This window comes from Erigeron canadensis, chromosome 6, assembly GCF_010389155.1.
Source record: "Erigeron canadensis isolate Cc75 chromosome 6, C_canadensis_v1, whole genome shotgun sequence".
NCBI classification, from domain to species: Eukaryota; Viridiplantae; Streptophyta; class Magnoliopsida; order Asterales; family Asteraceae; genus Erigeron; species Erigeron canadensis.
The window spans coordinates 43,473,461-43,600,409 of NC_057766.1; the positions used below are offsets into that span (position 1 = coordinate 43,473,461).

At 32.4% G+C, this 126,949-nt stretch overlaps 11 protein-coding genes and 3 long non-coding RNA genes across 28 annotated transcripts; 6 read left to right on the top strand and 8 right to left on the bottom strand.

The window, feature by feature from the left end:
* Positions 1-18,754: 18,754 nt before the first annotated feature.
* Positions 18,755-20,925, bottom strand: LOC122603196 (BAG family molecular chaperone regulator 3-like). The gene is made up of 4 exons (XM_043775838.1): positions 20,131-20,925; positions 19,804-20,060; positions 19,531-19,677; positions 18,755-19,406 (listed from the first exon to the last, which is right to left on the bottom strand). Exons 1-4 carry the CDS (start codon positions 20,363-20,365, stop codon positions 18,987-18,989), a joined length of 1,059 nt encoding a protein of 352 aa, XP_043631773.1. The 5' UTR covers positions 20,366-20,925; the 3' UTR covers positions 18,755-18,986.
* Positions 20,926-28,038: 7,113 nt separating this feature from the next.
* Positions 28,039-32,423, bottom strand: LOC122605000 (protein COFACTOR ASSEMBLY OF COMPLEX C SUBUNIT B CCB2, chloroplastic). Its single transcript, XM_043777862.1, has 7 exons — positions 32,075-32,423; positions 31,889-31,960; positions 31,662-31,805; positions 29,735-29,894; positions 29,388-29,579; positions 28,950-29,054; positions 28,039-28,339 (listed from the first exon to the last, which is right to left on the bottom strand). The coding sequence occupies exons 1-5, from the start codon at positions 32,366-32,368 to the stop codon at positions 29,389-29,391; spliced, it is 861 nt and encodes a 286-aa protein (XP_043633797.1). The 5' UTR covers positions 32,369-32,423; the 3' UTR covers positions 28,039-28,339; positions 28,950-29,054; position 29,388.
* Positions 32,424-33,706: 1,283 nt separating this feature from the next.
* Positions 33,707-38,221, top strand: LOC122602953 (probable transcriptional regulator SLK2). 3 transcript variants are annotated; one of them, XM_043775567.1, is made up of 10 exons: positions 33,707-33,755; positions 34,807-35,659; positions 35,741-35,866; positions 36,075-36,123; positions 36,200-36,414; positions 36,504-36,572; positions 36,669-36,769; positions 36,901-36,994; positions 37,070-37,139; positions 37,242-38,221. In XM_043775567.1, exons 2-10 carry the CDS (start codon positions 34,877-34,879, stop codon positions 37,901-37,903), a joined length of 2,169 nt encoding a protein of 722 aa, XP_043631502.1. In that variant the 5' UTR covers positions 33,707-33,755; positions 34,807-34,876; the 3' UTR covers positions 37,904-38,221. The 3 variants fall into 3 exon arrangements, with proteins under 3 accessions (XP_043631502.1, XP_043631504.1, XP_043631503.1); XM_043775569.1 differs by having other exon boundaries at positions 36,206-36,414; XM_043775568.1 differs by lacking the exon at positions 33,707-33,755 and adding an exon at positions 34,086-34,100.
* Positions 38,222-38,316: 95 nt separating this feature from the next.
* Positions 38,317-41,178, bottom strand: LOC122602954 (F-box protein At4g00755-like). Its single transcript, XM_043775570.1, has 6 exons — positions 41,081-41,178; positions 40,640-40,785; positions 40,122-40,538; positions 39,851-40,029; positions 38,942-39,060; positions 38,317-38,848 (listed from the first exon to the last, which is right to left on the bottom strand). Exons 2-6 carry the CDS (start codon positions 40,764-40,766, stop codon positions 38,548-38,550), a joined length of 1,143 nt encoding a protein of 380 aa, XP_043631505.1. The 5' UTR covers positions 40,767-40,785; positions 41,081-41,178; the 3' UTR covers positions 38,317-38,547.
* Positions 41,179-44,880: 3,702 nt separating this feature from the next.
* On the bottom strand, positions 44,881-46,992 carry LOC122605485 (F-box protein PP2-A11-like). Its single transcript, XM_043778439.1, has 3 exons — positions 46,528-46,992; positions 46,313-46,431; positions 44,881-45,446 (listed from the first exon to the last, which is right to left on the bottom strand). The coding sequence occupies exons 1-3, from the start codon at positions 46,852-46,854 to the stop codon at positions 45,029-45,031; spliced, it is 864 nt and encodes a 287-aa protein (XP_043634374.1). The 5' UTR covers positions 46,855-46,992; the 3' UTR covers positions 44,881-45,028.
* Positions 46,993-62,255: 15,263 nt separating this feature from the next.
* Positions 62,256-64,531, bottom strand: LOC122604025 (E3 ubiquitin ligase BIG BROTHER-related-like). Its single transcript, XM_043776911.1, has 7 exons — positions 64,423-64,531; positions 63,648-63,860; positions 63,294-63,563; positions 63,143-63,205; positions 62,917-63,038; positions 62,674-62,782; positions 62,256-62,594 (listed from the first exon to the last, which is right to left on the bottom strand). The coding sequence occupies exons 2-7, from the start codon at positions 63,780-63,782 to the stop codon at positions 62,562-62,564; spliced, it is 732 nt and encodes a 243-aa protein (XP_043632846.1). The 5' UTR covers positions 63,783-63,860; positions 64,423-64,531; the 3' UTR covers positions 62,256-62,561.
* Positions 64,532-75,354: 10,823 nt separating this feature from the next.
* On the top strand, positions 75,355-78,968 carry LOC122605084 (probable methyltransferase PMT16). The gene is made up of 6 exons (XM_043777962.1): positions 75,355-76,090; positions 77,216-77,426; positions 77,558-77,855; positions 77,949-78,341; positions 78,440-78,517; positions 78,615-78,968. Exons 1-6 carry the CDS (start codon positions 75,371-75,373, stop codon positions 78,847-78,849), a joined length of 1,935 nt encoding a protein of 644 aa, XP_043633897.1. The 5' UTR covers positions 75,355-75,370; the 3' UTR covers positions 78,850-78,968.
* A 2,143-nt stretch (positions 78,969-81,111) lies between these two features.
* LOC122604975 (stamen-specific protein FIL1-like) lies at positions 81,112-81,396 on the top strand. The gene has a single exon (XM_043777830.1). It carries the CDS (start codon positions 81,112-81,114, stop codon positions 81,394-81,396), a length of 285 nt encoding a protein of 94 aa, XP_043633765.1.
* Positions 81,397-91,160: 9,764 nt separating this feature from the next.
* On the top strand, positions 91,161-93,992 carry LOC122604024 (protein IQ-DOMAIN 23-like). Its single transcript, XM_043776910.1, has 3 exons — positions 91,161-91,587; positions 92,998-93,201; positions 93,293-93,992. Exons 1-3 carry the CDS (start codon positions 91,249-91,251, stop codon positions 93,803-93,805), a joined length of 1,056 nt encoding a protein of 351 aa, XP_043632845.1. The 5' UTR covers positions 91,161-91,248; the 3' UTR covers positions 93,806-93,992.
* A 1,400-nt stretch (positions 93,993-95,392) lies between these two features.
* On the bottom strand, positions 95,393-96,704 carry LOC122603597 (60S ribosomal protein L24). The gene is made up of 5 exons (XM_043776346.1): positions 96,601-96,704; positions 96,226-96,301; positions 96,028-96,129; positions 95,791-95,939; positions 95,393-95,693 (listed from the first exon to the last, which is right to left on the bottom strand). Exons 1-5 carry the CDS (start codon positions 96,609-96,611, stop codon positions 95,543-95,545), a joined length of 489 nt encoding a protein of 162 aa, XP_043632281.1. The 5' UTR covers positions 96,612-96,704; the 3' UTR covers positions 95,393-95,542.
* Positions 96,705-99,737: 3,033 nt separating this feature from the next.
* On the top strand, positions 99,738-106,119 carry LOC122602977. Of its 4 annotated transcripts, none has more exons than XR_006324423.1 (8): positions 99,738-99,823; positions 100,239-100,818; positions 101,140-101,308; positions 101,451-101,650; positions 102,625-102,802; positions 103,628-103,766; positions 104,766-104,826; positions 105,401-106,119. It is a non-coding gene; the product is annotated as an uncharacterized LOC122602977 (long non-coding RNA). The 4 variants fall into 4 exon arrangements; XR_006324422.1 differs by having other exon boundaries at positions 101,155-101,308; XR_006324424.1 differs by having other exon boundaries at positions 101,155-101,308; positions 102,625-102,783.
* On the bottom strand, positions 103,399-104,611 carry LOC122602976 (CEN-like protein 1). The gene is made up of 4 exons (XM_043775591.1): positions 104,349-104,611; positions 104,199-104,260; positions 103,957-103,997; positions 103,399-103,868 (listed from the first exon to the last, which is right to left on the bottom strand). The coding sequence occupies exons 1-4, from the start codon at positions 104,532-104,534 to the stop codon at positions 103,651-103,653; spliced, it is 507 nt and encodes a 168-aa protein (XP_043631526.1). The 5' UTR covers positions 104,535-104,611; the 3' UTR covers positions 103,399-103,650.
* A 2,016-nt stretch (positions 106,120-108,135) lies between the features above and the next one.
* On the top strand, positions 108,136-111,645 carry LOC122605332. Of its 7 annotated transcripts, none has more exons than XR_006324588.1 (9): positions 108,141-108,284; positions 108,396-108,596; positions 109,128-109,243; positions 109,815-109,880; positions 109,965-110,107; positions 110,224-110,374; positions 110,466-110,877; positions 110,955-111,081; positions 111,369-111,645. It is a non-coding gene; the product is annotated as an uncharacterized LOC122605332 (long non-coding RNA). The 7 variants fall into 7 exon arrangements; XR_006324591.1 differs by having other exon boundaries at positions 108,142-108,284; positions 109,128-109,166; XR_006324587.1 differs by having other exon boundaries at positions 108,136-108,284; positions 109,128-109,880.
* A 2,537-nt stretch (positions 111,646-114,182) lies between these two features.
* Positions 114,183-118,266, bottom strand: LOC122603735. 4 transcript variants are annotated; one of them, XR_006324495.1, is made up of 6 exons: positions 117,868-118,266; positions 116,856-117,215; positions 116,644-116,760; positions 115,791-115,834; positions 115,187-115,535; positions 114,183-114,466 (listed from the first exon to the last, which is right to left on the bottom strand). It is a non-coding gene; the product is annotated as an uncharacterized LOC122603735 (long non-coding RNA). The 4 variants fall into 4 exon arrangements; XR_006324496.1 differs by lacking the exon at positions 116,644-116,760 and having other exon boundaries at positions 116,856-117,162; XR_006324493.1 differs by lacking the exon at positions 116,644-116,760.
* Between the last annotated feature and the right edge of the window lie 8,683 nt (positions 118,267-126,949).

Sequence of the window (126,949 nt, forward strand, 5' to 3'; positions counted from 1 at the left end):
TTTTATATATTTTTACACACATAAAAACGTAACAATTTTAATTTGTTCATACTAATTAAAAAGTGTAAACAAATGCAACATAATTTGTAGTGATTTAACTGTACGTGATAAAACCACCAAACTATCACCGAAAAGACACTAAATAAATGATACAAGCTCACCATGTCCTCACATCTATATGACAAAATTGAAAAAAATAAAATAAAATTAGTCCTTACTCCTTACATCTATGTATGCATCATTTGACCCGTTGACCTTGTTCTTTGGACTGTATACGTCATTTATTCATGTTTTCTATATTATTTAAATAAATATTGTAAAAAAGTGAAACCCAAATATATTAATTATATAAATTAATTATGTTTGAATTTTTTTAAAAATAATTTAGTTTGTTAATATGATCTTGTAGTATAATGTTTTATATGACAACTGAAAAATGTTTTTAATATGCGGTTATATATAACTTACTCTGTGTACGTTAGTAATATATTAATATATATTGATCTGTTAAAATCAGGGGAAAAAATCTATTGTTTTACGCAGCCATTTTAATAGCATTTGCATCAAATTTATAACGCTTTGTTTTTTAAAACAAATGATGAAAGTATATATCATATATTATTCATCTATGTGCCATTGAGCCAATATCAATTGCTAGAGAAAAAAGTTTCTCGTCGTCATCACCTCTTTTATAGCATGAGTAACCCCGTATACGGAGTAACTCAAAAGAGTTGTAAGACCAGCCATATCGATCAGCATCTACTTTTACAACTCTAATATTTTTCAAACTTTGTATCTATACAACCAATTAATATATATATATATATAATCTAATACCTAGCTAGGTATGTAATGTAAGCTATTTTTATACTCAATATAGTGAAGTCTTACAATTGGTTAGATGCCATGAAACATTGTATGGAATACACTGTCACGTCATCATTTGTTAGATTGTATTCGTTAACCTCAAAGTCAGCCTTATATATACAACTCTACATGAAATGCATTATCAATGCAGTAAGAAAAAATTGTATTATAAACCGTTACTTTGACCATATAAAATTATTAAGGAAAAGCTTAGAAACTATGCTACATATTTGGGATCTCACAAAATGTTTGTTATTTCCTTAGCAACATATATATAACGACATCTCAACACCACCACCTAGATGCATGCAAGATATATGAGAAGATAATGATTATCTAAAAATAGATAGAGATCATGTGGGTTCTTAATTAGATGAGGTAAACATATATATTTTGCAAATGGATAACGTATCTAATTGGTTGATAGCTTAATTAATATTAATGAAGATTTGTTAATAGCATGCACATCCATGAATTATTAAAATGTGTCTAAGTTTAATTATTGTTTACTCGTTAATAACACGTCCCTTGGAACACCCCAAGTTTGTGCCCTTCACTACCTACAAGAGGCCATACATCCTTTTAAGGTTGATCCCATCAAGACACAATAATGTATCCTTAAATTGTTATCTGATATTATGAAGGATGGCAAGACATGTGTATTTTTCTTATTATTTTAAGATAAATCATCATGATACTTGTTCTATGTATCATTAATGATTAATTTGCTATATACAGTACCATTTAACACATGGATGCTTCTATATATATATCACTGATTTGCAAATAATATAGATTGGAATTAAAATATTGGTGACATTTGGTGTTAAAGACAATTCAACGTGTAAGCTAACTACATATGAAATATAATCATTTAAACACGTGTAGATATCATGTCTACAAACAGCTTACAAAGTATATTGATTCATATGGAAATATTGGTGTTTAGTTAATTATCATTTCTTTATAAATACGGAACATATTGCCCCTTAGAAGAAGGTTTAGCAAATCATATAAGTTAGGCATCAAATGCATGTACTATTCTTGGTTATGAGATCAAAATCCATTTAATATGGTATCTAGCTTCTATAAAGAGATTCAGCATCAATATCAAGTATTTCTTTATCGAACTAGATATTCCATATATTACTACTATCACGCGAAAGGGACCTTTAAGAGTGTAACACTTTGAGTAGCTAAAGGGATATGTATCTAACATATAAACAATCGCCAAAAGGATATACAACCATGCATATAAAAACTACCAAAGGTCGATCTAAAATTGAATGTCAACTAAGCAGCTAGCTAGAGAAATTAATTAAGCATGCAAATGCATATAATAAATAGCAGTTCTACATATATACCTATCGATCATTAGTCATGATACTTACCATCTCAAAGACTCAACGTTTTTATAGGCATAATGATCGAGGATCGATGATGTAAACTTGATGTCAATGTCTCACATTATATATATTTCAAATAAACAACATTTGATTGCAGCTTAATTAATAGGGTATGGGTATGTATAATGAATGTTGTAGATTTAAAGTGATTTTATTTGAAACCTAAACAATGTTGCTATGGATTATTATTATTATTTGAAACCTAAACGATCGATGTTCCCATATATATATGGATACGCATTATATACTTCCTATCTCTTTCAATTAATACACAGTACTCCTATCATAATGAACATATGTAACATCCTATATTTTTTAGACCAATGAAAAATAACCTTTATTATAGTTTTGACATTAAAATAATTTCCTAGTATTTTATTTTTAGATATGTGGTTAAATTAGTTGGAACATTAGCGGATAGCGGGCGAAAATACCATTTTTATGTATTAGAGGCGTGACACTCAGGAGGAGTGCCAGCCATTTCTCATTTCATGACTCACCCCCATTTTCTTCCAAATTCTTCTACTCATTATTCTACCAAATTTCTTCACCTTACATCTCATATTCATCTAGGAACTTTTATAATTCCAAGTCAATTAATCAAATTCCTATGTAAATAATAATAATCTTAACATCAAATTGAATAATTTGGGAGAGATTGAGAGTATGGGATTGTGTGTGTATGAGCTGAAAAATAAAAGAGAGAAAGAAGATGATGATTATGATTTCCATCTTAATTTCCAATTTCCTAATCTTGAAGGTAATAATTTTTCCTTTAACCTAATTCTTGTTTTCCTTTAGAAATTAGGGTTCATGCAACTATCTTTTTATTTAGAATTTGGGGGTTTTCATAAAAATGAGTTAATTGCTATAATACAAGTTAGGGTTATTGTAATTTAATCAAATTTAGGGTTTTTAGTTGGGTTGCATGAAGGTTTTGATGAATACTAGTAAGAACAATGTTGGATAGATTATGTCCCTGAGTTTGAAACGAGTTAAACACCCTCATGACAGAATTTTCACTTGTCGAGTCCTAAAAAGAAAATGTAGGTTATTGTGTTAAGTAAATTTTGACACTGGAATGGGTTAAAAATACGAAGTAGAACTCTAGATATGAATTTTTGAGTTCAGAGGCGCAATGCTGATTTTTCAGCAAAACTGATTCTATGTCTGTCATTAAAACGGGTAAAACACATTCTTGCAAGTTAATTCATATCTTGGTCACTGAATATATAAAAAGTACCTAAATGTGTTAAGAAGAAGTCGCCACTGGAATGAGGTCAATATATGGTGTAGAACTCAAGTTATGGTCATTTGAAGGCAGTAGGGTCAAAGCTGTTTAACAGCAGCAGTTTTGATTTTTAAAACGACCAGAAGTCACCTTTGAAGGACAATTCACATATTGGTCACTAAAGATAAAAGTAGGTGTATGTGTCATGAAAATTTGGCCACTGGAATCATGTTAAAAGAGTAAGTAGAACTTGAGTTATGCTTGTTTGAAGTCTGCTAGGTCAAATATGTTAATGACGATTTTGATACGAAAGTAACTCTTGGCCAATTGAAAATGATATAAGAGATACATGTTATGTGAATCAACCCAAGATTAATATAAGATTGTAAATGATGGGTTGGGTGTTGAAATGTTAGTGATTATGTCTAGATGGCCTAGTATGTGATTGATGATCCTATATGCGTTGTGATTTGTTGCTAGGTTGAAGCATACATGTTTTGTGTTCATGCGGTCTTCTTGATTTATGATTTTGGTTTTCGCGGAGGAGGTGAGTACTCTTGCATACCTTTATGTATACGTTGGGTCAATCGACCACATCATGTTGAAGCCTTTTGTCCATGTGTGGTGTTGACCACATCATGTTGAAGTTTGTTTATCCATGTGTGGTGATTGATTCGGCGTAGGCCCATATGGGGCATAGTGTTTATGAGGCCTAAGAACCTCCGGGGCCTAAGAATCCCGATAGTTAATCATGTTGATGATTGTTTAGTGTATGTGGATCCATGTATGTTTTATTAGCACAAAAGTGAGTATGCAAGTGATGATATGACGGTATCATTGGCTACATGCGATAGTCTTTTGTGTTTTTGCCCTCCTTCGTATGTATAAACGTATGCAAGATTATTCACTAAGCTTTGCTTACTTTTTAGTTGTTTACCCTTTTTATAGGTTGTCACAGTTACGGAAACAAAGCTAAATAACATAAAGATTGAAGTTGTATTTGTAAAGCTTGAAGCATACCATAAATGCGTATAATGGTAACGTTGATAGGACCCGTAGAGACCCCTTTGAACTACGGCTCACGATACATTGATTGTTTTGGTATAATTATTCATTTTTGTCAAATGTAAGAAATAAGAAGTTTCGGTTACTTCTAAAGAGTCATTTTGTATTAGAAATGTGTTAGTTGATTTATGTCAAAACTAAGTTGCTAATCAGTCGTCGGAAGCTCGGTTTTGAGAAAAAGGGTCGAAAGTTGTTCAAAGTGTCAAAAGTACGAAACCTGAAGAGGACGGCCTTTGTGCAGAGGACGACTCTTGTGGACGGCCTCTGCAGGACACAAGAGCCGTGCTCCTCTGTAATTTTTTTACATTTTCTTTTACCGAGGTTTCGTTTGACCTTTCCGGACCTGAAACTCATACAATAGACTTATATTAACATTCGAAGAAGGTTCAATTTGTCATTTTTCAAATTTGAGAACTTTGATTTTTTTTGCGAAAATTGGCTTAAATTTTCTAAGTATAAAATTGTCTAGCTTGTTTAACATGAGTTTTCAAATGATTGTATGCCTTTCGAGTTAATATGGTTTGGGGCGTTACAACATATCAATCTCAATGATCGGTATTGGTCATGATCAATTGATCATCGATCATATTCCCCTATTTTAATAAACTCGTCATTTCATGATCAAAAGATCTTTAGGATATCTCCAGATCGAATATTGTACGTAACATAGCTAAACTACATATCTATATGCGAATATATTGAAGGCAAAATAAACCAAGTTTTATATTTGTCATTTTATAAATTCATATATTTGTATCCCGTCTTAGATTTCAATTCGTAATATCTTGATTTTATCCACATTAAGATCGTAGCTCTTCGATCGCCTCTTCATATAAAATGTGGCACAACAAACACCAATAAGCTAAAACTGAATTGATATGTTCTTAAAACGACACGTGGCATAATACTTAATCGATACGTGTCCTTTTAATTTATTTATTTTATTATGGTTTTTTTAATTGTATATAAATTCAATTTCCTTATTAGACTTTGAGTTAAACTATAATTCTTGGCTTATAGATACAAAACACATTATAACCTTATTTGATTAATCGTTTTCTCATTAATAAAATTGTCTATTTTTCTTTCTTAAGTTTTTTCAACTCTTATCACTTATATTACTTATTAATTATAATAAGTTATTAACACAAAGACTTCAAAACTTAGAGTTTACGATCCGAAATCAAAAGACTATTTGTCATCATCTACTATGCTCATAAGTTCTGATTTTGATGTGATTGTAAAAATTTAAGGTAATCCAAAACTCTAACTAAACATATATTATATATCATTACTGCTTATTATAATTTACCTCCGATTATCGGTTTACTTTAATCACAATTTATTTCATATTCATGATACATGATCATGACGAGGCACATTTGAATTTTTTTCATGATACAATTTATATAACTACCGTACATCGTACGAGTATTAGTACTAGTATATATATATATAATGAATGGATCAAGTGAGATCCGTGAGAACCATTGAAAAATCATCTCTAAGGGCTTTGCCCTTAGAATTAAGGGCTACGCCCGTACCATAACAACCGTCACCATCTCTTGGATCGCCGCCTATCAAATCCATAACATTCCCATATGCGTCCGGTGACAACCCCTTTAGAACGGATGTAGGGCAACGCCCGCACCGTATCTATACGTTTTCTTAACACGTAACCCATATGATTTTTTATAAAATTTTATTTATTTATTGTTTTATTTTGGAATGGGTTTTTGTTAAAATAAAATAAAAAATAAAAAAAAGTTTCAAAAAAAGAAAAATAATTAAAAAAAAATAAAAAGCCACAAAAAAAGAGAGAGGGTAACTAGTGGTTCTCATGGTTCTCTCCATATTTGAGGTTCTGACATTAACCTTACCCTATATAGTGATATATATATATATATATATATATATATATAACTTTTAACCGTTTGGCAAGTTCCCTTTGTATGGAAAAATAAATAAAACAATTAAAAAGCTGAAAAGATTTCAATAATTCTAAATTCAAGATGAGATGTCAATTATATATCTCTTTTGATAGCTTTATTCGCGTACTCAATCTTTTCTCAGTACCGTCCTCCCATAATTACTACTCCACGTATTAGAAGAGTTCTGAAATGTTAGATTATTTCTTAACGGGCAACTAATAGAATCATGCATCATGGTATTTTCTTCGGAATGATCCATTAACAAAATATCACTGTTTAACTGGTCAATTCAGCTGCACGGAGCTCTTTGGCGTCACATGTTATACCAAATCTGGAAAACAAACTCAATAATACGTTCACCCGTATACATGACGAATACGGGCTAAGCCCAATTGACTTTAGAATTTTTATGATAATTAACAAGTCTTACTAATAATTCATGATAAATTGTTTGCGTCAAAGAAGTTATCATTAAATTCCATACCAATCAAGCTAATTAAGCCCAATTAACTATGAAATTGTTAGACTGTTGTCCAAATTTAAGAAGGCCATGTTATAGGGTGTGAATATATTAGGATGATCATGTGTATATATTTGAATTCTCCGTATGAATTTATCTAGAGACGAATCACTCTTTTGTGTCAACTTTTAATTTTATTTATAAATTGTTTGGAGTTTTTACCTCTTTTTGTTTGTTTGTTATTCTTTAACTTTCTTGTTTCCTATACATGTGTATTGGAAAATATGCCATCCAAAAAAATCTTTGGGAGCAGAAGGAAAAGAGGAGAGACGGCAGTTTGCACACGTAACAAGTCTAGCTTACTGTATTTTGGGGTTATTGATTGGCCAAGCCACACTTTCCAGTTTTAGCAAAGTTCGAAGAAAGTTACCTTTATATATACCCCCATCCCCAACTTCTGTGTTTGTCATAATATGCATTAGCTATAAGCTAACCAAGTATCAATCATAATTGTCTAATCGTAATTTTCTATTCGACTCATAAATATGATTTTTTTTACTCGTGTTGAAATGTGACTCAGACTTATAATATACAAAATAGTATGACCATAAATGTAATATATAATACTCCCTCCGTTCCACTAAACTTGTCCACTTTTAAATTTTTAAAATCAAATTTTACAAACTTTGAGCATAAATATTATTTTTTGTTTGTATTATATAATATTTAATTAAAGTTATATGAATCAATATTTAATTAAAGTTATATGAATTGATTTTTTGTTTGTATTATAGTTTAACTTTTATCAACTATTATATAACACAAATAAAAATAATTAGTCAAAGTTGGTAAAGTTTGACTTTGAGATTTTAAAAGTAGACAAGTTAATTGGGACATAGAGAGTATATATATACACGTAATTAACCATAATACGGAGTATCAATTTACAACAAATATAAGTTTGTGACTTACAAAGACTCGGTCCAAGTTCACATTACGACTCATAAGGGTTAGGAGTAAAAAGAGTCACCTAACAAATCATCTCGTTTTTTATGTAAATCGACTTGACCCGTAATAGGCAACCCGTGACTGGTAATAATCTATCAACTATGCGGTCAATCTTTGCGCCAATTTTGACAAATATATCGATCTATGTGAATCAAGTTACGTACACTTTAATATGAATATTAAGAAAAATTTGTAGATATTTATTAGTGCACCCGTGTGAATCAAGTTACATCTTTCAAAAAGAATTAGTAAGAATAACTTAACTTGTAATATATAGTTATATGTCTTAGTCAACTTAATTAACTATACATGAATGTGCATGCCAGGGTTTAGTCTGGTTGGACTTGGCATGCAACTAATTAGCAACCGGTGGAACACTTCATGAAAATGTTGTCTTTTACAAAATGAATATGATGAATGCCAACCAAAATTTCACATGACCACCAACGAATGTGGAAGATTTTTCAACCAAGAATCAGTCAAATATAAAAAAGTGCTTTAATTTAAATCCTCATGGATAACGTACTGGATAAGGCCGGCCGGGTATATGTATATCATCATCATCTTCATGATAACCTTTGTTGAAATAATTGGTTTTTTTTTTTTTTTTTTTTTTTTTTTTATCAAGCCCTCGATCGCCCTAGAACTTTATGCATACATTGAAGATAAGATATAGATATATGGCATGATAAAAATGAAAGGGCCAGCCCTGGCCTCATGAAAGAGCTAGAGCTATAGCTTATCAAGTAGCTAGCTAAGAGAAATATGAGTGAGAGATCGTGCATGCGCCATGCACCATGTAAAAGGGATAAGGCTAGGGCCATATCCCGTAATTAAAGCTTTACCTTTGGTCTCTCCTGCCTGCCTCTAAGTTTTGTTGTCAAGTGCATATTTGGTTCAAAATGTCAACACTACAACAGTAGTCTTATGAGAAAGATGCCGACGACCCCTGCCCCTCGATCTGACAAAGGATTTTTCCGCCATACCTATCATATTGGCCACTAAATTTATACGTATAAGGCAAGCACGTTTATCGCATTATATATAATTTATATCTACCTTATTAATTATTTACATTTACAGTCTGGTGTATATATCATATTTACGATCATAATTAATTATATTGCGTGCAATATATATTCTTTTCAAGCCAATCGATTATGATTTCTTCGTCTATGTACATATTATATGGCAAATGATAAATATACCATTTTTTTTTATTAATTTACGATAAGATACGAGTTTTTCAACATACGGTACAAGCACTGCTGCTTTTATGGTGGTAAATGTATCACTTATGGTAATACTATTATCACTTCCCTATATTATATTAAAATGGGTCAATGTGAACAAGTAACTTAAATGGAAGGATACTCAAATTAATAATTAATTTAATGGATGGCTGTTGATTTTTTATTTTTTTTAGTAATGGTAATTGTATTTTACCTATTATATTGTGATTATTTATCAGGTCATTGCATGTCACAAGTTTATCTTATTAAGTGATCAATTTCTTACTAATGAGGTCAATTGGTATAAAAATGCATGCATACATGTAGTAGATTGAACTAATAACTCTAACTAGTTCGAATTATTAACAATAAAATAGGTAAATAGAAAAGATTGTCTTGTTCAGTCTATTTGAGGATGACAAATCATTTTTACAGGGATAATGCTATGACTTTGATCATTCATCGTTAGGTTGTTTACATCTCAACTTTCAAATATACCGTCGTAAACGGTATTGAAACCAAAAACTCAATGATAGACGGTACTATGTGTTACTTACTTAATTATTTACATTAGATCATATCACGTTGCATTCACTTATTGCAAAAGGTGGCATTGCTGAGTGATCTTAATTGCATTTAAAATAAAAACAAAAAAACAAAAGTGTATCTTATTTTATTAATTTGGTTTAATTTCAAATTGGTCAATGAAACTACAACGTAATTTTTTTTAATTATTTTTCAAACTTGTATCAACATATATAGTCATCTATCTAATTAATTAATGTAAAACAGAGTAATACACTACAACGACATCATCCTATATCTACAGTAAGCTAGCATACTAAGCTTGTGCACATACGTTCAATTACTTTCCAAATTCTAACTGGAGACATTCATTTATGACTAATTTACGGATGCGCAGTAAAACGTACACTTCGAAATATCTCTCTTTTCTATCTTCTTTTTTTCTCCACCTCGTACACGCAACTATTACTTCGTCGACCAAGTTTGGCCGATATATATATAGTAAATTAAACATTCATCCTTTTACTAATATATAATTCCATAGGAAAATATATTTCAGAAATTTGTGATCGAGCGAGAAAATTGACCAACATATAGATTTCCATTTGCATATTCATGTACGTGCTAGCAGCTAGAAAAATTGACTTGGACTAAATAAACGTATCCATTACGTGGACTTAAAAAAACCCGTTAATTCAACCATACGATATATATTAATAATTTAGTTTATTTAATTTCTAGAAGTTCTTTTTATAAAAATTATATTTCATGAAAAAAATAACAGAAGCCAAAAATATCAACTCATCTAAATTTATTATTCAAACTTGAACAAGATATATAAGTTCAGATGCATGTATCAAGAAATTTGCTTTACATATAGTACAAAAGCAACCAGCTGTTTAGTCATAAATTATTGAAAGTAGAGAATTGAAAAACAAAAAAACCAGTGAACACTTAACTAAAACTATGTCCATCTGATATAGAACCAATAATCAATGTTTAAAACCAATAGCTAATGCTTAAAAAAGTTAAGTTGATATAAAAGTATATATATATAAAAAAAAAAGTTCAGGAATTCCGATCGAACACTGAGCCAATATATATATATATATATATATATGGAACATTTCTCAATATATATATGGAAAAGTTAAATTAGAGTCCATTAGGAACATTTCTCAATTATTCATTTTTCATCACCTTTGACCACCACCATCATCATCTTCGACCACCACCATGATCTTCCGGTGACGGCGACCACCACGACGACGACTTACACATGTGTAAGTTACATGTCTCTAATGGTCCCCAACATAAGTAATCCCTAATATAACCCAATCCTATATATATATATGTGTGTGTGTTTTTTTTTTTGTGTGTGTGTGTAGATGTAGTTTTTCATATATAAAAAGTTTACATGTTGATTTATAAATTTGTGCAATACAATGGAATGTAAGCATATCTTACATTTCTTTTGCATCAAAATGGTACAAAATTGTGATGTATAATTAAGATGCCTTAAAACTAAACCTTTACAAATTAAAGAATCAGGAGGATCGAACACTAATGAGCCAATATGTTGGTGGTTTTATTATCACCAGATATTATTTTAAATAGATTAATTTGGGGACTGATATGATGTGGTTGTGGTTGATATTAATCAATTTATTAATTACGAATAATATAAATATTAATAGAATTTTTTTTTTTTAACATTCAAACTTGCATTAATATATAAAATATACTATCTATATCTATATTATATTATAAAACAAATTTCCCTTGTTTACATTTTAAGTTTCAACATTTACTTTCCCAAAATGTCTTCCCTATCTATTATATATTTATCTAAAATAACTATAATTCCTTTTCTCTCTCTTCAAATCTCAACCAATCATCTTTTTTCTCTCTCCTCCATATAACATTTATTCATCCAATTCATTCAAAATCTTTTATCTCAAAAACCATATATCGATAAATTATAAAAATTATATGGGTATTCTTAAAATTTCATGCTCTTTCATTAGAGATGTCAATCGATATTTCGATATACTTTCGACGAATTTTTAAAATCCGATAACGGAGCCCATACGGATAAAGAATTTAGCTATCACACTCTATGACCTATCATACTCTCTGACTTTTCACTCTCACCATCTCACCGCCGCAATGCGCGGGTACTTGCTCTCGTATTATAAAACAGATCTCCCATGTTTACATTTTAAGTTTCAACATTTACTTACCCGAAATGCCCATATATCAATTTTATATTTACATAACACCCTTTTTTCCTCCTCAAATATCAACCAATCATTTTATTTTTCTCTCTCCTTCATAAATCATTTCTTCCTCCAATTCATTCAAAATCTTTTATCTCAAAAACCGTACATCGATAAATTATAAAAGTTATATGGGTGTTCTTAAAATTTAATGCTTTTTCATTAGAGATGTCATTCGATATACTTTCGATGAATTTATAAATTTGAGGGCGAAGCCTGTACGGTTAAGGCATTTGGCTATCACACTCTATGACATATCACCCCACCATCTAACCGCCGTAACGCACGGGTACTTGCTCTCGTAAAAGCTGACGAGAAGCTACAGTATATAAAACAGAGAAAATAAAAATAATAAATAGAGTGGAAAGATACAAGAGGAAATCAAAAGTTAATATTATAAGAATATGAATTAATATTAATTTTAGGAGCGAGTGATGAACGGATGGAGGAGATTTATTTGCGGGAGAAAAGGCAACAAGAACCCCATGTGGAGGCAGTCACGCGTACGGATGGATGCGTTCACCACGTATACATATTATTAGGTATGTGCTTTCACATTAATTGGCCAAAAATTTGGAGAATTTTAATACAAATACTTAAATTTTTTATTTAATTTTTGTCTTTGTTATTTTGTATTTTTTTTTTAAAGGTGTGTATCATCTGCTCGTAACATAGGATTTAACTTATGTTGTCTTAACCGGGTCCGTGCAATAGAGCCTCCTCACCTTCAATACCTAGTAGGATGAGAAACTTACAACTAAACCGCCCGAAGACACGCCATTTAATTTGGATAAAACCATGTCCCCTCTGCAGAACTCAGACCTACTTCACTGAATGACTTTGTAAAATCCCTTGAAATGTCTTTCCCATGTCTCAAACTCGAGACCACCAGCATGAAAAGCTGATGCTCAACCATTAAGTTATTTTGTATTTTCTAACTGTAATCTAGTTTCTCGTAGCATTTTATTTTAATGAATGTTAAGAAAATAAATAAAAATACAAGCACTTAAAAATACAATTAATTAAAGAAAACGGAAGGATTATATCTCCGAGACCATTTTCAATCAACATCATGATCGATCTTTCCGTGAGGTTTTTGATTGTCACAAAATTCATTCACGTAAATCTAGGTGATTTGGGCATCACTATATATTGGGCTCGTGTCTCTCGGCTTCATTTATATACTCGAACTGTATTGGTAACAGATGAACGGATATTACTCTATCGATTTATTCATAGATTGATATATTGAAGACACTTTATTCTACATAACTTTTCTTCGACACAAAGGAAAGAATTTAAGTTTCTCTTAGTCTTAAAATAGATATGATTCTAAGAATTTTAATTAATTTCTAGTTTAAATATCATTATAACTAATTGCATAGAAAAAAGATTATGATCAAGTCATAAAAGTCTTATGCATTGTCTACACTTTCATATCAAGTACTATATTCATTCGAACCTCATGTATCTATTATATGACCATATACTTGTGATACTAAGTTTCGGTCACACTTGTAAAACTATTATTGCGTACATCAAATTAAAATTGCATAGATGCATTATAAATGGGTATCTAACTATGACAGAGTTACGTTTCCTCCATTATTTTTTTCATATTTGATTTTTTTTACATTTCACGTTTTTTTCAACTTAAAATCACTAGCAAACGTCACTATTAATATTTTATATAAAGCAAAAATTTTAATATATTTATAAATAATAACGTGTCAAAAAGGGAATAATAATAGCCCAAATTGACCTTTTTGGCTAAAGTACTTGCTCTGAATGACTATCATAATCATCAGTAATTTGGTATAAGAATGAATTTTCTAACTAATGTCCTTAGTTAGCAAATATTCAATGAAGTTCGACTTTTCAAAAATATGAAAATATGCATCTGAGATTTGTATAAAAACAGTAATTATTGATTGAACTATGGAGCATTAACTATATTTTTGATTATTTAGGAAATAAAGACTTTATTAAATGTCTAATAACTAATGTCTTAAGATACTAGTTAGCAAATCCTTATTACAAAATGGGAAATACTAAATACAGCCCTAAGAGTTGTATTTAACGTGCATAAAAAAAACTTGTACATTCCATATTAAAAGTCCGTCCCCTGATTTTCATGGTAAATGTACAAACAATTTATGCATCTTAAACACAGCCCTAAGGGCTGTATTTAGCAAACCCCTTTTTGTTTTTAGGAAATGCTAAATACAGCCCTAAGGGCTGTATTTAACGTGTATAAAAAAACTTGTACCTTACATACCTGATTTTCATGGTAAATTTACAAATAATTTATGCACCTTAAATACAGCCCTAGGGAGTATTTAGCAAACCCTTTTGTTTTTTACTGTCTCGATCTTAAATAGCTTAAAAGTCACATATATACGAAAGTAGCCGGCCTTTGATTTTTGTTAGCCTTTTTAGACTTTGTATCTCCTATTTTGCGACACCCTAAATGTGCACGTGTCGCGCCCCCCATACCTATTTTTTTGTTTTCAACACAAGTCAGTTTGTTTTTAATAGAAAAACGTTCATGCGCTACTTTTCATTATTCAAACAATTAAATGTGCGTTATAAACATTCATTCCTTATATTATTTCATAACAATAACAATGTGAGACTTGTTTAAATATTTATAAGACCACGACTTTGCTCTTATGACTAGATTTCCTCTAATGAAAAAAATATTATTGTTAATAAAGGGATGCAAAAACGCGTGTAACTTCAGGTGAAAGATCCAACCTTCAACTGATTAGCTGGATATTTTGAAGTCTAAAAAAAGCAAGATAAACATGGGCACGCACAAACATGGTTATCAACTACTCCTCAAGCAACAAGCTAGCCAACAAGTACGATATATTCAAGTTATAGATACGAGGTTTAGGTTGTTGATTCTAGCAACACTATTACCGAATCATAATTCTAACTTTTGCGAATATAAAGGGAAGGTTTTGTGCACAGTGGTACAAAAGGAAACAATAATAATATTTTTTTTACTCAGTTGTAAACTGCATTAATTTACGTTTTATTTACTAAAGGACTAAATTCGATCAAAATATCTTCTAGTATGCAATGTATTAGCTCTAAAGTCTAATTAAGGTGGAGTGAAGAAAAATTCAAATTGTGGTTTATGTCTATTTCATTAAACAAAAGGTGTTGTTCAAGTCGTTGCATGTCCTCTTTGGCCTTTGCCATTATTTGTGACCCAAGTTATACGCATTGTGTGCTTCACAAATACGATACCCTTTTGGACATGGAATATATCACAATTAAGACAAACACCTACTTAATTGCCACACCAGTTGTCCATCAGATACCTTCAGGGGACATACACTACCAAGTCTTTTGACCAATTAATAAATAATTATATAAGTCTTTTCAATAAATACATATCATATATTGCAAGATTTTAACTTTAAAAGGGTAACTGTAATATGACTTCACCTAGATCTTGTAACTCATCCAATTTCTTTCTATTTTGGTAAGGTACCCGATTTATAAGTCAATCCTTTCTGTTAAGTGGTCGACTTAAATTTCGTTTGAATTGAATAAAGTTTATTCAAAGTTGGAACTAAATTTAAGTTTTGATTAGTTATTTAGAAAGGTAAATTAAGTGCCTTTATAGTTGCAAGTTGGTCACGAGTGCATAAGCTTTATATCACCCAAAAAAGTATCTTAGCCTGGGATTTGAAGTCAATTGAGGGTCACATTTGTATACCAGATTTTATTATAGATAGATTATGCTTTTCGCTGTTTATTATGGACTCTCTCAATTCAACTTTATGTGACTTTGACTTGAGCTTTATGTATCTTATTATGGGCTTGACATTGACCCAGTAAAAATCCTAACAAATCGACTTGCAAGGCCGGATTTATGGGGAAAAAAAATTAAAACAATTAATTGTGTGGACTGTGGAGTTCGTCTATTATTTACCTTTTTAGCATGATATAAAGGTATTTTCATCTTCTTCGATTTAGACATGCATTATCTTCAAAATTTTATTTTATTTTTATTTTTATTTATTTATTATTATTATTTTTTTTTTTTATCATTTTCATATTATATTATATTTTATGTATGTATATTTTTAAGCATGATCTCAAGTTTTTAACATATATATATTTTATTACTCGGTTTTTGGCATAGTATTATCTTCAATTAGAGTTATTATAAAGAAATATGGTAGATATCTTTTTTTAAGAAAAAGAAAATATATACTCCGTATTTTTTTATTTTTTTTTTGCAAGTTGTTCAAGGCAGTTAAAAGCTACGTAATACAAACTGGCCCAAGTAATACTATTATTATCAGAAATGGGCTAATTTCTTATATTAAGAATTTCGTATGTGTTGGGCTCCATATAGCGCAGATAGCTACAGAAAATTGTAGTTGAACTCAGTTTTGTTTTATGGATTCATGAAATGTACTACTTGTGGTTATAAATGTGGAGTCTTTCTTTGAGTTAAAGATGAAGCACATATGATATCTTATACAGTAATAACGATACATATAATATGAAATATAGTTCAACTTTTTTTTTTTTTTAAGTTTGAAGTTTATAAACTCTCTTATTAAGTGTGACTTTCAAAGGGATAAAAAGAACAGAAGCCTAATTTTTGATCTAAAACTCAATATGCACGTAAGATTGTAAGAGTAACTTTTGTAATCATTGTCATCGTTGCACTGTAACTAGCAATATTAAAAGTTTGATCTGTGTTGAAAATCAGATGTAGAGTCGCATTTCGGAGTCACTCTGCTTGAGTATGTAAAGTTATCCATATTAGTGTAAATTTTCGGATGCTATTACTGTTTAACCAACAATTTTCAACTGGTTATCTTTGTTACACTTTTATAATACTTTGTATTGATTTCTTCAAGTCTTCAACAAACCAATTTGGAATGCAAATGAAGGGAATGAGCTATTAATTATAAATTGACAGGTTCTGGACCATTTTCATTTATTCGTGGTGGTACTTCCATGTGCCATCATTCGTGTATTCATATTTGCATCACAAATTGATGAAAGAAGCAAACAACTTCTCACTTCCAATTTTTGTACTCAAGTCTCTGATATCTCATGTTTGCATATGTATGAGAATCACTTTATTAATATCGTAAATGATATTTCTATGACTGCTAGAATTTTAGGTGATCGAGTTTCTATGAGGCTTTTGGTGGAGCCCAGTTTCACATAGCTATATAGGTATCACTAAAGCCTCTTTCACAAATATTACCATCAGGACAAATTTCCAAAAGATGGTCATACAGATTTTAACTTTTATTAGATTGTGCCACAATCTTATTAGGCCTACTGGTACTTTATTTTGCCCGATGAAAGAAACATATAAAATGAGATTAATAAAAGAATAACTGGACGAAACATGACCCTTATTAGGACTTTTAGACTTTGTACTCTGAAATATTTTAGATCGAAACATTATATATATTTATCATTAACTAACGTTTTTTTAACTCTTCTCAATAAAATTGGCTCTTTCAATGGTTGGAATCCCAGTTTCTTTGCTTAAATTCTTTTACCTAAGTTTGGTCGATCGACATGATTTCCAAGATCTTTGATTACCCCACATATATAAGTGAAGCCTTGATATTAAGTTATCCTTTGGCAAGGGTTGTAGATATGTCAGGGATTTTGTAAGAATTTACCACACTCCTTGGCAGCTTTACATGTTGCAATATTATTCCAAAGTACCAAAATGTTGACATAGATACTGAGATACACACATTATTTTGTATTTTGAGAGTTACGAAAATAGCAAGGCATCAATAAGATGATGACTAGTTGGACCACAGCATCCGGATCCATTACTTCCAAATAACTTAAACCCATTTTTCATTTTCATATATGCTAATTAATTGCTAGATAGTCAATTACCCTGCATCATATATCAATCAATACCCCCTGACAACAAGCTTGATTATGAAAATTAAAGTTGATAACCAAATTAATGTACTATTAAATTTAAGGTAGCTAGGAATCTATCATCGGTATCCTAATAGTAATTCTACATATAGCTTCAAATTAACACTTCATGTGTACCAAATTACCGGACCATATATGCATCTAGATGGAACACCAATCAAATTTATTTTTCTAGTTAATAATTAGGTTATCCTATCAATTTCTGATTAAAAAACTTGATATCGTGAAAAAGATGGAGGTAGTGGTTTGGTAAATGGTCCAACTCTACTGGGATCTAATTGTGGTAATTTCTTAGCATCCAAGTTCCTTAAAAGCGTCCAGTATAAATGAACTTATCGAACTGCTTTCTTTATTGGGAAAAAGTGAACCTTAACCTAATCATTATGTGTCAAAAAGAAGTCGCTAGCTAGCTAGGTCTGGTAACACATCGAAAATGAATTTAGTTTTCATATGAACCAGAACTATCGTGTACATTGAGACATTGAGCTATTTTGTCCATTTTCCTGATGAAATTTGTAATTAAGTAATTAGTTAATCATGATTTAAGTACGTTATTTACTTTAGGTATAGACTTTGTGAGACTTATGACCCGGTATATCTATCGTTATAAAAGAATACAGAGTACATATGTAGAAGTTGGCACGCCTTTTAATCATACGGAATGTTATATTTCACAACCCTTCTTCCAAGATGTTGTTATTGATTTTGTAAGCTTATGCTATAACAATCAAATGAAATAGTTAGATGGCATAATAAAACCAAGTAACCGGACAATTGAAGAACAAAAGAAGAATATATGAAAAATATTATCAGTAATCCCGTTATTTTATCTGTAAAGGGGAATGACCCCTAAAAGGGAGATCTGATAAAACAGGAAAACTCTAACTACAGCAAAGAATATAGCATATATATGCCACTTCAATTTTGTGATAGAATCCAAAAGTAACACTTCCACACAAACTACTATAGACCATATATATGTATATGTATATGTATCATTTATGATAATACTTTTTTTTAGCTAACTTTAAAGTAAATCCCAGCTGAACTTGGGATGATGTACTGTATTGGTGGTGCTTGATTGTGGTGGTGCCGCTGTGGGCATGGAATCAAAAGTCTCCCATTGTGTAGTTACCACCACTTCCCCTGATGACGACGATGCAGAGCTCCTGGATTGTTCTTGCTGCTGTTTAGGTGGCAACGGAATTGGTACAAAATTCCCAACCGACCGTCTAGACTTGGGAAACGGCGCCTGCTTGGTCTGGTTGTGTGGTACATTTCGTTCAGTGACGGCACCATGCCCGTTTGAATAACTTTGTACATGATTTACTTGAACTGATGGTGGCTGCTTCGTTGGGACTAAATTCTCATTCCCATTGCTTCCCTCTACCGAGTTTTTAACCTTCAAAACATCAAGTGTTTCGACGTACTTTTGTACTCTTTTCACCTAAAAAAAAAAATTAATCAAATGATAACATCTCAACATCATTGGTATATATACTACTCAAGATAAGTTGTGTAATTTACACAATGCCTCTAAATAGAACAAATACGTATAGATATATTTATACCTGCAATTTCCTTTGCAATTTAACATCGCCTTCTGCCATGATTCCATCCAATTTGAGTAACTGATTCATTAATAACTCAATCAGATTCAACATTGTCTTCTCCGCCACTTTCCCTCCTTTGGAAATAACCGATTCAAGCGCCGACACCTTTGATCATAACCAAATGAGCATTATTATATCAATAATACAATTTCCATACTTGTAAATAGTAATACTAACAATGTATACAAAACTAGTCGTATATATGTTAGAGAAATCGAGTATATACAGTACCTGGCCAGCAAGTCGATCGACTTCCAAACTAATCTCGGAAATAGATTTAGCAGCTTTCTCCATCTTGGCATTGTTTCTCATCTCGATATACCGTTTTTCTTGGCTAATTGGGTCTTCTACCAATACCATTTTCGACCGATCCTTGACACCCACATAATCTAGATATGTTTTCGAACTCCTTTCTTTGTTTTTGTACATCAGTTTTTGATCTTCATGGTGTAGCCCTGTTGGCCCGGATAACATTTTCTTCAATTCCCCTGTCATCATTTTATCATTATTATAAACCACACTAAAAAAATTAACACAAACAAAAACAAAAACACTTACCAAAAGTAGCTTGAGAACTAATATTGATTTCATGATATATAGAACCATATTTGACCCGAACACGAATAGTCGGAGGAGGTATACGGGTTTGTTCATCATTTGGATCTCGTTTTTGGACTAGCATTCCACCGGGTCGGACCTCCCATTCCTTATCACCACCACCACCACCAGCCGCAGCTGACGCTATCTTTCCGTTAATGGAATTTGGGTTCCTTGTCTCCATAGGCATCATCATTATATCGATATATTATAATAATAATAATAATGGTTTGATGATGATCTGTTTTTTTTTCCCCTTAAACCCCAAATAACTTTGCTCTAATAATTACTAGCTAGATCAAAGGCATTGACTTGATAGTCAATGATCATATTTAACGCCCACCGACTAATATATTTAATACCAGGCTACACGTGTCGTACCGGAGTTTCCGACCGGCACCGGGAAATTTAGATTTAGAAAAAAAAAGTCAGAAATATGTTTCACAAAGAGAGATGTGTGTTTGACAAACTAAAAGTAGTGCACAGAACCTGACCAAATAATATATTTATTTAACAAGGAAGGGACAGTAGTTAAGTTTTCTGATGCTGATGATGATGATGAGGATTTGGCGGAAGGAATCAATGCTACCTGCTGCACTGCAGATATAATAAAGATAAAATAATTATTAGGGAAGTTGGTACAAGTATATAGTTTAGGATTTATATATATTTTTAAAAATCTGGTGCACAGAAGATCATGACGAAGAACAAGGATGAAAGGAAAGTGGTGTGTGTGAGAAAGAGATGGATGGTAAATTTTTAAATAATATGGACGGCTAACAGAACAAAGAGTTGGAAAATACTATATACGCGACACGAATATTTTATATCTATATCTATGTATATACTTTACATTTATTTATATTATTTTATATAATCATGTAATGTAATGATGTAATCATATCATAATAACGATTGAAAGTTCCAGAATTTAGAGAAGCCGTGTAAAAGATGGAGCCAACCAGCAGATTACCAACTGTTTTCTTTGTTATTAACTCATTAATATTTACATTTATAACCGTACATTTTATGGGGTTTGACTTCTTTGAATTTTCGTTTTTCATTTCAAAAAAAATAATATCGCTAAAAACATAAATTTTATTAAACACCACAACTAGATTCATAATAATTCATGTTTGGAGGAGTTTTTTCTTCTTTTTTTTTTTTTTTTTTTTTTTTTTTTTTTCAATTCATTCTTTAGTCATAGGTATATTTATCTAAAGAAGTTTGAATTTAGATTGTCAAAATTATGTATATATTAATGAAATATATTAATTTGTACACCTAAAACACAAACATAAAAATACGTCAACTAAGAAGATCAAGAAATTAACATGTAATGATAAAGATAAAGATTAAACGGAAAAAACGAGAGGTAAATTCTTATGTAATCGAATATATGGTTTACGCATAATTCTAGAAAAGATAATTGTTTGATTATTTGTAAAGGAAAAAGTAAATAAACAGAAAGCTACAACACCATCTTCAAATTGTCTTTAACACGTCGTTATTCAAGAATTTTTGTTGTAAGGAAACGATTAATATGTCAAATTTATATACTTAAAAATCAAAATAAAAATATGAATTGCCACACATAACAAAATCATAAAACATGCCAATAATAGATAAGTTATTTATTTAATACTCAATAGAATCATTCAAACAAGTGATGTATGCCTAAGTATTTTTTTTAAACGCGTCTATGATTACTTTTAATCTTAGAATACATTTAACTTAATTAAATAAAAAATGTTCTACACTTATTTTGAGATAATTTGGAAAAGATTTGATCATTTGACGAAACTGCAACTCGATAAACCACGTGATTAGGTATAGGGTAGTTAATTAATAATATATTTTTTTGAAAGGTGTATTTCGACTCAGACGTTGTTGGAGACAATTTTAACCAACAATCGTTAGACCTCACAAGATGTTGAGCATACGCTGCAGTCTCTCAACCCCCTCCTTGTGAAAAATTTCTATATGGGAAACTCAAGGATTGTGTCAGCCGAGGCTCGAACCCACAACCTTGGGAGAAAACCCATCGGGGCCTCACATAGTGGAAGTGTAAACACCCCTGGCCACTGGGGGTATTAAGCTAATGGTAAACACAACCTTTAGGGTAAGTTTATATAAAAGGTTGTATTTTCTATATTAAAAGTGCACCTCTAAATTTTTATGGTAAGCTAATGTACAATTATTTATGGTAAGCTAGTGTATAATTATTTAATGCATAATAACAGCGGTAGGGATGTGTTTACCAAAACCAGAGGCGGTACTAAAGGGGGGCAAGGGGCTCCAATGCCCCCCTCAAAATTTAAATTTTGTTATGTATTTTTAAAATTTTTGTAGATTTTTTAAATTTTTATATAGGTTTTTAACATTTTGCCCCCTTTTAGATTTACTTTATATTATCTTTTTAATTTTGCTCTCTGTGGGAATTTTTTTTTGGTACCGCCTCTGACCAAAACCCTAATTATAATATACAATAATAATTATTGGTATGGATGTTCAAAACTCCCCTTCGAAAGTAGATCCCGGTTGTCTCACTACCAAATCATTGACATGCATTAGCCATTCATATCTATATTTATTAATGTTTTAAATTTTTTGGGAAACCTATTAACCAATTTCATTAAACTTATGATTATAGATCAAATATGAATAATCGCATCTTTGATAGGACAAATAGAACAAGAGTATGTGCCAAAATTGATTCTGTGAATTTAGATGTTGATACGGTGGTTCATTTAATATAAATAATTTTTTGGAAAAATAGAAAGTGTTGCACCGACAGGGCGAGGGTATTGACTACGCGTAATGGAATCTTTAAGTCATTATAACTGGTTATATTTAACAAAGACACCGACCCTTTCATATATTTGCAAACCGACACTTCAAACTTAGCGACTACCCGCCTAAGGTCGTCCAAAATTTAATAACCTTACTCGAATTTTTGAACATTCATTGCCCTTGTTATTTTCATATCAATAACATTCTTACATCACAAATATAAGTTATACATTATTATAGGTCTGTTATACATTATTATAGGTCTTTTATTCGTATGATGTGTGTCTGTTAAATTAATTTTTCAAAGCTTTTAAGATTGACATTGGTAATCATTGTCAAAAAATGTGATCGACTTACATACATGTGATCATAACAATATTCGTGCACATGTGATCAAGAATCCAAATCTCCACATAATTATATAATGGATGATAATCTATGCCTCCACACAATTATAAATTTCAAAATTACACAAAAGTTATTCAGAAAACAGTCAAAAAATAATTTTCATATAAAAAACAATCATCGGTTGGGCTTGATTTGAAAAGTTCTCAAAGGTTCTCACAAAAAAAAAAAAGTTTTCAAAATAACTTTTCACTATATTTATATTTATATTTATATACATAATAAAACAGTAGTTATTCTACCTTTATAAAGTTATCTGCCTCAACTCAAAACTATCTTTAGACTTTGTCATACATCTTCATAGGTTTTTGATAATATTTATTATTATTTATATATCCTAAGAAAATCTTTCAAATCCCATAAATCCAATATAATCAAATAAATGACGTATAATATATATGAAAAAAAAGAAACTATATTTGTTTCATTAATTAAATTTAATTTTATAAGACAAATATAATCCTTTCACTATATTAATAAAAAAATTTGCCATACACATTTATAGTTTCCCATCAAACAACTAACACAAAAATTAATTTGTTCATCAACACATAAAAAAATTAATCAAACACTCAACAAATTACTCAAACATTCTAATCAAATAATAATACCTCTGGTCAATACAAATTGCAAGTACACGTATATCATCTGCAAAAATACATGGATGCCTTTTTTAATTATATTTTATTGATAGTTTATTATCTATTCAAATTTTACTGATATTCTAATCATACTTTATTGTTAGTTTATTTTTCATTCACATTTTATTGTGTTGTAGTACAAAATTCAAAAGGTTTTTCGTTCAATTATCGATACAAATTACTGTTTGTCACATTATAATCTATGATATTCATACATTTCGTTCAGTTATAATATTCATACATTTTTCATATCACAATAATGACTTTTTGTCACAATATTATCTATGAGCTCATTCAAATCACTATAAGAAAAACAACCCTATTTTTCAACCTTAATCATATATCATCAAGTGTATAGTTATACTTCATAACATAAGGTTAATTTCAACCATAATCCAATACAAATTATTTGTTATTAATTATTTGTAAGAAAATCAAATACGAAAACTAAACTATATTGGAAAATGGATCTTAATATTACTTGACACAAATTAAGTGACTGCAAATATACTTGCTAATACTTATTAAAAATCCATGTATTAAAAAAGTTATAAGATGGATCGACATAGTTTTTTGAAAGAATCATTATTTGTTAACAAATCAAGAATGTTTATTTTTTTTATAATATATTAATCTATTAAATATTTTATAAGAAAATCAAATATGAAACCAAAATAAAATTAAAAGTAAGATAGATGTTGTTAGTGAATCAAAAAGGGTATCCAAGAAATTATATATATTAAAGAGTATCCAAAAAGTTAGACATATTAATTTTGATATGATTAATAGAATATTAATTAATGATAATATATATTGTTAGAACATTTTATCCATAGTTAGAGGACTAAAAGAGTATTTCATTAAAAGTTGAGTCAATAATGATGTCATCATCTTGATTTAAAGGTGAAGAAATAAAAAAGAAATTTAATAAAGGGTCAAGATTACTCCATTTTTGAATTAAGAGTTCTCTTTTAGTATTTATTAAAGATAAGATAGTTGTCATCCGTTAAACATAATGTGTTAAAAATGATAAATTTTATTTATAATATGTTGAAAATTTCTGTAGATTTATTTGCTATATTGATGTTTTAATTTTGATTAAAGTTATAGATCATACAACTTATATTTGATAATGGAATTTGTATTGTTTTGTTTTGTTTTTTTTTTTTTTTGAAATAAGAAGGTTTTATTTTATGTAAATCTAATATATATTTGTACTTGTAATAAACTAAAGATTAAAAAAATTAATTATAATAGAAAAATAATAGAATTTGAAAAGAATGAGAGGTGTTTTCTTAATGAAGAAATTAATTAACCAATTAGGATTAAAAAAAACCTTATTTTATATTTATAAGCTATTAAGTGGAAAAAAAATATAACAAAAACATTATTTAACTTTTACTTATGGTGAGTCTAGATAAGTTTTTTCTTCAAATTTATAGATGATAAAAGCTTCTCATTGAAGGTGTAAATGGGTATCTACATAGTTATCAAACTCATATGAGTTACGAGTCGATTCGTATGAGTCGAGTCAAAATCAAGTGAAAATAAGATGACTCGATGGATGACTCGGATTTGCTCCAGACTCGTAGCACGACTTGTGTTTTGTTGTGCGAGTTGGTCTGAGTCATGTTACGAGTCACACGAGTCAAGTCACGAGTCACAAGACAATTTTTTATTTTTTCTAAAAACATAACTCTTTTATATGTTTATAAACTTGAATGTATTTTGAATAATGATTTCTATTTTAAGATTAATATATCAATACCATACTATATTTCTACAATATGAACTTATATTTAATTATAAAATTATATATTATCAAATATCCTGAGTCCCGACTCTTACGATTTGAGTCACATTTCGAATAACGAGTTACAAAAATCAGATTTTGAGTCGAGTAAAAAATACCGAGTTGATAACTATGGGTATCTATTTGGCGAAAATCAAGGCTCTCTTTCAGTTAAAACAATGTATACTAGGCCTTTCAATATTCAAGGGTAATTTACCCCTTAAAAAAAGACTTTAACATGTAAAGTATTTATCTATCTATATATTATTTTCATAGTAACTTTGACATACATTATATTATTACAGAGATTTTGTAGGATAATATAGTTTAATTTACCAATTTACAAAAAATTAGCTATAATATTTTTTTTAATAGTGATCTGTTACTATTTTAAAGTCATTATTATTAAAATTTATTTAAAATAAATTTTGTGGAATGAATTTTAGCTTTCCAAAGACATTATTTTGAGTTTTATGATGTTAGAAGCAAATAATATAGCTATTTTTGAGGGACTGTATATTAGTTAATTTTAATAATAGCACACCAATGCTATATTTTATAACTACAGTTAAGTAGTTTAATAATAAAAATAAAAATAGAATGTTTGAAAGTGGTTACTAGTATTTGTTGAAGTCAAAATTGGTGAGAGGTCGTATGAGGATGAAAAGACAAGGGCAGCTACAATCGGATCCAAGTGCCTGCCTTGAATTCATCTAGAAGTCGAACCAAACCAACCAACCAACCAATTACAGGTCGATCGATGTCTCAATTTCACCTGCCCTTCCCATTTCCTTTGCTGGAAAGCCTCTATTTATCTATCGGAAAATGACTAATCCTCCTAACAAAATAGTCTAAAAATCCTTCTAACACTCTAGTAAGGTGAGATGTGATATCCATTGATTTTTTCTAATCCTCCACTAATTCTCTTTTCTAATCTTGCCCACTGATTTTTTCACATATCATCATCCAATGGTTAGGAAGATTTTTAGGTTATTTTGTTAGGAGTATTAACCATTTCCCCTATCTATGTATTCATTCAATTGTTACTACTGTTATTATCTTATTACCTCTGTTATATAAGGAATTATATAATAAAATAATTATAAAATGAAAGAAAAAATAATCATAATTTAGTCTAACTTAAAAAATGTCGATATTACTATGAGGGTGTAATGCCATAGTAAATAAAAAGAAAGCATACAAATCTTAACTTGAAATGTATTAGAATAATCTATGAAATAAAGAATTTTAAATATTGATGATCAGAAATTTTGTAATACTTGCAAGTAAAAAGACATCACCTACAACATAATCAATTATATCCATAAACTAGCTTATTATCAGTGTGATACACGAACTTGTACAAGAATATTTTGTTAACTATTTTTTAATAAAAGAAATAACTCTCATTCTCTTTTGTCACCAAGATGATCAACTTCAAAATGCCAATGCTATGCGTTTTCTGTTCTTTACTTCTTTATCGTTAGCAATTTTTTGTGTAACTATTTTCAATTGGTTTTTAGATCTCGATCAAATAAATTCATCATTTTTTAGAAAAAGGTCCCATTAGAAAGCACATTTACAATAGCTCCAACAGTTGACTTATATTGTAAAACCAAAAGCACGATAGATACACAAGTAGATTTTAAAAAGAGCCATGTGCCATGTTCGCGAAATCCCACGCCCTAACTAAGTATATACTTCACTAACCAATGGCATTTGTCGACAAATTAAACAATCTCCACAAATATTGTTCTTTGTCTCTACACCAGTTTGCTGGCAAAAACCAGTAAAAACCCGCTACCTATTCAAAATGTCACTAAGAAATTGACCTAAAACTGCATATAACTTTTAACTGTTTAATCTGAACTTTTGCAATAAAAGTTTCAATGCCAAAAGGAGAGCTATTACTACCACCAATTCCAGTGTTACTGTTAAGCAATGAATCGGTTATATTAAACCACAGATGTAATGCATTCATCTTTTGTCACATGAATTCCATCCATTCTTTTTCCTTATTTCCGCACTCAGTCTACATATGTGTCTTGATCTCCTTCTTAAGGATGCTTTTATGCATGTGAGTTACGTATATGTATCATTTTTCAAACCAAACTGTAAACTAGCAATAGTTCTTTAATATCTTTCTGGACGGACTATTGATCATTTGTTTGAAGATATCTCTTTGTTGAGGGTATGGGTATCCATCACAAACAATAAAATAGATACGAGCTGGTGTCATTACTTAAATTATTATCATTAATATTTGAGAGGGAAAAGGCCAAAATATCACATCCAGTGGTTCTGATACGTTATACAATATGCGCCATTGCCATCTGTAAAGAATAATAATAGAGAAAGATCGTTCAAAAGAAGTTTCTAATTGGACCCATTTCAAACCTGTATCCAGTCTGGAAGATATAGTCAATCTGCTGCCTGGACCATTGTTGAAGGAGTAAACATTTGAACATGAATTGCAAGCCTTCCAATTTTGTACTTTCGCGTGACACAAACGCATACATGTCACAAAACACCGATCCATCTGTAAATATACCACAAATAAATATACATATTTACATAAATATAACCATGTGTATGCACATCTATTGTTTTTTTTAAGCTTGAGGGTTGGTACTTGCTAGTGTTGAGATCAGTCATTTTGTGAAATAACAAAAATAAGAGGTGAATGTAAGAGTTTAGATATCCTTACTAAAAGTAAATATCTCATTGTTATGACTTCAAGTAACTCTATATTGTTAGAATTATCAACTTCTGCTAATGAGATCATTTAAGGGACAATCAACCAACTTGACACTAGTTACAACAAACTGGTGTAGCCTGCCCTTATGGTTAAAAATACTTATGTAGCCTGGCTTCCTTATATAATTACTACTTACAGAGTTACAGACATTAGATATTATATCAAGTAACAAAAGCAAATTTAAGCCCTATATACTACCACAATTAAAATATTACATGTTTTTAATAAAATTCATGTCAGAACACGTTCTGCATTCAAATACTTCTCTTCTCAACCCTTTCAAAGCAAGAAATCTTGGAGAATCAGGGCTAACCTTTTATACATGATATATGTAGTAAAACACTTATACCCTTTTAAAGCAAATACGGAAAATGATTTTCTAGTACAATACCTTTTAAGAAAGTAAACTGATAATATTTAATCCATGGCAGTCCACAATATTTTGAGTCACGAGGTTCTCGATAAACTGCTAACAACCATAGCACGATGAAGAAACCTGCAAATAGTAAGGTAAATATATCTCATTTATATTGCACCAATGGTTTTGTAAAATCTGTTTGACAAATGGTAACTAGTAAGGTCAATGTATCTCATTATCATCAATATTTGTAAAGGTACAAATTTCAAAAGTAATTAAAGAAAACATAGTAAAAACTTGTTATCCCCACAAACTGATTAAAGAAATGTCATTTTGTGTTTGTTTTCAGAACTACTCATTTACACAATCTAATTCATTTGACAGGCATACAATTACAACCATAAAAGTACGTATTAACTGGGTTCATCGTTGGACAATGGACACAACAAAATTCAATCCAAGGATTTCTACCTCAAAACTTTTGAGCAATGGCTGCTATCCAGGCTCTGTCTTTGTTGCTATATGCATAATCGATGCTAGATGCCAACAACACAAACCCTGCAATCTTGTCTGTAGGGTTCCCCTCTTCAGCTACACTATTAAGCAAAGGCAAGACCAAAAGAGAACGTGTCCCATCCGGAAGCATCTCCCAGATCTCGGTATCTGAAACGTTGACCAAATATAACTATTTTTCTCAACAGACATACTAAGAATCTTCGAATAACATAATATACGACATCCGAAAAATCTCATCAAGATTACGCTAATAGTATGCTTTCATTTTCAACTGATTCCTAGTCACCAAAACTAATATTTACCTGTTTTCTGAGGAAAATAAAGGGTATCTCTCAGATTAGAGAGTCCGTTCAGTTGTATTTGTTCCTTAAACCAATCAACTGCTTTATCTTTTGAAAAATCGATGCCATTGGGAGTGTTCCAGTAGCCACGTACGCACAATACATCATGGATGGATATTAGCTATATAACAATAATAAGCAACTTAGAATATCAAGAATCAAAAAAGTAAACTCACAGAAGTCAAAAAACACCAGTTCTATTTTCAGTTATGGGTTATTGGAATTCAAAGATAAGCTAATCAGAACCTAAGCAGATTGATTTTAAATCCGGAAGGACATGAAGAGGAGCAACGATAAACAGAGGGAGGAAGAAAAAGGGTATGGGGGTGATGGAGCTGTAAGTATGTACCAACGAAGGTGTGATGGTGGTAACTTATAGCAGGGAGAAGAAAGGTAAGATTTAAATTCTCCTAACCTCTAGGTCTCCAGATTTGTAGGCTGGAATAGAGGCTGCGTGTAAAGCGTTGGTGCACATTTTGAGAAAAATAAAAAAACTTCGATTATGGAAGGCTAATTCAGTGGTGGCACTATAAATTGTTAACGGCCTCCTAGATGTATAACGATAGCTAATAGATGTAACAATAAAATCAATCTGTGAAGTTTTGTCGGTTTCAGCACTTTGACAGATCTAGCTACATTAAAGGAGAAGTATCAGAGAAACAAGGCATACACAGATCGTCTGGTTCGCCTCTGTGCTTATAGGTTGAAAATTATAGATGATAGAGAGGAATATAGAAGCAAGTCCCCTCCCAAATCTCTTTTGCAGATTCCAGGGCAATGGACCGCCAATGCATGTATATTGAAATTTTCAAATTTTGCGATTGAAATTTTCAAAAGTAATTATAGAATATATTGAAATTTTCATATTTTGCGATTGTATCTCTTGAACAAAAAAAACTCTTCATATATGTGCCAAATTTAAAATATTCCTGAATATAAGTTTTTTTTTTTTCTGTTTTATTTTTAGATAGATCATTGTATCGATTTCCCTTTTTGTGGGTCACTACTCAATGGGCTTTATGCAAATCGCCCGCTCCATACTAACCCGGTAAATCTCCTTCTATAAAGGCAGACATGGCTCCTAGAAATTGATTGTGCCTAGTGGGATATGAACCTTCGACCTCCACCTATCTATGACGTGACAGTAGCCACGCCATTAATAAAAACCAATAACATGACAAAGAGGTCATAAGGCGCATAAATCTCGTGGATTACTGAACCACCAAAGGTGGTGTCAATACCATGATCTACCCAAAAAGAGATCACTGGGTGCATACAACAGCAATTGGTAAAAGTTTAATTTATAAAAGGAAGTTTTAAAGTATAATATATTATAGAGTTTTGTTAATGACAGCCCTTAGGACTGTCAGTATTAGTTAATTTGATGCATTAGCAAAATGTGTCAGTTCAATACGTCCAAGTAATTTGCCGTTGTATGTACCATCTATTTCGAGGCCGGTGAATGTAATTAGTGGACTAATGCTTATACTGAGTCACTGAGATATGTGAATTGCATCCGCATGAGTATGGTTTGGTGAGGGAGGAACTAATACTACTAGTCTTGAATATGGCTCAGATTGCTGTCTCTTAGTCCAGCCGAGCTCTAGTGTAACTAATGAGACTTACATAGAGTACAAGTACCATATACGGAAAAAAATAGTTTTTGTTGGGATGTAGATATAGATACAAGGATTTCATATATAGTGAATAAAGAGATGCAAGCAGATATTTTTATTCATGTCAACGTTTTGGGTCCGAAATGAGTATTTTAATACACGGGCTGCTACTATACTTGGACTTGCTAGTTGTCAGTGAGTCAGGTAAATGCATGACATAAAACTAACTACAATTCAAAAAGCGAAGTCATCAGAATGTATGAACATCATACCACAGAAATGCTATTTGTGTTACGCAATAAAGTGTAAGAACCCCAAGCTAAATCCTCTTTTATAGTATCGGATATATTCGGTGAAATGGCAAATATCTGATTAGCCCCTTCAGGGATGGTTGCGTTAACCACCCGATTAGCACCCTGCATCATTCCAATTACTATTATATATGCTAGTACAATATATAATATATCTAATAAGTAAGAACATGTATATACTTACTTACCTTAAGGAACTGGCCAAGGTAAGGAAGCACGACAGAAAATGCAGCCAAAGAAAGACCAACAGCCTCCGTTGTCTAAAAACCACCAACAAGTTTTGTGTAACACAATAATATGATAATTAATATTTTGTACATAAGGTGTTTGTGAAAATTCCTGAGTGAGAAATAAATCATGAAATAGTAACTCACAAGTTGTGCAGGTGTTGAATTTGGAGTCAGGAAATGATTCAGAATGATTAGAGATCCAAAAGAATAGCCAATCCATCTGGGTAGATAAGATTCATCTAACCCAGGTATCCCTAACGTGAAGCGAAGAACAGATAGATTTAGTTGCTGTTGGTTTTGAGGGTTGTCGGATGAGCATCTTATGATTGATGATTTTGTTCTTCTAGTGTTTTTGTTGTTGTTGATGATGCTGAAATTTCTGGGTGGTGAAAATTTCCAAGAAACAAACGAGGAATTAACGAGGAGAGTATGTCTCATATTAGTCTCTTTGATGTCTGTCTGATACTATGTTTTTTTAACCAGTAGAAATAATTACATGTTCAAACAGGTCCATTTTGGATTTAATTCTTCCTTTCATGCTTGGGCTGCTATTTGGGCTAATTCATGGCCCTCTCCAAGTTTAAACAACCGAACTACTCAGGAACAATGCAACATACACCTATGTTAGAACAGCCATACTCTAATGTCATTTATATGAAGCTTTGATTGACACCCAAATAAGATCACTTTTTGGAAGTATTTGTACCTTTGCATTTCCAACCATGGTTCAAATCTTGAGAGGAGGGTGTATAGTATACTAAATAATATTAAGTACTATTTATGAGTATTATCGTGAGATCTTAGGTTTCATCATCGGCATTCGAGTTAGAATATGCGATGTAAATAATAATAGTAATTTAACAATACTAAAAAAAGATTGTCTATAGCTCACCCGTCTCATACCCCGTTCAGGGATTGGATACAATTGTTGTTGTAAAAAAAACAATTAATATACAAAGATTTTGGTATGTAAAGACTTTTTAGATGGTTTTTGACAACAATTTATTTTGGTGGCTTTTGCTCGCATATACTTAACTGTGTCTTGTAGCATTTTGCTAGTATAGTATCACTAAAATTGTGCTTTAGAGATACAAACGAAAAAGAATGAATAATCTGCTATCAATTAATCTACTAATATAACTTGAACATAATTCACACATCAGTTAAAACTTGTTTGTTTATTTATTCATTAAGTGACTGAATGGAGAAAATGACTGAATAGAAACATGATATCTGTATAAATTAAGTCAGTATAGTTTTTTTTTTTACTTATTAAGTCAATAACAAACGTATTTGATAGACTTAATGAATTAAATCAACCAAGATTAAGTCATGACTTTTTAATTAAGATATTATCAAACCCTACCTTAGTGTATAAATGGTGCTTTATTTGAAAGATAAATATCTCTCTAAATCTATATTCAAACAATCCTATTTCCATTGTCATACTTATTTCCGGTTTTGAGGAAATTTAAACAATTCTAACACTTAGATATATTATTTTTAATCTGAAAACTCAAAAATAAATATATTTGGGTAACTTTCATGCAAGTATATATTTGGTTTTCTTACTTGCAACTTTGCAAAGCCCATATAACAAAGTCACAATCTACATATCTTACCGTGGGTAACTTACTTTCTTTTTTAACTTCTGAAAATTACAATCCAAAGACACAAATTACCTCCTATAGGCGGTGAAGTAGGGTTAAAATACCTCCAGTTGCCGGTAACTTATATCCCAGATACAGTATATATACTCCCACCCCAATTTTTTCGATTTTTACATCTCCGATTACGACCATCTTTCTCGATCACTCACCGCCAGGTCATCTTTTCTATTTGTTTACAATATAAATAAAAATATAATAACTAATACTACATTATACTATATTGTTTTTTTGATTTCTCTCTTAATTACCATTTATATATGTACACTAAGTAAAATTGTCAAACTATTTTATTTTAATCTATATGTATCTACGTTTTATAATCTGATCAACGCTTATAATTGTGCAAACATTTAATCTGTATCTGTACTTATTATTGTTACGATTATTATTATTTTTATCACATACTACAGTACCAAATTGTTTCTTGTAATAATATACATATTGTGGAGACTTATGAGTGGTTTTTTTTTTCTAGTGGCTGTACAACAATTTAGGGTTTTGTAAGTAATTGTTACTCTGAGCTTATTTTATTTGTTTGTAGATATATATACTTGATTTGGTATCTATATATGCGCACGTAGCATATATGCCTTTATTGTTTCCCAAATTAGTATTGAAAATCAGTAATAATGACAGCTGCTGTTATTTTGTTTCACATTCTTGGAACTTTTTTGTTTTTCAATCAAGTGGTCATCTATATAAAAGTTATTGTGTTGTGTATATATATATACTGGTTTTGATACCCGTGTGTGACGCGTTGTTCTATTTAATAAATGCATAATGTTTGTTGCATTTTGATTTGTACCGAGTATAGTATGTGATAATGTGATATTTAAATAGATCTTTTTTAAATCCATGCATAATTTTCTATAATATAAGTTCATATGGGAACAAAAAAAGTGTTAAAAACATGTAATAATGCATATAATTTAATATTTTTACATATGAATGATACATATGAGCAAATTCATTTACATGTGAATTTAATGGTTTTGATTTTTTTTTTTTGTTTTGTTATGATGATATGAACTTTTATGACAATTTACATGGATGCCACGAATTAATATGTGATATAATTTTAACGTTCTTGTGGTTCTTGCAATAAAAAGGTTCTTGAATGAACCTCACAATACATATTTAAATCTATATATTCCATATTTATTAGACTGATTGTAGATATTGTACCGTCTGGTTAACTGAATGCAGCACACACACTGGATAATTGTTCAGATCAAGCAACCCATCACAGATAGGGGCATCTTGGTTGAACTGATTTATGGCGCAATCTCCATCAAGTTCTGGCATCTTTTTTGAAGGAGATGAACAGTCTCAAGCTTTAAGAAACTCTCATTTCAATTCATTTATGTTCTCAAATATGGTTCCTGTTTCTGGGGAGGGAGCTATCACTAGTCCGGGTATGAGCTCGTTGGTTACTGATGCTAACTCGGGACCTTCAGAAGGTAACCCCTCTCTTAAACGAAGTGCAAGTATCAACAACGACTCGTATGCGCGATTGCCTGCTTCACCGTTGTCGTTTAATTCCAATAATAATATTAGCATTTCGGGGTCTACAGTTATAGATAGCCCGTCTACTATGCAACAGGGATCTAGTCAACAGGGTATTTATCATGGAGCTTCCACTGCCACATCATTGCCTAATCCAAGGGTTTTTGGACAGAATCCGATGTTCCATGGGCCTTTTGTTTCAGATCATGATAATGTATCCCATTTGCAAAAGAAACCCCGTTATGATATTAAGCAGGATGATATCTTGCAACAGCAACTTTTAAGGAAGTTATCGCAAAGACAAGATCCAATGCAGATGTCTAACCAACAGTTAGAAGCTTTATATTATCAACAGCAGGTGCTGCGGTCTTTGTCTCCATCCCAACAGGCACAATTGATTCGCCAAATGCAGCAGAAGCAACAGCTGAATTCAAGGCAAAATTTTCAACAACGGCCCTTGCAACCTTCATCTGCTGTAAAGCTACTCCCTGATGGTGGTTTATGTGCAAGAAAGCTTATGCAATACCTATATCATCAACGGCAACGGACAACTGTAAGTATCATATCAACAAGCCTTTGTCAACTTGGTTTTTATTGTTTAAAAATGTAATGTCTCTAACCCCTATGCTTATAGGATATTAGCTACTGGAGGAAGTTTGTGGCAGAATACTATTCTCCACGTGCAAAACAAAGGTGGTGCTTGTCTGTACATAACAATGTTGGGCATCACCCATCGGGTGTATTCCCCGCATCAAATACGGTAAGTGCTTTTACTATAAATAAATGCTTTGTACTATAAATACCATAGAGCTGCCAATAATGGCAGAACTTAATATTTCTTAACTTCACATCTTGCAATTGTACCATACTTTCTTCCACATTGACATTATATATATTTTTTTATGCACTAGATTAGTTACTATCTATGATAAAGGTATCTCACATGTTTTCCTTTTTTACTTCTATAGGATGTATGGCAGTGTAGCATTTGTCAGTCAAAATCTGGAAGAGGATTTGGTATGTAATTCGTAATCATAAGCTAGTATATTGACTATTGCATTCAAGATGTTCCAACATTGTTTTATTGTGATAGAGGCAGCCTTTGAAATACTGGCTAGGCTTAATCAAATCAAATTTGCTAGTGGTGTCCTTGATGAACTTTGGTTTCTGGACAAGCCTGAGGAATCTAGACTTTCTTCTGGACTCTTGATGTTGGAGTATGGAAAAGCAATTCAAGAGAGTGTTTATGCACAACTTCACGTGGTTCATGAGGGTCGGCTAAAAGTTATTTTCACTCCTGATTTAAAGGTTTAGCGTATATCTAAAAATTGATTTTAAACTTTGTTTCTTGGATTGATATACCAGATTTGGTACTAATACTTCTAAACCTCTTTCAGATACTCAGTTGGGAATTCTGCTCACGCCGCCATCAGGAGCTTCTTCCCCGAGGACTGCTTGCACCTCAGGTAAATATTTTCCTTTCTTTATTATACATATGCGTGAATTTTTTTTTCCCTTATAGATCGAGAGTTTTATTCCCCTAATATATTTGTGGTATTCAGGTGAATAAGATGTTAGAAGTTGCCCAGAAATGGCAATCTGCAATTGCTGAAAGTGGATCTGGTGGAGTTTCACAGCAAGATTTACAGACAAGCAGCAATATGTGAGTGTTAAAACAATGTTTATGTGATTATATTGATATTATTTAGTTTATACTATTTCGGAAGTATCATAGTGTCTAGATTTTACTATGTAACCTAAAAGGAAAATGTCTCACTGAAACTCGCTGTTCAGGCTTGTGACTGCAGTAAGGCAGCTTGCCAGGAGCTTGGATGTACAGTCTTTAAATGATTTGGGATTCACTAAAAGATATGTGAGGTGTTTACAGGTAAAAAATAGATCTTGTACTCCAGTTTTTTTTTTTTTTTTAAGTGTGTGTATATAATACTTTGACTTCTTACAGATAGCTGAAGTTGTCACCAGCATGAAAGATCTGATGGATTTCACCAGACAAACTAATGTCGGTCCTATTGGTAATGATTTAAAATCCCCTATTACCCAGTGACATGTTATGACATTGCATCCATCAAAACGTCATTTTTTTCAAATGCTAAAAGGATTTCCTCCTTTTACAGAGGCCTTGAAAAGGTTTCCCCTACCAACGACTATGTCCAAATCGCAAATCCAAAATATGCAGGGAATGGAACAAATATCTCACATTCAGGGCATCCCAAATGACCGAAGTTCCCTCAGTGGTCCAGTTGCGTTACACCCGGAAGTGAACAGTTCGATGAATAATAGTTTCCAAGCAGGCAGCCAAGGAGCTCTGGCACTCTCAAATTATCAAAATACCCTAATGAGGAAAAGCTTGGTAAATCCAACTTCACAAGATGATGCTTCGTCTTCTCTTAACAGAACTCCATTTCAAGCTCAACCCTTGCAGAATAACAGTAGTATCTCATTTGACTGCCAGCATTTCCCAAGTGGCATTGCTCAAGTCCAGCAGAACCACCACCAACAGCAGCAGCAATCGGCCTCTGAAGGTGGTGATGGTCTGATGGTACAGCAGATTATGCAGGAAGTACTTAAGGGTATGAAAGATAACAATGGATCAAGGGAAAAACCATCCATTTCTGGGCAGAGTGGTGGTGAGCCGACCAGAAGCAACAGTTTTAAAGCCGGTTCAGGTTCTTACAGTGACTCCTGTGCAGGTGGTGAGAAAGCACCTGATTTGCCTCATGTGTCTGACATTTGCCAGGATATAATTAGCGAGTTCACAGAGAATGGATTTTTTTAACAACGATAATCCTCGCTGGAGGGCGTGATGAGTAAGAATGGGAAATTGGTTATGAGAATATATCTTTGTATAGTTGGGGTATTTTAATTAATGTTGAGCTACTAAGTTGATTGTCGTGTGGCTTTATATTTTGTGTTTTGTTGGTGGCGCATGCAAGTGCAGTCTGTGCATGTAAATGTCCCAAAAAACTTGGTGTTTTGTCAAGAACCTTTTGGCACCTGATATGCGTACCCTTCTTTTGGGTTGCACTTGTTACCATTTATGCAAAATTTGACTTCCCTAAATGATTAATATGAAGAACTGCTACTAATTGTGTTTGACTTGTGAGGTTTCTATTGTGTTCATAAGATTTACAAATTAAATATTAGTAAATAAATGTTCTATACATGTTTCTTGGAAGTTTACACGCAATCTAAAAAATGTTATGAAGATGTCATTATGTAAATTGTTGCAACCCAACTGCATAACACAAGCACGTCGGATGAGAAAGCCTTCTATAGGACCCCGATTATTTGTGACTTTGTACGTAGGAACACGAAGCACAGATATGCTTAAGAAAAGAGAGAAGAAAAATATCAAACTAAATTTAAAATAAAATAAAAAACAAAGAAAAAGGAGAATTTACTCGTATACTGCCCACTACGTCAGTTATTATTAGCTACTCGATATGCAATGCCAGCGATCTCATCATCTGAATCATCATTACCAACCACCACTCCACGGCCAAGTAATGTGTTGAAAATCATTTGTTCCCAACCTCTTATGCTTGCAGTGAATGATCGGAAACGAGATGGGCTGTTACTTGCCTCACCTTCAGAGTTTATGGGTGAACAACAATACTCTGCATTTGGGTAATATTTCAGTGTACATTTCCCACTGGGATCAATTATATCGACATCAAATGCTGGTGAAAGAGGGCGCCCAACAACTTGAACATGCGACACACTGCATAGCCGTAAGTGATGTTCAGGAATGACACTAGAAGAAGTTTCATTTACAATCAAGGCATTCATCAATTCTCATACAATAGTATATTACCATATATAGTATTTTTCATCCATTTCTTGTTTCTGAACCCTACCCAGTAACTCTACTTGCAAGATCCCTCCGATACATAGAGCAGGTTCTGGTAGCTTAAACTTTTGCAGACGGTTCTCCTGTTGAATCAACATCTTAATAAAGAAAGGTGGTACTGTACAGAAACATAATCAGGGTTACCTGTTTGTCTTTTGATCAAACTTAAATCAAAACCTTGATAAATAAAGGTTTTTCTGTTCCAACATTCCATCTAGGTGCAAAGTTGCAAACCCAGTCAGCGAACAGTGAACTTTAAGAATGTATTTGGTTTTTGTCATTTTTGAAACATAATGATTGTGTAACCTTTAAAAATAATGATAGAGCGTGGAACATTTTAGGGGTATTAAGGTCACATTTCTCAAACATAACTATCGCAAACCATATTTTCGAAGTAAATGACTTGCTGTACACAGAAAGAAGTCGAGCGACCAACTTGGAATTTTGGGAAGGAAAACTTCACTAGAAGGTAATACAATTACATAAATTTTCTTATAAGGGAGCGTAAAATAACTTTAAACAATATAGGATATAAGTCCACTTTTTAAAGAATCAATATGAACTCCGGGTAGGCTGAGCCCATTCATTCCATTCAATAGATATGAGAAAAACATAACTACAAAGCATAATTACCAACATTTTCTGACTCGGGAAACCAACTACGATGTCCAATAACGAAAATATTCCTTATTTTGCTCAAAATCAAACTTATGTTCCATTTTTTGAACAAAATCATTTTGGATCCCCCCAAATTAGGAAATTAATGTAATTGCGTTAGCTTTTTATGAAACATGCCCTGAAGGAACAAGTAAGTTGTTATAGACGTTAGCCCGAACAAAATGAAGAGACAGAGCTGATAGGAGTCGAACACACCTGTGCCATTGGAAATGATGGTGATGTATATGTCCACACAACATTCTCACTGATAAACCTCAGAGCAGGTGATGGCTCGTCTTTAAGGTCATCTTCAAATTCATATGCAGGCTTCAGATGCCCCAACCGAAATCTCACAGCTTTTGCAGCATAAATGGGAAAACCAAACTGAAAGTATGCTGGCAGACCAACAAAAATTACGTCAGTGATTCACAAAAATTGCATAACATAGATACTTACTAACCATTAATAACAAAGTAAAAGTCACAACCTTGGAAGGGATGTATGTGGATTTCTGTGATCACACACAAATTTGCAACGAGCTTATATACTAATGTTTCAGGAACCGCAGGATCAACTTCACCTTCACTTGACCAATAAGAAGCTCTTTGATCGACCCTGTCACCTGGTTGCAACGTGTTATGAATGCTTTCTTGAGGATAATTATCGGTACTAGATGCAACAATTGCTTCCAAGATGCAATCTTTTCTCATAAACGAGGTGAACCCTCTCGCTAAAAACGCATACACCCTATGCTCCCTCTCCAAGCATGACCTTTCCATACTACTTTCATGCCCATTAACTCGTAAAGGCTCTATCCTATCATTCACTTCGATAACATGAGAAACACTCGATATTTCAGGGAACATTCGAATACAAAGATTCTTAGAAAGACCATTCTCAACAACTGCATCAATAGCAATATAACACAGGTAAACATAAAACACACCGGCCCTGTATAACGACGTATTTGACAATTGAATCACAAAATTCAAGTTGAAGTCTAACCAAAGTGACGCCAAGAGCTTGAAACAGCGGTAGCGCGAACAAGGTCGGTTGGGTTATCTAAACACATAAGTATCTTTATAGACATATCAGCTCCAAGCCATTGTATAAAATCACAACAATCTTCCATTGAGTTATCTCTACGAATTCTGCTCGGAAATTCGAAGCAATTCTAATTTTAATTATATATTCATACATGTTACATGTGTACACCCCAAAAACAAATATTGTAAAGATCAACCAAATAAGATCATAATATAAAACAACATAAGGCACTTATATCAATAATAATTGTAATTTGTAATAACAATAAAGCTGTGGATCAGTGGTATATGTAGATATATATAATTATTGTACATTAAGCGAAAAGTAATCAAAATTGTTGCAAAAGAATGTAAAGGATATAAAATTTGTGGGTAAATAGGAATACATATATATACTGACCTTGGAGGGGGGGAGGATGCGGTGGTGAGAACAACGCAGGTTTTGTATTTTGCTGTAAAAGATATATTGATGATGATGGATGAAGGAAGAGTGAAGCCAAAAACATACAGTATATAAAAATAGAAAATAACTTAAATATTCAGATGTTTATAATCGGAAAATATTATACGAGTAATAATCAAACTTTTTTCGAATTTTCATAAGTTTACTTGTCAAACCCGTTAACGCATTTTTGTAAAATTGGATATTATTTTGCAAAAATGGAAGCCGTCAAAAATGCGAGTCATAACGCAAAATTGCAAGATATGTAGCAGTCTTTAATAATAAAGTGATCAATGTTTTTAGATTTTAATTAACTTATCATTAAAAATAACTTTTATTCACTTGTGATAAATGTCTCACAAATTACTTTCCTTTAAAAAAATATGATAGATGTCTGATATTCTGTGTATTAATCATTTTTCGAAAACTAACTGTTACAAAAAGGTTAAATTTTATAAAAGAGTCTTGTTATTTGCCATAACACGTAAAAGTAAACTCTTGATATTAAAAAAATATAGTATTTTATTTATATAAACGATAAAAATTTAAGACTGTGATTGAATTTTTTTTTTTTTATATAAAAATAAATAAATAAGTGAACTAGTTCATGATAAGTAGCATGTTATGTATCTATTCTATCTTATTAATGAGATGTCAAATGTCTTAAGTTTTATATTTAAAAAAAAAAATTATATACAAAACTTATATTTTCACTCATTAATGCGATAAATCAATTATTAAAGAATTTATCAATATTAAAATATAATTATATTTTAGACAAACTAAAGTTAAAACTTTTTTTACATCGATTGTCAACGATCGATGAAATCGGACTCTGTCGATCTTAATTTCATATTATTACCAAACAATAACCATATAAAGTTGACGATGAACAAAAAAATAAATCGCTTTCATAGTTTGGTGATATCGTCTACCATTGTTTTTATATACACATTTATTGTCCTTATTCCATTTTCACTCGTGTCCCTTTTTTTCTTGTTCGTATTGTCAAACAAGATTTGTTAAACTTATCTTTTTATAACAATACAATATTCTTTTTCTAATATATCTATACTATATTATAAAATTTATATCCCTATGTTGAAGGTTACATTGGGGAAAATGTCTAAAATACTCTTAATAATTATATTACACTATAAGTCATTTATCTTTTAAAATATTTACATTAATCATTTACATTAATTATCTACATAATTCGACGCCGCCTCCACCGCCAACAGACGTCCGCCACCACAACACTGTCGCTGCACAAACACCGCTGCATCGCGTGGGTACCGTGCTAGTATAAAATAAAGAAAATCTAGGTTGAATCAAGCAACTACTTTTACTCTTAAAGAGAGAGTTCAATTGTTTGTTATTTACGCCTTGTTGCAGGGGAGTCATTTTAAACTTTAAAACAGTCTTTTTATGTTAATCAGAGATTAAATTGTCTACAACTTAACCTCTCCATACATTATCATATACAATATTAAGACTCACGACCTTTATAGACGGTATTTAATGTTACTTCCTTCCTTGCTATATCTATTTGTTAAGTATACTTCCAGGTGTCGTTTGTTGAACTTATGAAATTAATTGAAACCTTTTAAAATGGTTATTTATTATATTCTATGTTATAAAACAAAATTCATTTTATTACATTTTAAGTTTTAAAAATAAATCAAAAATACATTACATCAACGCACACATTATTCACCGTGACTATCACCACTACCAATTGCCGTCATCACCACCACTAAACGCCGTTCCCCCTGTTGCTCGCCACAACCACCCGTCACGCTACCACTGTCGCCGTCATTACATCGTCGCCACCTCCATCACCGCACACCGCCACAACCTGTCACCGACACCACCCCTATCATCATTACACTGCCGCGTCGCACAAACACCGTTCTATCATTTGAATTGAAAAAATGTGTTTTGTAAAGATTATTAAACAACCCAAAAAACATATATTTAAAAAGTTTGTATTAATAGTATCGACATCATGTTGATCTATCATTTTAAGTGATTTTTTAGTCTCGTTCGATTATGGTCAAACTAGCCAGTTTTCTACGTGATTTTTATTAGGGCATTTTGATGTCATTTCTTCATTGTCTTGGCTCTAAATCCTCTTTGAACTTCATATTATCACTTGAACATTTGTTTAGACTCATTTTTTGGCTCATTTAGTCCAAATGAATACAAGTTATAAGATTGACCTATAATTAACTCTTATGCAAGTAATAATGAACCAAAACATATTATATTGTGACAAAATATATACAATTAACGAATATTAACCATTAAAGTTAGTATGTAAAACATGTATAATTTAATTTTAACTAATATAAAAAGACTTTGAGAGAGCTTTATAAAAGTCAATTAAAATGTTGACCTTTACATATTGTGAGTTATTTAGTCTCTACGAAGTTTGAAAATCATGATACATAAATTTACTCTTCTATATTACCTTCTTATTGTGAAAAACCAAAAAAGCGAAAATATCAAAAAGACCTTAAACAAAAGTTGGAAAACGAGCCAACTATAGTCTGTATCTTTTACCCTTTACATTTTTTTCGCTTACTGGATCGTCCATGGCTTATTTTCTAAGTTTCTTTATTAACAGGCCCTTTCACTCTATAAAAGCCCAATCATCAAAACATCCAAGAAGAAACGTTTTTTGACTCTTTTTTTTTCCCCCTATTTGTTGTAGCTTAGCTTAGCTAGTTAGCTGTATAAATAAAATTTTTTATTATCGCATTATATATTTAAATTTTTTTTGAGGGGCAATCAAATCTAAAAAAATAAAATATTTCATACTATTTTTTAATTTCCTGCACTTACTAATTACAAGTTAGCAAAAAAGTTTCGCTATCAAAATTAAGTTGTCATGCATGTGTGTTGCTATCTGCAGAGATCATGGTCACGGCATTAATTACGGGTCGACCCAGTATGGACATAGTTGGTAAACATCAATAGTGGATTGAAATTTCGTTTTGTAGCTCAAGGCCGGATAATTAGTCATAGATGTTGATCATAATATATATGATCGATCGGGCTTCGACTACGTCACCATGCATTGATTTATCTAGCTAGCGCGCGGTGATATCAAATCTCACACACGTCTCTTTAATTAATCATATATATCTTTTTTTTTTAAAAAGATGGATCATTTGCTCGCAACAAGGAATTTAGTTTATGTTGTCTTAAACCGGTCCGCGCCAGAGAGTTTCTCACCCTCATGCCTGGTAGGAGGCGAAACTTCCAACTAAACCGCCTAAAGGCACCACCTTATATTGCGATAAAACTCTGCCTCATCTGCAGGACTCAAATCTGCTTCACTGGAATACTTTATTTGTGAAATTCTTAGAAATATCATTCCCATGTTTTAAACTCAAGACCTTAAAAATGTAAAGTTGGTGCTCAACCATTGAGAATTACAACTAATTATATACTCCGTATCTATGTACATGATTTACTTTCTATTATGTTGGCCACAAAACCAATATATTGGTGGAACTTGAAAGTCAATAATGAGTCGGTTATCCATTTTAAGAGACAGCTTGGATTGCTATAGATATATATGCATGTTTGTTGAGTAATCAAATATATATTTTCAATTTGTTCGGACAATTAACTCTGAATTGATATTAACTTAAATATACATATTGATTATTTTCTGGTAAATAAAATTATTTAGTTATTGGGAAATGTAGGTATTAATCTTGTTAGTGCAATTTTAAATTTCCCGGAAATAAATATAGCACTGTACCAAACTTCATAACGCCGATAGATTGAAATTTATCATACAATGAAATGAAATCATCAATTGATATATACTAATTAACCTAGCTAGCTTATAAACATTTCTAACGTGTTATATATACCGTCCAGCTATACCTTTCAATTACATATTTGCTGCGATGGACATATGAACACCGAATCTAAGGCCAGACCACCTTTTTGGTGAGTACAATCAATTTGTGTCATTGAGAAGTTGATTTTTGTTGGCTCATACGAGTCTAGAACAACAAAATCTCCTACACGATACCGCAACCATTTTCCTTGCTCCTTTAGAAAGTGTTGAGATGTCGCATGTTGGCCATCGGATACAGAGAACTGAAACCGAACCGGCTTCACTGTCCAACCATGTACTTGATGATTTATGTTAGACGACGACGACGAGTATTTTTGGTCTGGTGGCGGTCTTCCAAGTCGAATGCGGAAGTAAAGGCTATAACACCCGGCTGGAAATTCAAACTCTACGTCTCCTTCTACTTCTAGCCACCATATTTGTCGGAGATATGCAACCGTGTGAAATCTGTAAGCACATGCATTTTCCATATATGAATAAATAATTAAGAAATGTTAACTTTTGGATTAATTAAGAAAAATGTTGTATATTACTGTATATATGTTGTTACTATTAACTAATAATAATATGAAATAGTCGTCGATGATGAAATTGCACATATATATAATTTTATTTTAAGATTATGTCAATATCTTGGACGATAGGATAGGGTGTGTTGAGTGTAGGCGACACATTTGTAATGATTATTGAGAAATAGCTTCGGACAAATGCCTTAATTAAAATGACGAAAACGTGACATCTCATGTAATTAAGTTTAGTACTCGGACTTTTCAAACGTTTCTATAATCTATAAATTAATATTATATTAATAACTGTACTAACAATGATACTTTCTACAATACAGTACGTTGACTGCTTCTTCTTCGTTATTTTTTTTCTCTGTTCTTCTCCTTCACATTTTATAAATTATAAATAATAACGATAATAGTAATAATTAATGACAATGATGATAATGGTCCTGATCAAAAAGCTGTTTCTTCTTCTTTGATACATGTCCATGAATTATCACTACAATAAAGTATACATAATTGTGGTTGAAAGTTCTTTTAGATTTATAAAATGATCATATCATCAAGAGCTATTAATTACTCGTAATTATCAGGAAGTTGAACTGATAAAATATAATGTTCATATAAAAACTTTTGATAATTAGATTTGATAAACCTACCTAGCTAGCTAGATAAAATAATCAAGTTACTTAATTTATATATTTCTAAAAAAGCAAATTAAGTCGATCAATTATAATTAGCTAGCTAGAAGAAATTAATTAAAAATGTGGAAATTAATTAACCTACATGTATATATATATATACCTGGAGTGTAAGGTAGGGATGTGACTCCAATATCGACGATCATCGATCCCTGTTATCTTCATTCCTTTCCATGAAGCTAACAGGCACATCCCTCCTCTTTCTTTCTCCATCCAAACTTCCTGCACCCGCCCATCGATCATTTCGCATTACATATATATAACATAGCTAGAAAAAATAAAATTAAAAAAAAAAAAAAAAGTCCTGTATATATATACCTTTGTAGCACCAGAGATACGAGTGGGACAACACAATCCAGCATAAATGTCTTTCTTATTAACCAAACATGATTCGGAACTGAAGATCATTAGTCTCTTGGCGAGAATCCGATAGTTTTTAGGCAACTTTGGGTCCCATATAAAATCAGCCGATGAAGCGCGGTGAAAAGCACGATTGGTTCTTGCCAAGTTGCAAATATCGGGTGGGTCTAAGTGTGCCAGAACCATAGCTACACAGTTCTCTGGTAAGTCTCCGAGACCCGGCCGCGACCCTTGTTTAGTCTCTGATTCCGCATAAGAGTTTTCGGTTGAAAAACCAGATCCCATATATATATTGATAAGAAAATAACACAATTGTACGTACAGATGTTTGTACTGATGTTAGCTCATCATAAGTAGTAGTGTTATATGTTGATTTTTGTAGGCAAAAGAATTGAAGTAGTTAATTGAAAAGATATGTGTGAATGGTACGTTATAGAAAGGTGGGATCATATCAATGTGGCCGGAGACATTAATAATTTGTTGGCCAATGTGGTTCACGCATTCTTATTATATTAAGTTATTATTATTAACATGTATCTATTCGTATTATTTTTTTCTATTATACAATTTGATATTATAATGAACAAAAATCTTATAATATCTACAAGTAGTAGTGTTTTTTCATTTTATCTGGTTCTTAACAAATCTTTGACCACATTTCGGGCATTATTGCATATCACATTGGTATGTATTTTATCCACAAATTGCAATTTTAAAGTTAAGTTATACATAACTAGAAATATTAAAACTTCAACGATTTTATATGCTCCGCATATATGGAACCACCCAAACATATATAGATTATTATATGCGAGTACTAGTGATATATTTGCTTGAGGAGAAATCATTTAAACTTATCGATTTTCGATTCTATTCTACTTTCACTAATTATACAACAGTAGAACGGACAATACGTACGTGATGACAAATAATTTATCAAATACTTAGATATATATAGTGTACATAAGCTCGTAAACTTAATTTGATATATAAAATAAAAGGTGATGCTGCTCGGCAGCCGCATTCGATCACCGACCACCATTTTTTGATTGTTTAACACATAATAAATATATAAAACATAAGTATATTATTAATATATACTAGCTAGAATATCTTGATAAATGAATATGACTATCTAAATTAATATGTGAAAATATAAGCATTGAACGATAAAAACAAAGAGAAACACGAGAATTTACATATAATATACTAAAAAACTAATGTGTGATGCATAAACTTTTATTAATCGCGAAAACCTTTTGTAATATATAAAATCATCTTCATCTCCCATATAAAATGCATGCAAAAAGCCGACAATGACAAGCACATTAATTCCTATGTACGTATGCGCAATTAATCAATGAAAATTTGGAAAGTTAATGAAGAGTTAATATAAGCATGTTTACTGGAAACGTGCCTCCACTGACACCACAATCCCCCGAATGATTGGAACCATAAACTAAATCCCACATATATGTTTTTTTTTGTTTTTATCCTCTACGTACGTATATTTCAAGTGAAATTATTGATACATATAATTGATGTGTTTGCATATATGGAACTAAAAGTATGGCAACATAATTAAGTACATAACAAAGTTACAGTAACTATATTCCCTTATAAAAAGCGGCTAAACTTGAAATATTTTTTGGAGGAGTCAAACATTATTTGATGTTTGTGTGTTATTATTAGATCTATGACTTAATTATTAGATTATTAGATATATATGACTTGATTGTGTTAGATATATATGACTTGATTGTAATTGATCTTGTTTCCATATATTTAGGGAAGGTGATTAGGCTAGAATAATCTCGAACGATAGACATTGTATTATATATAGGGTGAATTGTTAATGAGAAGATCATCAAATATTTTGACAACTTACATGGTATCAGCCTACTCTACGGTTTCTTCTTCTTAACCCTACTACCGCATACCACCATATCACCACCTCTCCCTCAATCTTCTCTCATACCTTCCACTCATATGGATCCCAAAATGCATCCTGCACTCACTGTAACTGATGTGCAAAATCGAGCTTTAAATTTATTAAACTAGAACTACCTAAAAACTCACTACTACGCACTCACAGGCAGTGGACCCGATTGTTTGTAATATAGTTAAGAGATAAGTCCGCGTTCGTTCTCCGGGATTGGAAATGACTAGTTGCTTTATGAAATGGTTTGGAAAGCGGGTGTTGCTTTGAAAATCCTCTTTGACAATTAAAGTAAAATTGATTTGCAAACTAATTGCATAAATTTGAAAAGAACTTCAAACAATATAATTAAAAGACATCCACCTTGACTTCACTCGACTTCAAATGTGATTGCATTTGATTAAGACCAAATTCTTTAGAATATAAAGATAATCGTGACAAAATTAAGATGCTCACGTGGTACCACCAACCGTGAACAAATTACCGAATCACCTAATTGTTAGTTGAATTACCCAAGCCGGTACCACCAAAGCAAAGACAACTTTTTCTAAAAATTAGTTTATTTGATTATCGAATTATCAATTGAACCTATGTGACAACAACGTGGTACCACTAACCGTTATGAATCACGTTGACAAAATTAATCTTTTCTTAAACTGACATTCACTATCATACCATAAACTAGTGATAATTACTCATAGACAAGTAACTATTTTAAAATCACATATACATTCAACTGGTACCACCAACGAAGAAATATATGCAACCAATATCATATTTAATTAACAAAAAGAATTAAAATCATCAAGATCACAGAACAACGATAATTAAATAAACTCTTTTGAATTAAAAATGTTGCAATCACATCATTCGTCTCATTACATCAAGGTGGATGATTAAACTTTTAGCCACTCATGATCAATCCACAATAATAATTAAAATAGAAGAGAAACATGATGTACCAATCGTTTGAGAAATTGAAATTGCAAGACAGTAAAAGTAGATACGATCTAGATGGGTGCTCGTGAATCTTCAACGAATCCGCCTAAGAAATTATCTTGATTGGAGATTGAAGTACCTTTGTAGAACAGCTCCTAGAAAGATTTTTGATAAGTTGGGAATTAGGGTTATGTTTCTTATTTATACTCTCCAAAATTCTGATGCAGAAACGATCCAATCCTTCAGCCCCCGTGCACCCAATGCGGCGCAGTGGGTTGTGCATCCCCCTCACTGCGCCGTAGTGAGGAAGGTTTGACTTTGACTTTTAAGTGACTGCGGCGCAGTGGCAATGGATACCTCCACTGCGGCGCAGTCCTTTTCCTCGGCTTCCTTTTCCCTTGTTATGACTGTGGCGCATTCTCTCTTTGCAATCCCCACTGCGGCGCAGTGGGGTTAATTCACTTTGAGGTCCGTGGATAATGACTGCGGCGCAATGGCCATGCATCATACCCACAACGGCGCAGTCAATGCTTATGTTGAACAATCTTCTTTCGGTCTCGAATACATGCCGAACTTCGCCATCTACTCCACTTGAAACAACTCTCGATTATGATTAATCACTTCTTGACCAAATATCTTCCGGAAATGCACCAAATGCACGTGTAACCTGTTTAGAGCCTGTAAACACTAACAAACACCATAAACGCGCCAAATGCACATAAAATAGACTTAAAACACTTAAATAAATGGTCAATAATGATGTGGGTAATGGGTATAAATTAGTCACATCAGTAACCAATATCAAGAACTTCATTCCTCTCACCCTTGAAATGGAAACCGTTCAATACGATTCCTGGGCCGCACTCTTAACTCTCCATTGCACCACTCATAATGTTTCTGATCTTCTCTCTGGTCGCGACATACCATCGGAGGCGGCACCATCCTCCTCCGATGTCGCCAAAGACAAAACAGCAAAAACAACATCTCTCACTGATGAAGAAGGGAACCGATTGGATGCTATAGTTCTTCAATGGATCTATATCACCATCTCAACGGATCTACTTCAAACAATTCTCCAGCCAAAAACAACCGCCGCAGAGGCATGGCAGACGTTGAGAAACTTATTCCATGACAACAAAAATACTAGAGTCGTTCATCTTGAAGCCAAGTTCTCCAATACCAGGCTTGACAAGTTCCCCAACATGTCTGCATATTGTCAAGAGCTGAAGGTTATTTCTGATCAGTTAGCGAATTTAGGAGCCCCGGTTCCCAGCCACCGTCTTGTGCTACAACTCATCACGGGTTTGAACGAGGCATATGACAACATGGCTACCCTCATTCAGAAAACCATACCCTTACTAGATTTCTACACAGCCCGCTCCAAACTAATTATGGAGGAAACCCGTAAGGCTACTCAAGCCGCCTCATCAAACTCAGCCACGGCCTTGCACACTAGCCACCCCCGCCTGCTCCACCGGCCTCTGAAAACAGATCCAACAACAACAACATTGTATTATATATGTGGTGAATTGTTAATGAGAAGATCATCAAATATTTTGACAACTTACAGTTATGCGTGACATATTAAACATAATTTAACAATTGTTTTTATATTTAATTTATTGATATACTCATCATCATTTATATCTATATTTGTATAACCATCACTAAGTGTATTACTAAACAAACAATACAGCTAGTTAAGTATATGTCTTATAAGTGATTTATAAATTAAAAAAATACTTTTACAATCTATCATCAATCATCATGTATATATAGTTAACTATATAAATAATAAATAAATAGATATATAAAAGGTTAGAAAGAGGGACACAATGAGAGAGATAAAAAAAAAAATATTTAAAAAAGGAGCTAGTTATTAGAAAAAAGGTAACCTCCGCCAAAAACAAGCAAAATGCATTGTAGAATCCTCCATCACCAGTTGGGCTACCCCAACTTTATTTAAAAGTTTTTCCAAATCTAGTATATAATCGCTAACGAATGGCCACTTTAGATGGGCTGGAACCCCTCCCTGCCCTTATTAAGTTCTGTCTAAGTTTATAAAGAAAAAGTCCCTTTTTATTTTAGGTAATTCTATCTTTGAATTACCAGAATTGTCCTTTCTTTTTATGTTTAGCCCTAATGGTGGTTTTATTTCTGTCTTTAAATTTATAAAATGTTGTACAAGTAACTATCTTAAACCACACACTCTTACGAGCAGAGAACCCGGTCAGTGTAGTATAGTCTAATGATAAGCTACAGGATCGTTCGCAGGGACGCGTTGTTTTACTTAATCTAGTAATATGTGTAATTCTAGCGGTTGTGGGGTTGTCACAATTTCCTATTATACTAATGCAATAAAAAGTAAATAAAAGTCGCAACCGCTAATTCAGAGAGAGGCTCAGCCTGAAAATAGTTTGAAAAAGAAAATAACAGTAATTAAATTAAAATACTTGTTTGGCATCTCCGATCTTATGGTACGACCAAATACTATCCTACCGGTTTGCTAGACTGTTGGAAGCTTAATCACGGCTCAGATTCTCGTTAGATTCACTTTGCCTAATTACTAGTGTTGTCGTTAGACTTACACTACCCTATAAACAAATTTTCGTTAGATTCATTGTTTAAGCATTAATGACATGAAGTTTGTATTACTAATTCATCTTTTAATTACCCGGCTCTTAAGCCATGACCAGATATAATTATCTCTGGTAACCAGAGTGTTCGTTTTTAAATCAAAGGATCGCGTCTGACATTGTTAAGTATCATGTTCAATTCATCCTAAATATTATGGTTCTGGATCCCTCGGTTACAAGTGAATCACTTTTTACTTCTAGTTATAGACCGACTAGTCGTTTTCTGTCCTAGCATATTAGTCCTAGTGTATGATCATAGACAACCATCAGAATTAAACTAATATGTTCAGATATAAAACCAATTACAATATGAATTACTGATAAACATGGATCTACGAGAAACATTAAAACACACTCCAACAGATTCAAACAACCACAGTAAAACAATAAGCGTCTACATGATCACATTGATCCAAACAAGTATTTAGCCTACTAGCCTAGCATTATTAATGGAATAACAAAGTCTGAAAAGATGAAAGACATTCTTCAACAAAAGAAAGATAAATAAAAGATAAAGATCTAGACTAAGGATAAAGATCGGAAGGCGTTAAAAGCTCCAAAACCTTCTGAAAATCAGCAAAGTCGATCTAGGGTTGATGTTGGGCGGCTAGGGCTGCTGAATCGGCTCTCTCTTCGGGTTTTGAGGGTTAGTTCGGCTTAAATAGAGAGTAAAGTCAGCTGCTAAACTGGGCCACCCAACGGCGCTGGCTGGGCCTACCAGCGGCGCTGAGTCTGGGATGTGATGTGCCAGCGGTGCTGGCATGTGGCTAGCGGCGCTGGTGGCTTCTGCTGATGCTCACGCGTCTTCGTTCGGCTCTCGAATCACTTCCTTGTGTCTTGTAACTTCATAGGCTTCCTTTTTAAGTCACTTGATGTCATTTATCCTCTCTCGCATCTTCCGTGAACCTGCATAAACATACAATTCATTAAGTACCAATAGTTCCGGAATAATAACTCATTTAGACATAGAAATGAAGCCTTTCAATAGGGGTTTTTATCACAAAATGGACGTTCATCAAGCCCTTAATGAATTAATTTACACTATAAACCTTTATTTTAATAATTAACACTTTAAGTCTTTATCTTCAAAAAGTTTCCACTATCATAATTACATCAACCTACACCACTTGACACCGCCACCACCACGAATAGTACCATCACGTACGCCATTAGACCATCTTCCTCACCACTACCGCCGCATTGCGCGGATACCATGTTCGTTGAAAATGGTTAGAAGATAGTGAAGTCATAGTTCATTTGAAAACCTTAAACATATTTAATAATACGGAGTATATTATATATGTATATGGGTAATTTTGGCACATCTTTCTCTTAGATTACCACTAACACTCTAACAGGATTACAACATTCGATTAAAATGCAGTTAAGAGTACAAATATATAGATCAAAGTGGATTTCTCTATTGATTTGATCATTTGCCAACTAAATTTGTGACCTTATAATGCTGGTCAAATTCTTGGTGATTTTAGATATCCTAAAAGTATGACAAAATTCTATACATATGTGTGCAATAACTAGTTGAAGTGGAGGTGAAAGATATATTGTCAAACAAGTTGATCTTTAGGCTTCATGACCGTAGTAGTTGATGGGTTTTTGGATATAAACTATTTTGGGAGGTTTTGAATATTAGGAAAATGAAATGTTGGTATTATTTAATACTAGCATAGCTATATATATTAGGATGTTATTTGTGTTAGTAATAAGTTTTTATCAATATATATGAATTTTGTTCTTTCTCTATTACAAGTGTGCTGTGTGTAAAATTCCTTAATTTTTGATATTCTATTTGAATCAACGAAAATTAAAAAAATTGTTTTTGACATTCTCACGAGAATCAACAGGTTCAATCGTTTATTATTTTTTCCCCCTAGCTACATCACCTTATCCCAAAGACGGTTATTGAAAAAATCTGATAAAACTTTGAGAATTGTTTTTAATATATAATGATAGGGAAATGCTAATGAGTGCCTCTAGGGCATTGCCTAAATATCATTAATTATCTCAAAATTTCTAAATATAAATAATACTTACATTAGATGAACGTTACTTATTTTGTTATTCTAAATATATCCTTCCTTCATTTGGTTTTATGTTACAAACTTTAGAGCTCATCACACGGCTACTAATTTCGTACATATAGATATATTCTGTACAGCTTATTATTTTTGTTTAGTGACCAATATTTTCATAGTTTAAAATGATTATGGAATTTCAAGTCAAGCTATGTATGTACTACATAAGTTTGAGACGAAAATAAAATATTTGTTTTAGCCAGATAATCATTTGTATAACTTTTAAAAATTATTTTACAAATTTAAAAATCATTTTATGTTCACAATAAACATAATTTCAAGTTTCCTGAATACAATAAAGCCGACCTAAAGTTCGTGCACACAATAACTTTTGGCGATTAGTTGACTGCATTCCGACGCACTTAGCCTTTTATGTATCTTACCTTATATAATTTCTAAACGTATAGTATGGCATATGACATTGTAAACTACATGGTTGTCATCGGCTAAATTAAATACTCGTAAAACACTAATACGATATATAATAGATGATGATGTATCATCCTTAACCCTATGAACCCTCCGGTTTAATAGCATTAATGACGAGATTTGGAGCGTACCTTGAAAGGCTCCGAACTCTACGCACGTATCACAGACAAAAGTACAAGACAGAACGTGCCTCAGTATGTACGACTTATGCTTGTACCTTGAAACCACAATTTGTAGCACAGCTGTCCACGGCTAACGGCTAAGTGTCCAACGTTACCGTTAGCCTCCAGCCGTCTAGATCCTTCCCAAGAGGCCTATAAATACTCCTTGAGAGATCCACAAAAACCCTAATGCATTCTTACACACACAAACACCTATATAAAAATACTTGGTGGCGTGAGGCTAATCCTTCACACAATTAGGGAACACCCAACAAGTACAAAACAATCTATATTTCACCCTGTTAACCTCTTAATACCTTTTTCTCATACAAGATTAAAACCCCTTTTATTTAAGTGTAACTTTATCCTTAAACGATAGAAAATCTAACACATAAGCATAATAAATGAAATAAAAATGTACTTTAAATCACATTTATTTTGATTCAGTACTAAATTTTAGATCGAGGAACACCCGTTGTCACCAGTGACGTAACAGTTTCCAAGTTTTTGAAAGTTTATTAGTTGAGAATTTAGTGACGTGGGTTCCGCTTGATGGATACAGAGAGAGCATGCTTTTGGCCTTGCCTGTTAACACCCTAGTTAAAGTAATTAATTACTAATCACTAAATAAAATATTGTGTTTGAAAACTATGTTCCCGTAAAGACAAAAAATAAAGTTAAAATAATCACAAATTTATCAATTCGTTAATCTTCAACTAAATATTAATTAATCTACATATATATAGAATACAGTATAATCACACATTAAAAAAAAAAAAAAGAGTATAGTCACACACGTGCACTGAACGAAAACTCGACTTGATATTAATTAAGAGTTAATATGAACTAAAATCAAACACTACAAAATTTTACAATACCATGTATTTTATTAATTTTTATAAAACCGAATTATAAAATTCCTATATTTCTATGATTGAGTCAAAAATTAAGTTGCTCGTCAAGGAAAAAAAAAACAAAGGTTCTAGGTTCCCACTGTATTTTTCTAAGTGCATATTTTTGGTCTTCATAAAGAGTTGTGAAAGGGTTCAATGACATCGTATATAGATCATGATAACTCTCAAAATGTCTTTTACCATACACGATGTTATTACAAAATTAAGATAAAAGTTCTATATACTCGTATGTTGGAAAAAGGGGACCAATAATTAAAAACATTTTAAGGCACACGTTTTTCATATATTCATCTGGAAGAATATACCATATATTTATATTTATATTAACATTTATATATTAAAGATTGTAGATGACAGTTGGCAAATCACACCATGTCAACTTCAAGCTAAGTATAATATATCTTCGCACCATGTGCATTACCTCCTTCAATTCCACACGACAGGCCAGCTTTTCTATTCGATTAGTATCTTTTATATTTTTTTAACGTTCAAAATATCGTTTCGCTTATCGGTCCTTACGTATTTTGTATTTTGAGTAATGTCATTTAAATTTGCAGGGAATCGCGGAGGGGGAAATCTTCTATTAATCCGTCAAATGACACGACGATTAAAATGAGTAGACCTTGTCCACTCAGGAAAAGAACTACTATTTATTATGAAATCGTATCTATAATAGAATCGCGTAGTTAAATCAAAATGTGATATAACAAATTAACATAACTATTTGGGTATTTATCATAAGTATAGGGACCTATATTTTGTATTGTTTCTTCATATATGTGTGATAAGTTATATACGAGTAATTTTTTCTCTCTTATTTTCATTGATTCATTACATACTTTCAAAACTTATCGTATTTTGACCATTGTTAACTTGAAAGAATGCATGAACGACAAAATATTTTCACTTGTATATAGTGTGACATGTTTAAATTTATAAACTTGCATTAGTGATGTGAAAAATTTCTAAGCTTAATTGAATAGTGCTTTAACTGTGTCACATCTTCCTCAAAATATGTCCATTTTATCTTGGATTGGCCGATTTTGTCATGAGTTTATCAAAGTTTTACTGTAAATAAATGTGTGAATTTTGTAGAGTTGTGAATAACTTTATTTCTTGAATGTCACACATATATAAAAAGGAAAATTATGGGAACAGCAGAGTACATATCCCCCTAAATGTTTTTCATGAATAAATAATCAAAACTCCTCTGAGTGTGAGGGAACAACTGTCGTTCGAATGATTTGTCATAAAAATATATATGTAACTAACTAGTCACATAAAAAGTAATTAAAATGAAAAGTATATTATAACCTCAAATTATTTTGCATTCAGTCATATTGATGTCTTCTTTTTTCTTTCTCTGCCTCTAGCCAAGAGGTTAGGGGGAGAGGAGTGGTAGCTGCATGGCTGGCGGGTTGGCCAAGCCGCTGACTGCACACCGCCTGCGGCATGCCAACGGCATGGAGTTGGACGGGCTTTAAGCCCTGCGAGGCATGGAGGAAAAAATAGACGTTAGGAGTGTGTGAAAAGGTGGGGTCCAGCCTTTAAGTGACCGTTGCCATTAATTAAAAAAAAAATATTTCCTATGTGTGTTTCAGTTGAAGAAGACGCAGTGTGTATATATATTTGTATAGAAGACAATTGTGTTGTAATTTAGTGAAGGATAAAAAAAGTTTTTATGTTTTTAAATCTCATAGGTTGCTTAATTATTTATTATATGGTTTTGTTAAAAAAATGTTTGATTAAATTAAATATAAAAGAAAAAAATAAAATTTGTGAGAGTTGAGAAGGTCATGAATGCCATTGAAAATGGTTGGGAGAGTTGATTGAGAAGGTTGAAAAAGAAAAATGAATTGGAAATATGCTATTGGTAAAATTTGAGAGGGATGAAAATCTAGAAGACATGACTCCTCTCCCCGTGAATGATTCTATGTTATGCTTAAAAGTGTAAAGGCCATATGGCATGATTTTTCTGCAATTAATCATCACAATCAGTTTCACACACTGACAAAAAGTCAAAGCCTAAAAGTGAATTTGACTCGAACTGATTTTGTGAGTTCCATTGATTTTTATGGTGTTCGTTCCCAATCGATTAGGTTGAGCATATATGACAGCGTATGTGCAACGATATCCTTTAATGTTAGATTAATATACTGCAGTAATAGCCTTGATATCCATAATATGTGATCTACAATTTGACTTTTAGTTTTATTAGCTATGTATTATTACAAAAGTTATGTTTTTAGAAAGCCGAAAAATAATGTTGTTATGTATGGTAACAAAATTTTTACACATGTAAATCATTGTCTTTTTACACAAACAAATAGTAACATAAAAAGAATACTTTTCTCGTAGCATGATTTCGTAGAACATTTCATCTTGATTAATAAATAAGGTAGTTGTCTTGTGCGATTTATGATCCATATTAAACGAAAAAGGTATTAAAAAAAAAAAAAATCTTTTGAGAGGGAGTATGATCCAATACTCTACAGTCTACACGTATGACTATAAGACTATAAGTTGTATCAGAATAAGCTAATACATGGCTTATAGGAGTGTTTCATTGTATGGACATGGAGATATTTTCTTAATAACACCTTATAAAACAGCATTTATTATAATTTTATTTTTACAGAAGCTTAATTAAAGATACATCTTTACCATGTGAGAATTTTTTAATGTTTTTATATTTTTTTTATAATTAATAATTAAAAGTGATAATTTTGACAATAAATTTGGGCCTATCTAAAAGAAAAAAATGGACAAACAAGAATGGACAGGGTAAAGCTATCCATACATTTGACCCAATTGCATCTGAAATTTACTTATTTTATGGTTTAACCATTTGACCCGATATAGGCATATAGCTTTTTGTCAGTCATATGGTTAAAATATTTATCCGCAAATTAAATGTCTTAAAAACTGCAACTCCAAAATATTTTTAAAATCAGTTTTTATATGCCAAACTGTAGCACTAAGAAAATTACATTTAAATGATATATATTATCAACATAAAACAAGCAAAACAGAGACTTTCCAAGAAGCTTAGTACTGATTAATCACTAATGATGCTGGTTTACCAATGGTCCTTCGCTTTGGAAAACTTGGGGATAAAAAGAAAACAAAACACCTTAAACAAAGCACTTTTGTAACTACCGTCTTAGAAATGTTCTTATTAAGTTCTTAAAAACGTACATTTGCCATTAGAACGGTCAGACAGTTCAATTTATCTAAGTTCTTGACGTGCTTTAGACTTGAATTATGTGCTTATATGAAGGTCAATTTGATCTTAAATCTTGATTTATTTGACGAGTTCATAATTATGTACAATGAAATATTAAAGTTCGGTTCATAAACGTTCATGTTCATTAAAGTTCTAGTTCAAAATGTTCGCAAATGGTCCTTGCATTTATTGGGTTCATTAAATATGGAAATGTATATATAGAAAAAGATGGAAACCTAGAGAGAGAAGTCACAACACTGTTCATTCTCTTCTTCTCTCTACTTTCTCACACTAAAACACCTTGCAGCCACATTTTTCACCCATAAATTCATCCTTTGATTTTGGATTGTTAAATCGAAATCACTTGTACTTCTAGCATCCTTGTGATAATCAAAACGTATTTCCTAAATCAAATCTCAGGTAACAACAACAAATTATGAGTTTTTTATCAAATTAAAAGTGAACTTTTTCAACTTTATGTTCTTGATGATTTGGTCCAATTTTGATATGAAATCGTGTTAATGATTGTTGGGTTTGTGTCTAAATGTGTTTAATAACATATATGTGAACAAATTTGGGTCATAACATGCTTTAATTTACAAAACCCATTTTGTGAAAGTGAAAGTAAACTTGCTCTTGAGGATATGACTTGTTCATGTGTTATTCGATCTTGAAAAGCATTAAAAGTGTTACGGGTTAATGTTAATATGCATATATGTGCTAGTGCTATGTTTTAACAAGTTCTGAAATCGATCTAGATCCTCGAATCACGTTCTGTTCTTGTTCAGCTCGTCTGGGATCATGGGACGATCCTGGGTGGGACGATCTTGACCCCAAGATCGTCCTGGGCAGCTCACATTGTTCATAGTTCATGTCCGTTCGATCTTGAGTGGTATTGTGGTGTTGTTGGTACGTTTAATGGGTAATCGATCCTTTGGATTGGTTTAGCTCAAACTCTTGATCATGAATCGATCATGAGTCTTGTTCTTGTCCTTGTAAACATGGGACGACTTTGTTCATGTCCATTAGGACGATCTTGAGGTCTTGTACACCTAAAACAACTTTGAAACCTAGCTAAACTCTAAAACGATCTTGAACTTGGTTTGTGAAACGATCTTGAGCTACCTTGTACTTGGAACGATCTTGAAGCCTGCCCCTAGGACGATCCTGACCTAGGGTAGGACGATCTTGAACCCTTGACATCAGGACGATCTTGCTAGGGTCCAGTGGGACGATCTTGCAAGTCCAGTGAGACGACTTTGCAACCAAAACCCTAGAACGACTTTGTGCATTCCTTAAACAACTTGTACTTGTTCTATATCATACCACACATGATCCTTAATCACATAATCAGTTCATAACAACATCATTACTTGATTAAACACCTCAAAGGCTGTTCATTAACACCTAAGCTAGATCATGGTTCGATCTAAGGCAACATACAAGGTGCAAACCCTAATTAAGTACAATTAAGACATGTCATATCTCGATTATCAAAGTACAAGTTCTATGATCAATTAAATTGAGTTCTAAAGACCAAAAGTTCATTATTAAAGACATGTTCAACTCATTAACACGATAAGTACTTAAGTGTGAGTTCAAAGATGTTCAGTTCGAGTCCAGTTTATGTACTTAAAGTTCATTTAAAACTCTTTTGAGTCAAAACGTTCAAAGATCTTCAAAGGACCAAATCATCAGTTCATCAAGAACATTTATGTGATTAATTAATCACATGAACTAATATATGTGCTTATTTATGATCTATATGTACTTAGGCGTCCATCAAGACGTGCTTGGATTGCGATAGATATACTTATCTATCTCTGTGCTCGTTCTCTGTGTTAATACTACTTGTGCTTGTACCAGATCACTGTGAGTTCACTAATCCCCCTTTCGTACATTTGTTCAAAGTTCTTTATCGAGGACTGAAAAAAATGAAAACTAATTTCGTACTAGTACATATGTTCTAGAACTATCTTACGTACTATATTATGAGCTTGATCTTGAACTACTTATGAAATGATCATTAAACTGTTTAAAGGAGTATTTGAGTCTTGAATGGGCAGGACCTTAAATACATCTATATCTCTGTACTTGATCTATATTATGTTCTAGTTCGTACATGTACTTGTTCGTACATGTACTTGTTCGGTTCTTGTTCATCTATAGTAATTCATGTCCCACAGTTTAGGGAATGAATGTATCAGTTCATATTAGTTCTTGTTCAGTACTTGTTCACTGCTATCAATTCATGATCCACAGTTCAGGAAATGAACCGTAGGTAATTATGGACAGCGCTGTTTAGGGTAGGCCCACCCTCATTTTCCACAGTTCAAGAGGATGCATATTACTTGTTCTTGTTGATGTCATTGTTCTGACATAGATCTTATTTTGAAGTACTTGAGCTATATGAGCATACTATTACATTAAAGTTCAGTTCTGGCCAATCGGTTTAGCAGTGACAACTTACCTAAAGTTCATTATATGTTCTTGTTCAGTTCATGCTATTGTAAAATACTTATGTTCAAAGTGCAGTTCTTGACCTAGTTCCTACTATTATAAAGTACATATGTTCGAAGTACGGTTCTTAACCTAGTTCATATTATTGTAAAGTACTTGTGTTCCACGTGCAGATCTTGATCTAGTTCCTGTTATTACAAAGTACATTGGTTCAACGTACAAAACTTATGTTCTTGTCCTTATTATACATATATACGTATATGTAAACTAAAAGTACATTATGTGAATCTCATCAACTACTTTTGTAGTTGACCTTTCGAACTTACATGCTTTTCAGGCTAGGTTCATAGTTCTTAGCATAGGAGTCTTCCTTACTAAACTCATCCTTTTGGCGACTGTTCGAGCGTACAAGTTCAGGAGCTATGAAGACCTTCCTTGCTACACCAGTTCAAGTTCTGTTCTTAAAAAACAATTGTTCTGTCTTCCAGATATTGACTATTCTAAGTTCATTTATGTCTTGTAATAACAATCGTACTTCTGTTCTTTAATTATATTAATGGCTATGTTGGAACTTGTACTGTGTGCAATTGTGCTTATCTGTGCATCCCGTATATTCCGCTTTAGCGGGGTGTTACAACTTTGATTAATGTTATATACAAGGGACTTGCAGTTTTCCTGCTGCATCGTCATCAGAAGCACGAGGCTGTTAACACTCAAAAAGTAGTAGTCACAAATCCTGCTAGAGATTGGGAGCCCATCAACTTGACCAAGCAACTTCATTAGAGTTCACTGTTGTCAAGTATATTGAGTTTGTTGTATGTATATAAATATAGAATAAATTAGTTTATTGTATAAAAGTAACTACTTTCTTTAAGTGAATCACTGGATGTAATCAAAACATGTTTGGATTAATCTAAATTAAAAACGAATGTAACGCAAACACTCATCAAACAAATCTATAATACACCTGCAAATAAGCTTCACCTTTTAACTATCCTGAACAAATATAAACCATTTGACTTTGTCCAACTGGTTTGTTATGCTAGTAATTATTCACAGAAAAAAAACGCAGAGAAAATGAATTCATGAAGTGCCACACCAAAAGCATAAATTACCAGTTTGTTTCCCCTTTTCTTGATCAATTATCACGCAACTTCATTTCATTATTCGGTGCTTGAAACTTGAAAATCTTAAGTCACGTCACCTCCTTTTGACAAATAGGGCAGTTCTGAAAAACATTGAAAAGCTTCAATTACAGGCACGGATGAACAGGCAAAGCAAATTTTGAAGATACAGAAGCATGTTACCTTCTTGAGCTTTAACCATTGAATAATGCATTTACTGTGATACAAATGGGAGCAAGGCAATTTGATCACACGTTTCCCAAATTTGAAACTTTCTTGACATATCACGCAGCTAAAACCACATACAGAAAAGTAGAAGTTTCGTTAGATTATAGGTCACACTTATGAGTGGGAGATGTAAAATTAAGAGATAATTCATAATAGTAAAAGCAGATTCTTAAGGAAACTCAAAGAGCTATTTCTTACTTTTCTTCCCTGTTGTTGGAGACAATTCCTGATGTGTAAATAGAGATTGGTAACTGGGAAATGCGCGCTGCTGATAATCCTACACTCTCGACACCAACAGTTTCAGTGAGGTTTAGTAGTTCCTATACAAACAAAAAAGAAAATGCGAAGAGAAAATATCAATATTTCTGCAAAAGATTCATTTAAAAACAGAAAGAAAATTGGCAGTGTGAATCAGTAAATGTACCTCGTATCTCATATTATCCGGATCAATGTCGTCTTCGCTTGCCTCTGAACTGGATACTTGTTCCTAATCATTCATTTACCATTGAAATGGATGAGTTTATAATAAAATGAGATAACATAACGCTTTAAAAACGCGTAAGGAGTATACATACGGTAGAAGTTTCTACATGACGACTTTCTGCGTTGAATTCTGTTATGAAGAACTCATCAAATTCCTCCCCCAACTCCTGCAAGGATCTAGCATAAGCTTCATCCATGGCTTCTTGTGACAGAACACTTTCATCCCTCGAGGATTCATTTTCAATTTCATCCTCATCCTCATCTTCCTCATCTGAAGAACAGCTAGAGGTATTGCTGCGAGCATCGTCAGTAGCCACAGCCCTACTCATGCCACATTCTTGATACGAGTGATAGACGCTTGCCTGTTGCATCAAGTCTTTCTTGAAAATTCATTTGAAACCGCGTACTTGCTTAAACTGAAAAGGTCCCGGAGTTTGAAAAGTTACCTGTTGCAAGATAGCTTCTTGGTAAGTAAGACCTTCTTCGTCTTGTGGCAAAAAGTCTTTCAAGTCATCGGGGATATCAGCTGGCAAACTAAGATTTAGATAATCATCATGGATGTCTTCTATATCTGTACTCATGGATGTGATGTTTCGGTATTGACTAATAGAATGGAAAATTTTATGATTATCCAGATAATGAACACATATTAGCTGCCCCTACAATGACACAAGTATGTCGGATAAAACACATAAGAACGGCATTTTCCCTTATCTGCTTGTCGAATAAAACACGTACGAACAAATATTAAGTATCTCTTATTATCATGATAGACAGCCATGTTTACAGTCCACAGTGGGACTACAACCCACGGGGGTCAGCTGATCATCTCAAATACAGCAAATGCAATGTAAGTTTATTTTCAATGTTAAAATTAATAAAAATCAAACACCGAGATTGTCTGCTTGCAAACTAAACCGTCCTAGGTAGCTAATTACTGTACTAAACAGAAAATGAATAAAAGTTTGACCAAAAAGAGTCAACTCCCGAACCAAGACAGATATACCTTGTTTTTGACCAAAAAGAGTCAAAACCAAGACAGATACTATGATAAAAGTATAAAACTTAACAACTTAACTAATAGTATTTGATATCATAATTTCAAGAATTCTATACAAATTTCAAAATCCTAAATTATGGGTTATTGATTTTGGGAATCTTGATACAAAATTATTAAAATTATGAAAAAATAAAAAAACCATGAAAGTAAAAGAAGTGTACCTGTTTTGAAGGACGGATGAAGGAAGGAAGGAAAGATGAAGAAACAACACACTTAACCTTCTTCCTCTACTAACTAAAGATAGATAGATCGATCCAAATGGGAAAGTGATGTAAGGAAATAGCCACAAAAATAAATTAATTTAAATCACACACCACTGTTGACTATTTGAAACTTCTTTTGTCCACTTTTTTTTTTAAATTTATATATTTAAAGGTTTTACCCATAGAAAAAGGTTAGGTAAAACATGCATTATCTATCTTAGTTAAAGTATGAGGATATTATATAGAATTCATGGAGAGTTTATGTAAAACTCAGTATGTTATGTATGTTTATTAAATTCAAAGATTTAATCTGTAACTCTTTTTAATGTGACAGTACCTAAGCTTAGGTAAAAGCTGCAGTACGAATCATTTCCTTTTATACTTTTACCTCTATGGATTTTTATTTTCAAAGAAATTTCATATTTACTGTTGTCTAACTACATATCAAATATATTCGACTTAAGTTAAAAACATCAAATACATCCAATTTAAAAGTAAAATATCAAATATACCATTTTAAATGAAAAATATTAAGAATATTAAATAAAAAAAAATATCAAATATACCAGTAATAAATATAAGTATAACAAATTATAGACATTTTAAACACAAAAAGTATCATATATACGCAAAATCACCATCCGATCCCACCATAGATTTAGCGTTGTCATCACCATCATCCGCTGCTACCACCCTTCACCATCTGCCGGTGTCACAACACCACTGCCCCTGTTGTCATCTTTTCCAGTGATGATACGATACACAAATTAAGATATTCATTAAGGAGAGATAGAGAGATGAAGCGGTGATGAAAATGATCATAGATGGTGGTGCTTGGATACAGTACGGACACCGATCTTAGCAATGTTGTCCTCGACGATGGCGGTGATCAGAGATGGATATGGTGGTGGTGGGTCGGTGACAATGACTGACGGTGGTGGCAACGGATAGGAAGCAGGGAAAAAAAAAGGGAAAAAAACTAAGATATGTCCATTTTTTAAAATTCAATTATGATTTTCATATGAACATGTACTTATTTTATATTTAAAATAGGTATACTTTATATATATAGTGAAAAGTTATTTTGAGAACTTTTTTTTTTTGCGAAAACCTTTGAGAACTTTTCAAATCAAGCCCAACGGATAATTTTTCTATACATGAAAATTGTTTTTTGATTGTTTTCTGAATAACTTATGTGTATTTTTGAAGTTTATAATTGTGTGGAGGCATGGATTATCATCCGTTATACAATTATGTAGAGATTTGGATTCTTGATTACATGTGCAGAGATATTGCTATGATTACATGTGATCGACTTGCATACATGTGATCGTAGCAATATTCGTGCACATGTGATCAAGAATCCAAATCTCCACATAATTGTATAACGGATGATAATCCATGCTCCATACAATTATAAACTTTAAAATTACACATAAGTTATTCAGAAAACAATAAAAAAATAATTTTCATGTAAAGAACAATCATCGGCTGGATTTGATTTGAAAAGTTCTCAAAGGTTCTTGCAAAATAAAAGGTTCTCAAAATAACTTTACCCTATATATATATATATATATATATATATATATATATGGTAACACTCCAGTGATAACACACTTAAAATAAGAACGGTGAGAACACCTTAAAAACATCATTTTGATGCATTAAAAGTCCATAAAACTAACATAGTGCATAACTAATTATCTTTATTTAAGTGTTTAACAACAAATTCATCCGTCAAAATCGAAATAATCATGTTTTTTGTTTTGTGCATCCGTCTTGGATGCATATTCATCAAAATGATGCATCCAACAAAAAACGTGATTTTTTTGATTTTGATGAATCAATGTGTTGTTAAACACTTAAATAATGATAATTAGTTATGCACTATGTTAGTTTTATAGACTTTTAATGCATCAAAATGATGTTTTTAAGGTGTTCTCACCGTTCTTATTTTAAAACTGTTCTTATTTGATTGTCCCTATATATATATATATAATTTGATTTTATTCATATGTGAGTGTGTATATATTTGATATATTTTTCTATTGATGTTTTAGTATGTTAGATTAATGATAGGATGTGTTCAATATGTTATTTTGGTATGATGAAACAATTTTCCTCGAAGATATATATATATTTTTTGAAAAGGGTAGATCATTTTGCTCGCGATTTCTTAACCAGATATGTGTTAGATATGTGTTAGAGAGTCCCTCACCTTGAAAATATTGATATTGCCATTGGAGATAAAACTTACACCAGCATAATTAATTACTCATAAGTCATAACTAGTTAATTCGGCCCATTTTCTGTATAATATAGGCCTACATGTACTCTGACAGAAGATTGAAGAAAGCCCAACTTGCTATCATATAAATTTAAAAATGGACAACATGAACGGCAGTAATGATAAAATGGATGACCGGTCGTAGTAATTAATTACGGGAAATGAAAGTTCTTAATATAATAGTACTACACAGAGATGTTAAAAAAAAATAGTACTGCACTACTATACAGAGTAATTCACACAGATTTATTCGTCTAATTTACTTAATAACCAACACTAACTAAAGGTATAACAACAACAATAGTCGATTATATTAATATGTGATATACAGAATTAAATGTAAACGTCCAATGATGACTAGTCCAATTGGTCAGAGGCATCTCAGGTTTTACCTAAAGTCTTGAGTTCGATTCTTAGGGATAACAAGTCTTAGGGTTTTTTCTCCGAATACTTGTAACGGCCCATGGTCAACATCTCGTTGTCTAGAGTACGTGCAACGTTTCACCATTATACAGTGAGGTTTCTCTAATGTCGCATACCGACTGAATGTTCCAAAAAAAAAGGTCACGTGTCTATCAAAAACTCAATTTTATTATGGAACTTTCATGATATTATAAAACTAAGCTAGTGTTATACGTTAAGCATTTTCTAATGAGTGGTGATATCCGTACCACACTTTTTGCTAAATCTATCATAACGTACAACATATACAACACACTGTAGAAGTTAATTATTAAAGCAATATTATAGTAGATATATACAAATATCTCCATCCTTTTCTAATTTGCAAAATCATTTTTTTTTCTTTTTGCTTTAGAAAAAGAAGTTTTTTTTTAAAAGGAAAGTGCTTGATATAAAAAGGGTGAAAGTCGATGCGTGATTTTAAATTTAAAAAATTAAAGTGACTTCTAATGTCGTCTTTCACGGGTTTTTGGGTTCCAATACCGTCTTTGACGGTGTATAAGGGAGGTTGATATGTAGAGAGTCTTACCCCTACCAAAGGTAGAGAGACAGCTTCCAAGTTCTACCAAAGGTAGAAAATGACCCCCAGCTTTGCTGGGCGTGAGGATCGAATCCATGACCTCTGTTTTCAGAGTTCACTACATAATTTTAATTAAATACGTTTATAAGAAGTTTAGGAACCCTTGCACTTAATCCGTCACCCGCTACTATATACGAACGTAAACGTATTTGTATATTTAGATCATTTTTTGTGTAATTGCGTTATTATTATATGAAGGGAAAACTCACCCGTATAGACTCCCTTTCATTTTTTTTGCTACTTTGGTCACCCACCTTTTATTTTTGGTAGAATTGGATGCAACTTTTCATTTTTTTACCACTTTAGTCACTCAATTTTTATTTGGTTAATATGAGATGTAACCTTTGGATAAGTTTTTACATTAATTACTCACATTGTAAAAAGTTGTTGAAAAATGGTATTAAAGTATACTTGAACACCAACATGTAATTAGGTAACTTATAAAGAGTCCATCTTAGCTTTCACGTAGCTTGTCATGTCACTTAAAACAATTATTTTTGTCATCAAAACTTAAGATGACACATCAAAACCTTGTTAAAACCATCCATACTCATTTACCATTTCTATTTTTAACCTAAAACTTCTTTGTAACTAAAGAAATCAAAAACCTTTTAAATATCTTTGTATATAAAGTCATCGTTGTTGTTGTTGTTTAATTATATAATATTTTTTTAACTTTAATTAATGAATAAATAATTTAAGATGAATATTACTTTGATATCATATATGTATCTTATATTCTTATGTTATGCATCATATATATTTTTATCTATTATTTTTATGAATCTAATGGTTAAAGCTAAAATTAAAATAGATATTGATGTTATGTCCAAAAGAATAGACAATGAGTAAATATTAATTATCATTTTAATAGAAATAAAAGTTGAGTAACTAAAATGTTAAAAAGGTAAAAAGATGCATCATATTTTAATAAAAATAAAAAGTGAGTTTTTATAGTGGTACAAAAATGAAAGGTTACATCCTATTTTAATAAAAATAAAAGATGGGCAACTAAAGTGACAAAAAGATGAAAGATGGAGTCTATATGAGTTATTTTTCCTGTTATATGAATATTGAAACATGAGACGGATTGATATTAATATTATATTAAGATGACTTTTTTTTGTTTCATCTATCTTTTTTTTTTATCCGCTTTTAATTAAGATTTCTTAGATAAATGATAAATAAAATATGAATAAACTGGATTGGATTTGATATTCGTCGTTGCATTGTTGTTTAGGACATGCTATTGTTTCTTCATGCATCCCACGTTATTCTCACAATGCCAAGTAGAATGATATATAATTCTTATGTCTACAATATATATATTAACATGTCTAAACCTATCACTCAATAAATAATAATTAATTAATATATATATATATATATATATATATATATATATATATAATGTCCCCACTTTCTCCATTTGTTTAACTCTTCGATATGTATGAGACTTAAAATTACGGGATAATATTTATCTTTTTTGCTATTTAGCAAATAATATAAATAGTAATATAAAATTATTTATACAAATCATCAACAGATGAAGTGATATTAATAATTGTTATATAATGGAACATGAGACTGAAATCTGTTCAAATTTTAGTATGAGCAATATGTAATGGTATATGTCACCCTCCGTGACGTAATCAAACCTGCGTGACGGAACCAAACCTGCGTGACGAAGCTACCTGCTATAAGCCTTATCTAAATATGGAAGAGATTATGTTAATCTCTTTCTCTTAAATTAAGCGGATTTACTCTTATCTCGTCCTGCCAAATTAAATATTCATATCTGACATATTATTAGAGATATTCTCCAAAAACTTATTTTCCAAGATAAACATCCCTATAAAAAAGTAAAACATCCCTTCTCTCCATAAAACACACATACATACTAGACATCTCCTCCTCCTTATGAGAGATGCTCCACTGACCTAAACAATATATTACACATATCAATAACATACCAATATACTGCGGGACATCTGTCCTGAAGCCTTCCACATCCTACAATAACCAAGCAGTAGCGTCTCTAAATGTCGGGATATGATAATATCCCTTCATGAGCATGGTACATAAGTACATAAGATAAAAGTCAAAATAAGAAATGAGCTATTAGGGAAGATCTCAATCTCCCAAGTCGTACCTTTCCTGTAAAAGGAGAAGGAAAACCCATTAATTAGCACGATCATAATCGGCTATACCTCAAATACATTTGATTGGCGTAAAGAGGTACGAACCTTACCTTCGGGGAATCGCCAACAAATCCTTAAATCAACCATTCACCCCATCAAGATGACAACCTACTATATGATGTACAATCAATATGTTCACAAAAATGGAGATAGTGGTTTTATAATCATGGGTTCTTCTGAAAATTAACCTACTATATGATGTAGAATCAATATTTTCACAAAAATGGAGACAATGGTTTTCTTATCATAGGTTTTTATAAAAATTAGAGTTAAGTATATGAAGAGGTATATATGTCAATGAATCTAAATTTACCCCTCAAAATTTACATATCCTAACAAGTAACAAGTACAATACACAATGGGTGCCCAGATTATATGGGGATTAGATCATAACAAGTAACAAGTACAATAAACAATGGGTGCCCAGATCATGTGGGGATTAGGATGGAGGTATTTTACCGGCATCATATGGCTCATACGAAGTGGGTTGGGTATCCAATTGTGGTACCGGAGCTAGGGTTCCCCTATTACCTTTTTTTTTAAACAATGATAGCTTGGAAGAGTGAAAGATAAATCTGAAGCATGTAATTTAACTATTACCAAAATCTATTTTTTGTATAAAGAATTTTATATGTTTTATCATAGATCTTATAGTTTTACTTTTTTCTGTTTGTGTGTTGCAAGACAATGAAATCAAGATCATTTATAAGATCAGGATTGTTGTTGTTGGTTAAAAACAAGGAACAAAATCGTTGGACGATTTGTTTTGAAAATTTGAACTATATTATTGTATGAATAATAATTTAAAAAATTATATATTTTCGAATACCAGTTTAAAACTTTTGTTTGCCACGAGAATTTGTATGGAAAAAATTTAGAAATTAATCATTCCTACATTATATTGAAAAACATCTCAAACATATTGATGAATAGGTTAGTAACAACATTTTTCAAATGATATTCTCAAATTTTACTGGACAGCGACTATTAGATCTTGAATCTAACCTAATTATTATAATTCTAAACATTAAACAAAAGCATAACTTACCTAATGAGAAAATAAATGTTATTAAATTTATTAATAAAAAAATATCTTACTATAAAATAACCAATAATAAACAAATAATTTAAATCTTCAAAACCACAACACAATGAGGTCACTTGTATCACTCCTCGTCACGGTTTGCAACCCAGCCCGCCCCCAGCCTGTCGCTTCCCTAGTCCACTCTCTAGCTATTTCAATTCTCCCATTATACCATTATTACCTATTTTTCCTTTCTTTAACAAAATTATATATTTATATATATATATGGTAAAGTTATTTTGAGAAACCTTTTTTTTATTACGAGAACTTTTCAAATCAAGCCCAACCGATGATTCTTTACATAAAAATTGTTTTTTGATTGTTTTCTGAATAACTTATGTGTAATTTTGAAGTTTATAATTGTGTGGAGCATGGATTATCATCTGTTATACAATTATGTGAAGTTTTGGATTCTTGATCACATGTGCATGAATATTGCTATGATCACATGTATGCAAGTCGATCACATGTAATCATAGCAATATTCGTGCACATGTGATCAAGAATCCAAATCTCCGCATAATTGTATAACGGGTGATAATTAATGCCACCAAACAATTATAAACTTTAAAATTACACATAAGTTATTCAGAAAAGAATAAAAAAACAATTTTCATGTAAAGAATAATCATCGGTTGAGCTTGATTTGAAAAGTTCTCAAAGGTTCTCGCAAAAAAAAAAGTTCTTAAAATAACTTTTCACTATATATATATATATATTACAATTTCCTCATGTTTCGAAGGGAAATGATTAATCCTCTTAACAAAATAGCCTAAAAATCCTCCTAATTATTGGATGATGACACGTGGAAAATCAGGGGCAAGATTAGGAAAGAGAATTAGTGAATACCACATGTCACCTTCTTAAAGTTTTAGGAGAATTTTTAGACTAATCTTTAGGAGGATTTTTAGACTAATCTTTAGGAGGATTTTTATACTAATCTTTAGGAGGATTTATCATTTTAGTGTTTCGAAAGTATTATATTTTAAACAAACATCACACTATTTTTCTTTAAATAAAAATCATTGTACCGTTTTTATATATACACTGTATCATTTTTATAAGTGTTTTGCGTTTATCCATTTGGGTTCGAAACATGCTTCTCATAATTATGGACGAGATATTTAGAAGTCTTGACTTCAATTCTATGTATTCAAGATAATTTTGAAGTATATTTATGATAGTTTGTACCGTAATTTAATTGTTTTATAAACAACTAGATTATTTTCCCGCGTAATACGTAAGTCAAACATATTATATATTTATAATACATTATTAATATTAAAAGTTATACATAAGACAAATTTAAATAAAATAATAATATTTTTTTAAAAATGTATCAAATATAATTAATGGGATATGTATGTTATATCTTTATATAATGATGCAAAGTTAAATATATCTAAAACCTATAATAAAAAATATTGATGTTATTATTCGAAAATGGTTTTTTTTTATTATAGATGGTTCCTTGGTATGTTTGTTATATATTTGTATATAATGACGATGTAATTATAAATAAACGTAAAATATGTTTTATTTAGTCTGATAATATATATTTTTCAAAAAAACATATATCTCCTTATTTATACAAATTCAAAGATCAAATTATTAACCATAAGTTATCATTTTTAACCATTTAATAAAATAACCTGACTAAAACTATAACCAAAATCATTGAATATTAACTCATAATCTTATAGATTTCAAAAGTAAATGTTCATAATTGTGCTTTTTTTTTTTTTTTTTTAACTTTGTGGTTGTGCTCTCCTTTTTTACATCTCTTATCAATATCAATATGTCCAATATGTCAAAATCTGTAATGTAACCTTGTACCCCGTTTAGTTGTACTTTCTCTAGCGTCTCACTAGTTATTATTAAAAAATGTTATTTTAATGTTCATAATAAAAATAACAGCAATTATAATAATATGTTAGCTTAAAAATCTTTCTAATAACATAAAAGTTTTTAAACGTATTAATATTTCTATTGATAATTGTAATTCAATCCACGTAATAATTTTTATGCACATTTTAAAAAGTACAAATAAAGCTTTAATATCTTACGCATGAAAATAAAGTATCATATATGACATTTGTACTACTCGAACATATATATATTTTTTTATTGAATATCAGATTATCAAATTATTTTTTCATCTACTTTTATATTTAAGTTTATAAGTTTTTTCACTCGCATTTATTTAATAGTTCGCTTTTTAAAGAAAATAGTATATTTGACACAATATATATAGAGAGAGGAAGGGTTATTTGAGAACTCACAAATAAAAAAGAACGCGAGAACAATTCTGGACCACTAATTTTCTTATATTTTCTCTTTCTTCCATTAAATAAGAAAATTCACCCAAATCATTTAAAATGTTTTATCTCACAAACCGTAAATCGTTAGACGAAACAAAAAGCATGGGTAGTCTTAAAATTTCGTCCTCTTTCATTAGATATCCAATTCGATATAATTTTGACGATTTTTTAATTTTCGTTTTTTTTCCCATCGCGTTCATCCTACACATGTGTAGGTTTCATCCTACACATGTGTAAGATCATTGTTTTCACATGTAAATTAGTAAATGAACGTATGTACACAACAATGAAGGTCAAGGGCGGAGCCCGTCAATCCATAGCAGAGCCATGGTAGCCAAGGACGGAGCCCGTCAGTCCATGGCGGAGGAATAGCGGCTAAGGGCGGAGCCCGTTAGGTAGATCACCCGTCACTGGTCACCCCCTATGACCTATCACTCTCTATGACCTATCACCCTCTATGACCTATCACCCCCACTAGCTTTGGTTTATGAATATCCTTAAGGGCGAAGCCCGTTTCGAATCATAATTTTTGTTCAACCTACACATGTGTAAGTTATGTGTAACTACAAAAAGAAAACGAAAATTAAAAAGTCTTCAAAAGTATATCGAGTTGTATCTCTAATGAAAGAGGACGAAATTTTAAGACTACCCATGCTTTTTGTTTTGTCTAACGATTTACGGTTTGTGAGTTAGAACATTTTGAATGATTTGGGTGAATTTTATTATTTAATTAAAGAGAGAGAAAAAGGAAAATAATGTGTGGTCCAGAATGGTTCTTGAGTTCTTTTTTTTTAGGAGTTCTCAAAATAACTCACCCCTATATATAGGGGGAAGGGAATATGAGGCAGTTAGACATCCAAGTTGAGTTAAAAATCCCGCACATATCTTTTTTAAAGGTAAAAATCATGGAGGGCCATATATTTATAAAAAATATTAAAAATTAATATGTGAAGGGTTTTTCCACTCAAGTTGGGTGCATAACAGTCTCATACTCACTTTTCCCATATATAAAGTGAATATGAGGTTGTTCCTCATCTAACCTTAGATGGAGAACCCCTCACATTCAAATATTTAAATGTTTTTTTGTATCTTAAAAAAATCATGGACCCCATGATTTTTATGGTTAAAAAAACAAAATGTGAGGGGTTCCCCATCCAATCTTAGATATATAGACTTATGTTTGTGAATTATCCTATTTTTCATTATCTACCAATAAACTAAAATAGAATTGAGATATTTTTAAAACGACATGTAGCATGATCCTTGATCGACACGTGTCCTTTTAATTAATTAATTTATTTATATAAATTAGTTTTTCTAATTGTATATGGATTCAATTTTCTTATTAGACTTGGAGTTAAACTCTAATGCTTGACTTATATATACAAAACACATTATAACCTTATTTGATTGATCGTTTTCTTATTAATAAAATTGTTTTTTTTAGTTCTTCAACTCCTATAATAATAATAATAATAAAAATAATAATAATAATAATAATAATAATAATAATAATAATAATATAATAAGTTATTAACATTAAAACTTATAAAATTTGAGTTTACGATTTGAAATTACAAGGCTATTTGCCGTCATCTATTATGCTTACAAGTTATGATTTTGATATGATTGTAAAAATTTAAGATAAATCCAAAACTCTAATTAAACACATATTATATTTATCATTACTGTATATTATAAGTTAGTTTCGATCATCGGTTTATTTAGCCATAATTTATTTTGATACTCACAAATGATGTATGTGGCATATTTGAATTTTATTATGATACAATCTATATAACTAACTAGTATGTATTGTACAAGTATTAACACTACTTAAGGAATATATATTAAAAAATCACACGTCGTCGTCCTTCATTCAGCTTATTATCTCCATCTCTTTTCTACATTATATATACAAACAACATCAATTAATATACTACCTATTAATCAAAACACACTTCAAAAACAATGGCGGGACAAACGACACCGTATTACACCCCCACCGCCAAACCCAACGCCGCAAACCACCATCTCCTCAGTAAAAACAACGTCGTACTAACTTGTCTTGTCATCCTTCTCTGTTCTTTCTTTTACTTATTCGGGTCATGGCAACCACGTGTGGACCCCTTGCCATCCACCGTCACCTCCCTCCATTCCACCACCGTCACCTGCGCCACCGCCACCACATCCGCCGTTATCAACTCAACTACTGACAATAACAACAAAAACCTAGACTTCACAGCACACCACTCTGCCGCCATAGACAACGACGACCGCGTGAGTGTCAAAACGTACCCGCCGTGTGACGTAAGATATTCGGAATACACACCATGCACAGACCAAAAAAGATCCTTAAAATACTCACGTGACCGGCTCATATATCGGGAACGACATTGTCCCGAAAAGAATGAGCTGCTTAAATGCCGTATACCGGCGCCGTACGGTTACAAGAACCCGTTTAAGTGGCCAATGAGTAGAGATGTTGCGTGGTATGCTAATGTTCCACATAAAGATCTAACGGTCGAGAAAGCGGTTCAGAATTGGATCCGGTTTGAAGGTGACCGGTTTAGATTCCCAGGTGGTGGCACCATGTTTCCCAATGGCGCTGATGCTTATATTGATGATATTGGAAAAATAATCAATCTTAATGACGGGTCGATCCGAACCGCTATCGATACCGGTTGTGGGGTAAGATTAATTTGTTTTCACAACTTTTAATCCATCATAGACAAATTTTCGTTTATTTTATTTATCTTATTTATTTGTTTATTAGATTAAATTTTGTATTTGATCAGAGAATATTTTGGTGTTATTTAGGTAAACTGTCTTTGTCTGCTATTTTTAAAATTTAGTAAAATTTGGCCTTATTGTTAAGTTTAGCTTTCTTAAGTACCCCAGCTGATAAACTTCGTTATCATAAAAGCTGTAATTCGAATTTGAAGCTGAATTAGTTTTCGTGTACAAAACTTAATTATGTTAATTATGGAAAATAGATGGGACAGATAATAGTTAATTAATGATGTGTTGCTATCTTAACTTGGAATATTATAAGGATTTGGATCGATCTCATATCAACTGTTCACATTTTCTTCAAATGGTATATGTGTGAGTTGTATTATTAATGAAAGTGAAAAAAGTCTTTGGTATACAGTTTTGACCTTTCACAATCTGAAAGTAGGATCATATTAGGTATGGAAATTATTGCAATATACATCCGATGCAAAACAGTTGCATCACGAACTCTTTGGCCTTGTTGCTAGCTACCTAGCTTATTTGTAATTCTTTAGCGCCTTATTCCTACCTAATTATTTGTAGTCGAATTATATGGCCTACAATTCCGTTAATTTATTTGGTGTTCCATGATCAAAGCATAATCTAAACAATACCGACCATAATTTAAAAAATGAAGTTGACCAATGCGTATAAACATAAAATGTTAAGACTAGCTAGCATAAGACAATTACTTATTATATATATTCCAATATTTAATGCTTTAGTTTGTTTCATAGTCCTTGGAAGATGATTCATCGACATTTAGTGCAAGTATTTATTTACTTTCGTCATGAAATATTCCATGGGGTCAAATTGGTTACTGGTCTAGATCAATTATGGATAGTCAGGTCATTCACATACTCTACTGTTGTTATATATAGTTTAATAAGTATACTAGTAATTAAATTATATTTGTAGAATGTAGAATATTATTGGCAATTAACTATATCATCTAATCAAATGTATTAGTGTAATTATTCGTAAATGGATGATTACTCGAACACTAAAATTAAAATGCATATATAATTTGTTGAAATTTAGGTCGCGAGTTGGGGAGCTTATCTTCTTTCAAGGAACATCATAGCAATGTCGTTTGCTCCAAGAGATACACACGAAGCTCAAGTACAATTCGCCTTGGAGCGGGGTGTTCCTGCATTGATCGGTGTCATTGCCTCCAAAAGACTCCCATATCCTTCTAGGGCGTTTGACATGGCTCATTGCTCTCGTTGTCTTATCCCTTGGGGTCAATACGGTACTACTACATATTCCCATACCTTCTATACATAGTTAGATAGCGCGCCTTAATTAGTATTTGTTAATTATTTCAATTCCTAATGGGAATAATCAAACTAATGTGGTATATATGTGTTGTTAAATTTGTAGACGGGGTATACTTGATTGAGGTGGATCGGGTTCTTAGACCAGGTGGATACTGGATCCTTTCCGGGCCTCCTATTAATTGGCAAAAACATTGGAAGGGATGGGAAAGAACAAAGGAGGATTTGAATGAGGAACAAACTCAAATCGAGAGAGTTGCCAAGAGTCTTTGCTGGAAAAAAGTGGTCCAAAAGGGTGATCTTTCCATATGGCAAAAACCAATCAACCATTTGAATTGTAAAACTAACCCCAAAATGACCCAAACCCCTCCTCTTTGCCCTGTCCAAAATCCCGATTTAGCATGGTTCGCCCCCATTCCTTCATTTTCAAGTTTATTCTTATATTCTCAATCATTTATATATGTAGCTAATTATAATATGATCATATATATGTGTAGGTACACGGACATAGAGACATGTTTGACTAGATTGCCTGAAGTATCGAGCAGCGAGGAAGTTGCTGGTGGTGCTATAGCAAATTGGCCACAGAGATTAGACATGGTACCTCCAAGGATTAGTAGTCAAAGCATTGAAGGCGTGACGCCAGAAATTTTCCAAGAAGATGTTTTGTTATGGAAGAAGAGAATCGCATACTACAAAACCGTTAACAATCAACTAGGACAGGCTGGAAGATACCGTAACCTTCTTGATATGAACGCATTTTTGGGTGGTTTTGCAGCTTCACTCGTTGAAAATCCTTTATGGGTCATGAACATCGTCCCTGTTGAAGCCAAGGCCGATACACTTGGTGCCATCTATGAACGTGGACTCATTGGAACCTATCAGAGCTGGTAATATAAAGAGATGATAACTATACACCAACATATCTTTAAAAACGAGACATAGTCTGATAGTCCGCTAACTATATAACGTACACTTTATTTTTTAGGTGTGAGGCAATGTCGACTTACCCCAGGACGTACGACCTCATCCATGCCGATTCGGTTTTCAGCTTATACAAGGACAGGTACATTTCAATATCTAATTATGTGTTACTAGTTAATAAACAGTAAGATTTAATTGGTTTATATTTTGTTAACATGGACTATTAATGTTTGTTATAGATGTGAGATGGAAGATATAATGTTGGAAATGGACAGAATACTAAGACCAGAAGGGAGTATAATAGTAAGAGATGACGTGGATTTATTAGTCAAAGTAAAAAGAATAGCAGATGGTTTAAATTGGGAAAGTCAAATAGTTGACCATGAAGATGGGCCAATGGTAAGAGAGAAACTACTTTTTGCCGTGAAATTGTATTGGACTGCCCCAGCTGATTCTGACTCAGCTGGTTCCTAAACTTCTAATAGTCCATTTCTATTTTTAATTATATATATATTTTTTTAAATTGAATTTAGATCTATATTGTAATTTAATTCTTCTTTTTTCCCCTTGCAATATAACAACGATTTAAAGTATTATTAGTATGATCGAGACAACGTGCCGTTTCAATTTTCTGTATCTGAATATCATGCAACACTGAAAAAGACATTTGGTATAATATTAGTGTGTATACTAATACATCTGTGTATCTAAATATGGGTAATGATCTAAAAGTCAATTTAGACTTTATTGCGATAATTCGGCTAATATCCGAAATATTTATATTTTATTATGTAAATACATATACATATGTATGTATTGCATATGCATACGTTTGTACAACACAAGAATACAATTAGTTTATATTTCTGACCAACTAAAGAAAAAAAAAATACTTAAATACTTATTGATATAGACTAACAAGATATACTTGTGTAATACGACGGAAAGAACATTTTTGTTAACTTTTTGTCTTGCAACGGTTTTGTGTGTTTTTCTACAATGGTTATTGATGATGCTATAAGAAAATGGGATAATAGATTATTAATTAGTATTTGTATCGTATAATTGTTTGTTTTGTGAGTTCCCAATTGGGATTAACTAGGAGTAATAATGTTCTTGAAAATTAGTTCAATAGTCGAAAGATTATCTCCCCATATATGAGGTTTTGTGTTCAAGCCTTGTACAAGATATAAGATAGTCCTCTTACCCAAGTTCAAATCTAAAGGGCAGGGTTTACGCCTATTAATCGTCGTGCTTTCGGGGGATTAGTAGGGGGTTTTCCCCCATCGGGTATTTGAAATAGGCACTTCTACTTTGAGGGAGCTCTTTAACGGATCCGATTAAGACAACGCATGCTAGACCTCTCGCTGTCGAATCACGACACGAAGTTTTCAGCGAAATTCACCTTTCAAAAAAAAAAAAACTAGGAGTAATAATAATATAATTAGTGAAAAAGGACTTATGGATTATCGCCAATACAAAGTACAAGGTGAAGCCTTAATGGCAAACGGAAATCATAGTATAGAAATTTGTGACCAGTTTAGTCGTTTAAGCAAGTTGTTCTTAGCTCTGTTTGGTTCCAAGACATATTTTTCCACTTCATGCACGCTATTTCCGATTCTTTATTTGTTTGTATTCACTTTTTGTTTTTTGGTAAGGGTGATTATACATGTGTAAAATAATAGGGGAATAATTTTAAAGCACAATCAAAGATAATACTAAGGCTGTGTTTGATAACTACTGAATGACATGGTTCAGTATCCATTGCTGAATCGGTCAGTGTTTATTTTGTTTATTTAGGACATGGAATGGATCCTGAACTGAGCGAATGATATCAAATGCTTCTGAACGATTCTAACTTAAAAGTCAAGCCAAACCATTCAGTATGTACACTTTACCCATATACCCTTTATTTATGTACAACCTTTCTTTCTATGAGATTTTTTTTTCTTTTATTTAACATGTCACAAAAATCTAGTCAAGCTATAATCATCATTTGTTTTGCGTTTTTCTTTTAATTTTCAGCATTTCAAACTATGAAGTGTCAAGTTTAATATACTTAATATTAATACAATATCGAATATGTCAAAAATTTTAAGCAAATTATCTATCTATAATATATTTATGTGCATATAAATAATTATTTCTTTATGTGCAATGTATATGTAAAAAAACTACTAGAACACATTTAACAAACTTCTTTGAATCAACACATATACAAAAAGTTTAAAATGGTCATTTTCTATCATTCTGGTTGCTCATTCAGAATAGATATTAAACATATTTTTTTATTCAGAACCTTTGTGTTATCAAACACAACCTAAGTTTTTCTTTTTTGGAACAGTTGAATTTATTAATAAAAAGATTCGGCAAAGGTATCGAAGAGTTAAAAGTTACATCAAATGACTCGGGCTATGTTGCCATCGAGTCCAAAAAAAAGAAACTCATTTACAACGTGAGCTAATCCAAAGATAATACTAAGTAATTCAGAAAAAATTATTATATATATGCTTAAATCAACTATGGATTAAGGCGTATGGATTAAATGACATCTGAAATCGATTAGGTGAGTCATGCATATATGTTCCGCTACTTCGGCTCTCTGTGATGTGTTGTTTAATATAAGTTAGTTAATTAATCAACAGAAGAGCATATATTACCAGTATATGCAATTAGTTAAACATAACAGTTGATAAGAAGAACATTATATAGTGTAGTTAATTATTATAATTAGCAATGGATGCCACAAGAGTATCTCAAATAAGTCAAGTGGCATTATTGGCTTTGTTGGTGCTAGCACTGGTGGTTGGAACCCATGGGCAAACATGTCCTAACCAACTCGGAAATCTAAATGTTTGTGCACCCTTTGTGTTGCCTGGCTCAACAAATAATTCAACACCCAATTCAGAATGTTGTTCGGCACTTCAAACTGTGGATCTTGATTGCCTTTGCAATACTATTCGTATTGCATCACTTCTCCCTGCCCAATGCAACTTGCCCGTTACTTGCGGTATACAATAATATATGTAAGTATATAATATCTCCATCTTACTAGTATTACATTATGCCTGGCTACTACTTGTATTATTTTAATTTAGTCAAGGGGTCATTGGAAATTAAGTAGGAAAAAAAATGTACATCATCATATGCTAACTTGTGATGGTGATTGGGAAATGATAATAAATAGATAAATTTTTAAACATAAAGAAGAATGTACGTGTGCCTTGCTCGATCTGTCTAAAATGAAGATAAATATGATTATATTTTCTATTGACGATTTTTTTTTTTAATAGCTTCGATCTGTTTTAAAATCCGGCCAACACTCGAAACATATTAGATATGAAGCAACGACAGATAATATAAAAAAAGTTTTTTTCTTCTCTTAAACTCAATTCCATGTCATGATTTTTGTATCGAACCACCAGAGGTCGTTTGCCATGCCAGTAGTGTGTTCGCCCAACGTGACTAGGCCTAGTGTCGCTCATATATATAGAAAGTTACGATAAGTAGACTTTCCTCATATCATATGCGTTCCATAAGTCCAGCTAATCGATTAGAAACCCGTTAGCTAATTAAGTTATTAATTAGCTTTTGTTTATATACCAGATTTTGAGTAATAAACAAGACAAATGTTGTAGGAATAACATGATATAACAATTTGGATGTCAGCTAAAAATGCAATATTGTTAAGTTGGGCACCCCATCTTTATGCGTTTGATTTAAAGGACATGGTCACATGGCCTTGTTCGATCTATGTTATGACTTATGGAAGTAGACTTACACTTTTTTATACAAAAAAATTAGCTTTCTTAATATATTGTTTGGCTCCACGTCAGCCATTTTATTCTCGCGGGTATCACAACAACAACAACAACAGACAGGACCCAATTCATGCACGGAGTATGGGAGAGGTAAGCTGTAGACAGTCTTACCTCTACACAAAGGTAGAGAGACTGCTTTCATAGGGACCTCCGGCCACAAAGGAGAGTAAGACGGAAAATGAGAAATGTTTAGAAAATCATAGCTGTCTGCCGAGAATCTGAAAAGAAGAAATACATGTCTGCTGGGTCTGGTTACTATGCGGGTCGAACGTTTATCACTCATGCGTCCTACCGATATCTTAGAAACATGTTTGACAATACAGATACAAATACAATAAACTGATGAAGAAACCGGGTCGAACGTTTATTCTCGCGGGTATCAAATATATAATAAACTGATGAAGAAACCTTAGGACTTTTAATTTATGTAGTTTTTGCATGTTATAGCGTGGAATTATTAATCAAATGAACATATTCTATATGTTAATTAATTGATTGATTGCAGGAAACTGAAGTAGTCGTCTAGCTAGGAAGGTGATGGGAAAGAAGTTGTTCATTTCTTTTTCTTTTTCTTTTTTAAGTAATTTATGAATTTGTTTTTAGTTATGTGATCGATCTACAAGTGGGAAGAATTAAGTAATGGTGGAAAATGTGTAATGGCTGGTGAAGGTCGTGTTTGAATAAAAAAAATTACGTTGTCTAATTCATTTATTTTTATCTTATTCGAACACAATAATGAATCTTGCTATCATGTTCGCACAATCTATTAATATCGTTAACATAATTTTTCATTAGCAAAATCTGTTTAGGTAAATATAAGAATAGGATTCAACAAATTTACTTCATAGTCGTCTAAATAATAGATGAATTTTGTCTTCGTATATGACATTCTTTTGAGGCCTCGTAAGCCAACTTCAACAACTACATGGTAAAGATCGCAAAATGAAACATGATTAAGAAATATTTATATAAATATAATGTGTTTCTGTTAACTGATATGAGCATTCACTTTAACTAAAACTTTTAAACAATATATTGCTATCCAGTGTCGAGCGAAATGTAACATAACATAAAAACGAAAGTCACAAATTAAAAACCGGTCCTGTGTACATTTTATATATTTGATATCATGAATGATAAAGTAGTTAAGTATTCGGAAGTTGGGCTTACTTCAAGAATGATAAAAAGATTCGCTTGTTGGGCTTTGTTGATAATAATATAAAGCAAAGTAGTTTTGGGGCTTTTAAGTTGTAAGTAGTTTATTTCCTTGGGTTGCTACTTTTAATCATCTTCAAAAACACACCACTAACTTTATGGACCCTACGATAGTACTGTATTCGACATTTCTTATTTAAAATTTCCATGATCGATTTCAACATTTGCAACAAAAATAATTTAATAGCTATGCAGTAAGAGTGAATAACTTGTCTGTTGATCCAATCGCTTGTTATGATGGTTTTTGCATATGGTTTAATCATTCAGAAGACAATGTAATTTGTTTTTAAAAAAAATATATTATGCGCATTGTACATAAATTATAAAAAGTTTATTTGTGTTATTGCAACTTTGTAAGACATAGGTTGAGATTATCATAATGAGTCAATTATATAAATGGAAGGTTTGGTTAAACAAGATAGATATTGGTTTAGATATTAATTTTAGTGAGTCACACGACATGAGTATTATGTGGTGTGCATTTTGGATACCAAAACACTACCTATGATCGGAAAGTTTTCACTCATTTACTCTTCTTTTTAATTGTTAGTTGTAATAGGTATTTAGGTATATATAAAGTTCATGTAATTTAACAACCCTTAAATACTTATTTTATAAGTATAAATAAGGCCTATAGTTATTTCATGTGAAAAAAATAGGTACTTGTAAAAACAAACCAGTGGCGGAAGATATTAAGGACAAAGGGGTTATGGTCCCTCGAAAATTTTGGGTTATATTTAGCATTTATATAATGGAGAAATGTTAGGTAAAGTATGCAGTGCCTATCTTAGATAAAGCAAGGGGGTTATGTGAAATTCAAGGGGGAGGGGGGGTTATGTAAAATTCACGCGGGGGGGGGGGGGTTATGTATATTTATCAAATTCAAAGATTTCATCTGTAATTTTTTTTAATGTGGTAGTACCTAAACTAAGGTAAAGTCTGCAGTACGGATCATTTTCTCTTATATAATATTTGAGAGTAAGCAATTTTTTTTTGTTTACCCACTCAGAAATAAAATATCAGATGTAGAAATACATTTTACGAAAAAAAAATAATAATAAAATTAAAAAGAAGAAGAAATTTGACCCCCATGTAAGGTGCTCCTTGAGTTGTCTGCCTCCCCCGGGACCCGAGCCCATGGGAGTGTTGTTCAAGTTCTGTCGCTTAAACAAACACCTATAATATGTATTGATATGAAATTAAGGTAGGATACATGTGAAATCAATGAATTGGATTCAAACCAATGCGAAGATACATTTTTTAGTAGATTTGTCATATAAAATCCGTCTTTTAAGATAAATATCTCAAAATAAAGTAAATTTTTGAAAAGGTTAACACTTTTTCTTAAATCATTAATGTTTACGATAATGGTTCAAATGTTTCAAATTAGTGTCTTTTAACTAATGTTAAAGGAAAAAAAAAAGTTAACTGTTTTTTCTTTTTGGGATATCTGGATAAGTAGTTATTATATATGTACTTTCTAACCGGTAACAACTTACAACAACTTTTTATTTAATGCTTTATAAAATATATATATAGAGAAAGAGAGGGGGGGGGGGGAAGGGGAAGGGTTATTTGAGAACTCATAAATAAAAAAGAACGCGAGAACAATTATTGACCACTCATTTTCTTATATTTTCTCTCTCTTCCATTAAATAAAAAAATTCACCCAAATCATTTAAAATGTTTTATCTCACAAACCGTAAATCGTTAGACGAAACAAAAAGCATGGGTAGTCTTAAAATTTCGTCCTCTTTCATTAGAGATACAATTCGATATAATTTTGACGACTTTTTAATTTTCGTTTTTTTTTCCCATCGCGTTCATCCTACACATGTGTAAGATCATTGTTTTCATATGTAAATTAGTAAATTAACATATGTACACAACAATGAAGGTCAAGGGCAGAGCCCGTCAATCCATGGCAGAGCCATGGTAGCCAAGGACGGAGTCCGTCAGTCCATGGCGGAGGAATAACGGCTAAGGGCGTAGCCCGTTAGGTAGATCACCCCTCACTGGTCACCCCCTATGACCTATCACCCTCTATGACCTATCATCCCCACTAGCTTTGGTTCATGAATATCCTTAAGGGCGAAGCCCGTGCCGAATCATAATTTTTGTTCAACCTACACATGTGGAAGTTATGTGTAACTACCAAAAAGAAAACGAAAATTAAAAAGTCGTCAAAAGTATATCGAATTGGATCTCTAATGAAAGAGGACGAAATTTTAAGACTACCAATACTTTTTGTTTCGTCTAACGATTTACGGTTTGTGAGTTAGAACATTTTGAATGATTTGGGTGAATTTTATTATTTAATTGAAGAGAGAGAAAGAGGAAAAAAATGTATGGTCCAAAATGGTTCTTGAGTTCTTTTTTTTTAGCAGTTCTCAAAATAACTCACCCCTATATATATAGGGTAACACTCCAGTGAGAACATTTTTAAAATAAGAACGGTGAGAACACTTAAAAACACCATTTTGATGTATTAAAAGTCCATAAAACTAACATAGTGCTTAACTAATTATCATTATTTAAGTGTTTAACAACACATTGATCCGTCAAAATCAAAAAAATCACGTTTTTTGTTTTGTGCATCCATCTTGGATGCATATTCATCAAAATGATGCATCCAACAAAAAACGTGATTTTTTCGATTTTGACGGATCAATGTGTTGTTAAACACTTAAATAATAATAATTAGTTATGCACTATGTCAGTTTTATGGACTTTTAATGCATCAAAATGTAGTTTTTAAGTGTTCTCATTTTAATTTAGTTCTCATTTGATTGCCACCCTATATAGGGCCTATATAGGGTAACACTCCGGTGAGAACACTCTTAAAATAAGAACGGTGAGAACACCTTAAAAACATCATTTTGATGCATTAAAAGTTCATAAAACTAACATAGTGCATTACTAATTATCATTATTTAAGTGATTAACAACACATTCATCCGTTAAAATTGAAATAATCATGTTTTTTGTTTTGTGCATCCATCTTGGATGCATATTCATCAAAATGATGCATCCAACAAAAAACGTGATTTTTTAGATTTTGATGAATCAATGTGTTGTTAAACACTTAAATAATGATAATTAGTTATGCACTATGTCAGTTTTATGGACTTTTAATGCATCAAAATGATGATTTTAAGGTGTTCTCACCGTTCTTATTTTAAAACTGTTCTTATTTGATTGTCCCTATATATATATATATATAGATATATAGAGTAAGGGTTATTTGAGAACTCACAAATAAAAAAAATGCGAGAATAATTCTGGACTACTCATTTTCTTATATTTTATCTCTCTTCCATTAAATAAGAAATTCACCCAAATTATTTAAAATGCTTTATCTCACAAACCGTAAATCGTTAGACGAAACAAAAAACATGGGTAGTCTTAAAATTTCGTCCTCTTTCATTAGAGATCTAATTCGATATAATTTTGACGACTTTTTAATTTTCATTTTTTTCCCGTTGCATTCATCCTACACATGTGTAGGACATCCTACACATGTGTAAGATCATTGTTTTCACATGTAAATTAGTAAATGAACATATGTACACAACAATGAAGGTCAAGGGCGGAGCCCGTCTGTAACAACCGTCTTAGAAATGTTCTAAATAAGTTCTTTGAAACGTACTTTCGCCACTAGAACGGCTAGACAGTTCAATTTATTTAAGTTCGTGACGTGCTTTAGATCTAAATCATGTGCTTATATGAAGGTCAATTTGATCTTAAGTCTTGATTTATTTGACGAGTTCATGATTAAGTACAATGAAATATTAAAGTTCGGTTCATAAACGTTCGTGTTCATAAATGTTCTAGTTCAAAATGTTCGCAAATAATCCTTGCATTTATTAAGTTCATTTAATATGGGAAAGGTATATAAAGAATGAGATGGAAACCCTTGAGAGAGAAACACTATTCACTCATCTTCTCCATCTTTCTTCTCTCTCTCTCTAAAACACCTAGTGCAGCCACCTAAAACACACACAAAATTCATCCTTTCATTTTGGGTTGTTAAACCAAAATCATTTGTACTTTTAGCATCCTTGTGATAATCAAAACATATTTCTGGAATCAAATCTCAGGTAACAACAACAAATTATGAGTTTTTGATTAAATTAAAAGTTTACTTTTTCAAGTTCATGTTCTTGATGATTTGGTCCAATTTTGTTTGAAAATCGTGTTAATGATTAATGGGTTTGTGTCTAAGTGTGTTTAATAACATTTATGTGAACAAATTTGGGTCATAACATGCTTTAATCTACAAAACCCATTTTTGAAAGTGAAGGAAAACTTGTTCTTGATGTGCCACGGCTTGTTCATGTTATAGATGATCTTGAAATCGTTAAAAATGTTATTGGTTAGTGTTATTGTGAATAAAAGTACTAGTGCTATGTTCTAACAAATCCCGGAATCGATCTAGACCTTTGTAATGTGTGTTGGTCCCTAAGATCGTCCTAGGCAGCTTGTTGGTACATTATACTTGTTCGTTCGATCTTGTGTGGTGTTGTGATGTTGTTGGTACGTTTAATGGGTAACTGATCCTTTGGATCGGTTTTGCTCAAACAATCATTCTTGAACTAAAATGATCCTTGTACCTTGTTCTTGTCCTTGGATTTGGGACGATCTTGGTCTCAAATGTACTTAAAACGATCTTGAAGTCTTGAAACCTAAAACGATCACGAGCTACCTTGTATATGAAACGATCTTGAACCTTAAAACTTGAAACGATCTTGAAGCTTGCATCCAGGACGATCCTGACCTAGGGCAGGTAGGACGATCTTGAACTCTAGACAGCAGGACGATCTTGTTCTTTGTCCAGTGGGACGATCTTGAACTCCCAAACCCTAGACAATCTTCTACTCATCAGAAAACAACACGAATTTGTTCTATAACATACCACACTTGATCATTAATCACCAAACCAATTCATAACATCTTTAGCACTCGATCAATCACACCAAAGGCTACTTATTAACATCAAAGCTAGTTCATGAATTGATCTAAAACAACATACATCGTGCAAACCCTAATTGAGTACACTTAAGACATGATCTATCTTGATTATTAAAGTACAAGTTCTATGAACAACTAAATTGAGTTCTTAAGGCTAAAGTTCATTATTAAAGACACGTTCAACTCATTAACACGATAAGTACTTATGTGTAAGTTCAAAGACGCTTAGTTCAAGTCCAGTTCGTGTACTTAAAGTTCATTAAACTCTTTTGAGTCAAAACGTTCAAAGATCTTCAAAGGACCAAATCATCAGTTCATCAAGGGCATTTCAGTGATTAAATAATCACATGAACTAATATATGTACTTATTAATGATCAATGACATGTACTTAGGCATCCATCAAGACGTGCTTGGATTGTGATAGATGTAACTTATCTATCCCTGTGCTTGTTCTCTGTGCTATTACTACTGTGCTTGTACCAGATCACTGTGAGTTCACTAATCCCCCTTTCATACATCTTGTTCAAGTTCTTTTATCGGGGACTGAAAAGCATGAAAACCATTTTGTACTTGTACATATGTTCTTGAACTATTTTACGTACTATATTATGATCTTGAACTTGAACTACTTATGATATGATTCTTAAACTGTTTAAAGAAGTATTTAAGTCTTGAATGGGCAGGATCTTACATACATTTATACTACTGTACTTGATCTTTATTATGTTCTAGTTCGTACATGTACTTGTTCAGTTTTTGTTCACTGCTATCAATTCATATCTCACAGTTCAGGGAATGAACCGTAGGTAAATATGGACAGCGCTGTTTAAGGTAGGCCCACCCTCATTCTCCGCAGTTCTGGAGGATGCATATTACTTGTTCTTGTACTTGTTTTTGTTCTGATCTAGACCATATTTGACGTACTTGAGCTATATGAGCACATCATTACATTACAATTCAGTTCTGGCCAATCAGATTAGCAGTGACCACTTATATCTAAGGTTCATTATATGTTCTTGTTATGTTCATTCTATTATAAAGTACTTATGTTCAACGTGCAGATCTTGACCTAGTTCTTATTATATTAAAGTACTTATGTTCAACATGCAGATCTTGATCTAGTTCTTATTATTACAAAGTACTTTGGTTCAACGTACAAAACTTATGATCTTGTTCGTGTGATCCTGTTCTTATTATACATATATACTTATATGTAAACTAAACGTACATTATGTGAATCTCACCAACTACTTTTGACCTTTTTAACTTACATGCTTTTCAGGCTAGGCTTATAGATCTTTAGCATAGGAGTCTTCCTCTTTAAGCTCATCTCATTTGGCGATTGTTCAAGCGTACAAGATCAGGAGCTGCGAAGACTTTCCTTGCTAGTTCTGTTCAAGACTTGTAACTAAAAGACAATTGTTCTGTCTTTTGTTTATTGACTATTCTGAGTACATTATATGTTCTGTAATAACTTTCGTACTTATGTTCTCTTTTAATGTAATGGCTGTGTTGGAACTTGTACTGTGTGCGATTGTGCTTATCTATGCATCCCGTATATTCCGCTTTAGCGGGGTGTTACACCGTCAATCCATGGCAGAGCCATGGTAGCCAAGGACGGAGCCCGTCAGTCCATGGCGAAGGAATAATAGCTAAGGGTGGAGCCCGTTAGGTAGATCACCCCTCATTGGTCACCCCCTATGACCTATCCCCTCTATGACCTATCACCCTCTATGACCTATCACCCCCACTAGCTTTGGTTTATGAATATCCTTAAGGGTGAAGCCCGTTCTGAATCATAATTTTTGTTCAACCTACACATGTGTAAGTTATTTGTAACTAACAAAAAGAAAACGAGAATTAAAAAGTCGTCAAAAGTATATCGAATTGGATCTCTAATGAAAGAGGACGAAATTTTAAGACTACTCATGCTTTTTGTTTTGTCTAACGATTTACGGTTTGTGAGTTAGAACATTTTGAATGATTTGGGTGAATTTTATTATTTAATTGAAGAGAGAGAAAAAAGAAAATAATGTGTAGGAGTTCTCAAAATAATTTACCCCTATATATATATATATATATAATTCTTTTTTCTATCAAAATCGAAATGTACTTGTGGGTTGTACACATATGAATATTGTCTGGGGGTTTAAAGAATGATATTCTCTATAAATATTTTCAAATGGACAGTAAATCATGTCATCATACTCCGTTCATTTTTTAATACATTCAACCACTTAATACATTATTAAAAAAAAATGAGCCCTAACATTTAAATAGAAAAAGTTGTTTTACATGTTTTCAAAAGTTTATCAAGGTAAACGATGTAACAAATCAAAATGCTGGTTTGTTTTTGACAAACAATGGGATAAATTTATCATTAGTCTTGATTTAATTACGATAACACAGTATTGCAGTATACAATATTCATGATAAATTTACAAAAACACTTTTTATACCAGAAAGTAACAAAACATGCCCTTTCTCACTAACTCAACCAAAGAGTCGAAGACAGGAGTCGGTTACAATGAATCAAATGTAAAAAATACATATTTTGATATTTTCTAGTCAAACTTTGAAGACTTTTTGTTAGGCTCCGTGTGGACCAAGCTCGTATCATCTGTCAAAAGTCCATTTTTAAAAAAAACATCAGGCCCCAAAATTTGAACTACCGCCCAAACACTTCACTGTTTCAACTTTCAAGTGCGCATCTACATACATCACATTTTCTATCAAACAAACCCCCCCCCCCCCCCCCCCCCCCCCCCCCACACACACACTACTCTATTGCTTTCTCTCCCTCTTTTTCTAAATTCCACAAAACTATATCTATTTATATGTTTATTTACATGTAATCTATATAAAATGGGTAAGACTACGAGGTGGATTCGAGCTCTGTTCGGAGTTAAAAAGTCAGCTTCCAAGAAACAACAACCTACACAAGAAGAAAACCAAGTTTTATTTTCTTCGGGTTTGGTTTCATACCCGAAACAATCCGATGAAAACAACAAACATGCAATTGCAGTTGCAGCAGCCACGGCTGCTGTAGCCGAGGCTGCGCTAGCGGCTGCCCACGCCGCGGCTGAGGTTGTTAGATTAACAAGGGGCGGCGGCGGTGGTGGTAGTAGTAGGGTGTATTATGACGGTGAACGACTGCGGCGAGTGGCGGCTGTTAAAATACAATCCACATTTCGGGCTTACCTGGTATGTATGTGCTGGAATTTGAATTACTGTTTTGCCCTTTCAATGTTTTGAAATGCTTTTGTTTGATTTTAGGAAAAATATTATATCTTCCAAGAAAATCAATTAATAATTTTCATGATAACTTGATGATATGAAAGTATTATCTATTTGTGCTTTCTTCTAATGTTATCATTTAATTTTACTAAATGTTATAATCAAATTGGTAAACATATTATTGTGCTGATTTTTTTTTGTTAAGATTATATACTCATTTTCCATACTCAAATTAGTAGTATAGTGTGTGAGTGAGTGTGTGAGGGGTCCAACTGACCAACTTAACCTGAATTAATTTAAGTAATTTCTTGTGATTATTATGAAGAATCTATTGATTTTATACATTTTGGGTCCTACCACTTCATTTATTGGTGGTAGACTTTTTCTTCTTTCTATTTTGGACCCTTCCTTGTCATTACCAACCAAGTCAGTTTCACACTCCTCTTTAGACAAAATACTAATCAGATTGTATAGGTCATGAACTTTATGATGGAAGATAATCAATACTAAATTCATTTTTAGATTTAAATAAAATGTACCACTTTTATCATATTTGTAATAATTATAAAAATAGAAAATGATTTGTGTACTTTAATTACATGTCAAAAAATGTATCCAATGATAGAAATTAAAGATTAGAGAATATTATCAAAGGTCTGAATGAAGTAGTTATCTTTTGACATCTACATATTATGTATAACACTCTATTTGAGTCATGGTTGGATAAGTGGTTAACATCCTAGCCTCTGGAAACAGAGGTAATGGGTTCGATCCACATCTCATGCATAGGTTGGAGGGCTTTTTCTACCATTTAGGTAGAAAACTGGAAGCAGTCTCTCTACTTAGATAGGGATAAGGTCTGTCTACATCTTAACCTCCATCATATAACGTCAAAGTATTGTGGTTCAAAACCCGCAGAAGGCGACACCGAAGTGTTTATTTCTTTCTTACTCTATTTGAGTCATATACTTGGTATTTACCAATGTGTGTACATGTTGAAAACTCTACATTTCTTTTTATGTGAAATCTTGGAATTCGCTTTATTGGGAAGGAGTGGTTGATTAACCAATAAAGCTTAACCAGATAATAATTAGATAATACATCTACCAAACAATTGTCCCTCATATTATTGTTATTTTAATTGGTTGCTTAACTTTTACGTTCATTGCTACTTAATCTTATTAAATTTGTAACACTAAAATATTTGTGGTTTGTACCTTTATGTTACGGTCCAATGTCTCTGTTATAGTAAAACCATATTATTGGATGCTTTATATCTTTTAAGTGAATCATCATGGTGGCTAACGACGGATTGTACTATGTGTTAAAATAGTTGTACTTGTATAACATTAAAGCAAATGATTGGTGAATGTATAGGCTAGGAGAGCATTGAGGGCACTAAAAGCGTTGGTGAAGCTTCAGGCACTTGTACGAGGGCACATTGTGCGCAAACAGAGTGCAGACATGCTTCGACGAATGCAAGCCATGGCTCGCCTCCAGGCTCAGGCCCTTGCCAATCGAGCTCACTCAACTTCGTCACCACATTCAAGTATCAAGTCATCCCGTTCCTACCGACATCCAGTGAGTAAAATGTTGTTTAGGAAGTTTTCTTTTGTTGCATAGCTTTAGTTGTATATATATTGAACTAAGTTCTGATTTTTTGGCAACACAGCGATCTAACTCGTTGTCACACTTCAAAGTCTCTCTTGGCCAAGAACGGCGACATCCTAATGGGCCTAATTGGCTAGATAACTGGATGGAGGATACCTCCTGGACAAGCAATTATGATGATAAAAGTGACAAGATTCTTGAAGTAGATACCTGGAAGCCAAAAAATAGTACCACTCCGACAAAACCTCAAAAACCAGGTATGACCCGTTTCACGACCGACCTTTCGTCGATTGATTCAAATTGGGGAACAGATAAAGCAACACACAATTCGGAGTATAAGCATCAATCACATTCTGCATCCTCTAGGCCTGGAAGTGGCCGCAAAAGAAGCCTGTTTGCTCCAACTATTAAAGGGGAATACCCACAGAGCCTATTTGGATACTACCCAAGTCACCCAAACTATATGTCTAACACAGCATCATCTCAAGCAAGGATACGATCACTTAGTGCACCAAGGCAGAGACGCTACTGGGATCATTCAGATACCAAATCTGAAAGGGGTTTCAGTAAGTAGGCTTGTGAATTGACTATATTTACTTTAACGTAAGGGGTCTGATGTTGCTTGACTGGGTCATCTGAGTAGGTTTTCATTGACATTGTTACTGGTGTGTTTTGTACAGTGACCTTAAGGGGTAATCTTGCTTGATTGCTAAAACAAATTGTGTTCAATATATTATTCTCTCTCTTTTATGTTCTTTTTCTTTATTGCTGTAAGGCTGTAAACTATCATGTACTCGTATTATGTTAAAACTTTGGTAACAAGTATAATTGATATAAAGACCTGTAAATTGAAATATCATACGAGTACTTCCTACATTCAAAACATACAGTAACCATGGATCATGAGTTGGTTGTCCATTAGTTGGTTTCCACCTAATAACCAACTAATGGACCTGACATCGTTCAGCAGAATTCACCTGAAAACAGAAGAGCTGATAGGTGGTGTGGAATATATAGATATATGCTCGCTGGTATTAAGGTACTTGGGATCAGGCATCCTCTAGCAGGTTAAGAGATCAAAGAGATTTACACAACACTCTTTTACTGCTAGAGTGCTAGTGAATTGGTGAGTTAAGAAGCTGTAAAGACTAAACTCCCAAGTTGAAAAAAACTTTAAACTATGCCATGTTACTTAAGCCTAAAGGATAGCCAAACAAAGCCAAATTTGGGTTAACTCAAATGTTTATTGAAACTTGAAAGACAATTCAACTTAAATCAAGATAAACTTCACTTGGAGCTACTCAAATCAAACTTTAGAGTCAAACTAGAGTGCAAGAATATCACAAGACAGTTCAGTAGCCGTAGTCTTATCAAGCTTGTATCAATTCATTAGTTCACTCTGTGTATCGATAGTGGCATAATTATTCGGATTAACATTACCGAATATATACTATTGGATCATATTGACATACTTTTAGATGCAAATAATAAACTGGAGCCAAATTGAGCTTTTAGCTTGAAAATAAAAGGCTATATATAGAGCTCAAGTCAAGCTTTGAAAATTAAAACTCAAGTCAACCTAGTCAGCAGATGTTCACAACTCAAAGGTAAAGTAGCACCACTAATTATACCTAGCAGAAAGAATAAACTAGAAAAACCTTAGTAATTACAGTCAGTCCTCAGAACAACAGGAAGGCAAAATGAATCACCACAAAAACCAGGCAGAATAGCAATGGCACTAGCTACGTGTCAACTATAGGTAGTAATAACGCTGGTTAAACATAAGGCACAAAGAGCTGCCCCAAAGTCAGTGCAAGCCAAATAGCCAAAAGCAATGGGGCAATAGAACAAGGAGACTGCAAAACCAAAGATAGAGTATGTCGCCCCCATTGTTGATCAATGGTGTGGTAAAACAGATATATATATATATGCTGCCACTTAATTCAAAACTATCACCCATAAATAACCGCCAATAACCTTAAACTAAGGGCATTCATCATTCTTTAGCATCCAATTAGTTTCAGCTTTATAGACATTAGACAAAAATTGCGGCTTTGAATACGGAACATTACAAACACAATAAAAGAGAATCATGTTGTTAAACACCGAAAATAAAAATGGTAGATGCCCAACAGAAATTGCATGCTATTCGTACAAAATATTAAAAGCACCCCAATCTAAGATCATATCACATCCAAAAACAATTGTATGTAGAAAGTGTTTCATAACCGGGATTGTGATTGGTAAACAAAACATCTGAATCAACAAAAGATAAATAAAACATTCAAACGTTTTCCTAGGGTATGGAAGTTCAACGCTTTCCACCACCACCTCCAAGTTTAGGTCCCTTACCTGTCTTCGCCACATTTCCACCCTTTCCTTGTGTCTTTTGTTTTGATACTACCTCAGCTTTCTTTGCCTTCTTCTCGTCCTTGGTTTTCTTGATCCTTTCCTTGATTTCACTGCAACATTAAGGACGACAACATCTTTAGATATTACAACTATGCAAAAACAATTATAGTCACCAATATAACTCTCGAATAATAAAAACCATCGTACCGAAGAGCAGCCTCCCTAGCAGCATCACGAACTTCAGGTTTCTCGCTTCTTTTCTTCTGAATCACTTCCAATGTAGCTCCAACAATAGCTCTGGAATACGGCTTCTTGGTGGCACGACGCCTCTTCTTTGCCGTTTCTTGAGCAATATCCTATCAAGTTCATTTTTTTAAACTTAGAGAACAATCAATAGCATTATTAAAATTACAATTAGTCGTTCCAAGTAACAAAACTTCTAACCTTTTTGTGTTGCTTTCGGTACATGGCAGTCCATGTGAGCTTGGACGGCTTCAACTTATTGTGAAAATACCTCTTGCATTTTGAGTTTGCAAACAAAAACACCTATATCGACGACAGCAACCAAGTTTAGATTTGTAACAATGTTGAAAGCGAAAAGGCTAAACCATGGTTATAACATACATAATTATCTATATATACCTGAGAGTCGGATCGGATGAATCGAATACCCCTTCCTGGATAAATTTTTTGACCGCTGAATCGGCAAAGCTCAGTCCTATCATTTTACCAATATGTCAAATTCTAATACAACCCATTAATCATTTCTTAAAGGATTACAGATCATGAATAATTTTTTTAAACATGAGTTACACATTCATAAAATATATATATATCATAAAAGCTGTAAGCTGGGCCTGTAAGCTGGGCTAAAAACAATTAACTAAAATGAATGGAGATTTTCAAACATATAAATACTTACAGATAAAGATTTTCAAACCAAGAAATCAAACATATGGAGATTCACAGATATTAATTAAAAACAATTAACACAAATGTATGGAAAAAAAATCATACTTGAGAACCATGGCGGCTGCTGAAACAGGTTTCTCTTGAATAAAACCCTACAAACCCTAATACGCTTGGTTCTTATATGGATAACCAGTTGTATGATAAGTATAAGGGTTTCTAATTTGCAACCTAACCTGGGCCGGGTTTGGGCCTGTTCTAAGGATTTCTTGGACCCAATTTAAAAACGGGTATATACTTGGTTAAAAGAAATTAGATAGCAATAGCCGTGGGCAAAAAACCGGTTCCCAAAAACCGATCTGGATTATCCAAGAACCGGAACCGATTGGAACCGGTTCCTGAGGTTCCTCAAGAACCATCGGTTCGGGACCGGTTTCACCTTTGGATCCAAAAATCGGTTCCTTACGGTTCCAATCGGTTCCGAACAAAAAAAGGGGGGGAAACGAAAAAACATGATCAAACGTTGACCAAGAACCGGTTTCGGTTCTTGAATAACCGGTTCCAGTCAATGTCGACTGTAACCGGTTCTATCGGTTCTAATCCAATGCCCACCTCTAAATAACAATAGCGAAAGGTCATGCCCACAACCTGAATTTTTTAGAAACCAGTTCCAAACCAAAATCGAAACTGTTTTTAACGCAATTAAAAAATAGTTTTGACGAAACCTGTATTTTTGATTAAAGGTTAACCGATTTTATTCAAATTTTTTTCATAAACAGATCCAAACCAATATGGAAATAGTAAAAAAATTTCTAGAACTAAAAACTAGAATTGATTTGGGAGAAGCCGATTTTTTCTTTGTTCAGTTTTCTGAAATCGGTTATCCCAAGAGTAGTTGAAGATTATTTTCATTTACTTTTTAAAATTTAAACTTTAATATATTTTATTTATTTATTATTGTTATTATTAGTTTTTGCTTTTATTTAATGGCAAATTTAGGTTCAACAACATTGTCGTTTTATATACCCAACTTCATTTTCATCGGTATCATGGTTATTTTTGAGATTTTAGTGTCTCCAGTTAAGGCTGACAATTTTCACAAGGAACCTGTTAACACGACACGACCTGTTCTTAACAGGTTTCGTGTCTTAACAGGTTTGGACCTGTTAAGATTATACATATATATAAAAAAACTAAGAATTGATATAATAATTTGACTTGATATACGATTTTTATAAGGTAAGATTTCTATGAACTTTTATAATGTAAGATTTATTATCGCTATATAATAGTTGAGCTTTGTTAGAGTTTATGTATCGCTAAGGTTTTTTTTAAATATTAGTCAAGAATTATATAATATATATGTTAACAAGTTTCTTAACAGGTTTTAATAGGTGCACCTGTTAATTTTTGTGTCGTGTTCGTGTTTGAAAATTTACACGATTAGTTAACAGGTCGTGTTCGTGTTTGACCTTAACAGGTTTGTCTCTTAACAAGTTTCGTGTGACCTATTATCCCACCCTTATCTCCATATCGATATCGAGTAGCATTTTGCTCACACCTTAAATTAAACCCAAAACCTTAAAGTTTAAGTTCGTTCAAGTATTAGTTTTTTTTTATTAATTGATGGTTGGTCTTATTATTAATTTTCAACTTCATCTATTTTCACTATTGTGATAGCATATTGTCACAATAATGAGCAAAAGCTCGTCAATGAGATTTTTTTTGTTTAAGGTCTATAACGGAGGTGTTAAGTTTTATATGAAGTGTATTTAAATCTCAATATGTCAATGTATTTTATATGAAGTGTTATTTAATATAATACAAGAGGTTGTGGGAGGTTAACATTTTTGTCTTTGAAGACAATTTGAGGGTTCGATCATCACCCTTTGCAAAGGATAAATGTTTTTTTCTATTATTTTAGATGTAATCTAAAAGCAACATTTCTAACTCGATAACCGTTTACATCTCAACATCCTTTATAGACCGTTTGAGGTATTGAGAATTTGAGATACAAAACTCGTATACTATATAAGAGGTTTTGGAATAAGACATTAGTTATATTTTGGATCATTACTTTTGTCAAATTTCAGCTATATTAGAGAATTTAACTTAATGCTTTTTCTACAAGTATAAATGAAAATCATAAAGTAGTCAATGGTAAGATACTAAGATATACTTAATAGATTAAAGAGCATATAATATATCATTGCTAGTAATTAATATTATTTTATCTTAAGTTATCTTTAAAAAAATTTTAGCCACTTTAAGATATTTCTGTTTACGGCCCTATTTCTTACCTTTAATTAGCTTTCTATATAAATGGGTGTCCCGATTGTAATATTAATCTCTGTTTTTGTTTTTCAAGTTTAAGTATTCGTTTATAATTTGTCATCGATTGCTCACCGTTAGTCACTGTAAGTCGTTTCCAATAGCCAAAGCAATCCCACCCAACCAAAAGCCTCTTCATCTCATTTGTTTTTTATTCAATATCTTGGTCAATTCTTACATATTTTTTGTTTATTTCAATTATTTGTTAGCTACGTACAACTTTATACTACTACAGATGATAGTCTATGCATACTTGGCAAACTAGATAGTACACCTATCATATGGTTTCTCAACATTGGTCTTTCACTAAGGGGTGTTTGGTATGATGGAATGGAAATAAGAGAAAGAGAATGAAAATGACTTCCTTTGTTTGTTTGAGACGAAGAAAGGAGAAAATGGAATTAATTCCATTCTCTCAATTCTTTACAAATTGTAGAGAATGAGTGAGAATGAAATTTTTTTTTTTTTTTGAATATGTTATATGTAATAAATGTATTATTATTTAAAATTTTATTTTTTATATATATTCATTCTCTGTGGGTACCAAACAACGGAATTCATTATCTTTCCAAATACTCATTTTTTTTCTCACTATTTCCATTCTCTATGATTCCCTCATACCAAACATCCCAGGTTATCACGATCCATGTAGCAAGTTAGCAACATATATAATCATAGTACAAAATACAAATTAACGTATTATGTTTATATAATATGTATACATTAACAAGCATAAAAGCAAAACCCAAATAAAAACAGAAGCAATTAGCTACACGCCGACACTTCTACTCAAAAATGATAATTCAAAAAATTTAGCCAACGTAGAACATAAATAAAATCAAAAAAGAAAAAAACCATCGGGGTAAACATGCTAATTTGGTGGAAGTTGGGGACCAAATTTATAACTTTAGTCTGACCGTCTCACCTCATATCCCGGCAACCTCCAACACCCCCCAAGCTACCGTCACCTCCACTTCGCAGCCCCCATCCACCTGCCGCGGTAAGTTTTCAATTATTGTATCAATCAAAACTAATATTTCAATCTTATTTGATTTATTTAATAGTTGCTGCTGTAATTAAATTTCTATCATATTTATTCATTTACATATACATTTATATTATTTATCTTTACCTTTTATTGAATATTTGGTACCTTTTTGAATGATCATTTTAATAAACTAGTAAGTTGTGGTTTAAAGCTGTATTCATTATCATTATCTATATCACATTTATTTTAATAGTAGCTATTTTACTTTTACTTTACTTGTATAGTTGGTATAGTTTTAGTTTGTCATATTTTGCAATATTTGGTATTAAATTTGTTTCATTCTCATGGTTACGCGAGGTCATGTCTTTCAAGCTTACGCGGTGGGTCTAGGCGGATTAGTAGTAAGATTGACATTGTGTGTTTTCAGGTGGGCGACTTAAAGACAATGTAGTACATATGGACAGTGGCATTGATAGGATCATGTTGGTGAGATTGGTGATCGAAGAGGAGACCTTTTAGCAGGTATGTTCGCCAACCACTCCTAGGAGTTTGAAAGCTGAGACTCACTAGATAGATTATGAGGGGTAGCCCAGAGGCTCAACGATTAATATTAGGAGATAATTTAAACGGACATATATGAGGGGAAGCATACAATGTACTTGGGCGCACATGCTGGTTTCTGGTTTGGAGTAAGGAATGAAGGACATACGCTACTTGAGTTTGCTACCACCACACGACTTGGTTGTCGCAACTTTTTCTTTAAGTAGAGAGGCACCCAACTGATATTCTTCCAGAGTGGACAACATAGTACATAGATCGAATATATCCTAGTGCGTAAACGCGAGATTAGGGTATGCAGAGACTGCAAAGTTCTTCCTAGAGAGGCTTGCTACTCCCAACATAAAACTTTGGTCAAACTGTCAAAGACAGTATAAGCACACGCTTGTTGCATGACCCATGGAGATGATGCCGGACTAATGCTTCCTCCAAGGTTGGCTTTTGTACAGGTCTCATACTTTAACCTTAATTTCTTTTAGTATTTTACGAGTTATGCTTGTAGTTATTATGTCGTCGAAAGTTCATCTGTTTATCGTGTCACATGCTGTTAGATTTTCCTTCCTTAACTCTCCAGCATAATTTAGTATCTTAGTTTTCTTGGTAGTACAAAGAACTTCAGTTTTTATATTAAATATTTGCAAAAGGAACATTGTTGTATGCATTAGGTTTTCAATAGTTATTACAATTAATAGACACAACTATTCTCATTTTAGTTTACTAATTACTACCAGTAACTGTATAATTGCATAAAGTCTCTTTCATGTTTAAAGGTGGTGCTTGTACAGCTGTGCTGATTTGGAAGAAGGCTAATGAAAAGATTGAAGTTCTTGATGCTGCTCTGTCCATCAAAGATGTACTTCATAATGCTGGGACTAAGTAAAACTAGCTGATTCTGATCAAAGAACACCAGGATGGAAAATTAATTTCTAGGAAATGAAGGTGAGCTACTAAATGAAGTTTGAAGTGACTTGTTATCACTGTCAGATTATTATTCTCTCCATACTCAGTGAAATGTACATATTATCTTTAACATACTTTTTTTTTTCCTCATCTCCAAGTAATAATGAATTTACTGGTGCAGGGTATTCCTCTATGAATTGAAATTGGTCCTTGTGATGTTTCCAGCAGGAGTGTGGTCATATCTGGAAGAGCTATTCATGGAAAACCAGGGAAGGTTTTTGGAATATCTATGGAACCTTCAGTACTCTTACCCAATGTCAAATAAAAGTCGGATGCGGTTCAATTACCCCTTTTGGATAAAGCATCTTCTCTCCAACATAGGTATAGAGCCCAATCCTAACACCTTGCTTGTGAAATAAGAGTAAAATAATGAAGGATGGAAAAAATTTTAACCCCCACTTATTTTTAGATTATGTGCTATCATAATTACTGTTTTTCTTGGGGAAACTAAATCTACTTCAACAGGGTTGGAATTCATGGTGGGCATATATATGTAGTGGTTTCATATGTGATGAGCTCATTTGCATGTGTGTGGAAAAGTAGGGAATCACCTGCTGGTTGAAGCATGCATCATTTTCCCATTAGCCTTTCACTCTTCCCATTACATGATTGTTGGTCCAAACGTTAGGTTTCCCAACTCTGTTCAGCTATTAAATTTCTACTAGAATAATAAAAATGACATTAGTAATTTTCCACAACGTTTTCACTTTTCACTATACCAAATTTATGAGGATTTGAGTTACAAAGCCATCATCTTTGCTTTCAAATTTTAATATTAAAGTTTGATGAGGTAATTATGATTTTTCAATTAGTCCTGGACAAGGCACTATTTCTAAATGTATGATTTTTGGGTGGTTACTTTTAGAAAAGGAAAATAGGGTCCCTAAAGAAAATGTGGTTTTAATGTCTGTGCAAGTGGGCCGGATCAGGTCAGGATGACCCATACCCTTTCTTTAGATTGTATACATGAAAACTTGTATTTTGTGTCTATATGATATTTAGGGGGTTTAGAAAGGGAAGATGAAATTTTCCCAACATTTCCTTATTTTGTGTCTATATAGTTATTCAGTTATAGCGACTTTGGAAGTTTTATGCATTTGAATACACCTCAAGAGTTTGAGTAACTTTGGCCTGTCTGTCTTAGTTATTTTCAACCACAGATCATCTAATTTGATATCCCGTTCACAACCAAGCCGGTCATTAAAATAGTCTTTCTCATAAATCTATCGTATAACCTGATGAAACTATATTTCCAGTTCACCTTTCACTCCTGACTTCCTTATCTTATTTTACAGTGATCAAGATGATGGTGAAGAAAACATAGGTGCAACCTTTAGATGTTTTCCTTCCAATTAACCTCAAGGGTCAAAGAACTTCCTTATGACGGGTAGTCCTGCAGACGCAGTTATAGTTTTTGCTAAATCTTACTGAACAACTGTCCTATTCATAATCAGGTCCACATTCTATTCTTAGGTAAATTTGCGTTTTCAGTTTTCATAAGTTATTTCAAATTAGCCTGAATACTAAACTTTTCCTTCCTTCAATTTTAGTAATTAGGACTCGTGTTTGAACATCCGCATGTAAACATCTTGGGTGTGGGAAAGGGTTCGGAAACCATCACAGGATACCCAGTTAGGTTTTGTAGTTTGAGTAATTTAGCTTAGTTAACCATAATGCGGTGGGATAAATAGTTTCTTATAGTTTCCTTTTTGTTTTTTTCCATGATATATGATAGTATTTACGGTAATTGGTAAGAGTTTTTATCATGAAGAGTAAAGAAATATAAAGGAAAACATTCGTTATCAAATTTTAAGTTGATAATTAAAGAGATGGATGCTGAAGTTCGACAAAATGTATAAAGAAATCATTAATTAACATTTTAGATGTAAACTATATTAGTAATTTTCCATATTTAAATTTATTTATTACTTAGCCAGAAAACAACAATAGTTGCCTTAGTAGGTGGGGATACTACAAGGTTATTTGGCATCTTGAAAAATTAAGGGATTTAACAAACTTATACAATTATTATAAGGGAAAATAAAAGGCATGTGCTCTCAGATCACTTGTACAGGAAAAATTTCCGCGTTGTACATAATACGCGGTACATAAATTATACATATAGGCAATTAACAATCAGCACTGTATTCTTTATTAAACACATATAGCACAAATACATAATAAAAAACATGAAAGCAAAATACATATATTAAACAAATTTAAGAAACAACAATGCAATATAATAACTATAAGACTATAAGTTATCCGTATTATTGATATCTTCAAGGGAATATGCAGAGTATAAGTATGAAATAATCCAATTATCTTCTGCGGGCCGCATTTTCTCTTTGAGCATTGAAGTAGACAGCAGCAACCGGTGACCCTAGGTCATTTTCTTGAGAGAAGGCACGAGTATTGAAATTATCACGAGAAACAGGTGTCCTTACTGATTGCCTAGCTCTTTGTTTGAACAATAAGAACACATATCGATGGATTCCTATAACTGGCTTGGGTTTTTCATAGCTCACAATCTCCCTTCCTGATACGTATCCATTTTTTAAAATAGTTCAGCATATGTTAATGTTTAAAGTACCAAGAATTTAACAAATATTCCATACAAGACGTACCAAAAGTAGCGTCAGTGGTACCAGGAATGTCAGTGACGATCCTGAAACATAGAGGTTTAGTAAATTCACATTAAAATAAAATCTGTAATAATCACATTCGACTTGGACCACAACCATTTGGTTAAGGACATTAGATGCCGCTAGGCCAAAGACCTGTTGGTAACACCTGTAGGCTTATTGTATCATGTAATACATCACAAATTCACAATAGAAAAAGAAGTGAATCTTCAATTTATTCTCACCAATGGAGATGTTCTCTTAAGTAAGGATCACTTGGGCTTGGAGCATCTGGGTCTGTCATGATCTTCAAGTAAATAATGAAAATATATGTTAATATACATACATATATCCAGACATTTGTGAGTTTAAAGCATAAAGAAATAGAGCATTACAATAGTATAAGAAGATCTCATGTCCACTCCGCCAATTTGAACCTGTGGTTTGTGTGCAATGGTAGTAGGCATTAGCTCATGGCCATTAAAGACCTGGTAATTGGGATTGTAGGTTACTTCCATTATCACACTTGGTGTGAATGGGTCGACCACATCTCCTATCACCCTTCCTACTACAAGTGACATATTGATCCAACGAATGTAGCCGGGACCTGTATTTATCTAGGAAGACACCTCTTATTTAATAAATCTGTAATGAAATAATGTGTGAGGTCCCTTTTATAGGCACAAAATATGTAGGATTGACAGATGCATGAAATGGAAGTGTTTGGGTGGCTTAATCATAAGAGCTCAAAAGATTCACTTTCATACTCAAGTTAGTACTATACTAATCTTACCCTTTTTTTTCCAAATCAGGAAGTTATTATGTCTAAAGCTTATTGGATGAATTATAATACATTGCAAATCAAGAATAAAGGTACTACTGCCTTTTCTTTCTGAATTCCATTTTCCCACCTGTGACATATACTCTGTTATGTTCTAGGCAAATTAGAATTCGCCTTTCTGTTATCATAGTCTTATAAAGTACGATAATTTATCAAGAAGGTTTAATGGCCTACGACATTCCTAATTTGTTTAACTCGGAAACTGATATACTTATCACTATGTTAGTTATCAGGAATTTGCTGATAACTATTCAAATTTTGATTCTTTTCTGCTTCTATTTTTGTTATGAGTAATTAGGATTTGCAGTCATTCTAGTTATATGTAAGCAATTAATAAATAGATTCGATAAATGAAAATGATAGAATGGTATAGAGGAATATAAGTATCACATATGGTATGATTGAAATAGATAGACGTGGAAAGGGGAAGCTTTCCAAAGATGCAAAATATGTCTCTCTATGGGATTCTTCAAAGCCAAGTGGCGGCTTGTATTTAATTCTGTATGTTGTAAGGGATTGTAAATTTAGCATAAAGTGCAGAAGACAAAATTATATATGAAGCTGTTCCATCGTTAATATTCATCTTATTCTTTTTCTCCCCTTTAGTTTCATTGATACACGTGAGCCGCGACAAAAAAAGGGTGACAAGTGTCTTGTTCTGAATGAATGAGCTTCAAAGTTACAGATGCATGAAAACGAAATCTGACATCCAAAAGGAGTATCTTGAGCTTAGTGGAAAATATCTTGATTTCAGAAAAGAACGGGGCGAATTGTATTAGGTTAGAGATGGCAAGATGAGTGAGTGGGCACAAGGGTTCCTTAGACCATCCACAACAAGGATGTCCATAGGAAATTTGTGGTGACATGTAGGGTGTTTGTAGAAAGACTATTGATGTGAGTGGTGACATGGAGGATGTTCATCCATGGTTGTTTGTAGAGAAGGATGAGGAAGAATGAGGAGAGATAAAGGTAAACGACAAAAGTTACTTTGGAATTTATTTGGTTGTTTGTAAGAAGGATGTATATATTATTGTTGTGGGTAAAAAGTGTTTGTGGGAATGATGGATGAAAAGCTGACGTAGCATGTTGATTAGGATGTTTGTTAGAAGGATATCCTGAACTAATGCGGATAGTCTTATGGATCATAAGGGTTCATGCTTAATATGGGTCATTTTCAGTAAAGGTGGACACATGCCTGTTCAGGTTGAATCACAAATTTTATTTTGTTCATTTTTTTGAAACTTCGATATGTGTTTATTATAGATACATGAATCAGAAATTTGCAATAATATAATCTAAATCTCATGTTGGGGATTTTTGCTGTACAAAATATCTCTGTGTGGCATTTGACCTGTTAGAACCATTCCCCTTAAAGCTAGTATGTTTATGGAAACTGTTTGAGATTGAAAACAACCCAAACCGACAATTTACATGTATGAATTGAATTTGTCGCCTTAGGCTTGTTTTGTTGTTTGCATTTAGTCCTAAAGTATAACATTTATCCAAATTTGTAGTACTTAAATGATTTTTGGGATTAATATATAAGCCACGTTAAAATTTTTTGTCACCTTTATATTAGGTCTACAAGTAGACTATATACACTAAAGAGCTTTAATAAGAAGACCTAATCATTTTTCATATACTATAGTCATGTCAAATCCTCTTCTTAGGAAGTTAGCTGGACAAGTTTATGTAAAGAGGCCTAGTGACTAAAACCAAGTCCAAGAAGGAGTTGTTTATGACTAGTTGGGCCAATGCTAAGAAAATATAACTTGACCGAGTCCAAACTCCAAATCCAAGAAGAATTTGTTTACGAGTTACGACTTACGACGATTATTGTCTCTCATTCTCTTGTGCTGATCTGATATAACCTTCTGAACTACTGAAAGGAGAGTAAGAAGATTTCATTTTTATTAGCTTAAAAACTTATTATCGTAATATTATAAAGCTCTATGGAATTAGCTCTCAGCCTTGACATTCTAAAAAATAGTTTTTCTAGCTTTAAAAAAAGCTTTAGAGAGTAACGATGAGGGTAGGGAAACTTGTTTATCGGGGTTAGATAACACAATAAGATCAATGGTTTAAAATCAAAAGTTAACCCAAGCACCCCCAGCAACCATTTTCTCATTTTGTTCATTCTAATATAGACCCTTTTTCAAACTCTTTGCATGTGTTTTAAGCTCAAATTTTAGAACCAATTTCGCACAAAAATGCTCTTTATTATTTGTACTATTGCAATTACGAGTTTTAGCGTGGGCAGTTGTACTCTCAAGTTTGAAACATACGAGTATTAGTTTAGGGAGGTCCATCATCATAGTTCAGACTTACGAGCCACTAAGTGTAAAACCAATGCTTTTGAACATGTTTGATATTGCAGGACTCTTTTTTCATGTCAATAGAACTCAAAAAATTAACAATAATGTGTTTAACAATCCATTAGACTTGTCTAATGCCAAGATTCAAATTGAGTTGGGTTTAGTCAGTGGGGATTCCAAGCACCGGAGTCCATAAGACTATAACTTTATATGTTAGCGGAGAAGGAAAAAACTAAAAGGGATTGGATCAAAGCAAATGGGTCGCAAGTCTACATATGTAAACAAAAATTTGATCACAATTTTAAATAGTATAAGCTGTTATAATATAGCCGGTGATGTATATAACTAATACGTCGATAGTACATCTTTTTCATATATTAAATCATTTGTAAACAAATACGACTATATGAGTAACTTATCTTCTTTTGCAATTTAATTTGTATCAGCTTCATTGTCCAAAATAAAGTAGTCCCAAAGTAACAAAGTAAAAAAAAAAAAAAACATGATACACCATCAATTGAACGCATACTAGTATATTTTACTATTGACTAAAAGTATATACATGAACTATTGATCAATTTGAATAAAATGATGATTGTGTTATAAATATTAATATCTCCAGGTTAGGGATGTTGTGGATCCAAGAGGTGCAGGAATAATAGGGACTCCTAATTCAATAAAACTGGTGTGGTCTTGTCACACAGAAGTCATATATGATATCGGATCGCCAGTCATCTTGAATACTGCCATGTTTAGTCTTCATAGTTTTGATCTTCACATTTATTAAAAACGAATGTCTGGGCATATGGCCATTAGGTTGTTTCTATATATATATATATATATATAGGTGAAAGATAAATTGACTCCACCTCTTAAAAAAAGTCCAGGGGACCAATTTATGTCCGTTTGATCAAAACTTTTGAGCGGCTCAGATTAAAGAAACTCCCGCATCACTTTTACAGCTACGAGGGTAATTACGTAATTCCACGTCCACAACAAAACCACTCTTCCACCCGTTCTCACACAAATCGTTTCTATTTTCCCTCTTTCTTTCTCCTCCCTTTACCGTTATTGTTATGCACCTTCCGATCCGATCAATTTTCCGACGCTACTCCGGCCGTCTCATCTCATTGAATTGACAAAGATGGAGGCACGGAAGAAAGTTGTATCGATTCGTAAGTTCTAATTTTGCTTAATTACAATTCATTTTTAAGATTAGGTTTACTGAATTGTGATTTAATCACTTTTATCTATTTTATTGTAATTATATCTAATTGATTTGTTAGGTTTACTGATTAGTGACGGCGAAATGAAGAAATTTGTACCGTTTCATAAGTTTTAATTTTCATCATTTTGTTTTTATTTTTTTATAATATATTTTGTTTTTATTTTTTTAATTTTAAATAAAATTGTTTCATGGAGGAGTCAGGGATTGAAACTTTCACCAGAGAAAGATGTTATCAATTTTGCAATTTCTCAATCCAAGGGTTTGTATTTCTTGGCTTAATTCTTCTTAATCTGAATTGATATAAAAATTGCACACAAACTGTTTGATGAATTGTCTGAATGAAAAAGGATTTCTCTCTTAAATTTGATACGTTTTTATGAAAAATTGATACATTTTTATGATAATGGGAATGTGAATGGGCTTTTGGATGGTCGTGGGATTCATATTGAAGAATACCGTACGAACTGTAGTGTACATATCTTAGAGTTGTGTCAATTCTCTTGAATCATATTACCCGTTCATGATGTAGTTTTATAGCATGAGAACCCCATGTAATCTCATTTTTCTATCAGTACAGAAATTGTCTTACGCAGTACTGTGTTATATAATTGTTCTTGATGCTGATTTTTAAAAATTCTCTGTGTAGAGCTTAACAAAACGCCCAATATCTGCATTCTTGCTTATATAGAAATTTGCGCTATTTATTACTTAAGCTATATAATTTAATACATAAGTGCAAATGTATAACATCTCTGTGTAGAGCTTAACAGACCCCATTATGTTTTTACAGTGAAATGTGCAGATATATAAGCTCGTTTTTAAGAAAGAGGTGCTAAGTTGGAACTTGGAACGTTATATGCCTGTAACTTAGAATAAAGACTTGGATCATGCCAACCGATATCACTGGTTTCTAATTTTTAATTTCTTCTTGTTTTTAAAGAGTTCCTTACTTAGGCATTGCTTCGTTGGTCTGTTTTAGCAGTCTATGTATAATCAAGTCATCTAGTTGATGATATGAATTTTTAAGAAAGCTTTCAGTCACTCAAAATTACTTTCACTTCCCCAGGCTATAATAGTGACTATATGTTTATACATTTAAATAACTCTAATCAGTCTTTGGAGAAAGTAAGCAAATTTAGATGATAGTATGACTTAATAACTATAAAAGATTAAAATCCATAAATAGATTATAGATTAACTACATCAGTTTATTAGTCCTTGTTGCTGCAATTACTTCTAGTTATACGTTCTATTTTTAAAGAAGTTGCCTCGAGTTTTAGGTCTGAAGAACTAAGAGTTGGGTACTCAAGCAATTATGCATTTTTTATGTGACATCTTTGAAGGCCTTTTGACTGTCGCAGAATGAAAGCATCTATCTTGTGTCTGCAACTGCTTTTTGTAAATTCTTTAGATGAAATTTTGTTGCTCAGCTCGAGCAAAGAAGTTTTTTCTTTCGTTCATAATCTTATTCTTGCAGTCGAAGCCTTTGAAGAAGATAGCAGTGAGCATGCCTCCTAAAGTAGATGTTGATTCGAAAAACAAGGTATTTACGTCTTATTTATTATGTTGCAAGTTGTAGTTACTTAGGCGTGCATTGCCGGTATAATGATAATATTTTGGTGTGTAGGATTTTGATATTAGTGAAAGTTTCTACATCTTCCCTTAAGGACAGCAGGTCCATTTCCAGAAATTTTGGCCAGCCTTTGTCCCTTTGAAGCCTGTGAAGATAGGTGAGCACGCCTCCAAAGTAGATGCTGACATGAAAACAAGGTACTTTTATTTCTTATGCTGCAAGCTGTAAATCATTTAGTCATGCATTGCCGGTGATATGCAACATTGGATCTTCACTTGTACACCGTGTATAATGATAATATTTTGCTGTATAGGATTTTGAGATTAGTGAAAGATTCTACATCTTCATTTGATTCTGAAAAATTTATCAAGGAGAAGAAAAGGAAATGTAATAGCGAGATATACAGCTCGCAGATGGGATTGGACAAGACCATTACCATGGGAAAGGTGGAGGCTTCTGTAAAGGTGTGGTGAACTAACTAGTCCTATAAAAACATTTAATGTAAATATGTTTAGCTCACTTTGTGGAATATTTGTGTATGTTTTTCCTTCGCAGGCAGTACGAACAGCCCTAAGAATATTGGAGGATGGAGGTCTTATACTTCTCGTAGATGTCTTATACTTGTCGCAAGCCAATCCTTGGTCAGAGAAATGTCATCACTGCATAAGGAAGATTAGACTTAAACCAAAACACAGGGATATCACAAATACAGAACTGCTTTGGTTCAAAACCAAGAACTGCTTTGGTTCAAAACCAAATGTTTCTTAGCATAAGAAAAGAGTTACCTTAATTTTAGGGTGTTTATTTGAGTGCTAATAATCTGCAGTTGGCCGTCAAGGAAACAGACATACAACCACCCTCTATTCATGAGCAGAGTTCGAGCTGGACAATAGAAGTAGGAGATCAGCTAAAAGCATGTCCTATAATTGTGGAAAGTATCGACATGGATGGGCAAATGCTTGTATAGGTACATTCCTGACTTGTAACACTCAACAAAGCTGAAACATTTTCATCTTTATCCAACATTTTGTTTCATATCAACAGATGATGAGTGACGAATGTGTCAACTTTTTTTGGAGATCACGGAAGCGCTAAAAAGCATGGGTTTGGCTATTTAAAAGGTGCAACAGATGTCCATGGAGATAACTACGGGATGTGTTTCATTGTTGAGGTATATATCAGTCCTCTATCTGTGGTGGTTTATCAACATATATCCAAGGCTTAAACCTTAAAAAGAGTTCAGTTTACATTGTAGCAACTAGCAACCGCTCAAAACGGATTTAGATCAAACCGGTAATATTTTATGAGTTGGGTAGCCAAAGAAGTCTCTTTCAACTTAAACTTTTATAAAATATTAAATTGAAATATAACCTCACAAAAGGGTCATTATTACCTATACATGGATTAAAATGCATCTAATCTTTGTCAAATATGATGTTTTTTTTATCTTGAATGCAGGTAAAGAATAACAGAAGCATTCATTAAGTGGATATAACATCCTTGGAGCAATCGAAATAGCGACTGACCAGATCACCATCCCAATTTTTTCTTAAAGAACTGCAAGTAAGAATAGGAAGAAACGGATAAATATTGTTTGACAAACTGTATAAGTTTCTTTTCTTCAAGAACTTAGATTGTATATATTTTATTTCATAGTTGTGCTTGATTTTCACAAAATTGTATCATATTGTATCAAAATGATCACAGTTAATTTAGACCAATTTTTATTCATCAAGTTATCTAGTTCTTAATGCAGATCCATAACTTACCCATGTTAAAACTAACTTATACACGGTAACATAACTTACACATGGTTAAAACTAACTTACTCATGTTAAAACTAACTTACACAGGTAACATAACTTACACATGGTTAAAATTAACTTACTCGTGTTAAAACTAACTTACACAGGGTAACATAACTTACACATGGGAACATAACTTACACACGGGGGTAACATAACTTACACATGGTTAAAACTAACTTACACATGTTTTGAAATAACTTACACAGGGTAACATAACTTACACATGGTTTGAAATAATTTACACACGGGGGTAACATAACTTACACACGGTTAAGACTAAGTTACACATGGTTAAAACTAACTTACACACGGGGGTTACATAACTTACACAAGTTAAAACTAACTTACACACGGGGGTAAGATAACTTACACAGGGTTAAAACTAACTTACACATGGTTGAAACTAACCTACACAGGGTTAAAACTAACTTACACATGTGCCAACCATGAGAAAGGGCTCCTACTTCAAACCCTAAACCCTTAAGCGTACCGTGACTTCCATCCCCCTCTTGTAGGATCTTAGCATTTTAGGCTTTTAGATTTTTAGGGTTTAGATCTTTCCCGGGTTTTTATATTGTAGCTTAGGGTTTAGGGTTTGAAGTTGCAGGGTTCAAACCATAAACCCTTAAGCGTACCGTGACTTCCGTCCCCCTCCAATAGGCTTTTAGCATTTTAGGGTTTAGCATTTAGGGTTTAGATCTTTCCGGGTGTTTATATTGTAGCTTAGGGTTTAGGGTTTGAAGTAGTAGGGTTAGCCGTAGGCTTAGGCTAACCTACCACTTTAAACCATAAACCCTTAAGCGTACCGTGACTTCCGTCCCCCTCCTGTAGGCTTTTATTTAGGCTTTAGATCTTTCCCGAGTTTTTATATTGTAGCTTAGGGTTTAGGGTTTGAAGTGGTGGGGTAATGGCTAACCCTACGATGTAGTATTATGGACTTGTGTATATCTTTATATTTGTTCTAATGTTATAATAATATTACTACATATTTTATTTGTTCTTTATTAATAAACAACTACCAGATATTTTTGATACTTTTTTTTCTAAATCTTGATACTTTTTTTAATAAAAAAAATTGAAATCACATTTATAATTCATAAAACAACCAAATTCATAAAACTATCATCTTAATAGCATTTATAATTCATAAAACAACCAATTTTTTAGTTTAGGGTTTTAGAATGCAGCTATTCCCTCGGATTGGAAACAAAGCTTTGGTTTAGTGTTTGAAGTCCTAGGGTTAGCCGACTTCAAACCCTAAACTAAAGCACGGGTCGAAGGCCCCCGTAATAAAGCTTTAGTTTATACATACATTTTTTTTAATATTTTTTTTTAATGAAAAAACGATACATACAATTTAGGGTTTAGCATTTTGGGGTTTAACATTTAGGGTTTAGATTATTCTTTGGTTTTTATATTGTAGCTTAGGGTTTAAGGTTTGAAGTCGTATTGTTTGAAATAACTTACACATGGTTTGAAATAACTTACACATGGTTAAAACTAACTAACACGGTAACATAACTTACACATGGTTAAAACTAACTTACTCATGTTAAAACTAACTTACACAGGGTAACATAACTTACACATGGTTAAAACTAACTTGCACATGGTTTGAAATAACTTACACAGGGTTACATAATTTAAGGGTAACATAACTTACACATGATTAAAACTAACTTACACATAGTTAAAACTAACTTACACATGGTTAAAACTAACTTACACATGGTTTGAAATAACTTACACATGGTAACATAACTTACACATGTTAAAACTAACTTACACATGGTAACATAACTTAGACATGTTAAAACTAACTTACACATGGTAACATAACTTACACACGGGGGTAACATAACTTACACATGGTTAAAACTAACTTACCCATTTTAAAACTAACTTACACAGGATAACATAACTTACACATGGTGAAAACTAACTTACCCATGTTAAAACTAACTTACACAGGGTAACATAACTTACACATGGGGGTAACATAACTTACACATGGTTAAAACTAACTTACACATGTTAAAACTAATTTACACAAGGTAACATACCTTACACATGGTTAAAACTAACTTACACATGGTTTGAAATAACTTACACAGTGTAACATAACTTACACATAGTTTGAAATAACTTACACAAGGTAACATAACTTACACACGGTTAAAACTAATTTACATATGGTTAAAACTAACTTACACACGGGGGTAACATAACTTACACAGGTTAAAACTAACTTACACATGGTTAAAACTAACTTACACACGGGGGTAACATAACTTACACAGGTTAAAACTAACTTACACATGGTTAAAACTAACTTACACACGAGGGTAACATAAATTACACAGGGTTAAAAGTAACTTACACAAGGTTAAAACCATATAACATCCAATAAATGCTTGGTATTTCTGGAAATATATATATATATATAGATTACTGAAGTCACACAAACTACAACTTTATATCTATATTATTTGGCCAGAATGCTTTGAATCCAATAAATGCAATGAACGATAGCATATGATCTTAAAAACAATGAACCACAAGACTTAATAAACTGAACATTTGATCCTTATGTGAAAAAGAACACCCCATGTTGCACTTGCTCCTATTGACGGTATGGAGAACTCATCTTTGCTTATATGTCCTCAACTACTTGAATCATCAGGTCCATTAGTATCCCTAAGACCACCGCAGCAGAAAAAATGTGGTAGCTTGACTCGACCACAAGCCCTACAATAATATAGTGCAAAATTTGGATATTGAACTATTTGCAAATAGATTATGACCATTTGATAAATATGAGATGCTCAAAAAAATAAAAAAAGAAAAAAGAAAATATGTCTTATAAAGGATGTGATGTCATATATATATGTAACATTGTCCAATAAAAGTTGTATAATAAAAAACTAGTTTGTTCAATATTGGTCAGTGCTACAAACGACAGGGTGGTGTTTATGATGATAAGTTTTCTGAAGCTGTGGAAGACGTGTATCCTGAGTATAGACTTATAGGTGCCAAAGCAGGCAAGTAAGATAGTTTGGTATTAGGTTAATGGAATTCACACAGCAGTTTGCTTGACCAGGCAACTCTTACTTTGTCCAATTTATTTCTTATTGATACCCAAACTAAAATACAAAAGCTTCGTATTGATAAGATCCAATTTTTTTGAATAAAGCATTTTAAGACGTTATAATACTTCTTACACTTTATGTAGACTATTAAACGGTTCAACACATTTTCATTTTAGCTAATGTTGTAATAGTGATAGCATGCTGACCCGTCACCAAAAGGTTGTGGGTTCTAGTCCCATGGTGGACAGCTTGTATATACTCGTGGATTTGTGGTTGATGTGCCTTTTAAGAAAAATCCGTTTGACCCTCTAGCAGAAACATACCACTTATAGTTAAAATATTTCATAAAAATGAATAGAAACTGCCTCCCTCTACTTACATTGATGGTCATGGAAATCAGAGTGCTCTCTTTTTCAGTATCAGTACACTCGAAGGACCCATTTGACCAGGGTCATGCTAGTCACCATGTTTTGCATTTTCCTGTGAGAGGATAGACACATAAAAAAAGTTCCTGTAGAGTGTATACCATTAAAGGTAAGAAAATTAAACTTCTATGAATAACCAAATTTCGCATACTCATGGTTGCAGCTTTTAGTTCTTTATTTTTCTATTAATAGTCTCTACTAAACAGTCCATAGTAGAAGATTTTAACGACCACAATCGGTATAAATTCGAAGTTCTCTCAAACGAACATCTAGGACAAGTCCAACTTCAATGTTCACAGCAACCTAAACATTTAAGATGATTTATACCATAAAATTAGACCTACATATGCACAAATCATAAGAAGCCAACTAACTAGCAAGTTCAGATAACTCAAATGGCGTCTAACTCTAACAACTCAAAAGTGAATTTCTTTGAATCACCGGCATCAAGTAATAAAGAACTCAACAGAGATAATGAACTTGCTAAAAGTTGTTTTTGGACAAACCAATAAAGAACTAAATAGAGATAATGAAATCTTTATGCACATATTTACTAACCTGCAAATGCCACAACCACCGCAGTGGTAGCACTACTTGTAGGTCTGCAATGGAAAATTACTAATAAATGAGCCGAAAGTTGTATCAAAGGATTGAGTGGATACATCATCATCATATACTTTACATATATCAGAATAATACTTCTCCATATTGACACCACAATTTATGCAGAGATGAGCAGCCTAGATATAGATACAAACCATAGTACTGTAAAGATTGAAGAGAAAGGTTATTTGAATTAATTACCTAAATCTAAGAATTGAATTACATTCTGTCAGCTACATTTGTGCAAATATGCATTTTATTTATAGACATTTGACCTACAATGTATAAAACAACACATGCTCTGATTTATAGACATGGCCCAAATGACCCACAAAATAGAGTAAACTAGACCGAAAACCATTCATTTTAAGACAACGGTTTTAAGATCACCAGATCTATTCATTAACTAACATTCCAAAATTCCAACACAGGGAACCCGGGGTAGTAGTAACCACTTGTTTAGCAGTATAGACAAGTGCTCTTAAAACTGTAGAGAGTAAAAAGCCTCCTAAAAATAATGCGGAAAACCAGAATCTAAGTATCTAACCTCCAAAACAGTTAAGTTCATATGCAAAACTACTACTCCTAGTAACAGTTCAGATACTTTCTTTACATCATATCAGTTTAAAGCGGCTCATGGTCCTTCCTTATTTAATGCAACTTAGCTTCCTTTTTCACAAAATCATCATCTTTTATAAAATCTAGAAGAGCCTTAATAAACAAAACCTAACTCAAACCACTACAACCAATTAGGCAATCACAACTTTATAAACATGTTTAGCCACTTAAATAAACAAAAGTTTCTTACCCCAAGAAACAAAAGTTGATTACTAAATTGACAACCCATGATAGGTGTCCTAGAGCAACAACCAAATAGCTTTAAAAATTGCGATCCAGATAGAGTTATTGCAACTTTGATAGCATCCTTTATATATCAATAAATTCATATAAGAATCCATTTATATAGACTGTATCTATCAAATGAAACCAACTAAAAATTAACAATTACGAGTAATATACCAGGCATTTGATCCCCAAGGCCAAGCGAAACAACAAGTTTAGGCATCTCTTTACGCCAAGTGGAACCAACGACAAGCTTCCTATAAAACCTAAAATCCTCCTCTGTAACAATCCCAAACGTAACCAAATGCTGCAAAAACGTATGCACACCTGACCTTTCACATTCTTGACCCCACCACGACCTTCCACATACATTTTTCCGCAATTTCATTCACCATTTCCTTCACTTATTCCACAACTCCGAAGCTATAGAAATAAGTTTTTCAGTCAATTGTTGGGTCATGAAACATTCAGGATTCATGTAGCCCTGCATCAACAATTTGGTCACAATTTACTATGGGGTAGCTCCTGCTTATCTACCTACAAATTGAGGAAATCGCGATTATGTTTTGTTTTGTAAGCATCAAGGTACCTGAAATACAATGCTAAAAAGGATACAAGCTGCGGCAATATATGTATGTGGTAAAGGCATAATGTGTTGATACATAATAATTAGAGAAATCAATATTCATCTAATATTCCATTTTCGATTGAGAAACGGCCAACAATGCGCCATCGTTGTTAAAACGAATCATCGGTTTGCCTTCATTTTTTAATCTAACATATTGTGGAAAAAATAGTATTACCGGAAGACCTTCTATATTGACATTGAAACAAGAAGTATTTGGCTTGAAAAAAAAAAGTATCAACGTTTCTGTAAATAGTAGAATGCATAAACTAAAAATAGGATCAACTTATTCTACCTGACAAACACTATCTACTCTAGTTTCTTTGTTTATTTTCATTCATAAAACCACTCAACTGGTACTAATACTATACAAAGCAAAATAATTGTATCATCATTGGGATTAAAATAACAATTAACAATAAAAAAAAATACTACTCCTACTACAACAACAAAGAATGAAACATTGATAATAGTAATAATTTTAAAAAACTTGTTTCAGATTGACAGTGATATATCATAAATTGACAGTGAATTATAGAAAAATTACAAAAAGTAATTACTTACTTGATTTAGATTCAGCTTGCTTTTCATTTGAATTAACTTCTTCATTGTTATTTTCCAATTGTATTGGAAAATTCGCCAGAATTTGGAAAAAGAAGACAGTTTCGGATTGATGGAGGAAGAAAACACCGGTGGCCGGAATGTGCAATTTCTAATTTCAGAGGAAAAAACCTAGCTGGCCTGAATCTACAATTTACAATTTCAGAAGAAAAAACCTAGCTGGCCGGATTCTGAAAATTGATCCAATAGGATTATTTGCCGGAATCTGTAGTTAACGAGGAAGAAGAAGAAAGTGTTGATTGAAAGTACGGCAGTGTCAGATGACGGAGGACGACGGTGGCAGATGATGGAGGACGACAGTGGCAGATGATGGAGGACGACGGTGTTGACACAACGGTGATGGAGAAGTCGGGTCTTAGGTTAGAATGAAACGAGTTGTTGGTATTTATAGTATACGTAAAAAGACCATCATGCCCTTCCGCGTTTTTGATCAGATCTGGAAAATGGACGGCTCAGATCTGGTCCCTTGGACTTTTTTTATTGGTTGGACTAACTTTATCCCACCCCTATATATATATAGGGTAAAGTTATTTTGAGAACTTTTTTTTGCGAGAACCTTTGAGAACTTTTCAAATTAAGCCCAACTAATGATTATTCTTTACATAAAAATTGTTTTTTTTATTGTTTTCTGAATAACTTATGTATAATTTTGAAGTTTATAATTGTTTGGAGGCACGGATTATCATCCGTTATACAATTATGTGTAGATTTGGATTCTTGATCACATGTGCACGAATATTGCTATGATCACATGTATGCAAGTCGATCACATGTAATCATAGCAATATTCGTACACATGTGATCAAGAATCTAAATCTCCACATAATTGTATAACGGATGATAATGCATGCCTCCAAACAATTATAAACTTCAAAATTATACATAAGTTATTCAAAAAACAATCAAAAAACAATTTTCATATAAAGAATAATCATCGGTTGGGCTTGATTTGAAAAGTTTTCAATGGTTCTCTCAAAAAAAAAGTTTCTCAAAATAACTTTTCAATATATATATATATATATTGATTAAACACAACCAACTGCTACATTTATGTATTTTTTTTTAGTTTTTTTTTCTGGCATTTTGGTGGCTCTAGTGACTGAATATTTCAGTCATTAAAAGATTTTTAACTGTCATATTTATGAGCTTTTAGTGACTGAAATTTCAATCATTAGTTTTGTGGGTCTTTTGCGACTGATAATTTGAGTCATAATAGACTTTCATGGTATATTGTATAGTTAACTTAAGGATGAAAAGAAAAGGAAAAGGGAGAAGAAGTTTTCCTTCCTAATCACCTTAAAAATAAGAAGAAAAGTCTTGAATAAAAAATAACCACAACTTTCCCCACTTCTTCTCTCTTCTCATTTCCTTTCCATGTCATTTTTTTCCTTCCCAATCATTTGCCCCCTTCTTAAAAAAAACTTAACAATACAGTTTATTTTTTTTTCCTCTCCATTTTTTTCTTTTCCCTTCAATAAAAAACTTAACAATATATTGTTAGCAATGGTTCCAATAATGACTATTATTTTTCCAGAAGGAGAAGATCATAAGTGATTTAGTAAGCTTGAACCTAATTCCTAAAGTTATGAATATGCGTGTCCATGACTGAACAATGTCATTTATATTTTAGTGATATCTTGACATGTTGATTGAATACAGTTAGTAACATCAGTCGAAGATTGCATGGTATCATATGTTTATGTAAATTATTATGGGAAATGATTCTCTCAAGTTTTTCCAACTTGACTAGGGATAACTTGAGGGAACCCTCCCAATTTTTATAAATCCGTTACATTTGTTTTTGGTAAACTATTTACCATACATAATATTTATAACTGTATGAAAAAAGTTATGTTAAACCATTAATCATGCAAAGTTATTATATAAACATACAAAAAAATAAAAAATGTTGTAACTTATATTAACTCATGAAAAATATAAACAAATAAAGATAATCCGTATTAGTATTAACATTAACATATAATACCAATGGAAGTAAAGAAAAAAACGAAGTTTGAAATGTGAACCAATATTAATCTTTCATTCTACCTAATACAAAAAACACCGAGCATACTCGTACATTTGGTATATCTTTTCAATAGGTTCGCCTTTGTTACTCGCAATATTTTTACCGAGATCGAGTTTATAGAGATGGTGTCCGTCATAATCCAGATTTTGTTTCCTATCATATGAACCGACAACATATCGACATCAGAGATGTTAGTTCCTACCATCTCCCATCTACTATTCTCTTTATTCGTCAGCAGCTTGAACAAGGTCATCTCAGCTTTTTGGGAATTTTCTTTTGTGACACCCAAGTATATACGATCACCTATAACGGCTAGACTCATATGTGTTATGTCTACCGCATTGCTTAAATCTAATTGCATTGCTTAAATCTAATTGCATCTCAGCTTTATCCTTATTATGATCATCCTTATTATGACCATCCTTATGATGACATGGAATATAAACATGCCCCCTAAAAAAGTTTAAGGCAAAAAGAGCTTTATAACTTTGCGACTCTAACTTCCTCTACTCTTTTGATTCTAAAGAGGGTATGTGAACATTTGGAATAAGATTATCTTTCATTGACCTCTCTCTTGACGACTCCTCTGTTGACTTCTCTTGTTTTGCATATAGAAGGAAAAGCTTGTAATCCCCATCGCAGTTTTTATACAGGCATAGTGACATTATAGGGCCTGAAAGGTAATCTTGCACATCAAGTTAACTTTTACAAAGACTTTTTTCAAACGTACCCTCGATTGTTTTCCATGATACCAGATCACTAATCAAGTCATTCTTCTTGTTATAATTACCAGGTGCTTCTGATGTGCGAAATCTAGCTTTAAATTTATAAACACGATTTACAGAAAGACTGACTACTACACACTCACAGACAATGTACCTGATCGCATGCAGTATAGTTAAAACTGGTAAGCCGAGATCGTTCGCAAGGACTTAGATAAGCAATTGTAAACATTAAATGATTCAAGTAAAATACGGGGGTTTTGTGGCCGAATTGCCACGTTGCAAGTAGTTAGTTTGAAAAGTCAGTAATCCCAAAGGATTAATCGAAAGAGAAGTTTTTTGTTGAAAACAATAATTTAAAGGTCACCCATCTTGATTTCGCTTGACAAAATGTTAGGATTGCACGTTTGATGAAGTTCAAATTGAATTTAGTGATTAAATGACCGAGACTCAAGTTAATCGCCAACCCCGTACCCGCCAAGTTAACAACTTTTTCGACTCTCTTGTATAAACTGGTTTCATTATTAAGACTGGTAACCCGAGACGCCTTTTTATAACTTCTCTAGTTTAACAATGGTTTTGGTCATTTCAGATAACAATTTTGCCTACTGATTGTACCCAACCATCAACCCGTTAATTCTTATCAAATATTGATCACCCTCTACCGTACCCGTCATAGAACCAATTGCTTTTAACCAAGCAATCAAAATAACTTATACCCAACTCCTAGTCGTCACTAAGCAATGAATACAAATCATCCGCAATCAATAATCGAACAACAAAGAATTAATAGATTAAGATCACGACAAAACGTTAAATCAAATCACTTGAATTAATAAATATTGTGCAATCCCTACATAATATCTCACTCCATCAAGATGGATGAAAGCGCGATTAGCTACTCATATTAAATATGAAATAACAAATCGAAATGAAAAAAATTCATTGTTACCGAATACAAAGGATTGAAAACGAATAACGATATAATTCCAATAAAGCTTTAGATCCTCCAAATTGATGAAATATGAGAAAAACCCTAAAAAGAGGACTCAAAATCGTCTGGAATATCAAAAGATAGGTTTTTGGAATGTTTTTGCAGCTATTTATATGCTGACTAAATTCAGCAGATTCGACATTACACTGCGTCGCAGTTTCTACTTTGACTTTTCTGTTGACTTGACTTTCATTGACTGGCCCTCTGTCGTACATAGTCAAACTGCGTCGCAGTTTCGCTCAACTGTGAAGCAGTTTCAACCTCGGATATAATTACTGCGACGCATAACCACACTGCATCGCAGTTTCACGTTGACTTGCATTGACCACCTTGACCAGCTTTGACTTTCTTCTAATCTTCAATTATGTGCCTCGTAAAACGTCCGTAAGCACTCCTTTTGCTCCAGAAGCTTCGTTTTCTTCAAGTTATCGCTTAGGTACCTGTTTTCCACCTGAAACACTGACAAATACCATAAACGCACCACTGTATACGAAAATGACTCGTAAACCTCACTAAACAACCACTTTAAGCTATGGGAAATGGGCATAAAATACGACATATCAGCTTCTTTATAATTGCATGTGATAACATGACGATCGAGAGACGTCAAGCTACGTACCATATAAACACGGTGATGGTTTTAGGGATGCCCCCGCTTTTCCGCTTAACAACCATCACCGTGTTTATATGGTTCGTAGCTTGACGTCTCTCGATCGTCATGTTATGCCTTGAATTTATAAAGAAGCACCTGGTAATTATAACAAGAAGGACTTGATTAGTGATCTGGTATCATGAAAAACAATCGAGGGTACGTTTGAAAAAAGTCTTTGTAAAAGTAATCTTGATATCCAAGATTACCTTTTAGGCCCTATAGTGTCACTATGTCTGTATAAGACTGCGATGGGGATTACAAGCTTTTCCTTCTGTCTGCAAAACAAGAGGAGTCAAGAGTGGAGTCGTCAAGAGGAAGGCCAATGAAAGATAATCTTATTCCAAATGTTCACATACCCTCTTTAGAATCAAAAGAGTAGAGGAAGTTAGAGTCGCAGAGTTATAAAGCTCTTTTTGCCTTAAAGATTTTTAGGGGGCATGTTTATATTCCATGCCATCATAAGGATGGTCATAAGAAGGATGATCATAATAAGGATAAAGCTGCAGACGCTGTAGTTATTCAATTTGACACCACACAAGAAAATTTCAAAGTAATGCAATTAGATTTAAGCAATGCGGTAAACATAACACATATGAGTCTAACCGTTATAGGTGATCGTATATACTTGGGTGTCACAAAAGAAAATTCCCAAAAAGCTGAGATGACCTTATTGAAGCTGCTGACTAATAAAGAGAATAGTAGATGGGAGATGGTAGGAACTAACATCTCTGATGTCGATATGTTGTCGGTTCATATGATAGGAAACAAAATCTGGATTATGACGGACACCATCTCTATAAACTCGATCTCGGTAAAAATATTGCGAGTAACAAAGGCGAACCTATTGAAAAGATATACCAAATGTACGAGTATGCTCGGTGTTTTTTGTATTAGGTAGAATGAAAGATTAATATTGGTTCACATTTCAAACTCCACTTTTCTTTACTTCCATTGGTATTATATGTTAATGTTAATACTAATACGGATTATCTTTATTTGTTTATATGTTTCATGAGTTAATATAAGTTACACCAATTTTTTTTGTGTGTGTTTATATAATAGTTTTGCATGATTAATGATTTAACATAACTTTTTTCATACGTAATAAATATTATGTATGGTAAATAAACTTTTTAAATAACAAAATTTGTCTAAAACATATTAAAGACTTAACTTTTTCATAATTAACTAAACATATATATTACACTAGGTATTTAACCCGCACGATGTGTGCCAATTTTAAAATTGATTTATTAATTTGAATGGTGTGACTTTGTAATAAATATCTTTTCTATTCTTTAAAAAAAGTTTGAAGTTACTTGTGAATGCTGGTAAGTCTATCATAAATTATCTTAACTCATTTCACGTTAATGAGTTTTCACAAAATAGATTTCCTATTAAACTCTTTGATGAGAAACCTTTTAAAATGTCCAATGATATTGACTAAATATAAAGACAATAAGTTTAAATACTTATGAGATAATAAATGAATATATATTTATGTTTTCAAAAAAGAAAGAAAATAGCAAAAATGAAATACATATAAATAAATATTTAAGAAGTTTTGATATTTTAAATTCAAAACATAGATTCGAAGTGATCTCAAATCAGGTACTTATATGGGAATATCTTCCCAGCAAGTTGAGGTAACAAGTTCTCTACATTACATTTTTTTTTTAAATAGCCCTTGTACAATTACATCTTTAAAAATAGCCCCCTTATAAGTTATAACAACAAAATCTGTTTACTTTTTAGCAATCCTATTGCACCATCAAAATCTCATTTTGCCTCATTTAAAATCTAATTTATTTAATATCGAAACCATTTTCGTTTGCCTTCAATCCTCCATAGTTAATTTAATAGTTAAATACAAGAATATCTCATTTAACTTAAAAATCATTTTCACTTAAAAAAAAAAAAGAATATCCATATTAAAGGTTTCATTTGTTTCGAAACCAAGTTAGTAAAATTCGATCAAAGAGTATCTTTTCTTCAATGGCCCATTCAACAAAAGCAGGACATTTTCATTAACTTGAGTTCAGTGATATCTAACATTGTCGGCAACTGGGAAACAAAAAGTTATTGGCAAATTGTGTCGATGAATTTTTACCATGCAACTTCAATAAATGGTCTGAATTACAAGAGGATTTTTACCTTAATTGCCATTAACTTGAGTGCGAATGGAATACTCGCAAACGTAACTTGGATTGTCGGGAGATCCAGATCATCGTATTGTCAATTTGGGGATGTTGTAGTTTTTGAAGTGATTTACTAGACGAACAAGATGTTCCCATATGTGAATGTTTGATTTTTTTAACTCTGGTTCTATTTTTTTTTTTTATCAATTGTGTTTTTGTTTTATGAGCATAAAAAACATCTCTACTTGCTTTATCATGGTGGAAATAATATTTGTGATTGTGGAAAAGATCAATGAAAACAAAAAGAAAACAAAATTGGAAGTGGTTTTAAAATTAAATGAGTTTTTAAATGTTAATTAATTATTGGACGTGGGCTATTTTAAAGATGTAATGTAGAGAATTTGCTTCCTCAACTTGTAGGGAAGATATTCCCTACTTATATATTGTTTCTATGTTGATACATATATTTTTAGTAATATATACGACATTTCAATTTAATTATGGTATTATTATTATTATTATTTTAGATACACATATAATTATTAGATAAATATTGTATAAAAAATTTAGAGATGACACATAAGATTGAGTCCTATGTGGCAATTTTATAAAATAACTTTAAACTTTTAGAGACCTTAAAATCGTTCGGATTCATACTATTTTTAATAATTATATAGATAGTCAAAGTCAATAATGACATGATTTAGAACAATTTGGGATAATATCACTGTGAAATATTAACCAAACATCTATAAATCTTGTAAACTTTCAAACAACATTCATAAATCATCAACGGCATGATAAAAGATTGGAAACATGTACTAGTAAAATTGAATAAAATATCTACACATCCAAAAAATGTATTTTTTTTTAAGGTAACTAAACCACCCAAAAACACGATATTTAATTGGATAAAGCTCTGCTCCCGCGTTCAACCACTAAGCTACATTATTGTTAGTTATTTTACTTTTGTGTTTCACAAACCATAAATAATATGGAATAATAATAGTTTACCGAACTTGTTATGTATTCCCAACAATTTATAAATGACCGATTATTAAAATAAGTCAAACGAAGCGATTAGGCACATAATAAGACACAATATTATACTTTAATTAACGTCAACAAAATAGTAAAACTTAAAAACGACTAGATACTATACAACTGAAAGAATGAAATATACTATTTTTAACAATAAAACTTGAATGAAAATAAAAAAAATTAAAAGAACACATATCGATCAAGGATTACACCACATGTCGTTTCAAAAATAAATCAATCCTATTTTAATTTATTGGTAGATTTGCTTCTTATGTTTAACCATCAGATTAGGATACCCCAAGACTCAAACAATTTTTATTAATATTATACAACTTGATAAGATGGAGATAATCAAAACTAAGGATCATGTTTTTATTTTTATTTTTTTTTTGGCGGCTAGAGAAACAATACATATATCTAGGGTTGTCAAGTTATGGGTTGGCGGATTAGTGGGTTGAAAAATTTTGATCCTAACCTAACCCATTAAAAATTTCAGGTCAGAAATTTAAACCCTGACCCACAACTCGTCAACCAATGACCCAACCCATATGACCTGATAAACAAATATATAAAAATATAACGGAATAAATCAACCAATATAAAGTTCTATCATTGATGTGTACGCTGAAAACAAAAAGTATCAAAACAAGAACGAAATTCGAGGATATTATTGAAACTTGACACAAAGTTAATAAACTTAGTGTCTCACTTAACATTAGTTAACATCTCATAAAATTTTGAATCATCATCTTATTTTATTAGTGAAGTTAGGTTAGATTAAATATATAGAAAATGAAAATGAGGCGTATTGATAAGTAGATTGTGCAGTATAAGATATTATATATAAATCAAATATTTTTAAGATATCAGGTTGACGGGTCGACTTGACAACCCAACAACCCAACCCAGACCCAACCCAAGAAAATTCAAGTTGACGGGTCGAAAATCCTCAACCCTAACCTAACTTTTTTTGAGTTAAGTTCGGGTTGGGTCGAGATTAACAACCCTACATATATCCCAAATCTTTCTTTTACGGCCACAATTAATAAGGATGACAAACAAATGATTTTGTCTTTTTCTGAATTGCTATTGGCACTGGGATCCAAATACAAAAAGACCATGAATTCGTTTTTTTTTTTCCTTCTGACTGCAAACGGAGATTTATTTATATTTACCTTTAGCTTTAGGGTTATAATATAGTAAGATATTTTGATTTTTTTCTAAATGGATGCACATACTCTTCCACATTATTAACGCACTGGCAGACCTAGGATTTGTAGGGACGAGTAACACAAATTTTCTATTGCTGGCCTTATATCGACTTAAAATAAGAATACTGACTAGAAATAACGATACCGACTTATAATAACGATACCGGCCTTATATCGACTTAAAATAACGATACCTACATTAAACCTAGGGGTAGCACGGGCCACCCCTAGGTTTAAC

Excerpts from the sequence above, each read along its gene's own strand:
- LOC122603196 (XM_043775838.1), bottom strand. The coding sequence starts at position 20,365 with ATGATGATGCCTATGGAGACAAGGAACCCAAATTCCATTAACGGAAAG. Across the intron at positions 20,061-20,130 it reads TAGTTCTCAAGCTACTTTTG|GGGAATTGAAGAAAATGTTA; the intron begins GTAAGTGTTTTT and ends AAATGATGACAG. Across the intron at positions 19,407-19,530 it reads AATTGCAAAGGAAATTGCAG|GTGAAAAGAGTACAAAAGTA; the intron begins GTATAAATATAT and ends TTTTTTTTTTAG.
- LOC122605000 (XM_043777862.1), bottom strand. The coding sequence starts at position 32,368 with ATGAGACATACTCTCCTCGTTAATTCCTCGTTTGTTTCTTGGAAATTT. Across the intron at positions 31,806-31,888 it reads ACCTTGGCCAGTTCCTTAAG|GGTGCTAATCGGGTGGTTAA; the intron begins GTAAGTAAGTAT and ends GGAATGATGCAG. Across the intron at positions 29,580-29,734 it reads TTATTTTCCTCAGAAAACAG|ATACCGAGATCTGGGAGATG; the intron begins GTAAATATTAGT and ends TCAACGTTTCAG.
- LOC122602953 (XM_043775567.1), top strand. The coding sequence starts at position 34,877 with ATGGCGCAATCTCCATCAAGTTCTGGCATCTTTTTTGAAGGAGATGAA. Across the intron at positions 36,415-36,503 it reads TTTTCACTCCTGATTTAAAG|ATACTCAGTTGGGAATTCTG; the intron begins GTTTAGCGTATA and ends AACCTCTTTCAG. Across the intron at positions 37,140-37,241 it reads AACTAATGTCGGTCCTATTG|AGGCCTTGAAAAGGTTTCCC; the intron begins GTAATGATTTAA and ends CTCCTTTTACAG.
- LOC122602954 (XM_043775570.1), bottom strand. The coding sequence starts at position 40,766 with ATGGAAGATTGTTGTGATTTTATACAATGGCTTGGAGCTGATATGTCT. Across the intron at positions 40,539-40,639 it reads AAGCTCTTGGCGTCACTTTG|TTGTTGAGAATGGTCTTTCT; the intron begins GTTAGACTTCAA and ends CTATTGATGCAG. Across the intron at positions 38,849-38,941 it reads GATGAAAAATACTATATATG|TGTGTCGCATGTTCAAGTTG; the intron begins GTAATATACTAT and ends ACGGCTATGCAG.
- LOC122605485 (XM_043778439.1), bottom strand. The coding sequence starts at position 46,854 with ATGGGATCTGGTTTTTCAACCGAAAACTCTTATGCGGAATCAGAGACT. Across the intron at positions 46,432-46,527 it reads GTATCTCTGGTGCTACAAAG|GAAGTTTGGATGGAGAAAGA; the intron begins GTATATATATAC and ends GGGCGGGTGCAG. Across the intron at positions 45,447-46,312 it reads ATCCCTACCTTACACTCCAG|ATTTCACACGGTTGCATATC; the intron begins GTATATATATAT and ends ATGTGCTTACAG.
- LOC122604025 (XM_043776911.1), bottom strand. The coding sequence starts at position 63,782 with ATGAGTACAGATATAGAAGACATCCATGATGATTATCTAAATCTTAGT. Across the intron at positions 63,564-63,647 it reads AAGAAGCTATCTTGCAACAG|GCAAGCGTCTATCACTCGTA; the intron begins GTAACTTTTCAA and ends TTGATGCAACAG. Across the intron at positions 62,783-62,916 it reads TCCAACAACAGGGAAGAAAA|CTGCGTGATATGTCAAGAAA; the intron begins GTAAGAAATAGC and ends ATGTGGTTTTAG.
- LOC122605084 (XM_043777962.1), top strand. The coding sequence starts at position 75,371 with ATGGCGGGACAAACGACACCGTATTACACCCCCACCGCCAAACCCAAC. Across the intron at positions 77,427-77,557 it reads TATCCCTTGGGGTCAATACG|ACGGGGTATACTTGATTGAG; the intron begins GTACTACTACAT and ends TTAAATTTGTAG. Across the intron at positions 77,856-77,948 it reads CAAAATCCCGATTTAGCATG|GTACACGGACATAGAGACAT; the intron begins GTTCGCCCCCAT and ends ATATATGTGTAG.
- LOC122604975 (XM_043777830.1), top strand. The coding sequence starts at position 81,112 with ATGGATGCCACAAGAGTATCTCAAATAAGTCAAGTGGCATTATTGGCT.
- LOC122604024 (XM_043776910.1), top strand. The coding sequence starts at position 91,249 with ATGGGTAAGACTACGAGGTGGATTCGAGCTCTGTTCGGAGTTAAAAAG. Across the intron at positions 91,588-92,997 it reads CCACATTTCGGGCTTACCTG|GCTAGGAGAGCATTGAGGGC; the intron begins GTATGTATGTGC and ends GTGAATGTATAG. Across the intron at positions 93,202-93,292 it reads CCCGTTCCTACCGACATCCA|CGATCTAACTCGTTGTCACA; the intron begins GTGAGTAAAATG and ends TTGGCAACACAG.
- LOC122603597 (XM_043776346.1), bottom strand. Across the intron at positions 96,130-96,225 it reads TCATCCGATCCGACTCTCAG|GTGTTTTTGTTTGCAAACTC; the intron begins GTATATATAGAT and ends TCGTCGATATAG. Across the intron at positions 95,940-96,027 it reads ACCGAAAGCAACACAAAAAG|GATATTGCTCAAGAAACGGC; the intron begins GTTAGAAGTTTT and ends TGAACTTGATAG.
- LOC122602976 (XM_043775591.1), bottom strand. The coding sequence starts at position 104,534 with ATGTCACTTGTAGTAGGAAGGGTGATAGGAGATGTGGTCGACCCATTC. Across the intron at positions 104,261-104,348 it reads TGAGATCTTCTTATACTATT|ATCATGACAGACCCAGATGC; the intron begins GTAATGCTCTAT and ends ATTTACTTGAAG. Across the intron at positions 103,998-104,198 it reads TTAAGAGAACATCTCCATTG|GATCGTCACTGACATTCCTG; the intron begins GTGAGAATAAAT and ends TCTATGTTTCAG.